We start from the raw sequence: 144,179 nt of genomic DNA on the forward strand, positions 1-144,179 counted from the left end.
TGGGGGCAAAACGCTACGACCTGAAATGGCCGTGGCGTTATCAAGGGAATGTGTATAGACGGTTTCCGTCTCTAAAGAGAGAGCCGACCCTACCCCAATAAGAGGCTAACGAACGAAAGAGACGGAAAATTCGGTCTAATTGTGCGTGTGTTATCGTGCGACTCAAAACAACTCGATGAATAATATCCACAAATGAGAAGTTAAAATATCGTGCGAGCATATTGCAAGGGATGACGTAGACTCCATTTTTCTCAGGTATGCGCAGTTTTCGAGCAGCAATGTGCTCAGTAATGTCTGAAATTGCTAAGAGATTAGTGAACTCTGCTAAATTCACAGGAAAGTCTCATGGTTACACTGGAAGTGGAAATTGGTACTCAAATTGGTACTTAGATAAACTGGCGCTGAATGGTCTATAACAAGTGCAAAATGGTCGCGCATAAAATGGTCCCCCGCATCGGTGATGTCGTATAATTTTGTTGCAAAAATTTGTATAGGTGGGCACATACTATTCTTCAACTGGTAATTCAAACGTATCGCTGTCCATGGTCAATCTAATCAATAAATGACTTTCTTGACTGTCTCTAATCCTAAAAAATTGTGAAATCTGTATCTGTTTTTTGTGTGTCAAGAAACTAATTTGTCTGTAATTTTTAAGTAAATAAAAGTTGCAGTCAAAACAAATTAATCATTGTTACCTGTGCTTTTTTTTCACCTTAAAAGGTAAAGCCCAGTATTGGAAACGCCCCAATTTCAAAAAATGAAATGGAAGCTCTTGTTACCAATCATGTGAAAGAGTACATGTATGTTTTGACTTGGACATGATGATACAAATTTTGCTGGGAAACCGCCTACTAATTGATATATTCGGTAAATTAGTTTATCTATTGATGTGTGAGGGATAAACGCACGTGTCATGCACATCTTTCTGTGTACAGTGCTTGTAACTTTACGAAGACTGGGCCAAATTTCTTATCATTTTGATGATTCCAGAACCTTGCAGTACACACCAATATAATGCTAGATGATCAACCTTTTCCGATCGATTCCACAACGTTTCTTTCACAATGCAATCGCATGACCATAACTGGTCTTTATCTTTAAAAACTCAGAACAGACTGCAAGAATGGCCTTCAACAAATTCATGCACCCTCGTAATCGCTACAAGGACAACAAACCAAACTTTGACGAGCTGGCCGAGAAGTACCCGGAGTTTGCCCGTCATGTGATCAGAAACCAGGCTGGCAAAGCGACCCTGGACTTCCATGACTCAGAGTCTCTGAGGTCCCTGACGTGCACGCTACTGAAGGAGGATTTTGGACTCGAGGTTGAGCTGCCGCTGGATCGTCTCATCCCCACCCTGTCACTAAGACTCAATTACATTCACTGGATAGAGGATCTCTTAGCATCAACGGGCCATGGCAAAGAGACAGTGTGGGGCATTGACACTGGTGAGAATCTCAATCAACTTTGTTCATTTTGTCGGTTAAAACCTGGTCCCCGTCTTACAAAGAGTTGCGATTGATCCAAATCAATCATAACTCTTTGTAAGACAGGTTCTGGACTCTACATTAACTTAACCTGGGGATGAAGATATAAATCCAAAAACAAGAGGGACTTGAAAAAAAAAATCTATGTATTGTTTTTCGTCTGAATTCAAGGAAGTAATTTGGCCTCAAACTCTTAAGGTGCTTTACCTTTTTAATCATATCCAAAGATAAAGCATGTATTCTGGACATACTGTGCCATGTTTCATAAAATTTTAGGACCCACAGTAAATGGCAACAATTTGAATAAATGTTACTGTTGTTCGATGGGAATTTATCCTCTTCACTCCAATTGTGTCATTCTATAAAATATATGAATGAGAAAGACGTGAAATTCGGTATGATTTCCTGGTTTTAAAACACTTTCATGCTCTTCATCATTTGATTGCCAATACTTCATTGAGTCCTTTCAGATTCTTGTTATAATGATCCAGTAATATCTATCTAACATGGCTATCCCTAGGTCTGCAACTTTCAGTCTTGTTTCTTTCCTGAGCACATCTATGTATATTTTTGCTCATCTACCTCTGAGTCCGGTTTCCATAATAACATTTGAGAGACAAGATCATCTATTGTCCAGCCATTTTCATTTTTTGTCTGTCTTAGGTTTTAAAAGATTTGTTGGTAGATGGCCATATAAATCTGCATTACTTGTATAGTAAAATTCATTTATTTTGTTTGTGAATGCGATTGATATTCATATATAATATTCTAATTTCTATGGTATTTCACAGGTTGTGGTGCATCTTGTATCTATCCATTGCTCGGGGCTCAGATGAATGGATGGAATTTCCTTGCATCTGAGGTAGATGCATTAGCCATTTACTACGCCAAGGAAAACATCACACGCAATGGACTTGATGACAAAATAACAGGTAATAAAGCACTGTTCAAGATTTCTATGTTATGCTGAGAATCAAAATTAACTAGTACACAAAAGCCACTAATTGGATTTATTATATGATACATGCTCTGACAGCAATTGTCTATCTGATTCTTGGTGAATTTTAAACTACAGCTCTTGATCCAATACTGAACATAATATCAAAGACTGTAACCCTAAACCCAAGGTAAATATGATCACAACAAACCTTTAAAGCCTCACTGCACTACTTATAGCTACTTGCGCCCTCTTTATATAACAAACAATGCCTAATCGATGACCGCTGGTCCCCCATGATCCCTTTTTCCTAATTTAATTGAGAGCTGATTTGATGAAATAACCACCTGGCAGTGACCACACTGGGTGGTCTAATTCCTCCTGGCCAAACTAGGAGAATAACCAAAATTGCCTTCCCTTGCCTCTACAGTCGTGGAGACCTTAGAAGACAGCATGTTCGAACAGGCATTGAACAGCGCCCCCTCTAGGCAGCCTCTCTACCACTTCACCATGTGCAACCCGCCCTTCTTCGGCAACTCTCTGGAGGCACAGGGGATCATGACGTCTCGCAGCATGAGCCGACCGGAGCCCAAGTCAGTCAGCACCGCTGCAGAGCTGGAGATGATCTCGGAGGGAGGCGAGGTGGAGTTTGTCCGCAGAATGATCGAAGAGAGTCTGCATCTCAAGAATCAAGTTGTGTAAGTCACCAATCAGTCTAAATGCATGTAGTATGGTCGACTTAGAGAAAATGGGCATTCCCTACATTTGCCTTTCCCTATTTGTAAGGAAATTGTAATGTGGAGGTGTAGTAGTATAATGGTTCACTTGACTCTTAATCCAAGGGTTTAGGGTTTGAATCACAGTCCAGCACTTATGTCATTTGGCAGGACATTTATCTGAATTTGCCACTCCCCACCCTGATGTGAATGGATACCCAATATGCTAGAGTGCTACATGTTTGGTCACTCGGCTATGACCAGGGTAATTAGGTTAGAGCAACAGGAATGTCACAACGTGACCGAAATGTGCAATATATAAGAAGCTACCATTATTGTTATCAAAATTTGAAAGATACAGTGGTCTATATAGATTTTGTTTAATACATTTTTGCTGCGGAATGGAGAAAAACATCAATCCTCCAGCACAAACAGGATCTTAGAAATTCCAGGATAACTAGTGACATGGGCAAAAAAATTGCCACTACAGTACTGATGATTAAAATGTTGATAATTTGTCAAAGACAGGCTAATTGACCATATTCCCTTGTATTCAAGCATTATACAAATTAATGGCTATCGAATCGAACCTTCCGCTATAGTCATATTTTTCCCATTAGAAATGTAGGCGTTGAGAACTTGTGTTTGTGTGTTGCTCTTTTATCACAGAATTGCCTTATATGATCAGAGTAGGAAAACACTATCTGGATATCTGATATAAGACCTGATTGTATTTTCCTCCAAACATATATAACTTTCTTTTCTTGTTTTCATTAGTTGGTACACCTCCATGCTTGGGAAGAAATCCAGTCTGGCCCTTGTGCGAGAGGAGCTCAGGAAACACAAGGTTAGTATTAAAGTTTTTTGCTCTTGGTGAAGTTCTTCTTAAAGTAATTGATTATCAACCCTGTTTCTGTTATCGGTAGCCTAGTTTCTATGACGCTTTTTTTTCTTTTAATGACTGTCTTCAATATGTGCCAGGTCTTAAATTAAAGGCCTTGGTTATGGTCATGAAGCACCCAGGCTTAGAATTTCTACTCTGCATTAATCAAATCAGTGTAGGCCTTGATCTCTGTTTATTGATAGAGTCCTTGGTCATGTAGTTCAATATTTTAGGTCATGGATGCCTTCAATAGGGATGAAAATGTAGGAAAAAAATAATTTGTAATACTTGCCCTTAATAAGCATCCAGATGTGATGAAATCACATATATTTATATTTTGTTTCCTTTTTTCCATTTTTTTTTTTTCATTACAGATCAGGAACGTGACACATACAGAGTTTTGCCAGGGTAGAACAATGCGCTGGGGTATTGCATGGACGTTCAAGGAAGATATGGAATCACCGGTAAGACATGTAAATTCTACAAAAATTGTATTTGGAAACCATGTGAATTCAATAAATTATTTATTTGGAAAGACAATTAAATTCATCATATATTTTATTAGGAAATGAAATATTGACAGTATACAGTACTTCTGATATCCTAAGTGTCTTCTCCTTATTGCATGATGTTGCCTGAGGAAGATAAACACCAAAAAGTGGTTAGGTATCTTCATGATGGATGAGAATTGAAAGAGGAAGTGATTACTTCAGGGAAGATTGATTCCTTTTTCTACATATACAGTAAAGGAAACTTTTATTTGTGGTGTTTCAACTGGTAGAGAATAAAAGGCATGACACCACTTGCCAACATTACAGTGAAAGAGAGAGTGAAATTTATTTCACTCATTCATTCATTTTGGTTTATTGAGAGGAAATTCCTTCCAAAAAAAATAGTCCAAAGATGGCTACAAACAAAGATTGCATAGTTGCATTGTTCAAGTTTAGTTATAAAAAAGAATTCAACTTCTGCACCAATATTGACAAGAAACAAAATTCAAATTAGAAAGGAAGAAAAATTGTTCAACATGTTGCAGTTCAAATTGATAACGCATAATAATAATAATAAAGAGATAGAGATATAGAAAATATACCTTACCAGTTTAAGTTTGTGGATATAGAAAAATAAAGTTTAAACTTTGAGCACTTATTTTATGAAACAACTCTTAGTATTCTCCAATTCCTCATTCCCTTCAGCTTCTAGCATGCCCGAAAAGAAAATTAGCTGAGAAGAATGTTCCTTTCACCGTCACAGTCCCAGATACTTACATCAAGCGAGTGTTGGAGCCTGGACTGAGTGGAGGGTTACAAAACAGGATCCAGTCTGTAGCTAAGGCTGTACATACCATGATGCAGGGGCTAGAGGTATGGTGTTGCCAATGAGCAAATTATTAATTTTTCTTTCATTTTGTTGTGTACACTTGCGATACTTCTAACAATAATAATAATAATGCTCAGCTTTTATATAGCGCAAATTACAATCAAGTCTCTAAGCACTTTTGTATTGGATGGCTGCCGTGACTTCAACCTTTTATTTTAGGTGGCACAATGTCTGTCTTCGATATAAACAAAGGAGCAAGGGCAGAGTAGGAAATCTCTCAAAAATGATAGATATACAGATAATAACATCATCTGTCATTTTGCTTTTTCAACATGAATTTGCCAAACCAAAAACAAGAGAACACAAAATCTGTTATACTAATTGATAATTGCTCTTCTGCAAACTTTACAATGCTTTTTTTTTCAATCACTTTCAAATAACTTAAAGTTTGATTCAATCAGTTGAAGGACTTCTAAAATTAAGAAAGAGTGTTTTATATGATGCTAATTAAACAATAAATGAAAGAATCGTTTGTTGTAGTTAAAATCATACCAATCTTTTTCAAAATCATGAATCTGCCCGGATTGTAGTGACACAAAAAGTGAACATATCTTTTTCTTCTTTTGAACAGATGTCTGTGAATAGGAAGCCATCATCAAAGTGGTGTCCCAAGTTTGTTCTTACTGCCTCAAGGAACACCTGGTCATATCAACGCAGGAAACGACGCAGAGAGAAACTCATCCAAAGGAAATCTTCAGTCTGCCCAAAGGCCACAGCACAAACTCCTTCACCAGGAGAGTCTTCATCATTGTCATCATCATCATTAGCAGCAGTCCCCTCATCTTCCAAGGTGGTGGCAGGGGAGGAGAGACTTGGTCAGGATGCACCAAGCCGCAAGGACACTTTCCCTTCATCGTCAGCATCATCATCATTTAAAGAGGATGAGCGTATCCAGAGAGCGACGTCTGGTCTTCTGGGTGTGGTCCCATCATCTTCTTCATCTCCGAGAGCAAGCACCACTGCCACTTCAGAGGATGGCAGGATATTGAAAAAGGCTAGGCTTGATACATCTTATCCCCCAGGAGATCCCAGCACATCGACAGCCACACGTTCTGAGAAGCTCCCAACTCCTGCACCCACCCTTAGCACCAACATCTCAAAGGCATCATGTAAGACAACCCTAGAGTCAACATGTTCATTGCATGAAAACACTTTTGCTACAGCAAGTCATGATAGTGCCGTTGGAAGGCTTGGAGATAAAATTGAAGTTCCTGCATCATCTCAAGGAAAGACAGACCTCGCAGACAACATTGTGTCAAGGCAACCTACTGAAGCAGGACAAACGATGACCGATGTCACCAGATACAAGGACCAATCATCATCATCATCAGATGAAGCTGATGATGGCTTCCCACTGGACATAAACCTTGATATTAAACTATGTGACAGAAGGACCATCGTATTCGTTGCAAGTGTAGCGGACTCCTCCAAAAAGAATCTCCTTTACCAGGTCGTCCAATACATCAAGAACCAAATGAAATAAAGCAACTCTTAGGCAAACTAAATTTGTCGAGGATTATATGTACATCATCTATTTTGTTCATCGACATATCTTTTGAAAGTGTTTTTTACAGAACAGCTTTTTTTCTTACTCCTTTTACATTTTTTTGTGGAGTTTTATCAGTCTATTTTTCATTGACCTTAAAGATAAAGATAAAGTTCTGGTGTGTACTGCAAGAGGAGGCGCGATAGCTCAGTTGGTAGAGCAGTGGTCTCGTCATCTGATGACCCGGGTTCAAAACCAAGGTGATGCGCCAGTGCCCTTTGGTAAGGCATTTACCCTCATTACCAGTCCCTCGGAGAGGACCTAAAGCCGTCGGCCGTCTGGTTGCTTACTTTCAAGCATTTATGCTTTCTTAGCAGTCGGGTCAAATCACCACCACTAAAAATAAATTTGGCCCATTCTTGGTAAAGTAACAAGCACTGTACACAGCACATGGGACTACACAAATGGTGCCGGGCCTACTTACCTTGATTTCCTTATCTTTCTATACTCATTACTCAGCCAGTATACATTTTCTACCAAAATTGCTTGGCAAATGACATTTATTTGTAATCTTGAACATTCAGTGTAAGTTTCGTTTGATTCTGTGAGAATTAATTTTCTTTTTTTACCAGAACTCAAGTTTATCTTTAAATTTTACTTCATCTGTTCAGAACCAGAAGGATGTTAACTCCAAAGCTTCTGGATCAAAACAGACAATTTTTTATACCACTTTTGACATTCCATGTTTACTTCCTGGCAGTCTAACTGCTATCAGAATGTTGAGACTACCAGACTATCAGACTTGCACTTTTTGGGGAAATAAGTTCAGCTACATGTATAGTCTAATTTGCAAAAGTAGCTATGTATCATGTATAGAAATAGAACCTATATATACCACAACTACTGCCATTTCCAGCACAGAGAAGAAAAAAAAACTGTGCTTGGGTACCAACTGACTTAAAAATGCTATCTGCCTAACTTAACTTGACCACTTGACCACTTGACTTTCCTTTAAAGCAGTCAGATCCAGCATGCAAAAAAAAAAAACTACTTTGTGATTATTACTACAGTTCCAAAAATTACAATGTTCCACAAAGTTCACCTATAGCTTTGAAATGGTGGAAAACAATGAACTGACATAAATGCATGCGATAAAGCTATAAAAGAAATAATAAAACATTTCTGTCATTCAATATAAAACATAAGTATGTTGGTAACGACGGATGGTGATGAGACTCTATTTCAAGCGAAAGTGTTTGAGACAAAATGTAAATGTTTATACTTCAGAAATATACATGTAGTATAGGAGTTGTTTGAAATAGAAAATGTAAATGAATTGATGAACAAGTATGGAAATGATTTCAGATTATGTTCAGATTAACTTTTTCATCATTTTCCGTACGTGAGACTACCTTTGTATAGAGAGAGATGAATAGGTAGACCCTTCTACAAAGACGCTGTTTTAAAGTTCCCTTTGATGGCCTTGGGCTACATGTGAGGCTTCCAGGTGCCTGAGACTGGACAGATTTATAGTTGAACCACTCAGATGTTGCTGAAAGAGTAAAACTTATATAAAGGCTGGTTCAGATTGGATTCTGCAAAACTGTGGCGTTTTTTTGTGTGTAATGATCATGCAAGATGTAATATGTTTTGCATTTCTGTATCTTATAAAACAAAGCTCAGTAAAAAAGCGCAATTCCTAGGATGCGCACAGTTGCCATTCATTTATGTGTGGGAAAAAAACGTGCCACCTCTTTTGCTGAGGTTGACCGCGCCATATCTTTTGTACATACACTACAGGATCAAACATGTGGTTTGTCTGCAGTAATCAAAATCAACTGTTATGAACATTTCATGAAAATCATGTTTTTTTACTAGGTGAATCCTGATATGTTGATATTAAAAGACATATTCCTATCTGTAATGGAGGCTAGAATGATGTGAATTATAAACATCTCTGTTTCTGATATGAGACTGTGCCTTACCTTTTATTTTATTTCGTCTATTAATCCATGCATCAATCCTCCTGCAAACTGCAATGCTTTGTACGAGCTTTTAATAAAAACATCAAGAATTAATACAGAGAAAAGAAGAGTGTAGGATTTTTTAGAGATGCCGATATATTTTGTCATTGTCTTCCGGTAGTCTAATAAAACATGAATATTTGTACTCCATAAAAACAATTTACTTTTTGTTAGCTGTTATTCATGTTGTATCAGTTGGTTTAAGGGTATATTACTGAGGGTACTAGCGATAAGGTGATCAGGGCCCATCTTATAAAAGAGTTGCAATCGATTACAAATGATTTGAAATTGATTTTAATCACATCTATCTCTTTAGTACAGAGTTGCCATTGATATCAATTGCAACTCTTTCATAAGACAGGGCCCCCTAAATGAGGTATTTTCTCATTTGTGAACTTAGAAGTTTAGACTTTACTACTCAAGAGATTATCCCACCCCCCCCCCCCCCCCCCACACACACACACACACCTACCAAACAAAAAGAAATCAGCCTTTGACACGCACAAAAAATTACCATCTTTCCAAATTTCAGGCCTTCACAATCAAAATTTATTGCAAACCTTTCAATAAACATCAAAATCATGGTTCTATACACATAAAACATCCATTCTGCTCCATAATATTTGACAAGCATAATTACTCTGGACTCCAAACTCACACAACAGGATTAGAAAAAAATGCAATTAATCGAAACACATGAAGCAAAGGCCTTATGTTATGTCTAATTGCATCCAATTACTTGGTTTAAATTATGGATGTTTTATACAAGACGTATCTTCATTGTTGATTCCTTAGTATTATGACCAGCGGATTGGGTTTGTGAAGTTTGGCTCCATTAAAGGTAATACAAAGTTTTGGTATGGGGTCATGAATTTGGTTCAAATGAACATATTGGAAGCATATGCGATCCTTCAATATTCAGTGATCGTTGTCGCAGTTGAAATCGAGTCTAAAGTTGTGAAATTTTAGATAATAAACTCTTTAGGTTGTATAGCTCCCTCTCAAGGCCAAGATATTTATTAAGCTATAAAACAATGTTTCTTGACTAAAATCGACCAATTAGCTATTCCCGTTTGGAAATTATTTATCACAGCTACATATTATGAGATTTTCATAGTCGCAACTACCATTGTACGGCCGTAGTCGCTATTCGAAATTTTATCAATATTTACCGGGAGCACCGGTAAATTTTTATATTCAATTTTTCACGAAAGCAGAAGTGTTTTAGGGGCTAAATTTTCTAGTGCTTCTAATACATCCACAGGGGCATCCAAATATATCAAAATTGTAAAGAATCACTATCCACCCATTTTTCAAAATTCCCAAAACTTTGTATTACCTTTAATCGAAGTGTAAAATCCTCCCTCGATAATTCCATGTTCGTAGTCCCACTACCTTGTATGTAATGTATGTAGAAGAGCTACGTTTAGGAGATCAGATCAAAATCGGATTACTCCCTAATTGGAGTGAGAAAATCATCACAAAATTAAAAAAATTATAGAAATTTGAAGAGTATTTAAAATTGAACAAAATATGTGACAAGAACAACAGTTTTAATGGATGAATGGAATTTTTTTTATTTCACCAGTTCCACAAATTTCTCTTAATATTCAAACTCATTACACAAGGTTATAGATTTGCACATTTTCTACAACTCCTTTCTACATCGTTGTGAAACACTGTCATAATGCAACAACATAATATCTTGAAGTTACATATATGATTAGCCAATTCAAAATCTCTATTTTGAAATACACATAAGGTGGATAATGGATTGAAATACATTTGATTATGTCAATAAATTTTGGATTTATTTAAAATTCAAATCACAATTAAATTGTCAATGGTCTTATATAAAGTACAGTCATCTACAAAGACTTAATTTGTAGACTTGATTTACATCCCTGAAATACTGAAATTGATGTACCTGTTGAAGTCCATATTACTCTGCAACAACATACTGTTTTCTCATGGAAAACCTGTAAATGCACAAATTCAATTTAGCATTACCAATTAGTAGGATACAACACCCAAATTTACATCTGTAATGCTATGAAATTGCATTTAACTCGGCATCTTAGTAATCGGCGCACATTTTCCCGAACCATCTAAACCTTATATTTACTGTAACCTACAAATTATCCACTCGAGTCGTTAACAGAACCCAATATACAAACTTTGGTAAGAATATCATTATTTGTGACATCACACTGGACACTTTATAAAATATGATTATCCTGTGTATTAGGGAAAGGGAAAGAAAGGAAGGTGCTGGAAACATCAAATAGATAAAAACGTGAAGGACAAGAGACACACAAGTCTTTATTGTTTCTCAGTCTCTTTTCAGGACTTCACAATCAACACTAAATAATACAAACGGTCCTTTCAAGGCCTACCCACATGGTTGTACCGCAAATCTACTCTCTAAGAGACACACAGGTAATAGAAAGAAGTGAAAAACATAAAAGAAATAAGACGATATTGAAGAGCTTAACAAAAAAGCAGACTCTAGGATATGTTTACCCAAACACGATCTTACCAGCACTTGTTCGATTGATTCTAAAAAAAGGTAATGTTGAATTCTCCAAAAATTAAGAGCGAGCAACATTTGGTCCCAATTTTCACAAAATGTACATCGTAATTCAACTAGCGTGATAGCATTTGTAAATAATGAGTGAGCCCAAAGTCTGCATTTCTTTGCACTTCTGTGCGTGATAAGAATTTATCCCCTGTAAGATTCCAATATAGTTTTCAACCAAAAAGTTTTTGTTACATTGAAATTCTTTCACTCGATGTTTGTCTTTGCTATCACAAGTATGAAGGAAATAATAAACTCTATGTCACCTTGAATATACAACCCAAAGAAATATAAAACCTGAATAATGATGACCATTTCAACCTTTCAATGATACCAATGCTATAACAAATAAAATATATGATAATGATGACAAATAAAGCTCCAAACAGACGTCAGAACAGATGTGCAGGACTAGATGTATTGTCACAAAGCAAAAATATTGGTTGATTTTGCACAAATCCAAGGTATTTTGGTCAGTTGGTGTCCCGTACAATACTAAGAATAATTGAAACCGAACATTACTGGACAATGAGATTGTAATTTTCCTTCATCTTTATTCTGATCCAAGCTCTAGTAGGGCTTATGACTGTGTAAAATATACAGACCTACTAGGATAACAGAAGTGATCGGTAATGTATGGGACATAATAATTTTGTACCTTTTTAAAAGTATGCTTGCTGTGATGTAACCTGCAACTCTAAATGATGGTGAGAAACATTGTTATATGAGGGGGGGAAAGGGAAAAGAAAATCCTCTGGGGAAAATGGGGCAATTGTAACCCACAAAAAGAAAATGGAACCTATTTTGTCTATCACAGTATCTATATATAAACAATTTTAATTTCAAGATAGATTTGGGCCAACAAAGAACAGATTAACGATTCCTATCAATGATATGAAAACACCGGTTACATCTTAGGATTCTAGTAATGTTGTCCATTTTCGGGGGAGGGGGAGGGGGGGAGGGGGGTTACAGCCCATGCAATATGGTGAAAAAATGTTAATAAACCGAGAATCAAATCCAACTACTTTCATGAATCTTTAATGTAGTGCCTCGACATCAAATAAACTTTCAAAATAAAAATTCAAATAAACATTGTAAGTAAAACCTTACTCATTTTAAACCTTACAAAAACATAAAAGAATACAAAACATTGAATTAAATGGCAAATACATCATTAACACATGTATAATCTAATCAGTATAATTCCCTACCATGTTGGTAAAACCCTTACACACATCACTCATCAAACGGTTACCGTCAAAACAAAGAACCAATCAAAGATACTCATTAATATAGATTTCACTAATCACTTTCAAGTTTCAATAATGCCATTATTACAAAATATACACTCTTACATACACACTCACATTCAAATGGCCATACCTGGTGTAAGACTAGAGTCTTACACTATACACATATAAATCTATATATGTATTTCATACACGCGACTATGGGGATTTGGTTAAATGCGGAAGACTTGGGTTTACTCACACAACATTATTGCTCTGGCAAAGACAAGTAGCACATTATATATTTCCCCTGTATCAATCAAGCTTATCGATTCCTCCAAATAAGAGGATAACAACGAGACAAATAACAAATTCAGTTTAATACCTATTACCTAACATTGACTTTGTTGAGGGCTCTGACTGGAGATTTACCAATGCTTATGGTAATGAAGCTACAGTGAAACCTGTCTATAAAGACCACACTAGGAGACAAGAAAAGTGGTCTTTACAGACAGGTCTTTATGTGCAGGATCCGTAAGTAAATGTTGACAGTGTGGTCAGACAGGTGGTCACTAAAGCAGGTTTGACTGTATTACATTTCAATCCTGACTGCACTTGAAATTCAGCGCGACTATCCACCACTTTCCATCCAAATTTAATGTGACACAAGCACTGACAATCCTACTTCACTCCTTCATCATCAACGGTTTAGAAAAGACTTGGGGTGGTGAATACTTGCCATGGTTTTTATAATCTATCATCAAAGACGGACGTGATTAATACTAGTGAGCGGGTATAAAGAACAAAAATGCACGACTGAGCTAAAGACTTCCAATCTGGCCATCCTGAATGACTTTTTCTTACAAAACAATTAACAAGGTTTATTAATTGATCAAACATTAAATGTAGAATCAATTTCAAAACATATCAGCACCATGATATATATTCATATACTGCCTTGATCAAAGCTGTATGTACTAAACCAATTATAACAAACTTAATTTCACTTTTTGAGTAAATGTTTTAACTGCTACAATAAAATCATTTAATATGCAACAGCTTTCAATACACTGTAATAAAAACAGAAACCAATAACAAAAAATATCTAAATAGATAAGAAATCGTTATCTAAATCGATGAAAAACAACACCCACTGATCAAAACTCAAACAGCTGATTACAAATAAAGAGTGAGCACTATGAGAATTCATCAAGAATTTCATCTATTTGTTCAAAAATCATATGGTCAATGATGAATTAAATCAGGTAAATACTAGGATTACACTCTGTTCAGAAAATAAACCCTGATCATGGATTCATTGCAAATTGACCAAAATATAGAGCAAAATATAGATGTATAAACTTACATCATCAAAAATAAGATCAATGCTTCCACGATAATTGTATCATGTTCCAAGTTTCGTGCATGCCTTTGAACCTAATGATTAATGATTAAGACCTATTACATGACATTAAAACTGATATTTTGTGGTGCATTCAGGGTTTTCAGGTGTCAAACAAAAATTTACAACGGTTTTCTCATTCATTAAGCAAAATGCTTGGGCGGCAGGCCTACTTAGGCACAAAATAAAATCTTACACGTGCATATATTTCTTATATCAAAACTCTACGAGGAATCTCAATGTCACAAAACTCATCATAAATGCAATGTCTCTGTAAAATCCAACTTCGGCTACCTGTATATTCCAATATAAACTATGACTATCTAGATATATCATAGGCTATGGGGTCCCTCGTATTGTTATCTTGCCACCTCAACCTCCTGTGGAGCAGTGGTTGCGTCCGCTGGCTGTGGTTCAGAGGGTGGGCTGGCGGGTTCTTCCACTTTCTCAGGGGGGTTGGTCTCAGTGGCCTCTTCTTCTTTACTCTCAGAGGGGTTGGTCTCTATGGCGGCCTCTTCTTTGTTCTCGGGCTGTACTTCAGTGATGTTCCCTTTTTGAATGCCTCTGATGCTGTGGAATTGAAGAAGGGGAGAAAAAAATAACAAAATCACAATCATTTCTATCAACTCACAAACTCTACTGCAAAGACCTCGATCTATGACAACTGAGGTCACAAATCTAATAATAATTATATTCTGGATCAATATAACATAATGGATCTATGATTTCTCTAAGTACTTTACAGGTAAATTAGATTATGTTACATATTATATAATTTTCTCTTGAAAATGATTTCTTATTGAAAGATGTACTAAAGGAACATGTACATAAAGAACACCTGCCTATAAAGACCACTTTTCTTGTCTCCCTTGGGTGGTCTTTGTAGACAGGTTTCACTTGTCCATCTCTCTCTCTCTCTCACACACACACTACTTTTGTTCTAGGTTTATATGTATGATCAAAGCTTCAGAAAACTACGCTTGGTTTCACGAAAGCTTCCAAGGTCACTGACATCCCATTGATACATCTATCTTAAAATCAACATGCATTTCAATAGGATGTCGGTGAACTTGAACTTGGGACGGTGTCATGAAACACTGCCCAGGTTCATTAGTTACCTGACTGGGATGAGGAATATTCCATTGATCATGTTGAGTGTTTCTAGCACGCTACTCATGGAGGGATGGCTGATTGGGATGGGACGTAACGCTGCTTTGGGACCTCCTCGCTTGATCTCATTCATCTGAAAGACGATGAGATAAACAAAAACATTTTAATCAACATTCTCAACCTCTTCTGATTCTGCTACGGTATACTGTAAAAGTAGAAATATACTTGGTACCTTAATTTTCACAGATTTTGCGCTAAGATCAGCAAGCCCAAATTTTAGAACTCGCGAAAATATAAGCACAATTTCTTATGCATGCACAGATAGTAATGAAAACAATGGAGTGAAGTGTGCAACACCAATTGAAGAACCCGCAAATATGTTTAGGAGTTGCTCAGCGTGAGAAACTAATCACAGGAAAATAACAGCGTTTACAGAACATTATTTTTGTAGCATTTGTCTCATAATACAGAAGTATGTTAAAAAATAATGGGGAAATGGTCTTATCATGAACTTGTCAGAAACGTAGAAACTCTTCAAGTTGGTTTAAATAGAACCTGAAATAATTTTTTAGAAAATTTCAAAAGATAAAAAGGGGAACTTGTACCTATCCATGACAAGACAAGCAAACTAATTCATGATCATTTTGATGAATGATGACATCCATATCCTGAGAATGACTTCTTAATATTTGAAAAAAACAACCCGAGTTCAATAGTAATTTGGTTCTTGTAAACCTCAGTAGAATATACTCACCGTCTTTTGAAGAGTGACAGCTTGCTGTGTGAGGTAACTCAGGCATTCTGAACTCTCCTTCGTCTTCTCATGGTTATCACCAAACTGAAACGTAGAAGAAAAAAAGAGAATTGTTTTACATGGATGAGCTCTCAAATCATCGGATAAATCACATTCCTGATCCATATTTGATTGCAATTAACTAGCTTTTATACCTGGATAACTATTACAGAAGACTTCTACACTTCTACACACATACCATCACTGTGAAAACAATAACATATACTTAGAACGCAACTATAATTACAACAATGACTACAATCATGACTAAGAATTTAACCATGACAATTACTTTGTTAGAGCTTCTGCTGCTTCTACAAAAAAATCAATTTACATAATATGATTGAAAAATAACTACAACTGGAAGATATAACTTACAAATTCAAGCATTTTGTCAACAATTTCAACACAAAAAGAGCCTCTTTTACTTCTACACCTGCTCATTCATCAACCAACATCAATGCTATTTTCAAGAACCAATGCTTCATACTATTTGTAAAATTGAGATGATTGACGAAATACTAACCTGTTCGCGATAGATAGTGTATGCATCCTTCTCATTACGTAATGCTGAACGGAAGTCACCACAGCAGGAGTGAGTTCTGGCGACAAGATGGTATCTGTAAGGGAGAAACAAAAAATAGGAATTTGAAGAAAATATCCAGAACATCTTAATACAATCAAGAAGGAAAGAGAAACGTGACAAACTTGCCCTCAACTGATGATGTCCCTAAATTGAAGAGGTAAAAGTCAATAATCAAGTTTTAAATATTCAAGGATGTCATGGAGAATAAATGTAAAAGCATTACAAAGGAATGGACTGAGAACAATAAAAGGCAAAAGGTGACAGAAGTAGAAGATGATTGCGGGAAAAAGGACTGAAACAAAGATGAAAGAGAAGGATGTTATCAAGGAAACAAAGATGATAGACAAGAACTTCAACAATACGTTTTAAGAATCAGCAAATTTGGGGAACACATCTACCTCTCTTTGATTATTCAAGGATTATTTCATCTATAAGTAGAATAATGATTTATTGGTTGGACCAGGGATTAGCAACTTGGAAATGAGGTCTACATCTATGCTTGCAATAACAGCATATTTGGTGACATTCACAAATAGAGTTCAATCTTGTAAAGGTGTTGTGGTCGAGTGGATACGTAACCGGACTGTGGGTCAGAAGTTCTGTGGCATGAGTCCCACAGCACTAATATCCTTTGGCAAGACATTAATCTACATTTGCCACACTCCACCCAGGTGATGTATATGGGGACCTTGCAGGAATTAATTTCTTGAAATGCTAGAGCGCCGTAATGGCAGCCATGCTAAAGCCAGGGTAATAATCAAGAGTGCCAGGAGTGTCAAGTCTGACAGATATAAGGGCTATACAAGAATCCAATATTATCATTATCTTACGTGTGTGCTGCCTTGAGACTCTTAACTCCAAAGTACTTGATGTTTACTTCCAAAGCCTTCTCCAGAAACTTGAGAGCCAGCTCAAACTGATTAACACCATGAAGCACCAGTCCAATATTACTCTGTAAGATGATAAAACATCAGAGAGAAATCATTGATACATTCATGGTTGGCTTGCAATTTACACATCATCAATTCAGTATAATACAGGATAAATTTCTCTCACAATCAATAATTTAAAACAATATGACTTCTTTTGTTCCCCTTTTTTAAATGATCATTTAGTTAAGATCAGTAACAAATTGTCACACGTATGCTTCCTTTACAGAAAAACTCACCACTTACATTGCAATATTGATATTCTTATTTTCAAAAATCTATTTAACAAGTCAAAAGTTTATCAAAATAACCCTCACTGTACAGAAGCTATCTGATTAGAGTTCTTAAAAGGAAAACAAACTAGATGGAACTTCGACTGCGCGCAGTCGAAAATGATGCCTCCGTCATAGAGCAATTTTAGAAACCAAAAAAGAAGAAATTTTTAAAATTCCAGTTCAATTGTAATCCATTAACAGGTTCTCAGAATATCGTGATTACAAGCAATTTCTCATATACATATACGACCCTTTGATCTTTGACCTCATGACCCTAAAATCTACTCAGTTCATTGGCTCTGCAAGATGTCCTGAGTTAAATAGTAATCCATCTGTCAGTTCTAATGAGAATGCTTTCACAAGCTATTTTTGCATACATAATGAGCCAATGACCTTTGACCTTATGAACCAAGAATCTACTCAGTTTATTGGCTCTGCAAGATACATAAATGAAGTTTGGCAGGAATCCATCAATCTGTTCTAATGATTGTACGATCACAAGCTATTTTTGGCATACATAATGTGCCCTGTGACCTTTGACCTGTGACCTCGTGACCCCAAAATCTAATCAGTTCATCGGCTCTGCAAGTAACATAAATGTACATGACCTAAGTTTGGCAGGAATCCATCAATCGGTTCTTGAGATAACGCGATCACGAGCTGTTTTTGCATACATAATGAGCCCTGTGACCTTTGGCCTTTGACCTCGTGACCCCAAAATCTAATCAGTTCATTGGCTCTGCAAGATACATACGTGACCAAAGTTTGGCAGGAATTCATCAATCGGTTCTTCAGATAACGCGATCACGAGCTGTTTTTGCATACATAATGAGCCCTGTGACCTTTGACCTTTGACCTTGTGACCCCAAAATCTAATCAGTTCATCGGCTCTGCAAGATACACACATGACCAAAGTTTGGCAGGAATCCATCAATCGGTTCTTCAGATAACGCGATCACGAGAACGGGACGTACGTACGTACAGACGTACGTACAGACGTACGTACGGACGGACGGACAACCCGAAAACATAATGCCTCCGGCTACTTCGTAACGGAGGCATAAAAATTATTAAACTACATTGCAAATAAATTTTGATCTATTCAAGTATGATGATTGATACAGATGATTCAAATGAAGCCTAAAGAAAATGGAGACTGGCATAATATCAGGGACCAGTTTCACAAAGCCTTTTTTCAATGACAAATGACTAAAAATCAGTGACAAATCTGTTGATAACCAATCAGAAGCAAGGATTTCAGTAGCTTATAACATAAACTGTCATTTGTCACGGATGACAAGTTTTGTGAAGCGCCCCCCTGGTATTTGGAGATAAAGCGAATCACGATCACACTCACATCAAAGAGCGCCATCTCTGGATGATCCTCTCCGTGGATGAGAAGTGTTAGATAACGAGCTCTGTACATGAGCTTGAGTGCGCTAACTGCCTGGCCTGCTGCAAACCTGTAAAGGGCCAGGTGCATCTGTATCAAAAGAAATTATGATTTTTGTTATTGTTGGTAATAGTTAATGGCATTCATTCAGTATGTTTAACATATACGCCATATCTTCAGTTTTATAAGAAAAATCAGTTATCTGTAATAAATGATGATTACTAGACTCATGAGTATTTATTCCCCCCAAAATGTCAAAATAACAAATAAATTGCCTGGTAACAACTTGATTTATTCTATCTTTAAAGATAGGAGAAAGAAAAAGAAGGTTCAGATGTGTGTCTTACAGGAAAATTGTTACTTCTCGATTAATAATTTCATATTTCAGGGTCAGTCCGACATTTAGAAGATTAGTTATCTCGAGTTCTTGAAAAGACTGAAGAAATTAGATTCTTGACCAAGACTCACATATTCTGTGACAGTGTTGGGATGGTCCAGACCATTGCACCTCTCACTCATCATGACAGCCTTGTGCTGCATCTCGATGGCCTCGCTCTGTTCACCCATCAAGTAGTGAAGCCTAGCCAGGGTGCGCATGCAGGCAGCGATCTCAGGGTGCATCGGGCCGTACACGTTGTTGAAGAGGTTCAGAGCTTCGCTGATAAGCTCAAAGCCTTCTCGGAAGCCACCTAGTGGACAAAAGAGAAAAAGACCAGTCATTATCATATATCCGTAATGATATTTCATGAAAATGTGTGGATCTCAATTTCATTCCATAACATTTTATTGCTAGAGGATGCCAAACTGATAAGCTCAAAGCCCTCCCGGAAGCAACCTAGTGGACCAAAGAGAAAAAGACCAGTCATCAAATATCTATAATGATATTTCTCCCAAAAACATGTGAATTTGTAATTCAATCTGTAACATTTTATTGCTAGAGGATGCCAAACTCAAGCTGTGCTTATGATGACCCCTTTTTTCTTTATATGGTTGTTTTATGTGACCATACATGTTAAGTACATATATGTGTGATGATGTATACGAACGATAAATGAGTAAATAAAATACAATTAATCACATCAGATAAATCATAAAATGTGTATTTAATCATGCCCAAAATAAATGAGTTTTTCACTTGGAAAACAACAATGAATACAGTAGTGCCCTTTATGATGTCTACAGCTCTGGTTCATTCACTTGACTTCCAATCAAGAATACTTGATTGTAGTACTAACAAGCAGCAATGCTACTTAAGCACCACTATAACCCGATGAACATGATACAGTCAAACCTGTCTATAGCGACCACCCAAGGGAAACACAAAAAGTGGTCTTTGTAGACAGGTTCCTAAAGTGCATGTTTCAAAGAGAAACCATTTCAAGGGAAACAAAAAATGTGGTCTTTGTTGACAGGTGGTCACTAAAGCAGGTTTGACTGTACATGGTTTACCCCAGTGTGTCACAAGAACCAATGTCATTAACCTAAACTATTTATCAATGAAAGTAAGCATAATGCCTGGAACCCACCTTGCTGTATCTTGGTCTGCCCGCTCTGAAAGAAGTGATAAGCATCCGATGCGGTGGGGTTGATGTGCTTGACCCGAGGGAACATGTTGAGGATGTCGTTCTCGTTGAAGGGTGGCTTGTTCTTGGAGTCCAGGTCGTAGTCTCTCAGGAGAAGCTGGACGCCGAGCTTGGAGCAGAACTCTCGGAGTAGCGTCATCTTCTGGAGGTTGTAACGCTCCAGGACGGAGTCTATGCTCTCACTGTACGTCAAACACAAGATCAAACTCATGAAAGTTTTTAAGTAGATTGATCATCTTCCAACACCAAAGGTGCACGTACACAAACAGCATGGTCACAGATTTATCTTTGAACTCCTGGGGGGCATTTCACAAAACTTGTCATCAGTGACAAATAACAGTTTTTGTTTTAGCTACTGAAATCCTTGCTTCTGATTGGTTATCAGCAGATTTGTCACTGATTTTTGTCATTTGTCATTAGGATTAGTGAAACGGGTCCCTGCTGTGACATAGATTCTTCTTTTTGCTTTTCTTTTTTTAGGGGGGGAAGAGGGGGTAAAATTAAACATCCTTTTATTTCAAGAAACTCTAAGATGATCTTGGATTCATGTTACTTTATGTACCTCTCACAGATGCATACAATAAAATATGAATTGCGTAGCCAGGACTAACATATAGAATACAATGAATTTAATACTTTGGGGCTCGAAGGCAAGTCTCAAAATCTATTTCTGATGGAATCAAATCTCATCTTAGCAATGTTTTCATTCAATTTTAAGAATTCAAATTGACTGTAGGATTGTAAAATACTAGGATGTGCTTACCATTTGACCTTGTAATGGAAGTATTCCTTGCATTCGACCTTGATACTGGTCCAGAGGTCAGAGGGAGTGAGACTGCTCCATGATGTATTCTCTAAACACACACACATGATCAGAAAAGGAAAATATTAAATCAATAAATATGTCTTTATGTAAGTGATTGCTTTAAAATGCAGAGAATAAACAATATCAATTCATTCAACATTAGGGGAACATTACTTTGATAGCAACTTATAACTATAATTCTGCAAATGTGAGAAAAAGAATATATTGTGAGTCTTTCAACAAAACCTGAGCACTATTCTTGCAGACCTGTACATGGCACTAAATTACTAGCCTGGTATAGGTTTTTTTCAGCTATGACAAATTTAGTTTGGTTGTAAATCAAGAGCATTTAGTAAGAAATTCCTCACTTGGAGCATCATACAACTTCTCATATTTCGAACCATTCTTTCATTTACTTAGCTGAGTGAAAATCTTAAAAACCCTAAAAAAAACAACATCTGAGTATCTGTATTGCTAGTCCTATCTACTTATCAGTATCATAATAATAATAATATGGATATTTATATAGCGCCGGTATCTGCCAAGCTCTGACGCTCATGGCGCTGTACATATATTGCCCTGGCTATAGCCGAGCTGCCAAAGTAAATAGCGCTAAAGCATATCAGGTACCCATTTACACCTGGGTGGAGAGTGGCAGATGTAGATTAACGTCTGTTTCTGTATTGCTAGTTCATGAATTGTACAAACCTTGTCCGAGAGAGAGAACGGTTCGTATCCTCTTCTTATTCTTCTTCTTCTTGTGATGACCATTACTCAACTACATTCAAAGAAAAGAAATAAACAAAACAAGTGATAAGATTTAAAAACACAAAAGAACAATTGTTAACCTTTCGAAATTGAATAATGCTGAATGGGTGATAATTGATGGGCTTTGGGGTACTTCTGGAATGAGTTGGTGCAGAATTTTCATAGCAGTCTATGTTATGGAACTTTGGGCTTCAGTTGTATCCAATTTTACCACATTTCTTCCAGTCATGAGACAGAAATTATATTACATACCCCCGTTGGTCTTCCTACACTCAAGAAATTGCTAGTAAGTTTCTTCCCTGTATATTGAAATGAGTGTTTTTTTAAAGTAAATATGCATGTTCAATATTAATGATAAAAATTGGGGAAAACTGATCTGATTGATTCCTTGCTTCTCCCAACTATATTATTCCAATTTAATTACATTTTAGGTGAATAGAAATCTCACAAAGCAATGAATTGGCCCTATATACCATTCCAAACATTTAAGTGTTGACAAGTTTTTTTAAAGCCTGTCGTATGTCTTATTTACATGGAAAAAGGGATGGGAAAACGGATGGGAAAATTCCAAAATGGTTGAGAGAATTTACTGTTATAGGGTGTCGCATAGTGATGCCTTCAAAGAAAACCACAAATATCTTTGTGGCTTGAGAATGTTTTCAGGATTTTTGCATGTTATAGGGTTATTACAGTAGAAGGAATATAATTAGGAACATTTCATACAAAAATTTAAAAAAATTTCATCAACCTTCAACAATGTTACAGAGTCACTTAAATAAAAAACTCAATTCCGTGATTTCTTACCTCATCATCTCCCTTCGGTGGTAGAGGGTTTGGTAAGGAGGAGAGGAAACAGTTGAGGAAATGACTGATGGCAGCAGATAGATTGGTCATAGGGATGCCTTGCATGTAAGCCTTGAAGACATGCTTCACCGACCGACATATCAACTCAGTGATCACAATACGCTGTAAAGTAATACAAATAATAATAATAATCATCCACCTTCAACACTTGTTTCTTTTTCTTTTAGATTCAGAGTATAATGATAGGCAATTTGTTACCGAAATTAGATTTACTGAATGATCAAAAATAAAGTTTTATATAATATTGAAGCAAATCCATTTCAAAGCAATATTCGTAAAGTTTGAATATTTTGTTCCTCTGCACATGGGAGCCTATAGAGCCAATACGGTCCAATGCAAATCAGAGAAGTGATTCCAAAGAATATTAGTAATGTTCCATAAGTGTGAGATAGGAAATGCTATTTGAAATAATTCACAATGAAAAAATCCAACTTAAAAACACACTATTGCGAACAAATTATTTGTCTCTCACACTTTTCAAACATTTTTTTGCATTCAAATTAATTTTTGTAATTCTGTTTTAAATTTTAAAGTATATTCTCGTACTGACCATAGACTATATGTCCACCCTCCCATTTCTCAAATTAATGTAAAAATGACACATAATTCATTAACAAATCAACTATTATCATAGATTTCATACTTACATAGAGGTAGGATAGATTTTCACAAGTGACTATCTTCTCAGCCAACACACCCATATAACGGATATTGATGCCTCTGCAAGTAGAATCACATGAGAGGTCATGGTTAAACATCATTTGTATACACTCCTTTGAGTTAACTAAACATAATATCAAACAGGAAATCTCCTCCAAATATATATTTTTTTAAATTCTAATTATACCAGGAAGAGTCGTAAGATCTGCATGATTATTAAACTTTCATCAATACAAAGTGTTAAACATTGTTGAACAGAAGTAACATGGAATCAGAGAAAAATAACAAATAACAAATAAATTGATGAGACAAGTGATAGCTGGCCAACTCCTTTGGATCCTTTATTTATTCATCTGTTACATCATCAATGACTGTAAAGATCACACCATGAAAAAATAAAATACCGTAAATCTCTGTGTATAAGATTGAAATTCGGGGGTGCGTCTTATACACAGGTCCATTAAAAGAAAAAAAAAATTATGCCCCTCTACCTGGCACTGTGCCTGGCAATGTCTCCCAACTTAGTCATACACGGTGTGTTGAATCGCCTATCGGAAACTAGAACAACACTACCTGTATGGCCGGATTTCTGCTTGGACAAGTTCACAAGCAAAAATCCACAAAGGTCCTTACCCCCGTGGGATTTTGAACACGGACCTGGCTTGCTGCCTTCCGGCCCCCAAAATAGGGTTGCGTCTTATACACGGAGATTTACGGTAGATCAAGCTCTTTTAATCATAGCTCTCTTCTGTTTTATCTACAAGTGGTACCCCAGCCAACACCTGTTCATGCTATTCAACATTAAGAAAAGCAATAACCCATCTACAACCGATCTTTTTTAAAGCCTGTCTGCAATAGTTTGGCCAGGAGGATTAGACCTCCCAGCGAGGTCAGTGGCAGGTGGTTATCTTATCAAATCAGTTCTCAATTAACATAAGAAAAGGGGGATCATGGGGGACCAACAGGCACCGATTAGGCATTGTTTGCTATATAGAGGGCGCAAGTAGCTATAAGTAGTGAAGTGTGGCTTTAAGAGTGAAATGGGCAAGGAGTTGTACCTTTGATGTAGCATCTCTACCAGTGTGTACCCATCAAGGGGTGCTATGCTGTGCTCTTTACACTCTTGGACCTGAGAGGGGGTAAACAAAAACAATTCATACGGTCAGTCTCATATGATCTCTGCAGCGGCAATCTAATCCATTCACATTATCTGTAGAGTGCACATCAAATCCTAAAGTCTGTTTAGAGGGGGTTTTTAAATTGGGTAAAAGTTCAAATTCATATATGGGTGTTCTACAAGGTATGTGTTTCTTCAGATATTTTTCCCGAGTGAAATTGAAAGAATAAGTTGCATCCACACTTATGCCTAGAGGTCTGAAGTCAACCTTGTTAAAAAATTGCATTAAATCAGCCTATGACTTTCAAACAAATATCATAACATCTTGTCTGTTCATAGTATAATTTAATTTAATTTCAATTCAATTAATTCAATTCAATTCATTTTATTTCCATTTCCCGTAAAAATACATTGAATAGTACATTATACATATAAGCAAATATATAAATAATACAAAGAGCATGGAGGAGTATAAAGACAGCATACCCTATGCAAGTGACCAAAATTCAGTTTAGAAATCAGAAGACATTTAAAATTACATCTTTACACATTTTGGCAGTACGTTGTATGGACGCTGCAAACCTCGTCAAGGTAGTGACTAAACACATCTTAAAAATTACTTACAAATGTTGGGATCTGGACAGCAACAATGAAGCGCGCTGCATCTTTGAGTAGCTTCTTCTGCTTCACTAATGTCTCCGCCTGTAAATGTAAAAATCATTCATCTTCATCGTATTCTAAAAATGCAAATAATTAAATGTAGGAACTATCACCTATAACAGGATAAGAAGAAGTACTATTTCTTTAAAGCGTATCTGCCATAGTTTACAGGAGGGGTAAGACTGCCCTGCAAGGTCACTGGACAGGTGGTTATCTCATCAACTCAGCTCTCAGTTAACATAAGAACAAGAGGATCATGGGGGACCAATGGTCACCGATTAGGCATGGTTTATTATATAGAGGGCGCAAGTAGCTACAAGTAGTGCAGTGGGCCTTTAAGAGAGTAGATTTGCGGTACAAACATGTGTATAGCCTTTAAAAGAATTGTTAGTATTCTATTGTGTCGATTGAGAAGTCCAAAAAGTATTATTTCTTAAAGACAAGAATTTATTTACACGGTAACCACAGAAGCCAATTCAGACATTAACGTAACTGAAACTCGGCCCCTAAAAAGTGGTGATTTAAATTTGTAAGTACTAATATCTAAGTTTCAAGAAAATTTGATAGAAAATGTGTAAGACAATCCTTCTTTGGGACTTAATTCCTGCCAAGACCTAGTGTCTTTGGATTTCACATGTCACTGTAATCATGAGATTTATGTGTAATTTGTGTCTTAAAATTGAATATTTGGGTTAACAATCCCAGTTAAAAATTCCTTCCTCATTCTTTTTAAAAAGCATGTGCTATAAAGTCAGCCATTTTGGAAACCGTTAATGCCGTACCTCTGATGGTGCATGGATGACACCTTCTGCGTAGACATCAGGGTTGAATCGTACATCAAACTCAGCACTGCTCAACGAACCAGCAGCCTGGGCAGCTAGAGCTATCACCTCCTTATGACTGGGATCAACTAGAAAGAAAACAAGATATGTATAATCATTACTGATTAGAATATGTTATGTTTGAATAAATAAGCTAATCAACTAGTGGGGTACAGGTTAACTTTCAAGCTTTGTAGATCCAATTTCAATCTTACTCATGTGTCTTGACATGGCTAAAATGTGCATTTTATTTTACAGAAACGAACAGGGTAAGGTCTAATGTATTTGATCATTGTGTACCATGCATTAGTAAATATGAGGGTATCAAGAACACATTTAACATTGAAATCTTTTCTTCTTTTTTCAAATAAATGGTCTGATCTCAGCTAAGGTAAGGGAATCACCAGGGCCCCATGACACAAAGGTTTGCGATCAATTGCAAATTTGAAATAACGATTCTGATTGGTTAATGGTCAGCCTTGTTAGCAATCCGTGCATGCAACAATGATCTTGTTTGGCCATTACCATTTTCCAATTGATTGGAAACCTTCGGGATAAAGGGCTCAGGTTATACTAAATTCTTTGATCAGTAATGGTCAGTTCTCTATGGGAAAACAACCTGGATCGTGCCCAATAACAACAGAAGTTACAAAGCTATTTGCAAAACTGATGTAAAATACTTTTCCTTTTCTTTTTTCAAACAATTAAGTCTAAATATCAACAAGGCATTTTCAGTAAGAATTCCAGGAGTGTAACCTTCTTCTGTATTCTTTCAATCACTGCCTTCATTTCTTTCCTTCAGGAATTCAATCACTCATTTGTCACTTGCTTATTGAATAACTCAATTTGTTTGTAATGTAAAAGATTTCAGGTTTTGATTCATTAACCACATGCCTTTTTGACACATTGTGATTCATCCCCTTTCAATTCAACCTTGACCCCAAACCAGCATTGAATGGGTCATCTTGTCAAATCTCTGTATGACCCTTTTTCACACTGTGCAGGTATTTGTGGACTCGCTCAACCATGGACATGGCTCGAGGCCGAAACAGGCCCCTCGATGACAGATAGGACTGTGTATCAGGGAGGCCTGACAAAACAACTTCATAACTGGTCAGCAGGTCAACAGAGTGACCAGAAAGATACAAGATATATGATGTTTGATGCTGCTTATAGGTATCGGCTTGCATAGTGAAAGGGCTACACACACACACACACACTTAAGAAAGAAAGATATATGATGTTTATTTGACGCTTGTTTTACCTAACTGCTTAAAGAAAGCATGTGAATGCTTGTAGGTAAGCAACCAGGAGGCCGATGGCTTTAATTAAGTCCTCTCCGAGGGACATGGTAATGAGGATTAATGCCTTAACAAAGTGCACCAGCACATATGACTTGGTTTCGAACCAGGGATCTCCTGGTTACGAGACCACTGCTCTACCACTGCGCCATCTCGCCTCCTCATATCAATAGATGATGAATACATCAGGGATTAGGGACTATAAAGGGAACTAAATAGATATTGCAGTGGACAACAACAAAAAGGTTGGCTGTGGTATTTTAGGGTATGATATTCATTCATCAAATCATTTTAATGAGAAATTAAATTCCTCATTCTCATGTGTACCAGTTCGTTTTCTCCCATAAACCCAACAAGGGTTCAAGATATATTATTCTATGCAAAAAAAAGGCCTGAAAAAAGCTGGAAAAAGCTGGAACGAATGAATTTTGATAGTTTTTATCTCAATTTTCTGCATTACTGAATATTTCTTGCCATCTCCCCTCATCTGTAATGATAAGGTACCCTTTGTCTGTCTCTTCAACTCTTCAACTCTCTCTCTCTTTCTCTCCCTCTCTATCTCTTTCCGTCTTTCTCTCCCGTCCCCCTTCTCTCTCTTTCTCTCCTTCTCACTCTTTGTCATCACTCCTACTCTCCCTCTCCTACACCTCTCCCTATCTCTTTTTTTTTTTTAACAAAAATTTGAATCTGATCAATGAATTTTTATGAAATGTCTATATGTTTGATTATTGATTTATGTCATATTTTGTGTTATTTCAATTTGAATTGCAATTGTATTGTATATAACCTTGTGAAATGGATCGCAATTCAGCCATTGGCTGCGATGATCTTTTTAATAAAAACCATTTCTTTCTTTCTATCTATCTATCTATCTATCTATCTATCTATCTAACAGAGAAGAAACAGAGCATGACATCAGACATAAGCCTGAAAACTGGCATCCACCCTCACTGCCTAGGAATACTCAGGGCTTGGATTGGCCTCTATATTAACGTCCAAACCTACAAACCTGACTGAACAAATGATGAAAATAGTTACCTTCTCTAGTGAAAAGGACACTGTATTTTCTGGAATTACTTTACAAAGGGAAGTAAACTTACATCCATCTTTCTTGGGCGACGTGGCTAGAGCCTTGGCCGCTTCCTCTGTGGCACTGTCCAGTTCCTTCGGCAGATCGGTGCCATCTGTGGAATCCAATCTCTTAAGCGCAGGGCACATATCAGCTCCTGCGATTCCTTTGGTCTTCATTTCATCCACTATTGCTTCCTTAATAGCTTTCTCCTTCTTTCCATCTTCCACCTTATTCTCCTCTTCATTCTTCTTGCTATCATGATCTCCGTTGACCACTTTGTCCTTTGATTCACCGTTCTCTTTGACCTCTGTATCTGTTTCCTTCTCTTCGATCGGTTTCACATTCTCTCCTTCTTGAGATTGTCCATTTTCAGTGACTTTGGCGCCCTCTGCCGGTTGCTGGTTGTGCATGAGCATGAGTGCTGCGTGTCTGATGAAAACCATGTATCTGTGACTGTCAAGAGAGGGAAGAAATGGACAAGTTTTAATTAAAACCTTAGGAAAGTTATTCACTTAAAGTATAAATTTTGTTGGTACTTTTATGTAAATCATTTACAATTCCACCATCATTACATATTTCATCCTCATAAGCTAACATAGACTGCAGGATCTCAACAACAGTATTGCCATAATCAGTACCACAGCAATCATCATCCTAACATTCACCAACATCATCAGTACAAGCACCATCAGCAAATGGAATGCTCTATGAAGTTCTACACTTGAGGCAATGATACTACAATTTCTAATGTATCATAAACAGTTACAGTATGACAGGTAATGACAAACTGCTACTACTACTTATATACTATATTCTTACTTTGTTGTACCAGACTACTTACTCTACAAATGCATCCACTACTTCTTGTCTGAGACAGGCCAGCTTGTGTCTGTGTTGCCTGGGAAAGCCTAGTTTCTTCATGTCTTCTGCAAATTCATCTTCCTCCACTGTTGAACAAAAGCAGAAATAGATCAAGAGTAAGTCATACGGAATAACATTGATACACTCTGTTATGTTGTAAACACAACGATCAAATGATGACGACGAGGGACAAGGGTTTACAAGATGGCTGCGTCTCGACTATCCAATTTCCATCCAGAGGAGCCCAGCCCTCTATTGACAGGCTAGTTGTTACAAACACAACACACTCCTTTTTAAATTATACACACTTATGAAGTCTTTGTGATTAAAATTGAGAACTTAACAAATATCTTTTCAGAAAAAGATGGGAAACTAAAACTGCCTAAACATTTCCCCTGCAACCGATGGAAGGAATATAATCAAAATCTATATGTGGGATAAGACACCTGATTATTCAATGTACTTCTCATTGAAAAAATTAATATGAGCTGATCTTAAATATCAATGGACTAAATAAACAGAGATAGCATTACATGATAAACTAAGACGTATGGCAGATCATTTTTTTTGTCTTCATATTTTGAAACTTGTAATGAACTGCGAGAGAGGTCAAAGGGCAAGTAAGCACTTACTCTGCAGGAAGTTGACATCAGGAGGGAAAGTTCTGAGAAGATCTAGGACGTAGTGACGACCATCGTTTCCCTTGATCCCCTACAAGAATAGGAAAGTGGATGCAGAAGCAGTAGGAGAATCAGTACAATTGTCTAACTGTTTAATCATGCTCTACGTTACCAACTGTAATGGATATAAAATTTGTTTATGGTATCTTGATAATATCATGATAGTCTCATTTATGTTCTTGAAAGGTCTCCTCATCCAGCTGTCACATTTCTTAAACAAAGGATAACCGATTTTAACATTTGTTACATCTTTCCAAGTAGACACATACACATTGATTTCATTAATCACACATAAAAACACAACTTAGGGCAATTCTGTGTGATTCGTTCCCTACGACACACAACATCTATCCATGATGTCATCCAAAAAGGAAAATCTCTTGTTGCGACCACTTCCCAATGGTTCTTTCTGGTATCACTAACATCATTAAATTGTCAAATTAAGCTATCTTACATTTTTCTATGAAATAAATGGGGAAGTGAGATATGCTGTACAAGGACATACTGCAAGGAATCGCCCATATAGCTTTCTGGTAATACTCAATTTCTTGCGGAATAATTAACAACAGGATCTAATTTCCCCGGTATATTTCCCATAGGAACTCACTGCTACCTTCATTAGCTGGGATATCAGAACAGAAGACAGAATAGAAATAGAATCTTTACAAATGAATACATTGAGTGATTATTACCTTGCATTCTATTGATGAGTAGATCTCAATCTCTTCGTCTTTATGGTTCATCACACTGTGAGGCAGGATCTTGAGGTGCTGGGATGTCTTAGTCAACTAAAACAAATAAAGATGAAAATTAAATCAATTGTCTTTATATCGACCCTCGTACAATCATCACAATGCAGGCATATGGATTAGGTGGTTAGAAATTGTCAACAATAATTCTTTTTTTGTGAGAAAAACCAAAATCAATCTAAAATATGTATGAGTATGAACTCATTAAAACTCCAAACTCTCAAACTACAGAGGGGAAAATCATCAACTGCAGCTATAGAATTCTCACTACATAGAGTACAGCACAGATTAAAAATAATGTGATCTGTAAAGGCTCTTTGAAGGAGGTGGGTTTTTATTTCCTTCACAAAGAAAGGATACTTGTTCAGCGTGGGAGTGCCATACATTATGTACAATACACAGACTGAAAAAGCTTGAAATTACAGTATAACATCATGCAAAAGCATAAGAACTAACTTCAAAGGAATACCCAAACACAAAAGTACAGTTGAACCAGCTTTAGCAACCATCTGTATAGAAAATCAACTGTCCGTAAAGACCAAACATTTCATCTTCCGTGAATAGCGAGTTACATTGCAACATTTACTAAAGTAACCTGTGCATAAAGACCACCATAAAGACTGCTTTTGTTGTATCCCCTGGGTGGTCTGTATAGAAAGGTTTAACTGTACATCTATAGAGACATCTACTGATTAGTGACATTGTTCCACTTACAAGCTCCTTGTATTTGTCGCTTGTGACCACGGTCTTTCCGAAGTCGATGGACCCGTAGATGACGGACTCCTCCTGCTCTCTCTCTAAGATACCAGGGATGATGGACTGAGCAGTGATGCGGTAACCACGGTAATCAACCACCACGGTGCCTAGTTCGTACAGACCATCCAGGTCAAATGTGTTGTAGGCCTTCACTCCTTTCAGATCATTGCCCTGAAATGAGGTCAAATGTCAAAGGTCGAGTTAGAAAACATCACTCATTCAAAATGCTTGCAAGAAAATTGGTGAAATTGTATATAGAAGTGACCACTGGCACAAGAGAAGTTCAGAAATATTAGTTCATGTTTCAAAAGATGATTTCTTTTAAAATTTGTATTCATCTCCCTGTGACAACGCACAGTTGCACCAACAAAATTGTGTTCATATGTTAATGGATATCTGTCACTTTTTACTTAACTCAACCTACACCCCCCCCCCCCCCCCCATTTTTTTTTTTAATCCAACAAATTACCGGTCAAGCCACAATAACAGAAATTCTAATTTTTCCTCTCAAACAATTCTTTAGTACAACCATACTTCAAAGTGGACGGAAGAAGCGGAGAAGATTATATTAATCTGATTGTAATAATGCCTTCAGAACTACATGAAAGGAAAGCTGCATGAAATTCTTTGTTGCAAAAATATTTCCATAATAGAGGTTAGTAGCTGTAGGTGACTTACAGGAGCTACATAGGCTGCATGGTCCCCTCCGAAATCTTTGTAATGATCTCTGACGTCAAAACCAAGACTGAAGAAGATATTGTTCCAGATGAACATCTGCATTCTGTAAAATAAGAGAAAGACAAACCAGAACATAAATAATGTCATACAAGACACAGGCGGGAGATCTTAATTAAAAGAAGATCTGTAATCAAATCTACTACCTAACAATCTTATTCTAATAACAAGACATTCATGACATAAAGGTTGAACAATTCAATCTTGCTAAAACATTTGATAACAATAACGTGTTGCACTTCAGGCACATAGTGCAATGCACTGTGGTCAGCTGTGCACTTGTAGGTGAAGGATCTCTTACTCGGACGATATCTAACCACGATTAATGGTCATAACGTTACGCTGATGACTGCAATAATCTCTTGTTGCAGCTGCCACAACATCAGCAAGAATCTTGAAGATCACCTTCTCTCTCTCTCTTTTTTAAGCATGCATTTACATTAACATCATTCATATAAATGTGATATTACAGGCCTGGTGACTGAAATGATATCTTGTTGCGGCTGTGACATCATCAGCACGAATCTTGAGGATCACCTTCTCTCTCTTTTTACCATGCATTTACATCGATATTATTCATATAAATGTGATATTACAGGCCTATATGCCCTAATTAGAATCTCACCGAGATTGATAGTGACTGAATTGCCAACAATGACTGCCAAGGTACTTCATTGAAGCTGATAATATCAGTATGAACCTTCAGGATTGCTGTTGTGTTTAACCATAGTTACACTAATATCAATAACACAAATGTGATACTACAGGGGAGTGTTTCACAAAGACTAAGATCGACTTAAAGTTGGACTTAACTATGGCAGGCGATTCTTGCCACTGGTTGCTCTCGCCATTGGTCTCTCAATTATGATCTTGAGATAATATTTTTATCCTCGATAATGAACTATTAAAATTGTAAATTCTGTAGATTTGTGACCATACGTCCCTTGAGAGACCAATGCCAGTAAAATGGTGAGAGCAAACAGTGGCATGAACGGCCTGCCATAGGCAAGTCCAACTCAAAGTTGATCTTAATCTTTCTGAAACACTCCCCAGGCCTATCAACACCCTACTCACTTTGAATCTTCACCAGGGTTGATGGCCATTACGTTGCCATCGACGACAGCCATGGCTCCTCTCGTTGCGGCCGCTACAAAGTCGCTATGCACCTTGAAGATCGCCCTCTCCCTCAGAAGCCTCTCTGGAAGGTTCTTACGGGCTAGTTCCCTGGTGGTCTGGATCTCCTCGTTCCAGTCCCTGGTCTGGCCTGGGATGTGTTCCTCATAGCCCAGTCTTGATGTGTAAGCTGTCGTGGAAACAAGAAGAACAGTTTAATGCCTATCAAGAAGAATGACAAAGCGATACAAGTTCCTCATAGTTTGAGCATGTCAGAACGGTACACCAGGGCCCTGTCTTACAAAGAGTTGCAAATGATCCAAATCAATCGCAAGTCCTCCAATCAATCGCAAGTTTGCAGTCTCCTATCTATAAATGTACATAGTTGCGATTGATATCAATCGCAAATAAGTTGCAATAAATATCACCTCTTTGTAAGACGGGGCCCAGAACTCAATTTTACACTGTTTCCACCATTTCTCCATCTGTTTAATAATGCAGTCATTTCTTTCAGGCCTAGATGGTGTGCTTCCTGTATTAGGAGGCTCATGAACTGCATTATCACAGACCTCCTCTTGAGTCTGAGATGGAGGGCTACAATTTGGTATGTCCTAAAAAAAAGAACCTTTCAGATATATACAGTAAGAAATGTTGATGTTACCCATCTATCAGAAAAATAATCTAAGTAGGTCGGTAAAAATTGCCATGCATGTAAAGTAATCTATTGTCTTTAAAATGCCCTCCCCTCTCCAACTTAGAAGATAACTCCCTTTTTTAAATGTCTGACCACTTTGCACAGTTTTTTAGTACAAGTCAAATCTGCTTTAGTGACCACCTGTCTACAAAGACCACATGTTTTGTTTCCCTTGGAAATGGTTTCTCATTCAAACATGTACAAAAGGAACCTGTCTACAAAGACCACTTTATGTGTTCCCCTTGGGCGGTCACTATAGACAGGTTTGACTGTATAATAGAATAATACTTCAAGAGTTCTTACCATCCTCTGCTCTTATGGAGTCGACTGTGTGTTCCATCTGAGGGGCTAACCAGGAGTAGACCTGGAACGGGGTGGGTACTCTCTCAAACGGGTGTCGTTGAGATCTTCATGTAAGAGGGGGGAAACAGATGGAGAAAATAACCAATGATCCTGGCAATGTTTCACAAGACAGTCCTAAGTACAAGTTCAACAACACCCCCATTGATCAGAATTTACACGCATGCCAATGGGATGTCGGCGAACTTGTACGTATGACAGTTTCGTGAAACAACGCCAATACTGCATCAATGATTTTTTTTTTTTCCAGTGATTAAATAATTTGGAGAGGAAGGATTAATCAAGTTGCAGTTTCAGCTATGCATCTTTCATGAAAAATGTCTAAGATGAGATATCACTGATCAACGCCATCTTCCAGTCATAAACTTGTAGTGGTATAATGAAACTCAATTGAATTTCTTTATGCATCACACCCCTTCGCTTTACACGATATTTCATTTGAAATTGTGACAATCTCGCGATAAATTTTCCCAATAATTGGCATAACCATTGACTGACATCATCCATTTCATTATTTCCATTATCAGTGTTATTTTTCACATTCAATTCAGCATCTAGTGAATCTATAGCATGGTACTGGATCATCATGTATTGTTCTAACCTTTTCTTGAGCAGCTGAGCAAAGTTTTTCTTGAAGCTTGGGCTGACTTTGTTGAGTATCTCGATGAGGGAGTGGGACAGGTGCTTCTGGTCGGCTGGTTTAGGGTTGAACACTTCCTGGGTCGATCTGGTACAATGAAGTAATGAAAGGTCATTGCAGTGTGAACACCGATGTACACAAAGAAGTGTTTTATTTGGTGTTTCATTAACATAAAAGTCTGTTCCAACGAGCTTGGGGTTGAAAACAGTGTGGTTGACACTTGTGATTCAACATACATGTAGGCCCCAGTTGTAACATTTTTTTTTTAAAGTGGAGCCTTACTTTCCGGAACCAATGCGAGTTTGATGCCCCACTAAATCTCAACACGTGGGACAACAGTGTAAATTTTGCACAGACTTGGTCACGGTTGGGTTCCAGTATATGAACCAAATATCTCTGGTCTTATCAAAGAGGTACAAGAGGGCATTGCTGATTCGCAAAGGGAAACAATGTCTTCTTTGGTGTTTCAGTAACATTTAAATACATGTATGATTATGTAGAACCGGTTCGGGTTGAAAACTTCCTGGATTGATCTGATGATTCAAAACTAAGACAGGAGATAATAAAAGGGCATTTGAAGAATTCATGTTGTTTCACACAGTGAAATGTGGGTAGTAAATATTATACGAGTGGAGAAACAAAATACCCCATTTGCTTCATTTCAAATACACCTTGATACACCTATGAACATATGGGAAACAATGCAACACAAATTTGCCTTGGAATGACAACTTTTTTGAGAAACCCCATGTTTAATGTTGATTTTGCTAGCAGTGATATTTATTAAACTATCAGAGACAATGACTTATGTCCTAATGGCTTATTTTGCTTGATAATTAGGAAAACCAGTAGGTATTCTGGGCCAATAATTCACAGATAATCCATTCACAATCAATATAAACCATTTTGGAACACTATATTTTAAAGTAATTTTTGTGCTCTTGCAGCTTTCAAGGTCATTGGAAGATGATAGACCTGATTTCATAGAAGTTACACTCAACTATCTAGCCATGAAAGACAAACTGGAGGATACATGTAAGTTCGGGGTTCGACATCAGAAACTAGATACCCTTAAACAAACCTAGTGCACGAGCCCCTAAGATCTTCTTTTGGCACTGGACGCGTAAAACGAGATGTTGATAACAGACATCTCAAATACACACATACAGGCATGGCCTCTTGGCAGGCCTGACTGACTCCTGGACCAGATGACCTTTTAAAAGCCCGCCCCCTCTCAAATTCTTCTTCTCTCTTTCTCTCTCTCTCTCTCTCTTTCTCTCATCCTTTCACTCTCGTCCAATGCCTTCACCATGCCTAACAGAACAGTGAGGAATGGGACCTAATTGGATCGACTAGAAGAGCCGGCCTCGGCTAATTCAATGGAATCTAGCGGTCATTATTGAGGTTTGTTATTGTCTGCATTGGGACGTTGGTTATGTGACGGTTACATGACAGATTATTTTATAATACACTGTTCTAATTGAATGATCGGCTGTTAATCAGACAGGCATTGATCTCACTCAGCACATTTGTAATTAAACAAACATTAACATGAATGTTTGACTTCTAAATATTATGCAACAAAACAGTTACAGTAAAAGCTATAATATTGCAAAACAAACATGAATATTCGGTGCGAATGTCAATTGGAAAAAACAATGCTTTGGGAAAATATTTTGAAATATTTAACAAAATTTATTTACATCAAAACTTCCTGTGAATAATTCCTTCTTAATTCTTATCTTATTCTAGTCTTAGAGCTAAAATAATCTATCAAACATCTATTACACCTTCACAAGTAAAATGAAAGTTGAAGCATCATGTGCTATATTTTATAAGGAAGAGATATCGAAGTTGTGCAGCACAGTAATATGATTTAACATTCCCTACCAACTCATGCATTTGTAATGTGGAAGCACTCACTCAATGAGAAATGCATTGGAAATCACTTCTATTTTCTATACCACATGTGCAATGATTGAGCGAGAGGTGTTTGCACAATATGTATGCAGATCAAATCAGTATTCCCTCTCTGGGGATTTGTATGGAGTCTTACAGTGAGAGTTTAAGGGTGCATGGCATTGGGGTATGTTCACATGACACTGGAGAGCTCGGAAAGTTTTTTTTTTATAGTGTTAAATGAATGGCCAGTAGGAATGAAGGCAAGTAGGAATGAACAAAGTGGCTGATTGCTAGGCAGGCCTAATGTGGCGCACTTTTTGTGTGTAATAAGATACAGAAATGTATCAGAAATATCTATCAGCTCTTAAACACCTCGGTTGCACTGACAAGACCAACACCAGACTAAAACTGGACCGAAATACCTGAAAATCGGTCAAATTGGTTTAGAGTTGGTTTAGAGTCGGTGTGGAGTCTGCGTGACTGTGACTGAGGTATATACTAGTGCTGTAGTCAAACGTTTAACCGTCCGGTATCCGACCGCCCATGGCGGATTCCGTTTTCAATTGGACGGTTTCGTTTTCCCGTTTTTTTTTTTTTTTTAATTTTTTTTTTTTAAATAAATCATTTAACCGAAAACCGTCCGGTTTTGACAGGCGGTTAAACGGAATTGGAGATATCCATGATGTTACAGCACTAGTATATACCTATAAACTTTTAAGGAATGAATTGTAAGGGATGACTGGATTACTTACTGGTTGATATAGAAGCCTCGTGTCGATGCTGTAAGATGGTAGGATGTTCCTTCAGAGCACACAACGTACAGGTACATCAGGTCACCTATAGAAAGGAAAAAGATACATAATCGTTATAAGTGTTACTCTCTTACGATTAAAGAAATTTTGTTTAACCTCTTTTTTGTAGCAGGCTACAAATCACCAAGATATACTACATGTTTTGACCTAAAAAAATAACCAGTTGTTTTTAAGAAGAAGACAAATTGTTTTAACTATCAAAATCACTACACAAAAATTAAACACTCTTTGATTTGCTTTGAATGCTGGTTTTATGGGGGGGGGGGGGGTTTACTCGATTTTGGTTCGTGTGTTGGTAATTCACAAGATTTTCCAAGTTTCTATTTTCTCAAACCTATTGGAATCATGTGATAAAGAAACTTCTTCTAACATGATATTTTAAGCTTTGTGTGCCAAACAACAAGGGAATTGCTTACAAAAAATATGAAAGTAGAGAAGGTAGAGTGTGCATGGATTTTCAGCACTTCCAAAATCTTAAACATTACTCTTCGTCAGTGTTTTCCTCAAATTTTAACTCATCAAATTTTCAAGTTCTCATATTGTTCAAATTGTACTGATATCATGGTGATGTTGCATTGGACTTGCCCTTTAATTCCTGCATATATGTGACAGTGTGCTTTACCCTGGGAAGAGGTAGTGTACCACTCACACACAAGCATTCCTAGCATCAAAACCAAATACACAAATATCCATCCCTTCTCTAGAAATTTCATTCATCGGATATTATACACCTGACAAAAACTCCTGAACCCTCTGCGCTTGAAGGTGCAAGCTCATCAATCTATTATTGGATCAACTTGACAGATAGGTGTGAAAATCCAATAAGCGTGTCGTAAATTTTACAGTTCACTAGATGGAGCGAATCATACCAGGTTTGAGAGTACTGTGTATACTTCTCTGCAAAACTGACCAATACTTCACAAAATTGTTCAGTATGCAGTTAGTAATGAACTCCAGAAACCAGATACTGATATTGTTTAGTAGTACAAATAAACGGACAAGATTCTCAAGTGAACGGAACATGTGTATTTCAGGTGGCCATAAATCTTAACCAGGAGAACAATTCTACCCATTACATTTCAGAACTTAACTAAAGACATACCTATTTTAGATTGCTTACAATTGGTCACTACTTTTTTGTCATTCCTAGTTAGAATCGTGAACATACATTTTTGGTAGTCTCATCAGCACCTTTGAATAGGCAACTAGATATTGGCGTTTTATAAATTTCTGGATTGGATTGGATTGGATACATTACATTAGTTACATTGTACACATGTGCTCATTCTGGTAATGTCATTTATCGGTACCCCCACTTCCCATTCCTACCCCATTCCCAACCCATATGCACATACGAGAGATTCAGGAGAGAGAGGGGGGGAGCAAGTCATACTCATAGACAGATACATTTAGACAGACAGAATGAAAATCTTAGAGTGGAAGAGATAACAACTGATAAGATCAAATAAAAATTGCACTTTGAGCTGTCTGTATAGTATTTGTTAACAGCAATGTTAAGAAATATTGAACATGACCTATCACATACATTCAATGATTATGACTTATTGCGGTGATTGCAGTCAATTCCATACGCAACAGACCACATAAGTTTCAGTTATGTTAAAACCGTAAACTTCTACGTGCAAGAAACGTTCTTAAGATTCATGGAGGTTTCATGCCTGCAAAACGAATCGAGCATACATGTCATAAAATAACATTTTGCATTTTACAAATGATTCTTGCTGTAAAAACGGTCCTCATTAACAAATCACAATGGTTTAATGTTATGAAGATTTCTGGTTTTTAAGTTGTGTTACATTTACATCCTGAAGACTTGATCAATTTGAAATGCCTCCCTGTAAACTCATTAACAATCATGAGATGCTTTGATTAAGTATTACAGATTATTAACTCTGCACATTTCTTGGTGTGATTTACTTTTCATTCACCTTGTGTTGCCTCTTTTTTCAATTACTTTCCATAAATATCTAATGATTTCTTTCTCAATGCTGAATGCTGGTTACCACTCTTCTATTGTCAAAAAAATAATATTACAACGTTTACTTTAGCAAAACCAGGACTGTTATCTAATGAACTACACACCCTCTGTCAAAAATGATTTTTCTTTTTTTTAGTTTATTCTCAAATCAGTTTCTTTTCATATTATTATCAGTATCAATTAGGCCTGAGTCATGTCGGGATTTTCATAAACCGGGTCCCGACGGCCTTGCACCGATCGGGACCCGGTGTCCCGAAATCAGCTCGCAGGATTTTGTCACTTGCCTCTATAAAAAGCGCATATCATCAGTATGTCCCTTAAAAGTGACCTTTTTTATCAGTCCAATAAATCAACACATGCATACCTCGGCACAGATCGGTATATTCTTCCATTTGACATTATTTTTATCCATGATTGGCGATGTTTAGTGCCGTTATCGTGCCTCTAAAAGTAAAAAAACTGGAGCAAAAATAGAAAGACAACGATAGAGCCGCCATTTTGATTCATGCAGGTTGAATAAATCGGGTCAAAAAAACCTTAAAGTTTGAATAATAAAACGGCTTTCTAAAAAGTACTCCTTTACAACATACCGATCGAATAATTTTTAAAAACAAAATAGATATTTTTTCTTTGATTTTGAACACCGCATGCTTCTTTTAAAAGCTGAAAATTACTTGGTAATCACAAGAAGTTTCGATACGGATAGCTGTTGCAAGGCAAGTTCGGGTCCCGGTGTGATCGACCGTACCGACTCAAGCCTAGTATCAATACTACTTCTACTTCTACTTCTACTGCATCTTTTGGGATTAGAAATTTACCTCTTTTCTTCACAGCATAAACTATTTCTCCTACAAGAATAAAATAAACTGTGGAACAAAAATGTTCAATAACAACAAAGAGTAAAAGACTTAGAGGAAGAAAAAAATGAAGGACATATCGAGGGTTCAGTGACACAAAGACGTAACTCCATTTTGGCCATTTTGAGAAAAGTGGTTTATGTGTCACTGAGCACTTGGGCCTTAAAAGTTAAGTCTATGTTTCACTAGCCATTGACTTCAATGAGGTGTTGGGTGGAGTTAAGTCTTTGTGTTTCCTGGAAAGCCCACATTTTCTGAACATTTTGATATCAAATACTCATTTTGGCAAAAAATGGAGTTATATCTTTGTGTCACTGAACCCTCGATATTACATCTTTAGTATTGCTCACCATGCATCCTTCTTGTGCCAGGGGGTGGGTTCCATCCTGACAGAGTCAGCACCTTCAGACAGCTCAACGATCGGTTGTTCTCCTTAAAGGCTGGCTGCATCGGCAACAGAGGGCGCTCTTTAGACGCTGGCATGATGAACTCCGGAGGTGTGCAGTCCACCACGTCCGATGCCGCTGAGGATTTGCTGCGCTTCCGGTCGACTGACGGAAGCAATGAAACATAGGATAAGGGTAATAATCAGGGCATATAATTAATTGAAGTATTTTGTTAAGCACTCTGAGTATCATGGTTGTATTGAGCTCATTTGGGAGTTCCACATGGCACTGTCTGCATAATGTTTGATAAAATACTGTAACAAAAAAAATCTATGAAAAGTATTTATATATACATTAACGTTTTTGAGGATCAAATCGCTAGGTGTATCTTTCCTAGGTTCCTAATGTCAATAATATTTTGATGCTAAACATATACATCAGATTTTGAATGTAAGTATTCAAAAGACAAAAAGTGAAAATCATTAAAGAATGCATTTAATACCACAGACACTGACACCTCATGTTATTGTAAAAGCTATATATTTTATTATTTTTTTTTTTTTTATAGATCTGCCCACAGCCCTGTAACTAACTTACAACCTTCATGTTCGGTTTCACTCCATAATATCCCAATGAATATTCAAAGCAAATAGATTACATGGAGGAGTAATGATGGCATTACAAAGGACAGTTCTTGGCTAAGTTCCAACAGGGATGGCATCATCACATCCCAACGTAACTTACATCACAACCTTCCATCCAACATACTAGCTCTAGGGTTATAATTGTTTCGCAACATTTGTAAACATTAGAATCCCGATCATTAATCTCTGTCCATGTTGAAGAACCATCCAGTCCAAAGAGATTTATCAACTTTGTGAAGCTACACAAAGTCTGGATAGGTTTGTGATAAATGAAATCAAAACAAGGATGCAGGATACAACACTAAAAGTAAAACATGAGTAATCCAAAAGATCCTGCAAGCGTATTCCGAGTGTTACACATGTATACTTTTTAATCTTTTTTAGATCAAGTGAATTTACAAAGACTTTTAAGCGTAACATAGCATTGTCAAAGAGATACATTTCAAAATATCTTCAACTTAAGAAAAGGCTTAATAGACCGGTTTGCTATCATATTCATATTTATGGATGTTTCTTTCATGGGTACCTAGTGACGAAGTACTCCATGAACCCGTTATAAAATGAATGAACTAAAATACTTTGAATCCAGTCTGCAGACATTACTTGGTGATATGTCGGGCAAGTCCCAGACAAGCTATTGGGGTCGTTAAGAACAACCCAGGTTCTTAAATATTATGCATAGAATTTGAATATGTTAGAAAACCGGTCTATGAATTAATGTGATTGCTGTGCAGTTTTTTACCTTTTGCATGGGCAGACTGCACCCACATAATCCAGATGAATATTCGATATTCATTTTCCCTCTTTAATAATCACATGACATAGAAACTTTCGCAGTAGTGCTATGTGCATACAGCGTCTTTTAGTTTGCATCTCAGCACTGGTGTTATTGTGTACTTCATCTGCAACAAGATGTATGTCGTGTTGATATTACGAGTAGGAGTTGGCACCGTTCTCCCTAACCTTTAGGATGCTACATGCCGCTATGCATACCAGTCTCTTTACATTCACATTGGGTCTCTCTCACTTAGACGTAGAGGGACTCAAGCGTCAACATTAAAGTCAGTGACATGTTATGATGGAGACTAGCTCAGGTTAAAGCATGAAGGCCTTTACACCTCAGTCACACTGCCAAACCAACTCCAAATCGATCCTAGACTAACTGATTCAGGACCATGCAGTGTAATGTAATTTTTCATTTGGTCTATGGTCAGTCTGATGTCAGCCATGGCAATGTGACTAGGGTAGGAGCCTTCTTGTTAGGTCAACAAAATATTAGGTTAACCGAGCTCTGTTGTCATTCTAATGTAACCTGTGTTTACAGCCAAAAGTTGATTTGACAATATATATCATGTCCCCACAAAAATTTATCTAATGGTCCTGCTATCACTGTAAAGCCCACTTCTGGTCCAGACTCAACCCACTTTGAACCCATTCTGACAACTTTCACATTTAACCCAAAGTGTGGGCTTAGTCCGGGCTCCCACAAATATTCAACCCACTTTTAACCCATTTTGGGCTGTGATATGAAACAGGGATGGATACCAGCTGCCTTTACTCAATTAGGCTACAAAAGTAGAAAGAGACCAGGAAATGTTGGAGCCCATACATTTCGTACACTATGAAGTCTGAGAAAGCCTGAAACAGAGAGGTGACAGGGCATGAATGCAGGCAAAAACCGGATATTGGCTACATACATAACAGATCCAAAGGAGCAAGCCTTTTACTGGCAAGTTGCCAATCATTTCATCAACCATTTTCAAGACCTTCTTGTACTAAACACGACCAATCTACACCAACGACCCCAAACTCCAATAATCAATCTTACCGCCTTCTGGCTGGGAGCTAGGGATGTAAATTCCAGAGGGAGCGCATCCATTCCGGAGAGATTTGCCCCCATCGAGGGAGACACAGTATGGACTGGGAGGCGATTAAACCAAGGATCTATCTTTGTGTGTCTCACAGCATGAACTGTGTCTAGATATCAAGACCAGACCAGACCAGCTCAACATTATTATGTACAGTGAAATGCTACAGACTGGCCCATCCATGTTACAACAAACAAACGAACCTGAACTTCATGTTGAATAGACAAAATAGAGGGTACAGAACAGGAGAAAGATGTAGGATCAATTATGACAAAATATAAGGAATCTCCATAATTTAGAGCTAACTTTGAGTTCAGGTAGTGATAAATGCTTGTAAAAGGAAACAGATTTCTGAATTGTCTATAAAAAACAACTGATCAGTAGTTTGATAACCACAATGAGTAGTTCATCATCTTTTTTTCTTTGCTCACTTCTATCTATGAATTATTCATTTTCAGTCAAACAAGAATTCATATTTACATCTAACCCACTCCATCCTTGCCAATGATTTAACAAAAGTGCTCAAGCATCACAGCTTTCTGAATTGAATCGTATTGCTCCTAGTTTTAAAGGACCAGACCAACAGTCCTGGGCCGCATTTCACAAAACTTGTCATCAATGACAATTGACAGTTTTTGTTATAAGCTACTGAAATCCTTGCTTCTGATTGGTTACCAGCAGTTTTGTCACTGAATTTTGTCATTTGTCATTGAAAAAAGGCTTTGTGAAGCGGGCCTCTGGATCTACTCTACTGGGGGTTACCAATTGATGATGAAGAACATACCTGATCCTCCTGGCACTGTCAATGACCCCAATCCCAAAACATACTGGTTCATCATTATCGTGATTACATACACTTCGCACCTTATTAACACAGGTATAGTATTGGTTGCAGATCATTAGTTGGGGCTAGACATGACTGTTTTGATAACGATCATGTCGAGGCTCATGAAGGCAAGTGGAGGGCCGATATAATACAGGAGATTAAAGCAAGATATGGATATAATACCTACCATTCTAAGATTACAAGCCATTAATATACAATTTCATCTCAGTTCACAACATCGACCTACATCTGCAACCTACATGTATATTTTTAAGTATAGAGAATAGCATTTGACCCCTAAAGGATTTTGAGGATTATATGGAAAATCGCCATGAAAGATCAAAATTTGATTGCAAAATAAAACCAATTTACTTGCAAGTGAATGGCTAGTTGGGTGGGGGGAAAAATAACTGTGCACAACAGTATACTAACCTAGATCTGTGTGCTTTTAGCTACAGAAATGCAAGGATCGTTGGACTTGTTTTACCACTTCATATGTGAATGAGGCTTCAGCTGATCTAGAATTGGAGAGGGGGAAGGAGGGGAGGGGAGGGGAGGGGGGGGGGGTCAAGGCTTTGAATTGTTCAATAATTTTATATTTCCATTAGCAGAGGAGTCAGTGCAATGAGTACACATCAATCAGCACCTATATCAAAACAGGCTCAAATCCTTTAAGTCGTCCCCCAGCTGTACAAAGCACCCCTCCACATTGCTGCCAGACCAACGAAAGACACAAAGCAGTCATCGCTGTGATGGTAAAATGCATGTCTTGCATAGGGAAGTAAAACCATACCCGTGGGGTGTTTCATAAAGCTGTGCGTAAAGTTACGCATGACTTTACGAATGACTTGAATATGAAGAGCTAAATGGGATTCTCAAATCCTTTTAATTGCATAAGCTAAAGTTGAAATATGCAGATGTAGAATAACCTAATCATTAATAAAAAAATATATTAATGCAAAGTGTATTTTTGGCTACAATTAATTGAGATTATGGGAAATACAGTCACACTTTGTTAAAATGTCACAAAAAACTTTGACCATCCGATTTGGCTCTTCATATTCAAATCATTTGTAAAGTCATTCGTAACTTTATGCATAGCTTTATGAAACACCCCCAGGGGTTGAGGCAAAGACTCATCATTCCATGAGACATGAGATTCAACAAAGCTTCTTTGTCTTGTTGGGTAAAATATACAAACAGAAAGTTGAGAACGTAAAAGTTGGTAGATGCCATTGGAGACCATAATGTTTCTAAGCCAAAGGGAAAAATGTGTGAAATATAAGAGAAATTTGCCGCCCTTTAAAAAACATTAAAAATTAATTCTTTGTTTCATGTAAGTACCAAGTTCCTGAATGAAGAAAAAAAAATCTCTACGATGTCATTTATTAGAAAAATAAGTCACTAATTAACTGTTTTATTGCTTATCATAATATCCTACAACTATAGATGGATATTTTGTCACCACGTAGGGGACATGCAAGTATCATAAAGTACACTTTACTGCAATAAAATGTACCGAAGAGTTATGATTATTATCAGATAGGAAGGACTGGGCCTTGTCTACTCATAGCTACTTGCACCCTCTATATAACAATGCATAATCGGTGATCATTGGTCCCCCATGATCCTCCTCTCTTTATGTAATTGAAAGCTGATTTGATCAGATAACCACCTGTCCTGTGGCCTTGCAGGGTGGTCTAATCCCGCCTGTACACTAGTACAGATGGGCTTTAAGCTGTGATTGTCCTTACCTTCACTGAGGACTGTGGATAGGAATGAGAGAGACTGGCAGTCCACTCCATTGTACGCATCCGATGGATCCAGAGATTTGAGCAGGTCTCGTACATGGCGAACGTGTATCCTGGCTTCACGTACTGTGTATGGCTCTGGAAATAGCAAAAAATAAATTAATAAAAGATGACATTTTAATGCATGTTGATGATTTCAATCACATAAATACAATTGCATTACATTTCATCCCACACCTACAGTTCAGCTGCAAACTCTGTGGATTTTTTTTTTTTTTTTAATAATTTATTTCCCTGCAAATTAATCTCCATAGACTAATGTATTGTGTAGTGCCATACATAGTCTGTGATCAGAGTGATTAGCACTGAAACAGGTGGAGAAGGCACTGCTTTATATACATGTACCTCTGTTTGTTACACAGCTTTCATCTTGTGCGGAACACAATCAAGGTATGTCTTTGAACAGAGTTAGCTCTGTGGATATTAAAGAAATAAAAATGATGGAAATTTGATGCATGTTAATGACTTAAACTGAATGAAGCGAAATTTATTTCAATCCATTCCATACATGTAAATCTATAGTTGAGTAGCATTTCAATTTAATCATGGTATGAGTTCATACATGTATATTACAATGTATATTACAATGTATATTATAGGCTTAAGTCCCCTCAGGAGCCGTCCTAAACTTAGTGTAAAATACTTTAATAGCCAAAAGCTTCAAATGAATACCAGAGTTGGCCAAGTATTTTATCGAAGCTAAAAGTTAGTAAAACACTCAAATATTTCTGACACAAGTATTGAATTGAATACCGGCCCAGACTATTGTTGGGCTATCCCTTTATTGTTAAGGTTATTGCTCCTTTGATGAACACTTCAAGTTCAGACATCGGGTAATTAATCAAACCCTCGAGGCACCGATGACCTTGGCCTAAAAACTTAACAAGGGCAAGTGAGGGCGCCGATGACTGGCAAAGGTTTTATCGTAAAGTTGTACCTAGATGAATTATTTGCTCTCAGGATGTTTGATCATGAATTCAATGCAGTTCATTCAAAGTAAATATGAACTGAAGTGGCATGTACTTGTAGACTGTTCTAAAATATACATGTATGCACCATATTAACGCATTATTTGCTCTCCGGATGTTTGAATGTGAATTGCATGTACTTTATTCAAGGTAAATATGAACTTTAGTGACATAAAAACTTGTTTGTGACTTCCTAGGCCAGAACTTTATACCTTCTTATCTGCCTCTTTGGCTATAATAGTCCCACTCCCTTTCTTCTGTGAGGTATCAATAACCATATCAACCGAATGTTTACCCAATGACTGTATCAAGATGATAGCCCTAATATAGGTTGAATCAGACAAAACATCAAACAAAATGATACTTTTATGTCAAGATAGGTTCACAATTTCATAATCAATAAATCAATAAAAACTTGGTATCATACCTTGAACTTGCTCTTAACTACACAGGTCATATTTCACAGCCTGCTCCACCCACCCCTCTGTATTTTCCTCTTCTTTTAATCTAAGTAAACACTTAACTGCATTGTAAGACATTAATAAATAATTATCACCCTGAATCAAATTCAATAACACAAAGTACATGTACATATCAGATCAAGTCCTTTCAAAGGAAGATTCCACTATATATAGGTGGACAAGACCCATCTACATGTATTGTTCAAACAAAAATGTAATCTGCATGTGTGTATTGTAGGTTAGGAGTCAACAGGCCTGACCTCATCAGCTCGAGTTTGCCAAATAACCTGCTGTTTTAACTATCCTGATCACAAATTAGCCAGTTAATTTGCGCCTTCATCGGCCTGCAGTTGCAATTAGCTGGATATTTGGTCAAGAAAATATCTGAGAAATTTTGGTCTCGTTTCCAAAATATCCCAATATTTGGGAAATAGCGGGCTAATTTGCGCCCGTCCGAGCTAGTTTTAGACAAGCATATCGGTCTGGTGAAGGCGCAATTTTGAGCTTTGGGATAATATCCCGAGTCTGAATATAGCGGGTTATTTGGCAAACTTGAGCTGATGAGGACAGGCCTATTGTGCCTGTTCCTAGGGCAAGTCTAAACTGCCTCAAGATCTAGCTATAAATATTGGTACAGAACTACTGAACTCAGCACTTTATCGATGCAGGCGAGATAAGAATATTTAAACAAACTTACAATAGGATGGCTCTGATAGACAAGTAGCCTTGTAACCTCAAATTAAACGCTCTAGATATAAGGGTATTTCAACAGCAATGCTAACAGAGACAGAGCCGTTAAATCATAAATCATTTATTGTATTAATTAAAGGTTAACCCGTAAAACCTGAATGTGAAGGTCCTGATAAGCCTCTGTAAATATTTAGACTGAGAGATAGCTCAGAATATAAAATTAAACACACCACTGAAGATGATGGCATCATCTTTAGCACCTTGCAAAACGTATTTATACTGCATAATTAGGAAGATGTTGCACGTACATGTAGGACTGGACTCAAAAAGATTAAAGCTGTCGATATTAGGGATTGATTCTCTGAACATTGGGGAATACCAAAATCAAATTTATGGGTTGAATACCTTTTCCCCTTCCCTCCCTCCTACCACTACCAATTTGATTACTACACCTGTACAGTGTATGTACAATTCAAAGAGCTTTAAAATAAATAAGGTTTAGAAACAGAGACACAGAGTGGGTAAATATATATTTTCTCAAATACATACACACCTCCCCACAACAATGGTTAATGATTCACATCCCGAACAAATCTCAAGGAAAAGATGTTTTTCTCTAGATGGTTTTCTCTAGATTAAAAAGATACATATTTGATAACTACACCTGTATGGACATTTCAAAGAGCTATATAAAAACAGTTTAGAAATACACAACTCCCCACGACAATAATCATTCACATCCCAAACAAATCTCAAGAATGGATGGCTTTCTCTAGAAAAATACATCACAATAAGCGAAACAAAATCATAATAATAATTTGTAATATTGTCCACTCGCACAGACACTCAAAGCACATTTCAGCACTGCTATTAATCTCATCACCAGACACATACGTAATGCCAGATCAATTAATACATTAGACAGGTTATCCTTCATGGGACAACAATAACTCTTCACGCCGGGTAGGTAGGTCATTGAATCTGGCATACCAATAACAAACGTTTCATAACAACTGATCTGGGGTTTTGTAACACCATAACAATCATTAAAGGGCCCTGTGAGGAGGAACAATGTTACATGATGTGCACATTAAAAATAACCTTCTCCAACTCCAGCAAAATTGTCTCATGGCAATAGATTTTTTGCAAAACTTTAACATTCTGTATTTCTCTCTAAAAATACACTTTTATTACCTTCATTTCATTCAAGATAATAGTTTAATCCCTTTTCCCTCTGTCTCGTGCGTTAATAAAAATGCTTTTACTATTGTGGAGACAGGGCCCCTTGGCTGAGCAGTTATTTTTAAGTGAAAGGTCACCCTTTCAAAATGAAAATAAAAATAAATAATGGCTTTAAAAGACCAATTAAAAGCAATTTACTAGTAATAAAGAAGTTGATCACTTATAAATAATAAGAATGTGGTCAACAAAAACAAATTGAAAGATTCAGCACACTTTCTTTGACATTACAAACATAAAGATACACGCAAGAGAATACAATTAAATGTCACGTCAAATGAAAGGTGAGCCAATCTAGAAGCAAACTGAAAGGTCAATTACCTTCAACGACTTTGATAACAGAGTTATCTTTGAGGCCCTCGATGTTCTTTAGTTCTGCAAAGTTGTCTAGGACGTTGCCATCGAGTTGAAGGGAGAAGCACGTCCGATGGCAGGTGTCCTCTCTGTCCATTAGGACCTGGTGGATCTCCTGCACCATCTCCTGAGGACTCACCTAGCAACGGAATCAGACATATTAAGAGATTAAGAATCAGATAGATATAGAGAGATTAAGAATCAGACAAGTAGAGAGATTAAGAATTAGACAGATATAGAGAGATTAAGAATCAGAAAGATAGAGAGATTACGAATCAGACAGATAGAGAGATTAAGATCAGACAGATAGAGAGATTAAGATCAGACAGATCCTGTATTCACTGAGATTTATTACCTATGTTGGCAAACTCCATTTGGGGGCCCTCATGTCGAACCCAACAAGCACGACCTATCATTCTATATTACTCAAGTTCAAGAGGTGATTGACCTGCTGAACTGGTATCTACACTTACACATACAAGTTGTTTGATAGAAGACAAAACTGTAAAAGCGCGTTCAGGCTTCACACATGTTTACTTATCGCTTTTCACCTTACTGGATTTTAAAGAGTCCCTGCTATTTGCCTTATCCGGCAACAAAAGGCTTGTATTGCTTTCAAGGTAAGGTGATTTCAGGCAAGGGTTTAATTCAATACACAACGTTTTATCATCCTACAACTGAATGATTCGTAGTAATAAGAGTGTTTCCTGCAGAAATTCCTGATCACATTATGTGTCACAAGTTTTAAAGATGAAGTTGAGTTCTGGTCATGCGATTGCATTGTGAAAGAAACGGTGTGGAATCGACCAGAAAAGGTTGATCATCTAGCATATAAGAATTTGTGTACTGCAAGGTTCTGGAATCATCAAAATGATAAGAAATTTGGCCAAGTTTTGGTAAAGTTACAAAAACTTGCACAGAAAAATGTATATGGGACTACACGAACACGTGGTGTAAAAAGCAAGCCCCCCGATTTTTACGATGTTACATGCATATTTAGAATATGAAGGCATTTGAAGAGCCATGCTTTTCAGGGAACATGTCTTAACTGATGTTCTTCCACACTTGCATAATAAGAATGAGTAATGCTCACAAATTATTTTTCACCTCTTCCCAGTACTCAACCTTCTCTTTAAAAGAAAAAATTAATATCATTTGGGACAATCTCTTAATTCTCAAGATCTTGAAGGACTTGTACTTCTTTGATTTTAAAACTACATCAACAGCTGTGAACAAAGGACAACCAGCAGGCTTTTTGGGGTGTGCTGGTGACAAAATGTGTCAAGTGTACTTAAGGCTACATGTACTTGTACGGAACAGCCAGTTGTATGTGCAGGAAGTCATAGAATTTTCACGTTGTTTCACATTGATTCAATTATCGAGTCTGTAGTTATCAGATTCAGACCATCTAGGGACCACGTCTACAGAAATTGGTTCACGATGAGACACTTGCTTTTAACCTACTTTACTACAACCTTGCACCACTAAAGAAACACAAACAGGAAATGGCGAATTGTTACTAGAATCACCTACTACTTTTCTGTATTGCCTGCCGACAAAAAGAGAAACCTAAAGCTATTACACACATTCCTAATTCGGCACGTGCCTCTCGAGATGGAACAAAATGCAAAGCTGCTTTGATTTGTTATCAGTAACGTCCCAGCTCTTATTTCTGAGACATTTTTTCTTTCTTTCGTTGCTTATTTGTCCGAGGAATTAATCTTACAGCTGTGAGGGTCATTGAGGGCAGCAGCAGGAGGCAGCGTATTACATCTCAATTAAGTGCTGCTCAGAAGGCCTGTCCTCATCAGCTCAAGATTGCCAAATAGCCAGCTATTACTGATTTGGGAAATAATCCTGAAGTTACAAATCAGCTCGAGACTTGACTTCGAAACTTCAACCTCAAGCAAGAGAAATCAGCTCGAGATATTTTGCTCAGCGTTCGCGCACAGTGCGAGTTTTCAGGCGGGTGAAGACGCACTGGACAAATAGCGGGATATTTTGCAAACTAGCCGAAGATATCTTGGGATGATTATCTCGACCAAATTTCCCGCTAATTGCAACTTCTGGCTGATGAAGACGCAAATTAACTGGATAATTTGCGATCAGGATAGTTCAAATAGCGAGATATTTGGCAATCTTGAGCTGATGAAGACAGGCCTAAAGACGGAGTCTACCACCACGTGCGAAGGACGTTCACTACACCGCATGGTGACGATGCCCGACAACAGGGGGTGTGAGTCAAGGCGATTGTAGCATACATACACATGGTTATTAAGCAATGAGGCAAACTCAAGAAGCCAGACCACGTGTATACATTGTAGACATACCTGATAGTATGTGCACTTACAAATATAAAATTATCTTGTGCTTTTGAGCTTGAATCTTAATGTAAATATGAGGGGTGATGTAATAGTTACAGGTATTTCTGTGGCGGCGGAGAGAAAGGGACAAACAGCTTGGGGGAGCAGGTGTTGCCATTTAAATTCATTGGCACTTTCATGAATATTCTGTTTTCAATTCTTCACAGATCTGTTAAATGTAGATTGGACTTGAAGTCATAATAATAATAACAATAATAATAATATTAATAATACCAATAAAAATAAAAACAGTAATAATAATAAGAAGAAGAACAAAATAAATAAATTAATTAATTAATACATAAATGTACAAATAAATTAATAAATTAATTCATAAATAAATACACAAAGACAGGTAAATAAGTTAATTTAATTAGGGGCTCCATGCACAAAGACCCTAATATTCCAATCTATAACTTCTGTTTCAAAAATAAAATAAGTGAAGTGTGAAGCTCTACATGTACAAATGTACATAGAGATACAATGTACATGTAGCTACACATGTCTCACATCGTCCTCTTCTGCCCTCATACCAAGCCCATAGATTTTAATCACGGATGTATAGTGTCCCTGTACTTTTAATTTCAAACTACATTTGTTGAAACTTGATAACAGGAAAGGTTTGAGTGAAGTTGAGACCAAAGTCGGCAAGCCAGGTAATTACCAATATCCTGTTCACGGCTCCTACAACCCTTCTTGACTGGTAACCTCTTCTGTTGGCAAACCACATGCAGTTCTAGCGACAGACCCACAGGATACTTTCTAGATTTCATTTCAGAAATAGATCGTTCATCTTTTCGGAAAATAACTTCTCAATAATAATGCTAATAATGGTGACTTCTTGAAAAGCGCACATGTCCTTCATGTTGTGACGCTCCTGGCGCTGCCCCGATTATTACCCCGGCTTTAGCAAGGCAGCGACTGCGGTGCTCTAGCATTTCAAGGAATTAATTCCTGCCAGGTACCCATTTACATCACCTGGGTTGAGTGTAGCAAATGTATCCACTCGACCACGACACCTCAATGGTCAATTTTTAACATGATTTAATTGATTTCCGAACTGCAGCCCCTGTCCTAAGGCCCCTAAATGCAACCCTAAAACTAAACTAAAACCAAACTGCAACCCAGGCCGTAACGCAACAGTCTTGAAGCAGTGAAGCCCTGAGCACATGTCTCAGGAGCAAATACAAATACCAGAGAGATTCAGATCAGTCAACTCACCTGTAGATCAAAGGCTTCACATGCCGGAGGTACAATCTTCACCATGAAAGCGGCATCCTGGATCACAATCACATCTTCCACATTAGCATCTTTCTTCTTCTCCTCCTCCCCTTCCACCGCCGATCCCTCCTCCTCCTCCTTCCCCTCCTCCTCTCCAGCATCCCTCCTGCCGTTGCCATTGGCAACTGCCTCCTTGAGTTCTAAGGCATCAACATGCATGCAGTCGACCCCGCTGTCCTCGCTGTTAGGGGTCACATCTCCGCTGCTACCTGCGCCATCCTCCGCGCCATTGATGGGTAGGGGATGGGGGTTGTCCACTCCGTTTACTAGAGGGGCAGGGTCTGCCATTATCCAGTCAACGGTTTCAATGCGTCAAATTAGTTGTCAAATCTGCAAATGCAAAGACAGAAGAAATATTATAAACACCGGTTATCTACATGTAATTACTCAATAAATTTTTATAGAGAATGAACATCTTGAATGTGGAGCATCCCCCATGAACCCCTGGAACATAATGTACAACACTGTTTGCAGAACTTGCCATAATAGGGACTTGTAGATTTGCACATCAACATAGTGGAATGCTACGTGTGACGTCCCTTTAAGGCACTAGCAGTCCCTTAAAAGGACGTCACAAGTAGCAGTCCACTATGTGGACGTGCAAATCTGAAAGTCCCTATTGTTCACTTACTGTGTATAGAATGTATGAAGTTCACTGTACAGGCATTAGTAGCAGTACGCAAGCTCTGCTCTTCTAATCTTTTTATTTTAAACTTTGAACCTTTTGTTAGTCTGCATCTACATTTGACCTCATAATTGAACACAAATATTCACTGAGCCACTGTCTACAGAATCTCTACACCACCATTGTTCCATTTGTTACCGACTTGATTGAATTAATTATTTTATCAGTTTGACATCCTCTGTCTAAAATTTTAAGGTCTAAAGACTTCTTCATTCTGTTCTTAGTGAGCACAATGCTCTGATCTATTTCAGTCAACAAGCTCAAACTATTCACACAGTCACCATGCTCTTTCCTCTAATACATTTAACTCAACACAGACCAAGTTCATGAACTGTACACACACGCGCACACACACTCCTGTATCACATTTCTTGTTCTGCTCTTGAGCGTTAAGCGTAATCACTCGTCAATATCTTGGCCGAATCCCAGGTATGCTGGGCTTCCGAACTCGAGTCGAGCGTTAATGGTTTGCCGGGTGGCGCTGGAGGAAGCATGCAAGCGATCGTCATCTTCTTCTGCAGCTCGTAAAAGTGGATTTCCTCCCCCCTCCTAAAATAGACCAGGGGGGTGTTTCACAAAGATTCTAAGTCGAACTTAACTCTAAGTTGGACTTAAATATTATGGGAAGCCAATAGCATCCTTGAAAATATTTTGTAAATTTCTTTGTAGAAGGCATAAAATGTTGCTTCAAATCATTCATATTTCCTATTATCATGGGAGATTTCATGTTCTTGGCGTGGAATTTATAAAAAAGTCTAAAACACTTGAATTTCTGCTTTTGGATATATTTCATTTTAAGGGTCCAATGGCTGTCCATAATTTTTAAGTCCAACTTAGTGTTAAGTTCTACTTAGGATCTTTGTGAAACACCCCCCAGGATCATTAGGTGATACAAGGACAATGTGAAAGACATGGGCAGCGATCTAGTTCATTCTGCATCCAGCTCCACTGACATTTAACTACACATACATGTATAGCAGTGGGCTACATGTACAAGGTACATAACATTGATGATGACTTTACCAGTCTACATAGCTCTTGGAGTGTTTTTTTTTATTTCTAACTTATTTTTTTCAATAAAAATTTCTACCTTCATTATTAATTTGAATTATTTTTACTTTTCTGTTTTTTTCAGGCAGCTAATACCTAGGGCCTACATTCTAAGGGAGTGCGATAGACTAGTTTACTAACATATCCAAATTATATGCATACTTTTAGAACAAAATTTGTTCTAGACGACTTGAAAGCTAGCCCAAGACTTGCATGGCAAAGCAACAAGTAATTTATGTAGACTGGATTCCAAGAATTATAGTTTATTCACTAATAATAGGTCATGGAATAAATCATCACTACACGTGTAGGTCCCTAGGAAAGGAACATCCATAAATTTGAATATGTTGGTAAACTGGTCATTGATTGTTACAATCTTACAGCGGTTAACTACACCGAAACAGTAGTTCCACTTGTCTTTCTGAGTGAAGGAAGTTTGCGACGACAACTCTCAGAGCCACAAAGACAGGTGAAGCGCAAAATGTAAGAGTACAAATCAATGACTAACACACCTTCAGTGCACGCTTGGAGCCCCTGAACTCATGGATTTACTACATTCATGCAGAATCTCCACATCAATCACTATACTAGATTTCTCACACAAGTACCTAGATGTACATGTAGACAAGAATGTAGAATGTGGGATAGAGAACACAAAATGGATTGAGAGAAACTGTTGCAGAATAGGCAAACACGATTCATACAAGCAGAAGATCCAATCAAATGATCTTCGATCTTGCTATGCAAATTTTCTCATGAACCATCCTCTTCCAAGGACACACTGGCACATGAATGTGAGCTACAGAATAGTTCCATGGATTTCACACCAGTGCAGTGTCCATCTTCTGCGAGTTTAAAGGTTTAAATCCTCTTATTCCTGAGGTCCCATCGAGAACCAGTGTTTCATCCAGATGCAGATACATGTACGTACATGTAGCATACAGTTGTTTATGCACATACCACAACACTCTGTACTGCTACATTGTACAAGACCGACGTGTCAGGTAGCCTTTTAACAACTTTTATAAGGGTTCCCGTTGATGGTCTCTTGGATCGTCAAATTACAAATTTCACATTACAATATCAAATTACTACAATAACCCCCTCTGTGCAATGTGTACAGTGTGCTAAAATCAACTTCTTGACCTACTGCCTCACATACAATGTACATGTAGCAACATTTTGATGCATCGCCCTCCCTCTCAGCTGCTCGAAGGGCTACGCCACCATGGAGCTGATAATTAAATTCCCAAGATGATAGGTATTGCATTGGAACGTGACCTCAACACTTCAGAGAGACCCAACTCACACTTAAGAAATGAAAGCATGATTGTGAATACATACATGTAGAGTCGCTCAAGGAAGATGTGCTCTGTACGCAGTTCAGCAAAACAATAGGCTTTGAATGGCAATATATTTGTTAAAAAGATCAAAATTATTAAATCAAAGGTATTTGCTAGAGAGCATTCTATTCGCCAAGCTATCACATGGCAGTTAAAGAGAAGGTTGAGTTCTGGAAAGAAATGAAAACTAATTTGTGAGCATTATCATGTTATTATGCAAGTGTAGAAGAACATGAGAAACAAAATGTTCCCTGAAAAGCATGGCTCTTCAAATGCCTTAATATGCTAATTATGGCATGTAACAGCATAAAACAGCATAAAAATCAGACAGATTTTTATGCCACATGTTTGTGTAGTCCCATATACATATTTCTGTGTACAGTGCTTGAAACTTTACCAAGACTGGGCCAAATTTCTCATCATTTTGATGATTCGAGAACCTTGCGGTACACACCAATACTTCTGTGCTAGATGATCAACTTTTCCTGAACGATTTAACAATGTTTCTTTCACAATGCAATCGCATGACTAGAACTCAACTTTATCTTTAAGAAATGAAAGCATGCTTGTGATTACATAGAGGCGTTCAAGGAGGATGCGCCCTGTAGGCAGTTCAACAGAACTGGCAATATTTTTTGTTAAAAAGAACAAAATTATTAAATCTAGGGTATTTGCTAGAGAGCATCCCATTCGCCAAGAGGCTATCACATGATACTTAACCCATCGCCTATGTGAACCACCATGGCTCCTGTATTAAGCCTATGGAAATGAAAGCATTCAGCAGTCGATGGATTAAGAACTTGTTACATACATGTATGCACAAGCATGCAAAATAGACATCCTTCGCTGTGCGTACCCATTGATTGCATTGTCTTAGCGTAAGCCCCACACATTTGAAGTGGAACTAACTGGAAGAGAAAAAGGCATGAGATAGCACATACCCTCAAATTTATGTAGCAAATATTGAACATACAGTGTACATTTATTTCCCTTGTGTGTAATTATATTCCAATCTCAGCCCGTGGCCTTGGTCAAATATCAGATCACGCTGGAAATATATGAATTTGTTGATTCATATATTTTGTTCTAATGAACTCCTGATCATTTCATGCGTGTACATATGTATTTAGCACATGTGCACAAAAGGTATGTACAGGTGTATATGAGCAGGATAATGGAGCGATCCACTGCAACATTCTTGTGGGATGCTCATTATTACAGCACTTCAAATGTGGATGAGAAAAGATATCGGGGGGGGGGGGGGTGGAACATTTCAAATTGATGATCAGAAGATAAGACAAGGACTTACACATGGATTAAATGTAGTGACCAATGGTGCTGTTTGACTGACCTTCGGAGGCCTGTTCAGATATGACACATGGTAAAACGCAACTGTGTTATATGAGGGAAAATGGAAAACGGAAGAATCTGAACAAGGCTTTAATGGATAAATAGGTTATGAATCTTAGAAGCGTCTTATGTCTTTAGGCATAGATAGACAGACAAGGTTAATTTGTCTGAAATTACATAATGACTTGTTGTTTTGAGTTTTCAATGGTTACGTAAATTATCTTTGCAGACCTTGGCTGAATTGCATAATGGTATGAGACTCTGCCACAGATTTCAGCGAAAATAGATTACTTGATTACACTAACAGCAAACTCTTGTATAATTAACTTAAAAGTAAAGTACCGTATACATGTAGGCATACATAAAGCAAGGACTGGATTTTAACACTAAGGTACATGTACATTAGCACTTACAAAATTAGTTTTTCAATAGAAAATCATTTCAGATCAAAATACAAGACTAACATTTTCCAAACTTCTTACACTCAATGCTTTGTTTCACTGAAGTCTTGTTTACTATCTAATTTCAAATTTTAATTCAATGAATAATTATAGTAGACTTGATTTCAATATCAGATTGAACTTAGTAAACAATCTTCATCCTATTGACTCTATTCTAATCTTCAGTAGATGTAGACAAACTTTCTGAAGTGTCAAAGGTCAATACACGAGACAAGGGTGAACTAAAGGTTGTTTGGGGTCATTTCGTCATTGATATTTTTTGTTCGCCATCCATACAATCTGCAACACATCTACACCAGGACAATGGTATAGAGTTCTGACAAAACAAAACATTCTTACAATTCATAATATAAAAATTTCTATGTCAGATAGAAAACTAGAAATGTAATTGCAACAGGGTTGAGCTCAATTAAATTCAACTATATTGAGATGTATTGTCTGTTGATAAGAAGAAACGCATGTGCAGTTGATGTGAATGTCTTTTACGCACATGCCTGCAATCCTGGATGTGTACGTGCATCAACTAAATGTCATCTCCCCAGCTAAAGGTGATTGATGGACCAGGAATAAGAGTAGTTGCATTACTCGATACTTGGCCATTCACCAATCTTTGATCAGACACTAAACTACTCACCTAGACATCACGAGTACAATTAAAAAATAAAAAATCCATTACACGCTCTCACTTCTACATGTACATGTACATGTATGTCTGTAGGTCAGATAGACACAAGCCGGGCAGGTCAAAAACTTTCCACTGTCATTAACCATATCTATTTTGTACTGGTAAAGTCTCCATTGCATAACATGAGAATTCCTACAGCCCGGACAGTGTCCTCGTACATGCACACACATGGATTCATGCATACTTACATGTACAGTGTATGTACAGATTTCAAGTTTAATGCAGTGGATTTAAACCACTGTATCACGGGAGCAGTGAATCTTAAATAATAAAATCAATTTGAGATGAAAGGGCAACTACTGCGGAAGAATATCTTAATATATTTGCTGAATAAGATTGAATTAGCAGATTACAACAGTGGATTAAACCCCTAAATTTAGGAGCAGTGAATCTGAAGATAATTAAATTAATGTGAGATGAAAGGGCAACTGAGGCAGGATATTTTAATACAATTGCTGGTGAAAATTGCCAGCATTTCTTCCTCCAATTTCTTAGAATTTGCTAGTACCCTCATACCTGCATACTTCTCAATACTCAATGCCAATGGTTTACAGGTACAATCACTTTAAGTGTTAAATAATCTTAAATTGAATCACCAATACCATGCAAAAGTCTGAAGAACCCTTACTAAAAACATAATGAAATAGTAAGTGAATATTTTGAAAATTTAACTTCCATTTATTCTGAACTTTTCACTCATGAAGTAGAGCGTACTATAGTACAGCGTTCTACTTCACAAATGTATGCAGGGCAAAAACATACTTCTTTTATTGTAGTGCGAAAGCAAAATTGTGTTATAGTTTCAAATTATGTTATTGAGACTGAAGATCTAGACGCCTATAAATCACTTAGAGAAGACTCCCCCCACCCTTCTAAATCATATTTGCAAGTCAGACAGCATATAAATAACATTTTACATATCGAAGAATAAAAAAGGCTTGATCAGCAAATATCCTATCTATTCAAATTGTACAGATCTCTGCTTTACTATGCAGAGTTTTTTTTCTTACAGCGAGCACACAATGGCTCCTAATTCAGCTGGACTTTGTGAATAATTGCTGGATTCTGCAGGTTTAGCAAATAAGTCAATAGCACGGAACGGAAAACCCAGTCTGATGACATGGCACATTCTATGTATTTTAGGTTAAGAGGCACGTACATGTACACACGTGGGTTATATTATAGTATTCTAGCCATTATCTTGTACTTCAGGCAATGGACTAGCTACAATAGTGTGCACAAAAATGGGGTTTTTTTCACATCAGAACTTAAAGGGAAAAAAGGGGGCAGGTTGCTTGTAAGCCCCATTTGCTTACTTGTTAGGGACAACCTATGGCAAGTGAATATCTAGATCATACTTGTCTGATCGGGTAGGCAGAGTAAATCTCACTGCTAATTATGCATTCATTGTTTACATATAGGATATAAGGTCGATAGGTTTAGGAAATCAGGGCAAAAAGGGGAGGGGCTTTGCTTCAAATGTACACGTATAGCCCTGAAATATTGCTTTTTAGTCATTAATAATTCTAGTTTTCAATTTCTTGTCATCAATTTCGTACATGGTAATAGAGAATGATTAAGCTCCAGAAAGCATAACAACTCTGGCCTGAAGAAGAAAAAAAAAAGTTAACATTTACAGGGCAAAAATAATATCTGATGCAATATCTAAACTTAAGAATAAGATGCGCTATGGAGCTGAACAAAGTACAGTAGTAATTCATGCTACCAAGTATCATCTCTCTATGAAGGACTTCTACATGAAGGTATGATCATGAAGACTACATTGTAGACACATGTAAGAATCCCTAGCTGGTCTGGATACCAGTGAGTGACGTCAGGGAGAGACTAAGCTCATTCAACTACGTCATCTACACACCTCTTACTACGTCAGTCACAATGTCACTTTCTCCAGTGATTAAATTACTACTACTACTACCAATTCCTATTTGGGGTTTAATTACAGTAGATGTATACTGCATTGAGCAATTGAATATATTTGTAACAAGATTGTACATGTACATTGTAATCATTACATTGTAATCAATGAAGTGCAGTTGGGAAATTCAGAATATTGCTCTTTTTTCATCAATCATAAATTCATAAGGTCACTTTCCCCTGCGATTATAATTACCACTACTACCGATTCCTATGTAGGGTTAAAATTAGATACTGCATTGAGCAATTGAATACACATGTTTGTAACAAGATGATACACTGTAATCATACTCAGGAAATTCAGAATATTTCTCTTTCTACATCAATCACAATGTCATTTTCCGATGTGATTACATTACTACTACTTTCAATTCCTATTTGGAGTTAAAATTGAATACTGCATTGAGCAATTGAATACCTATAACAAGATTGTACATGTACATTGTAATCATAATCAGACATTCAGAATATTAATCACAATGTCACTTTCTCTGGTGATTACATTTACACTACTACCTGTTCCAATTTAGGGTTAAAATTAGATAGTGCATTGAGTAATTGAATATTTGTAACAGGATGTACAAACCTGTACATTACATTGTAATCATAGTCAGGAAATTCAGCTGTACAGTATGTATCCAATGGTCCATGTAGAAAGGCATGCATTCACTTTTCATCTGCACGAGAATTCTTCTAATTTTCTATTTCATTGCAACATGCAGGCAAGCAATATATTAAATACCACAGAAGATGTATTTATTTTATTTTATTTTAAAACTTTTTTTCTTTTTCAACTTTTTGTATTTATTTGTTTTTTATTTTGCAATTTGATTGTTATTAGTTGTTTCCTTTTTTTAAATCATATTTTTAAATGTTAAAGACCTTTGGACATCAATTATGAATCCTTCAACACAAAATGTCAACTTTAATATGTAAATGTTAGTAAAAGGACAATTGGTTGAATAAAAATTCCAACTGTACAAATTTATGCAAGGCTGCAGGCAGCAAAAAAACATCCATATCCTAAGGAGACCATAACAATATGGCAAACCCGGACTTTAGTGCCCAGCTGAAAATCTCAGTTTATTATGGATTTAATATCAATAATATTAATTATGCTAATATATGCAAATATAAACATACCAAAACTTGATGATTTTTAATCATTTGACGTCATAAAAAGCAATTTTAAGCCAAAAATAGCAGCGAAGTAGGGGATCTCCTCTTTGCTTGATGCGAGATACTAGCGAACTGAAATAACCGAATAAAAACTATGGTGAACTAAAAAAAGAAAAGAAAAAATCAAACCACCTCTGAAATTACCTTTGAAATGTTTATTAATTTTTTCTTCCGATATGCGCACATGATAGGGGCAGGTTGGGATGGGATGGGGGGGGGTGCTCAATAGTCGCCAAATTTGGGGTAAAAGGGCAACTGGCCTTGGGGGGGGGCTAAATTTATTATTTACTTATTTAGAAAAATTAGAAAAATGATTACAAAGAAAAATAAGTAAATAATAAATTTAGCCCCCCCCCCAAGGCCAGTTGCCCTTTTACCCCAAATTTGGCGACTATTGAGCACCCCCCCCCCCATCCCATCCCAACCTGCCCCTATCATGTGCGCATATCGGAAGAAAAAATTAATAAACATTTCAAAGGTAATTTCAGAGGTGGTTTGATTTTTTCTTTTCTTTTTTTAGTTCACCATAGTTTTTATTCGGTTATTTCAGTTCGCTAGTATCTCGCATCAAGCAAAGAGGAGATCCCCTACTTCGCTGCTATTTTTGGCTTAAAATTGCTTTTTATGACGTCAAATGATTAAAAATCATCAAGTTTTGGTATGTTTATATTTGCATATATTAGCATAATTAATATTATTGATATTAAATCCATAATAAACTGAGATTTTCAGCTGGGCACTAAAGTCCGGGTTTGCCAACAATATTTCCGGCAAGAATAGGTAATATGATAGGCCTATGTGTACATCACCCCGTAACCTGTATGAAATAATAGCTCTTGATGAATAAAGTGCATACAAATCACTCAAACCATTCCTTTCCATTGATAAACAAAATGTTGGTTGGCCCACTACACCTCAAAGAAGAATGATTTACGGCTACCTCAAGTTCAGAGAGCATCACCATATAAGGATGGAATTGCACTTGAGAAAACTCCAGGATCCCGAGGCCCTAAATACTCCGGTATCCATGCCATTCACGAGAGGGACATGTGATCCATTGATAACAGATCCCCCCTTCAGCCTTTAGCCCCCATCGGACATCCCCTCCTGGTCCTAACCCTTTGTTCACTTTACCTTTCTGACCTCCCCTTCCTGACCCTTGCTGAGGGGTAATAAGAGCCGTTACGGCCTCACTCAATCACAACATTCTTTTTTAAATCTTGATACCAACCCTGCAGCTGTGTGCACTTGAATGCAACACATACTGAACTAGCCAGTATCAAAATAGCTTCTTACATAATCAGATCATGATTCCTACTGGCAGTTAGAGTTATATTGCATTTAATCAGATCATGATTTATACTGGCAGTACGAGATAAAGTGTATTGCATAATTATGCAAATGCAAATGAGATCAGGAGAACCAACTGATTTCAAGAGGCTGTTTCATTTATATTTCGTATAATGACTCAGAGACTACACATGTCCGTAGAGCATTAATGACCTTTGACCTATGCATACTGCATTCGTAGGTCACTATGTCTGCCCCTGAATTTAAACTACCAAATACCACGATGATCCGTATTCAATGGGTGTTTGCAGAGGAAATTAGATGTTATGGATTCTTAGAAGCTCAATACTTAAAAGCAAAAGTTACTATTTACGTAACTTCAGAATACGATTAAGCCTGCTTTTGTAAAACCAGATTACACAGTGCAACACAATGCATTCAGTTAGTCTAGTCTCTCATTCAGGTGGCCTTGTTATCCATTGATCCTAGTCCGAGAGAAAGGATTGTTTATTGATTTTAAGTTTTTAACGGACAGTGGTCAGGCCACCTGACCTTCTTCTCAAGGGCATGTATACAAGATATAGAACAAGGCAAAGTTTATAATTAGAGTACGGTTTCACGAGAGTGAGATCTACTCTATGCCTGCCCATACATGTAATTACAAGACTTAATACTTAAGGCATACATGAGTAGCAGTATTTCCATGTACATGTGTAAAAAGTATTTTTTGCTGATCAGACATTTGCTTGCATCTATTTCTTTGTTTTTTAATTAAAAATAAAAATAAACATAAAAAATGAAAATAAAAAATAAAAAAGATAATGGAGCAAAGTTTGACATGCAATTGGTATATTCTAGCATGAACCTAATACATGATTCTAGTCAGTTTAGAGTAACGGATATTGTTAGGTCTAAGATTGAAGTTATCGGTTTATTAACTGCAGAACAATAGACCAGTTCACGGTTAGCACATCACTGCAATGACCCCGAATATCCACAGATCTTCAAAACATGAAGACGTCTCACTTTGTACATTTTGAAATAATCACTCCTACAGCGATATATAGATAACCTTTGTTTCCCCTTTTCAAAGAATACTTCCACCTGTGTATCATGGTGTTCATTGAATGTGCATGAATGAATAATGATCACATAACTTTCATGAGCACGCATCCAGTATAACGTCTCAGTGTATTTCAAAATTTGTTCTGCAATGACCTTTATCTGCTCATGCTCAGACTGCAACCGTGAACTGGCTTATTGCCACTGCATGTACATGTATGTGTGAATTTACTAAAAATTCCTTCTACACAATGCTCAACGGAAATCCTTACCTAATACTTAGGTGACCAAATTCAGAAAGTGATAGAAATTTTGTTTAGTTTAGAATATAGTTCAGAATAATTGTTAAACTTTTGACTTCCTGAAAGTCATGATTCAAAGGTGAGCTTCGACGTGCACATGGGGGTGGGGGGGGGGGGTATACACATAATACGTCTGCATGTTGCTGTCGAAGAGCCACATGATAACCATTCACTTTTTAGATCCTTTTGAAAATCAGCCATATCCACCAAATAACACCATGGAATATCCAGGCATTGATAATGTATGCAGAAGAAAATTGATGCGGCTGTCACAGGTGTAGCCCTCTGTCCTGGCTACTACTTGTTATGTACATACCTGTACAATGTACGTACCTGTACAGTATAGCCACTGCAGTTGTTGGCCACATTCACTTAACAACATGTTCTAATTTTTCTACTCAATGCTGCAGTGAGCTACATATAATGTAGTATATACCAACAAGCCGGGATAGGCAAACTCAAGTCATTATTACAAAAATGAAAATGAAAAAAAGGAATTAATGGCCACTACACTACACAGTTGTTCATGGCCCTCACAGGCAGATTGCAAATTGGCTTTCACGATGATGTGGCCCCAAAGTTCATGCACATGGACATACAGGTCTGGTACGGCTCATGATGGTACCCTTCTATACTAGTACTTAGCCAGTACCAACAGCCAGGCCTTTGCTATTATACCCAGAAGTTGTGTCCGGACAGGTTGTGTATCCAGACAGTTGATTTAAACGGTAAAGAGTGAAGTTTGCACGCAATATTTCATAAATCTTCAAAGACTTATGTTACTCAATATCACAAAGGATAAATATTTATGATGGTTAGTGCTATTTGATGCATGCATAAATCCAAATAAAATAGTGGTGACTTTATTATGTTTGTCCGGACACACAACTCTCCATCAGGCCTTAAAAAAAAAAGATGTTGTATTGCCCTTTAGGTGCCAAAACATTGGTCAGTCGGTCAAAAATCTTTTTCTTTCTTTTTGTTAAACTCCCTCTTTGGGCTTATATTTTTCAGTTTTACTTTTTTTTTCTAAAAAAAAACGGTAAAAAAAAACTTTTTTAAAAAGCAGACTGTAGATTTCAAGATTTTTTAGGTCGATCGCAAAGGGCAATACAACATCTTTTTTTTTAGGCCTCATACAAGTACATGCACATGTACAATGTATGTACCAACCTGAAGGGATTGAGCTGATTAATACTGAGTATCAGTAATCCACCAACTGGCTAATTCTATCTTACCAAAGGGTAACCTAAAGATACAATGGATTGTGAGATACCAAAGGTCACAATACTCTTCCAATACACTGACACAGTTTATACAAGGTCAACAATGAGGGCCTCCTGTGTCTACACACAGGCAAAGGGCAATAGTAAACTTATCTCCCTGCAAAGTAAATGGAGCTTTTGAACTCGGATACAATGATCATCCAGATGAATTGCAGATCTCCTCTCCACATAGCTTTGGGTAGTAGTTGAAGGTGACTTCTACACAGGCCTACATCATACATGTACAATTTGTATGTGCTACATGTAGGTCCATGCTGCAATCAAGTAGAACCTATTGCTGCATTTAGTAGAGTTCTCCACTTCAATGCAAAAGGAACAACCTACTTCGAGGAGGTTGTTCTACCTTTCATTAGAATGATGCAAACTCCTGTAGGCTTCACCTACCATCCCAGTATAGCTTCCCGAGTGAGCTCCTAAAGGAATAACTCCATTAATTAACAATTATCAAGAGTAAAGATTAGATTATTCTACTCATTTTGAAGTGCCAGATAGGGTTCATTCTGTACCCTTTAATTACATACATGTACATGTACATGTGTACAGGCATTTCCTTAAACCTCAGCATTCATCTATAGTCTAGAAGGACTCTCGAAGTAATTCCTTCGATTTTAATTCTGTCTGCCATCATCTTGATCATATGGAATTTATTTCTTTGTTTTTGTTATCGATAATTAACTGGATCTGGTGAAATATAATAAATGTCGCGTTAGCAATGCGCCATTGGCACGCGTACGCAGCGGCACTTGGGTTTATTTTGTTTCTATTTTGTCCTCTCAGCGATACCAAGGCAGTCTCACCTCCTTGGCGATACCATTGCTTTTGGCTAACTTTACAAAAAAAATGGCCAGATCGCAATTTTACATCCATCTTACATTTTGGACCATATCAAAGATTTGAGTTTTCATCTTCATTTTTCAAGTCAGCAGGTAATAAAATAGACAACAAATAGAAAATCCGTAACATCTTTTTTAATGTTTCAACAAAATTTTGAAATACTTTTGACCTAAACTAAATATCATGAGTGCAATTAGACTAGATCTAGATCTAAACATGGAAGTTTTGTTCGGTTTATGCTTTTATGAACTCAGACTCAGACTCAAGCAGGCCTAAAGCAAACTGCGTACCAGCCTACCGGCCGCTATGCAGGTTGTAGGCGGGTAGATCTATCAAACTAATGTAACGCCTACATCATGATGCATCATCCATCTCTCCAACTGACAAAAGTCAATTAGTCTAGTCTAGAATAGATTCACATAGACTACAACCAACAGTCCAATTACATTTAATATTAATAAGCATGAACATCACGTCTCTTGGACATGTTGCACTGGTGGTGTGATGCACTGATGCCATGGTGTGATGCAGTGATTACAGAATACTGATGGCTCTGGTTCTCGACCTGGCTAAGCTAAGCAGATCTTTAACTTTAAGTTGTACTAGTTGTGCAGGTGAGTTATATTATTCGCAGTGCACATGACATGAGTTTGATCAAGAGTCGCACAGCACAGTCGTCTCATCTCACTCGCACAGAATCACTCTACATCACGATCATGTCATGCATGTTCACTCTCGTCGGTAACAAATATTATGTCACAAAATTACGAGGATGGTTTGTTATCAATCTATTCCACTTTTCTGACTCATAAGATTATCGGCACGCATAACATTTTTCTTACCACTTTTTCTGTTTGTGTATCCCTTTTTTCTCAGCTTTTCAATGATCACATAGCTAGAGCTCTCCAGAGTTTCTCATTGACATTGCATACACAAGTACATGTACGTGAATGCATAACACATGTAAGGTATATGGCGAGGCTCCGGTGCCGGTGTCACGTAATCATCGAATCTTCGTACCGTTCGTACATGTATTACAGCATGCATGCACGTGTGAAATACTACGCAATGAGAAAATGAAAAAAAAACTTTTATAACGCCCTCTCCCGTCCATCAGTCCATATTAAGAAAAGGACATACCAAATATAGAAGCAATGACGATGTTGGGGTTTCCTTTTATGGAATTTTAGTTTCCTTATATGGTCAAATCAGCTAGGTACACACCCCCTTAATCAAATACAACGTTGGCGCAGTGCGACATGTGCTCTGAAATACAATTTGTGAATTTCGTCATCGAAATCCTCAATCGAGGTACTTTTCCATTGACGGAGGAGCACGGGGGCCACGGCGGGTTTGCATCAGAGACAGACAGTACACATTTGCCAGTTTTTTTTTGCAGCGTGGCGTAGCCGGAACCCGGAGGTGGAGGGGACAAGGGGAAAGAGTATCCCCCACAATTGTCTTTGGTGGGTTTTTTTAGAAGGTTGCTATCTCCGGGCTATCTCGATCAAAAGTGCCCTTTTTCAAAATGTAAATGTCCATTATTTTTAATATTAGTGTCATTAATAATAATTGTCTCAATCTTTGGACATTTGTATATATGCCGTCAGTTTTTTAGCGGCCCTTTAGTTTTCTCATTATGCATCCTTTTAAATAAAATTAATTCTCATTCAAATAAATATGATTCATTTGGATCGAAACGACCATCTATACGTACGCCCCATTATTAGATAAGATGCACGCTGACGTCGTTCTCTTTGGTTGTACCAGGGAACTCCCCGATCTATTATTACTGAGCTCTATCAACACGCTCGCTTCATTAAATATGAATTACGCGAATCTACGCGACTTTACAAAAGTGATGTTTGGGTCATCAGCCCCACCCTTCCTGGTGAATTTATGCACACACCATAATGTATATTACAACCAAATATATGCCTATATTATTGTATGAAAACAAGATAAAATGATATGAAATAGACCCTGAAATATTCATTAAAATGTTCATTATCGTCATTGCAATCTATTGCACAGGCGCACATACCTTCAAAATTTGGAATTAATTTAAAATGTCCTTGCCCCCTTCGCTCGCTCGCTTGCTCGAAAATGGACCGAATATATACTCACGTCTGCAAAGAATACATAGGCAGCAATCTATAACCACACATGAGCCTAAAAACCAAAGCAATTATAAAAAATGATTTCTATATCATAAATCAATCAGGCGGTTCAACCTTTGCATAGTCTTTGTAAGTACCCTATTCTTTTAATACTGTATATAATATTAATAATAATAATAATATATTACATTTATATAGCGCTTAATACACAGTTTCTAAGCGCTTAACAAAAATAAAAATACAAAGTAACCCACAAATTACAACAATATAATACATGATACATAGTTACAATAACAATACTGTGAAAAACGCGAGATAATTATTTAAAGGGTTTTCTATGAGGTGGGTCGGTACTGAAACTCAATTTCCAATGATAATCCAATTAATTTACTATAATTAATATCCAATGAACTCGTACTATATAGAGTTCAGTGATAATATCTCACAAAAATCACGATTTCTGCAGCTAAGAAGAGGGCGCTCTTTTCCATGAGCGATATAGAGACGATGAGCACATTGTATCCTATACCAGAGCTTCTCAACCGTGCTTGCTTTATTATTTGATGATTAACTTACTCTGTTCACATTGATGTATATTTCATATGTATTGTAAGTTGTAGGTTTATTTGATATTGTTTTGTTTTAACATTGTATTTTGTTTGTTATAGCGCCTAGAGCCTTCAGTGGTAAGCGCTTTATAAGCATCGTTTTATTATTTATTATTATTATTATTACTATACTACTTACCCCCATTTTGCCAAGACATAAATCAATGCGAAAAAAATATGACATGTTACAGTATATAACTGAATTGTATCTGTGTCATGAGATATGAGACACGTTTTTTCATTAATCCATTTTAGAGAATAATACAATTTTAAGTATATTTCTATTTGTTTGATTGTTTTTATTTGGTATGGTTTTATTTGTACGACACTTTGTTCTGCGTTGGGCCGTCTGAGAATTGTTTCCTCCTCCACCTCCTCCTCCTCCTCCTCCTCCTCCTCCTCCTCCTCCTCCTCCTCCTCCTCCTCCTCCAGGCACCACCAACTCCACCTCCTCCTCCACCTCCTCCAGGCACCACCAACTCCACCTCCTCCTCCTCTTTCTCTTTCTTCTCCTCCTCCTCCTTCTTATCCTCTTCCTCCTGCTACTTCTCCTCCTCCTCCTCTTTCTCTTTCTTCTCCTCCTCCTCCTTTTCTTCCTCCTCCTACTTCTCCTCCTCCTCCTCTTTCTCCTCCTTCTCCTCCTCCTCTTCCTCCTGCTACTTCTCCTCCTCCTCCTTCTCCTCCTCCTCCTCCTCCTTCTCCTCCTCCTCCTCCTCTTCCTCCTGCTACTTCTCCTCCTCCTCCTTCTCCTCCTCCTCCTTCTCCTCCTCCTCCTTCTCATCCTCTTCCTCCTCCTCCTTCTCCTCCTCCTCCTTCTCCTCCTCCTCCTCCTTCTCCATCTCCTCCTCCTCCTCCTCCTCCACCATCTCCTCCTCCACCTCCTCCTCCTCCTCCTCCAGGCACCACCAACTCCACCTCCTCCTCCTCTTTCTCTTTCTTCTCCTCCTCCTCCTTCTTATCCTCTTCCTCCTGCTACTTCTCCTCCTCCTCCTCTTTCTCTTTCTTCTCCTCCTCCTCCTTTTCTTCCTCCTCCTACTTCTCCTCCTCCTCCTCTTTCTCCTCCTTCTCCTCCTCCTCTTCCTCCTGCTACTTCTCCTCCTCCTCCTTCTCCTCCTCCTCCTCCTCCTTCTCCTCCTCCTCCTCCTCTTCCTCCTGCTACTTCTCCTCCTCCTCCTTCTCCTCCTCCTCCTTCTCCTCCTCCTCCTTCTCATCCTCTTCCTCCTCTTCCTCCTCTTTCTCCCCCTCCTCCTCCTTCTCCTCCTCCTCCTCCTCCTTCTCCTCCTCCTCCTCCTTCTCCTCCTCCTTCTCCTCCTCTTTCTTCTCCTCCTTCTCCTCCTTTTCCTCCTCCTCCTCCTTCTCCTCCTCCTCCTACTTCTCCTTCTCCTCCTTCTCCTCCTTCTCCTCCTCCTTCTCCTCCTCCTCCTCCTTCTCCTCCTCCTCTTCCTCCACTTCCTCCCCTCCCCCACCTTCTTTTTCTTCTTGTTGTCTTTAGATTTACATCTGGGTGGATTATGGTGAATGTTGATTAAGTCTTGCCAAAGGACGTTAGTGTCGAGCTTGGATTCGAACACTCAACCCTTGGATTGAGAATGGAGTGAATCAACCACTACACCATAACACTCCCCTTCTCCTCCTCCTCCTCCACCTCCTTCTATTCCTCCTTCTCTCCTCCTCCACCTCCTCCTCCTCCACCTCCTCCTCCACCTCCTCCACCTCCTCCTCCTCCTCCTCCTCCACCTCCTCCTCCTCCTCCTCCTCTTTCTTCCCCTCCTCCTCCTCCTTCTCCTCCTCCTCCTCCTCCTTCTCCTCCTCCTCCTACTTCTCCTCCTCCTCCTCCTCCTCCTCCTCTTTCTCCTCCTCCTTCTCCTCCTCCTCCTCCTTCTCATCCTCCTCCTCCTACTTCTTCTCCTCCTCCTTCTCCTTCTCATCCTCTTCCTCCTGCTACTTCTCCTCCTCCTCTTTCTCCTTCTCATCCTCTTCCTCCTGCTACTTCTCCTCCTCCTCCTCCTTCTCCTCCTCCTCCTTCTCATCCTCCTCCCCCTCCTCCACTTTCTCCCCCTCCTCCTTCTCTTCCTCCTCCTCCTCCTTCTCCTTCTCCTCCTCCTCTTTCTCCCCCTCCTCCTTTTCCTCCTCCACCTTCTCCTCCTCCTCTTTCTCCCCCTCCTCCTTCTCTTCCTCCTCCTCCTCCTTCTCCTTCTCCTCCTCTTTCTCCCCCTCCTCCTTTTCCTCCTCCACCTTCTCCTCCTCCTCTTTCTCCCCCTCCTCCTTCTCTTCCTCCTCCTCCTCCTTCTCCTTCTCCTCCTCTTTCTCCCCCTCCTCCTTTTCCTCCTCCACCTTCTCCTCCTCCTACTACTTCTCCTCCTCCTCCTCCTCCTTCTCCTCCTCCTCTTCCTCCACTTTCTCCCCTCCCCCACCTTCTTTTTCTTCTTCTTGTCTTTAGATTTACATCTGGGTGGATTATGGTGAATGTTGATTAAGTCTTGCCAACGGACGTTAGTGTCGAGCTTGGATTCGAACACTCAACTCTTGGATTGAGAATGGAGTGAATCAACCACTATACCATAACACTCCCCTCCTCCCCCTCCTCCTCCTTCTATTCCTCCTTCTCTCCTTTGTCTTCTTCTTTTCTTCATTTCCCAGTACAGCTATTCTTTTTCTAGCTTCTCATGGTTGGAAAAGAGCACAAAACATGTAGGCTTATATTTTCAAAATACTAGTTCATTTCTTTTTAAGGTCAACAAATCTCTATTTTGTTCAACACTAAGTATTTCTAAAATGTAGGCCCCTTTGTCAGTTTTACAAGAGAAATTGTGCTAAACAACAACAAAAAACACAGACAGTTCCGATTATAATTGATTAACGATAGACATTACATTAATACGAAACACACAACTAATAATAACCTACAAGACATAGTCGAGATGTAATCTTAGAAACATGTTAGGCTGTGGTTTCTACTTAGAGACACCCCTATAAGATCATTAACATGATTAAAGAAGGCCTATATAGGCCTAAGCATTTAATTTTCAGCTTCTTCTTTTTCTGCCTGGTAGGGTATTTTAAACGAAAATATGAAATGGGCGTGTTATTTCTTGTATCATCCCAATAGTTTGAACAAATATGAGCTAATGAAAAAAAAAAGAGAAATGATACGAATATGGGCAAGAGAAGAAAAAAAAATTGCAAAATAACGATCCTCACTGGAACTTGTCTCGTATTAGTCATTGGGGGCGCTGCAACTATTCGCGTGATTCAGAGCCACTTATAATTATAAAAGAGTTTGACTACCTGGATTTCTATTGGACTCTACATGTAGTTGATTCTTTTTTTTTTTGTATTCGCCCAACATCTGAGATGCCTCTGCACCTCCATCAAATGACCTATACATCACATTTCACTTAATATTACTTAACATGATGTAGATCAAAATGCTTAAACTAATCGAATTCACTATTTAGACAACTATAACTATAATTGTCTGACCTTACGACCGAAATCTTGGCAAAATGAATTATGTTGATTGTTATTCCGACGTGAGATGCAGATTTGATTTGAAGGTTATATACTTCCTCGATTAAAGTGCATCTACTGCTGTTACTCTATGCCTCATGTATAGCATCTTAAAGCTGAAAAATATTCTGAGAAGGAGCTTATAGCGACTGAGAGGGATTCATTTTTTTTAATGATATTTGCATTTTAGAGCACTTTAGAGAATAATTGATTTGATTTGATTTGATTTGATTTTATTTTATTTACCAACAGCAATACATTCCATACATTTTATACAATAATTACATATACAGAAAGAGAAACTATTGGTTGGTAAAAGAGGCCAGATAATAGCACATGTGCTAGTCGAGCCTGACCCCTTAAACAGCTAAACAAAGTATTTTGTTACAAATAAGTTTAGAGAACTTATCAGTTTAATAAGTGCGTTGTAGCCTTTGCACACTATTTTGCTATGTATCTTTCCTGCATTTTCAGACTTTACAGTAGCGACGATCTCCCGATCGCTCCTGATAATTTCACTCTAAAAACTGAAATGTTAAATCACCATTATTTTAAAAGGGCCGAGGAGTGACCACTCTATCAAAATGGTATAGATTAACACTTTAAACATGCTGGATCCAACACTATAAAGGTTGAATCTAATCAATCTAGCAGGTTAAACGGCACAATCTGACATTTTGAAAGAGTGGTCACTCCTCGGCCCTTTTAAATTGACATTTAACATTTCAGTTTTTAGAGTGTTGCGGGGATGGGGGTCTCCCCCCCCCCCCCCCCTCCAGGACGCCGCTATTAATAACTAAGCATAGACGAGACCCATACACTAGTGATCAAGACAAGTGCGACGTCATCAAAAAAACTAACTTTTAGAGTTTCCAAATGTGAACTTTATGTCCGGAAGAGCATCAAAAATAATGTCAAAATGTTGAAAACCAATTGAATATTACGAACTAGAGCAAAATAACAGTGATTTCCCATTGAACTTTATTCGGATGGTCATAACTCAGCCAATATATAACATATTCAATTTGTTTTCGACAGTTGGACATTATTTTGGATGCTCTTTCGGAAAATGAAGTTCAAATTGAGAAATTCTAAAAATAGATTTTTATGATATTACAACTTCGGGACCATTGCTGACTAAATTATCCGCAGTCTTCGTATTGGCAGTGAGTACGCCAGTCAGGGGCTAAATTTCTATACTGGATAGACTATTACAAAATCACACGAGGAACTTAATTTCATTGTATTTATTTATTTATCCTTGCAGCCATTTATTTTAACACTCATTGGAGTCATACAAAACGATATGAAATGGTTGAGAATAAATGAACATAATTTGACAATCTAGATACATAAACATGAGAAAATCTAACACTCAAAATGATATGACACTCAAAACAAAGTAGTTTAATAAAGAAAGTAAGTCATACTCATTATTGACGATACAAAATCCATACATCTCATTGGAATACTGGGACCTGACTTAGGCTAAGTTTAGGGGAACCACATTTCAGCTTCATAATCTTAACGTTGCTTGAAACCAATGAGGAGGACAATAATCATCCATGCAGAAGATATGATATATCTCGACCTTTAAATCTACTTAAAGCATTTATGATATGGGCAATAATCTATTCTAGCAGTCCACCCACTCACCTCATGCCGACTTCGTCGTGGAAAGCGACGCCGCGTCCGACCTATCAACTGCTGTTCTAAGAATTTCAGGATAAATATAAAGTGAGGCGTAAGGGGTTTCATCTTTGTAAAAGTTCTGGTCAAGTACATTAAAGTACCCGGGATGATTCGATTTGTCAATGTTACCAACAATTACAAATCGGACATCTTTTTTTTTTTTGGATAACAAGGGCACCAAAGTAATGATAATAATAATATGATGTTCATGTATGCTACATCGTATTGTTCCCAAAATGTCTCTTTGCGTTTTCAATTGACTTTTGGATAATAAACACCGATTTCAGTCTTGGCAAGGGTAGCGCTCAGGGCATTCTGGGAATAAATCCTACAAGGTACTCACTTTCTTCACCTGGATGGAGTGTGGCAAATGTTATTTAATGCCTTGCCAAAGGACGTTATCGCTGCAGCAAAGATTCAAACCTCGTACCCCGTAGTTCACAGTCCGGTGACTCATCCACTAGACCACAGAGAGATACCAACAATGAAACTCGAGTTTTTTTGTGTAATTTTTGTAACGAATTGGTATTAATATTATGATATGTTATATAATAGTGGGACTGGTAGCACTGTGGTATATTGGTCAAGGCCATTGACTCTCATACGAGAGGTCTTGGGTTCGATCCTCGCTCGGTGCTTTTATCCTTTAATAAGCTGTATTATACCCAGGTGTAAATGGGTATGGTGGGGTTTTAATAATTGCAGAATCCGCATGAAGAAGTGTTTATACAGATGACCAACTATTAATTTGGTCTTATTATCATTATTATCATCGTTGTTGTTATTATCATTATCATTATTATAATCATTATCATTATTTTAATCATTATCATTATTATAATCGTTATTATTTCGCGAGTATAATAACTGCAAAAAATTATAATCTTTTCCTGGGATTTCTGTCTTTCAGGTTATACATAAACATCCGAAAACAATTCACCAAAGAAGAGCAAAAACATTTTATCGTGTTCAGAAATTCTGGTACAGGGAATTTTTCGTTAAATACATCAATCATGATTTTAAAGAACCTTTTTCTTCCTTTCCATATTCTATCGACCTGCCCCTAGATTATTTCAAAGTTCCACCCATTTTTTTCATTTAGATCGCACCTTTTTTTCTCGACGCAGTGAGGCGTGTTCTAGTGAAAAACACGAGCGTGCTTTTCAGAACCAGGGACCAGTTTCTCGAATCATTCACAAGTATTAAGTTCGTGGACATCCCATAGAAACACATATTACTTCTATAAAACACGTTTCAATGGGATGCCCAAGAAGTTAGACTTACGACGGTTTCGAGAAACTGTCCCCAGTTCGTCATTCTTCTTGTCAAGAGATAATTGATCTGTGCATGCTCACTAGCAGTTTAGGACTTGGTTCTTATTGCCCCCTGCAGCCATCAGCATTTCCCGATTGAGATGTTTTCAGCGTGGATCGTGTAATCACCTGGTCGGCTGATGAGCATAAAACTGCTCATCTGCAAAATTGGCACAGTCATTTTGATCATAATTATCTGTAATCTATTTGTGCGTTTGTGTTTGCAATATTGCATTGTATAACTGGCCGATTTTGCTTTTCATCGCTGCAGAATTAACAAGACTTTTGACCGGAGCGACATCCTTTCATGATAGAAATACACTTTTGATGTTCAGATAGCCAGAGTCTAAATTTAAAGAAACTCTTCAGTACTGTTTGGAAATCGGGCACGTTTGGAGTCACACTTTCCTGGTAACAATGAGGTATGTATAAAACCCACATCATTGGTATGGACTACTTCACAAATGTTTTCAAATGCTATGCATTCTTCTTTAAAACTAATGTTGCTCTTGACGACGTGAGAGGTTGCCTGACAAAGCAGCAACTTGTATGTGTATCAGGTGGATGCCATCCTCAATGACGCAAAAATATGCACACAGCAGGTGAATCACTATATGATATTTTGGGGGAAAACATCCATTCATTTTAGTACATTATTGAATTGCTTTAATATTACCTTCATAATAATTGAATCTCAATCAGTTATTCGTTCTTTATATTGAAAAAAAAGTATTAGCCAACCTTGGAATGAAATTAGAACTGTACTGCATTATATAAAATAGTATTCGTTTTTTAAACGGTGCATGTTGTGTTTACATTTCAGTGAATGTGTAAATTTGTTTTATTTATATTTGATATAGCTGTATCAGTACACGACATTGTTGACCTAGCATTTAAAAGCAAACTTATTATTATTTCAGATACCCAAGTACACCAATTGAGAGAGAGAGAGAGAGAGAGAGAGAGAGAGCAGGGAAATAGAATAGAACGATATAGATGTAGGGAGGGAGTAAGAAAGGGAGAATAAATAGAGCAAGGGATGGATAGAATGAAGGAATGAAAAGAAGGACGGGAGGAAGGAAGGACGAAAGATATAGAGAAAATGAGAGAGAAAGTGAGAATAAAAACAATGAATAAATGAATTACCGAATATATGACTGGAATTATAAAAGAAGATCACTGCGCGGCGCAGAGAACTACGTACTAAACAATTATCATGCTGATTAGTTCACTCTAAAAAAACTAAAAAGGTCAATCTCCATTTTGACAACTTTTCAAAATGTTTTGATTAACAAAACACTTTTAACATGCTAGATTACACTTTTATAGTGTTGGATTTAGCATGTTCATATAGTCTTAATCTGACATTTTGAAGAAAAGGAAAAAGTAGTAATTCATCGGCCCGTTTAAATGGTAATTAACAATTTTTATTTTCAGATTGTTCGAAATATGAAAGATGTTGAATTGAATATGAAGGAGAGAGACGTAAAAGGTGTAGAACAAGAAAGGTCTTGTAATGAGAATTAAATTGTAAATGACACTATTTCGTGTTAATGAATGGGTTTATCAGCCCCCAAAAGGGCAAGGGAAAGAATAATTACGAAATTCGAAAACATACAATTTGCTTACCATCTCGCAAAGAGTGTCGTCCATTATCCCTTTTCAAAATATATATATTTTCTTCTCAAATATGCCCTTGAGTAAGATTTCTTTACCATTCAATTTCTATTTTTGTCATTCCGATATACTTAGCCATCCTGTCCCCCATCATAAGTTTCATTCATTGCGATTGAATGGTAGAATTGGCGTAAAGAAATAAACCAATCCGTTATCAAAACACCCCGAGAGATAAGTCATCCATCATAATTATCCTTGTCTGGAGGCGTATGTAAATTGATCATTATGACAAGGGAAACAAAATGTAGCCTGTTTTCAGGCAAATTATAAAATTAGAACTTTTGACCACATAATATATAAGAACGGTAAAATAAGTGTTTTTACACAATTCGAATTGACATAATTTTAGAGAGTGAGTTCCTAAAAAAACAACTTGTTTTTACTGTGGATATTTTAGTTTTACCACAGATATAAGAACGGTAAAATAAGGTTTTTTTCACAATTCAGTTTCGAATTGACATCATGTCAAAGAGTGGGTTCCTAAAAAAACATGTTTTTGCTGTGGATAGTTTAGTTTTACCACAGATATAAGAAAGGTAAAATAAGTGTTATTTTTTCACAATTTAAATTTGAGTCATTTTAAAGAGTGAGTTCCTAAACGAACATGTAATTGCTGTGTATAGTATATTCGCAGATTTTCTTGTTTCGTCATCGTTTCCCTTGTCATTGTGATCAATTCGCATACGCCTGCAGATAAAGGTAATGACGATGCATGACTTAACAAACAAGAAAGATTTCTTGGAAGATTTATGGGAAGGAAAATTAGAAGGTACTAGACCAAGAGGACAAACAGAAAACTAACTGGGAGGGGAACATGGAATGACATTGCAAGAGTGTACGAAGATCATGGCAGAAAAAAGAGATATGTGGACAAAATGTTTTAATCTATATACCTCCTAGCCGGAAGAAGATACCTTGATAGATGGATATTTTTGTTAACAGTTTTTTCTTTTAGACTTTTTAATTATCATGATTAGGCTATATGAAATAGTACATTTATATCTATATCTAACCAACCTACCGTCCTATTCTTGTCTGTGGGAGCAGTGAATTTTGGAACCGAGAAAGTTATAAACCTGGTTAATATATATTTGAATGTTGGATATTACGATAATGTATGACACAATGACACATAAAAGTATGATTTACTAAGAATATGGGTTATACAAACTGGCTATTTGCAATGTTTTTGTTTACGCACCATACATTTTTAATTGAACCACCTTTTTCTTGATTAAATATATAATATATGCTGTCATGCTAAACACATAAAATAAATGATAAGATAATGTGATAGATTAATTAATCGTTTTATGTAAGTTCTCAAACCAATTGTTGTATTTTTTTACCGCATGCGCATTATAGCCCTATACAAGTCATGTACATCTACAGTGTACATGTACCGTATAATATGGCAATTTTAACAAGTATTAACAATATTAGTCCATGTTACAAAAACTAAAATGGCTCACACCCCCTTAGACACAATCTGAAATGAAGTTTTGCTGCTAGTTAGAACCCTTAGCTATCAGAATGTGTTTGTTTTCCCTAAAGTTAGTGACGGGTATGACCACTAGATGTATTACCATGGTAACGGATCAAGAACATAATAATTTTAGAAAATGTCATGTATTTGTAATTTAGGAAGGATATTTAACAGGTTTCTTACTTCAAACTATGATAAAATTTATATTTATTGAAAGGTCTTTATGAGATAAAAACATGTTTGGTCATAATTTGAAATCATGATTTTTGACATTCTTTCAACTTTTGAGCCCAAAATGACGTTTTCAGCTTTTAAAAATGTGAATGGCATCCACCCCTATCTGATTTCTAGTGATTTTTGCGAGCGTTTGAGCATGGATGCCATGCATTACCCCCCAAAATGCCGTCCAAAGTAAAACAACAAAAATCACGTCTTGGCTGATCCACTGAAAGCACACACCCACATTCACACGTAAACGGTACACATACAAGCACCCATGCGCACAAAATATCCACATGAACTCATTGCATCATACAAGTACTCATAAATGGCTATGCGCAGTGGCACTGGTAGCTGACACCTATCCTCTGAGCGAAAATTTAAATCTAAACCATTTACAAAAACAGAAACCATAAAAAGCAGCACTCCCTAACAAGTCTATCTTGTAATTGCCGTCTCCCTGACAGTATCCCATCTCTGTCAATATAATGCAGACAAATATAAGTAATACAATCATTACATTCTTGCGAACTTATATAAATTAATATTCTCTGTTATCCCTTATACATATCAATTATATCTAATTTGCTCCACTATCTATATGACATCATCTATTTCACCACAAGTCATCATGCATTCCATCTTGCTTTTAGTTTGGTATACTCTAAAGAATATCTACAATCCAGATATCCCAGATTACCTCCTAATATAGAATATGCTCCAAATCTACTCATTTCTATTATATACTACCACATTTAAATAAACGCATTTATACGATGGCTTAGAACTAACTTACAATAGATCAATATATAACCTTAAACTCTTAGGCCCGAATTCACAAAGGAGGTTTGTCGACAAACTTTGGTTTTCGTGCGTCATTATTTTTATGACGCGTTTCGACGCGTTTTTACAAACCAGGTTTGTAAAAAACGCGTAAAAACGCGTCATAATTATGACGTACGAAAACCAAGGTTTGTCGATAAAACCTCCTTTGTGAATTCGGGCCTTAAAGTCTAAACCTCAGAGGAAATAAACTTCATGAAATAACTAGACAGATCAAAATGTGGTTAAAGATGAAAAAGCTGATACCTGCTTACCTGTATACCGTCATTTGTAGAGGTGTTGTGGACGAGTGGATAAGTCGCCGGACTGTGGATCACAAGGTCCGTGGTTCAAGTCCCGCCGCAGCACTAATGTCCTTTGGCAAGACATTGATCTACATTTGCCACTCACCACCCAGGTGTTAAATGGGTACCCGGTAGGATGCGAAAGCTAATGTGGTTAGATTAGCAAGTGTGCGCATGTACAAATGACGCCTGGCTGGAATGCTCCCCAGGGAGTGGAGAATGTGCATACATTGTGTGCGGGTAAGCCTGAATCCAATGACCGGGGTAATAATATCTGTAAAGCGCTTTGTGAGGGCCTCCGGTCCTGAAACGCGCTATATAAGAACGAGCTATTATTATTATTATTATTTGTTCTTCTGCAAATTTCCCACCCATCTTTTGGGACCTATATAAGGAATTAAATTGTCTCCGACTTTTATTGTCTAAAAGATGAAACAACAACTATATATATTCAAGAAATAAGAACCCAATCAAAAATCTGCTAAGTAACATGTTCTAAGATGTATAAAGAAAAGGAAGCATATTTCCAGAATATTTGTCTTATATTATCAGCCTCGCATGCATACAACAAACAACTAGTATATGCCTATATTTGAAAGGTCATGGAAGATCCTTTTCTTCAGATTTTCATGTGTTCATACTTGAAGAATAAAACCAAATATGATCGGGTAGGATTTTGGTATCAGACATCTTTGCAATGAAAATACTTATTTGAATTTTTTTTTCTCAAATAGGGGAGAATGGTGAAGACATCAAACACTCTTCAATGGATATACAGTTAACAACTTAATTATTCATACCCTTACCAAATTTTGTAATTTTTAAACTATATTTTTGAAAGCATGATTTTCCTGATTTATGTTTTTTAATTATGTGACATATCAAAGCGTACATCTAAGAGTATTCAACAAAGGCCTTAATTCAACCGGTCCACCTCTGTTACGAAAAACACAGGGGTATGAATAATTTAGTTGTAAACTATATTAACATCGCAAGTATCATGAAGTCTTCAAAAAACCTATATACCTTCAATTACATTAAAGTCTCTAGGTTCGAAGAAACGTTTAGTTTCTTCTAATTTGTTTTGTTTTTCTTGCTTTGCTTCATATTAATTGAATAATATAATAATAGGATCTATATTCAATACCATGAAAATACTTTTGGAAGAACGAATCGAGACATTAAGCATAGGCTTGTGTTGGGTGTAAGCCTTTATAAAATCCAACCATTTGAAATATTTTGTTTATGTTTTACGCCGTTTGCAATTGATTAAGTTCATTCATTTTTTTATTAAAAAATCATTTGTATTTCAGCTCTCGAGCTGCGATGATGATTATTTAATAGATACTATTATTATTATTATTATTAGGCTATATATTACTATCATTATACAAACGGAACAGGGAAGGAAAGGGGAAAGGGAACTTAAAAGTAAAGAGGTTGGAAACGTGCTGCAACAACGTGATAGCGACTAAACTGTAGAAAAGTATATATAATACATATTTGTATGACAATATTTTAAGGAATTGAGAAAATGGTTCGGCTGGAACTAGGCTAGGCTCAAATGTGTGAAGCTGGAAGCCTTCCAAGTACTTGCTTGCTTAATTATCGCGTCCATTATTTCGTATTCATATGTCTCTTTTGAAATTGCAAGGTGCAAGGACCTGCTGGAACTCTTTGTAATTAGGGCTAGAATGATTAATGCGATATTTTTTTTTCACGTACCTTCCCCCTCAAATTAATTTATCATGATGTAGGCAGGGGTGAGATATTTCAATGCATTTTATTCAATCCCTTTTCACTCAAAATAAGGAGAAGAAAGGAGAAGGCGGATTACATATCCAAGTTTGATTGTATAATAGCCTCACCTGTCGTGATCTATAACAACACGGTCTTATAAATCACGTCTTCCATATTTTCCTTCTTTTATCCAAGTCGATGTTCAGGTCCGACACGCTATATATCAATATTTGTTTGCAATCAGCAACGTATTTCATTCATTGTTAATCATTGGATTGCTGCCAATGTGACATTTGGTAAAATGATAATACTTGAAATAATTGATCACTTTCAACGACGCATATCATTTTTTGGTGTAATGAGATATACAGTTCCAATTTGAATGCGATATGAGGCAAACGTTATTGAAAAAAAATATCTTTAAGTTTTCTTTTCTTTTGTCTTGGTAAAATAAATATTTAGGGGGTTTTCCCATTGAAATTTGCGCTGTGGAATACAAGAATCGGTGATCCAGGTTTTGAAGTACTTTTAAGAGTCATGACAGCAACGAGTAGCTTATTTTTAACACCACCCACCCCCCCCCCTTAAAAAAAAGAGTAGAATAAAGAGAAAAAGAAGAAATTAAATTAAATAAAAGTGATAAAAGATATGTTTTTAGTATTTAAAAAAATGAAGATTAAAAACTAATGAATAAATAAAATAAAATGAAAATAAATAAAATACTAATCCAGATGTAAACGTTAATAATACGTAAAAGAATATATTTCATATTTTGTTATCCATATTACTTTCAAACGCAGTCATTTCATTTTGCTGATTATTTCTCCCTTTACATATAGATAGCAAAATCACATTGCTATTTCCAAAGATCCGATCGTCTAAGCAAACAGACAAACATGTTGTCTATGTAATTATTTTCTTCCCATATCCCTAAGGCAGCTTGAGATCAAAGCCCGACCGACAAACGACAAGAACAAAATAACCACTTTGTTGCGACGTCTGTTTCTTAGTGTTTAAATCTATACCAATTTTCGAACAAAGGGGCAAAGGGTCTAGTAATTTAGCTTCTTGGAGTTGACACTGTACGCAGAAAGGTTATATGCCAACTGGTATAGAATAAATTCAGCTAAAATAAATCTGCATGTTTTTCAGTATATCATGCGTTTACGAAAGGCTGTGTCAACACCCCCCCCCCCGGGGGGGGGGGTACTCAGATTTGGTTTGGACGGGGGTGTGCGGCTGAAGCGTCTAAACCCATACCCAAATTAATACATTACACAAAGTTCTATTATTAGGTAACCATTGTCACGCATTTTACAGGTCAGTGTCCTGCATAGTAACTAAAATACAGGTCAGTGGTGTTCTCCCAAGTTTTACTACTCCGACATCACGAATTTAATACAAATGGCGACCCCAACAGGAGAATGGATAACAAGAAACTTTCAAACTTTGGATGGATTGTTTTCCTTGCTTAGTAATCAAATAGGAATGATTTCAAGATATTGTTTTAAAGACTATCAGCTAAAGTTTGTGGGGTTTAATTTTCCTTTTTTAACCTTCTGTAACGTAGCATGCACATATCAATCGTGGTGTGATTGTAGAGGATCCTGAAAACATGCACTTTTTAGAGACGTAACCCGCCCTACTTTTCAAAGTTTATTTTACTGACACGAATCTCTTTGTTTGCTCTAAGAAAGAGAAATCCCCAAGCTATGTTCTCTTTTAAAAGAAACGCAATTTATCACAAAACATCGTTATATTCCCCGCCACCTGCCACCACCATCTGAACGATGGACTCAAGTACTATTATAATAAACCCCTCAAAAAATGCTGAAAACTCTTTTGAAGTGTTATATCCTGATGATTAACGACTTTTGCAGAAATAAAATAACAATTACTGCCAAGTTTTGTTTTATAATGAGATGTTTCCAAACTAATAATGACGTATTTTTTTTGTCTGCATGCATTCTTTTCATTTTCTTCTTTCGATATCGTTGACCTGTTTTGCATTGTTCAGTTGTGCATTCTTACGTTGGTATCACCCTACACCACGGAGAGAGAGAAAGACAGAGAGAGAGAGAGAGAGAGAGAGAGAGAGAGAGAGAGAGAAAGAGAGGGCAGAGAGAAATATTTGTCAATAATAAATATAGATAATCATAATCTTTTCATTTCCGTGTTATGTTTGAATGTTGACAGGTTGAAAAGAATTACCGTTGTCCTCTTAGCAGTGGCGTCTGGCATCTTAACTAGTTGCTACGGTAACCATGAACATCACGGTAAGTAACGAGTGCACATAATAATTATTGTTATTTACATTATTATGCAAATTTTAAAATGGCACACGTCGATGGATTAGACTTTCAAAAATCAATTTACATAGCCTTTTTCATTACCAATTGAATTATGCAAACATTATCCAGCCTAGAAACACGACAGAATGATACAATCGTCCCACACATAGCCCCCCCACAAACACACAGCCCCCCCCACACACACACACACATACACACACATGAAGATGACAAGATTGTTTTGTTGTTCGTGTAACGCCACATGCCATTATATATGGCAATGATAATTTTATCTTGGATTGTTTTTGTTTTGACTGATTCTAGAACGAGATTCAGAATCGATGATTCATTGGTACGGTACGGACATCAGACACAGGGATGAGAGATCAGCAGAATCATCGTGAGTAATGATACCTTACTGTACAAGGCTTGTTCAAACATGACGCGGTAAACCGCATTATTAAAAAAAACACCGCGGTAAAAAAAACAAAAAAACTTGTATATGCATGAATGGCAACTGCTCACAGCAAAAGTTCTATTAACGCGCAATATATCTGTGACTTAAGATACAGAAATGCGTTATACTTACGTCAGCATCAACAAAAATGGCCGCGGTTTACCGCTTCATTGGTGAACGAGGCTTATATGAACTTGAGTGGAAATTCATTTCAGAGAGAGTCATTAGGGATCACTTCGTTTGCTTGAAAATACTGAATGAATCCACACTCAAAAGAGTAAGTAAAGCGAGTGGAAATTCCAGCTCAATGATATTAAAGGAACAGTAATATAGCGCATTACTGTAACTTTCAAAAAGGTCTGAACGCGCTAAGGAAAGGTAAGAAAAAAACAAAAACAATTATTAACTACTAAGTACGGTAACAATTAATTAGATAAATGTTTTCGGAGCAGTTTTGAATTATCGAAATGTAACAGTGTTAAAGCTCTTCTGTCTCTCAGCACACGATACCATTTACTGTAATAGGCATTTGTATAGCGCCGTCTATCTAGAAATTCTATTTCGAGGCGCACTTATTATTACCCTGGCTTTAGCCTAGCTGCCATTAGAGCGCTCCAGCATTTCAAGGAATTAATGGATCGAGTCTGGCAAATGAAGATTAATGCCTTGCCAAATTTATGTTTATAATGCATGTAGCAACAATGGGAAATGTATGTATTTTTATTATTGACAACAAAATTGAATATTCAATAAACAGAGGTGATCTGAGATCATTGTGTGAGGAGCTGGGTTACTTCATCAAGCCGGAGACTTGTATGGTATCTACCCGGATGCTCTACCATACAGCTGACGGGTCGTGTAACAATCTCTTACATCCATCGTTGGGCAAGGCAGGACTACCACACAAGAGATACCTTCCTGCAGAGTACGGAGATGGTAATGCCCCCTTCTCATTCATTGCCGAATTCGGGGCCGAACTTTTCCGAGGGCTCCCGAACCAGTAGTGTAAAGCCCCTTCTTTTGTTATTACCGAATTCGGGTGCCGACCTTTCCCGAGGGATCCCGAATCAGTATAACGTAATGCCCCTGGCCCTTCTCATTCATCGCCGAATGTGGGTGCCGGTCTTTGTCGAGGGCTCCCGAACCAGTAGCGTATATGCCCCTTCTCATTCATTGCCGAATATGAGTGCCGACCTTGCCGCGGGATCCCGAACCAGTATAGCGCAATGCCCCTGGCCCTTCTCATTCACCGCCGAATGTGGGTGCCGGTCTTTGTCGAGGGCTCCCGAACCAGTAGCGTATATGCCCCTTCTCATTCATTGCCGAATGTGGGTGCCGACCTTTGTCGAGGGCTCCCGAACCAGTAGCGTAACGCCCCTTCTTTTTCATTGCCAAATGTTGGAGCCGACCATTGCCGAGGGCTCGCAAACCAGGAGCGTAATGCCCCTTCTTGTTCATTGCCGAATGTGGGTATCGACCTTTACCGAGGGATCCCGAACCAGTAGCGTATTTCCCTGGCCCTTCTTATTCATTGCCGAATGTGGGTGCCGACCTTTCCCGAGAGCGCTCGAACTAGTAGCGTTAAGCCCCTTATTTTTAATTGCCGAATGTGGGTGCCGACCTTTTCCGAGGGCTCTCGAACCAGAATTGTAATGCCCTTTCAATTTCCGAGTCTGGGTTCCGAACCAGTAGAGTAATGCCCCTGGCCCTTCTCATTCATTGCCGAATGTGGGTGCCGACCTTTCCCGGGAGCTCTCAAACCAGTAGTGTAATGCCCCTTCAATTGCCGAATCTGGTTGCCGATCTTTGCCGTGGGCTCCCGAAGGCTGCCGAGCCAGTGGCATAGATAACAGGGAGCAGGGGAAATATGCCCCCAATCGAATAAAACATAAGAAAGAGACAACAAAATAAAAGACAGGGAGAGAGAGATATAAAAAAAAAAAAAAAAAAAAAAAAAAAAAAAAAAAAACTGTAAAGGAACGTGGAAAGAGATGAATATTATCACTTCCACGCCCTTCCCGAAATCGATAGCTTTTGAAATGTGCATTAATTTTCATCGAGTGAGGCCAATGACGGTATAATTATTAAGTAAAAACACCATTTCTACATTATTATTTCTGGATCAAACCCTCCGAAATGTTACTTGATTAGGTAATAACCATCATTATCACGTATAGGTGGAAAAGTTATTTTTTACTCTCTCCTCCCACGCATTTGTGTATTCATACCTGTCACTGTATTTGTTTCCTAGGCATTGGTTCCTTGCATCAAGCAGAAGGCGGCAGAACATTACCGAGTACAAGAGAAATCACCAACATCGTGGTCAGGAACGACTCTGTCCTCGTCCCACGACTGACCGCCATGACCATGCACTTTGGACAACTTCTTGACCATGACGTAGGCCACACACCCGTTCATCCAAGTAATTATTATTTTCTTATGTATTATATTGATGAAAACCAGCGTGGTGTTTAAATGTAAATAAACGTGACAATATTATGTAGGAATATTTACAAGAAAGATAATGATGATTATGAGGATGATTATGATGGTGGTGTTGTTGTTGTTGGTGGTGGCTTCTTGTAGATAACTACTTCATCCCCATTATGCTTGGGCGCTCATGGCGCTTGCACTACGGAAATTCAATGTTCTTAGTCAATGTGTCAAATTATTCTTTAGATAATGTCGTAGCTTTGCAAAGGGAAGTCTTGAGGGCCGACAAGAACGTTGACATAGACTCGGCGAGTGGTGCTGATGCAGATATGTACGGCACTTACTCCTGCGACAATAATTGCTCCTCGTATTCTCCTACACTAGCCGAATTCCTATCTTCAACCATAGATCAAACACTAAACCAAACCTAAAATACAATGATCGATATCCACAACCCTAGCCGTATAAAATAATATTTCCCATGTGGGTGGTAACATATTACTTGTAACAAATGATTAAAGATGTTTGTATATTAAAGGCCAAACCCAGATTATTGCCAATATTTTACTACAATACCTATCCATCTGTCAGAACAGTGTATAAGGGGCATGGCTTTGATTATGGTTAGGGTTAGGATTGGGGTTAGGGTTAGGGTTATGTAGATGGTTAGTGTCAGGGTTAGGCTCTACGGTCAAGATAAAGGTTACCTGTATGGTGTGGGTATCCTTCAATATTAGGTTGTTCCTTATTTTCATGACGCATTTACCGCTCTGTCCTTTAGACACGTGTGGTTGCGAGACGAAAGATAACTGCATCCCTATCGCGGTGCCATCCGATGATCCAGCCTTCCGGACCCGCTGTCTACCTCTCTCACGCTCAAAAACAGTTCCAGGACCCGGATGTGTGGACCAACCCAGGGAACAACTTAATCAGATCACAACTTTCATCGATGGTTCCATTCTATACGGATCGTCGGCCAGTGTACAGGCTAATCTGAGGGGTTCTGGAGGTACGTGGTAGTGGGAGCACTGTGATTTGTTGATGAAGGCTATTGAATCTTGCGCGAGATTCGAAGGCCTGGACCACACACAAAAAAAAAATGTAGGTGAGGGACGGGTCACACCTCCATCCCGTCACTACGTACGTCTCTTCTTTTTGATTAAAAATATCCTAAATGAATCTGTATATTAAGGTTCTTCTTGTAAAGATAGATCATGGAAGAAAATGTAGAATTTAAAATTTCTTCAGTGAAAGAGCCATTAATTTCTCCCGAATTTACCTCTCCAGAATTTACCTCTCCAAAAATACTTTTCCGTATCTCTTCACCCTTTATCGTTGGGCTTGTTAATTCAATCACGCTTTCTTTGTGGCGTGTGTCATTAAACGATAACCAATATTCATACCGGATCATCCGTGCGTTCTGAAAGAGCATTTACATTCAACAATACTTTTTGCACGGTTCAGTAAAAAAGAACGATATTGTTTTCTCCTCAGGTCTCTTAAGAGCTCGTAAGAACCCTTTCGACGCATCCCTCAAGACATTCTTGCCAGACGATGAAGAAAACGCCAAATGTGATAGCCGAGATTCCGAGTTTCCCTGCGGTAAGGCTGGAGACAAACGTGCCGCGGTTCAGGAAGGACTAACCACACTCCATACCATCTTCATGCGGTACCACAACGAAATCGCCAAGCAGCTCTCCGCAATGAATCCGCACTGGGGTAACGAACGCGTCTTCCTGGAAACACGAAAGATCGTCTCCTCAGTTTTGCAGCACATATCGTATAACGAATATCTACCGGTCACGCTTGGCAGTGACTTAATGAAGCGGTATCGGTTGAGTGTGGGTAGCGGTTATCCCTACCGCGGTTACCAGGCGAACCTCGACCCCACCATGCCGAACGTCTTCGCTCATGCAGCTTTCCGGATGGGTCACAGTCAGGTCTCTTCTAACCTCACTCGGGTAGATGTCCGCTACAGAGAGGTGTACGACCCTGTCGTACTGCGGTTAGCATTCTTCAATGGCAGCTCACTTCACGACGTTCTAAATGGCGGCATAGATAGCATAGTACGAGGAATGTTGGTCCAGCCGCTCGAGAAGATTGATCGGTTCTTTAGTGAGGACGTCACAAGGTTCTTATTTGCTGATCCACTTAACAGGTATCAACAGCAGTTTCATATATGATAACTTATATTCTTTTGCAGTTTTCGCAGTTTGGTATTAAGGTATACTTTGTGCCATCTGATTTTGGTCAAAAGATACTTTGGAAAGTCCTCATCGTTCTCATACCATAACATTATGGCCACGCCTTTATCAGTAATGCCCACATAGACAACACTTTTCAAAGCGCCGACAAAAAAATAATCACTCTTAAATCGTATATTCTTGTTGTTCCGTATATCCCTTAAAACAATTTAAGTCCGAAGATGCGTTTTAGTTTTTGGAGTTGCGTATTGTCGTATCCCCTTCCCTCTCCCACGAGAACTTTTTGTTCATCATTTCCGATGGTATATTACATACATTGAGAACAAAACGAAGTTGTACTTGTTTATTGTAATTTCAAGGTTTTCCTTCACAGAGTCACTACTAATCTTCAATATATTTATATAGCTTCGGACTAGATCTGGTAGCCATCAACACACAGCGTGGTCGAGACCATGGGCTCCCTGGTTACACAAAATGGCGTTCTTTCTGTGGTCTTCCGGATGTTTCCTCTTTCGACGAACTCGGTGACGTGATGTCACCGGAAACCATCGACGTCTTGAAGATAGCATACACGTGAGAACATGACTTGTAGTAAAGAATTTAAAAATTATATGGACTGTTCGGTTATGTATCTGGCAATTGTTGTCCGACCTTTTCCACAATTATGTCCGCCGAAAAATTAGTTTTCATCCACTGGATTTTAATTAACGTTGTATAATACTTTTAAGACACATAATTTAAATAAAGAAAAGGTAAAACAGGAAGACATCTTCTTCTAGTTATCGTTTGCAAATAATCTTTCGTCAGAGTGATGATTAAAGCAAACACCTTTTCCCAAGTTCTGTCATGAATGTTTGTATTCTCTGTCCCAAGCTATGAAATAACTTGTTTTGTTTTGTCTAACGATTGCAGGCATGTTGATGACATTGATGCATTTATTGGGATGGTCGTCGAAGAACCAATAAATGGCGCTCTCGTAGGTCAAACTGTGGGTTGTATCTTAGGAAAGCAATTCCACGACCTCAAGTTCGGCGATAGATTCTGGTACGAGAATCCCGCTGGTGTGCAGGCTCTTAAACCGAGTAAGTATTCTGAATTTCGTCAAGGGCTGGTCCAGGATTTTGTAAAATAGGGGACACTATATTCCTCAGAATTCGACACGTGAATATGATGACAAGAACACGGTTATGAGAATTTGGGGTGTCGTTTTACAACGAAAATTCTCAAAAAGAAATATTCATCAGATATTGAAATTACCTTAACTTGATTTAAAACAAAATATCTTTGAAACCATGTTTAATAACATAAATCATAACTGCATGGTCCTCGGTTGAATACAAAATTGTGTTTCATACTCACTGTTTATTTGTTCCGTGTATAGATCAGAGGAATTCTATTCGTCAGATGACGTTTGCCAGGGTGATTTGTGAGACCCTGGACACAATCGACACCATCCAACCGTTCGTCTTCCATAGCGCCGATAAACAACCAGGGTAAGAAAATCGATTGTTGTTATTATTACCTTCGTCATCATCATTCATTATTGATAACTTTTTGTATTTATATATACTGTTTTATTCTTATGTTAAAGATAATCTTTCCAATGTTTGTTTTCCAGGCAACGTGATGGAATATTAATGTTCTTTACTTTATACTTCCATGGTTATGGCAGAAGATAAACCAATAAATCTGTTTCTAGCATTCATAAGTAGAGCACCTTTTGTAACAAATATCCCTCTCCCAATATTTATTTCCTGTATAGGGGGATTGAGTCTTTCGCCGACTACAGCGCCACGCACGAGTATCCCGACAAAAAAGGCGCCTTTCCTGATTTCAGTAACGCACGTGTGAGCTGTAAGGACTTCAATGTTATCCCGCCCTTTGACTTACGCCCTTGGCTGGATAGAAGGGACACATATAAGTGCGGGACTACCACTAACAAAGAGAATAAACTGGGCGATGACTAGAATGTTTTGGGGATAAGGAACAGAACAAAATAGTCAGGTTTATATATGGATCAGCTAGTCCAAGCTATTTTCTCCCTTACGTTAGCGATCGCCACATCTAAGATTTGTATTTACTGTATCTAGCTGATAGCCCTACTGGAATTTGGAACATTTATCAAAATCTTTCAGCAAAATAATTAATGTTTATGTAATTTCGCGTTCACGATGCCATAATACATCATAGTATTCAGTAACTTATATGGGACATACATTGCACTTGCATACTAGAGGACATGGGAGGGGCGTGTCCTTCGCCGAGAACGGAAGAGAAGGAGTACAGAATAATGATGTGTAATCTTTTATGAATAAGTTCTCAAATTCTATTTTAAAAGCTTTTGCTGCAAGTATTCAGAACTCGACTAAAGACATATACCTATTTCGGATTGCTTACAATAATTAGTCTCTGCTTTTTTGTCTTTCCCAGTTAGAATCATAAACAGACTTTGTTGGTAGTTGTTCAGTCTCTTCAGCGCCTTTGATTAGGCAACTAGATATTGGCGCTTTATAAATACCTGGATTGGATTGGATTGGATTATTCAGCATTTTTCAACTAGCAGAAATAAGTCCCCCAAATAATCTTGTTAATTAGCCGATAAAAGAAAGAAGAAAAAAGTGTGTGTGCGTGTATGGGGTTGTGGGTGATCGTCTTCTTTAAAGATCATATCGCAGGATGGTCATGGAGCATTGACTATAGTTTATGTACATTCAATTTGTATGCGTATTATGCTGTTGATATCTGTTACGATGAAAGTGTAACAAAATGTGATGTCCAGAGGCTTTGCCGGAGGTTTGTCAGACATGTAACCAACTAATAATGCAAGTTATCCAAATCGCCAGGTAGGTCGTCTCATTTGGCTTTTGGATATGAAATTGATAAATAGGTAAACTGGTGTTTTGTAATAATACATGTTTCCTGAATATCATAGGCCTACTATGAAAATTTCAATTGAAATAAAATTGATTGTGAAGAAATTTTGTAAATAACGATTCTGAAGTTACTAATTCTCATTTATTTTAGATTACATTGCTATTGATAGGACAACGTTCGTTATTCATAGACGGGCCTATTTTTTTTGGTAATCTCAAAGGCAGGACTTAATATTATCATCTCATGATCATTACTTCATACTTAGAGTGATAATATTTCTTGAAACTACAATAAAAATGTATTGTGAACCTATATTGCACATTCAAGTTAAGGCACTTCAGTTTGGCACAAATTGATTATCATGTAATCGCATAACCTGTTTTATCTTACAAAAGGTGGGTTTTTTTAGGTGACTAGCTGGGTTTTAACTTTTAAACTTACATTTTTCACATAATATCATTAAATGTTATTAAATTGTTATGTGTAAAGATATTTTGGGGCTTATTTTCTCTTTTTTAGACCTCATATTTGCATGATTTATCGTGTTTTTCATTTATCTTTTTAATTGTATTGAAAGTTTTTATGACTTTGGTACATACTGAGATATATTATTATCACATATGAGTCGAGTAACACACTAACGGATAATCGCTTGCACTCCAAGACGCATGATATATGACGACAAAAAGTTAATAATATAAAATTATGAAAACGATCGAAGGAACACAAAGTTTTAATATCATTACGATGATAACAATATCTAAAATCGTAGGTATATTATATGTATTGTTCTTCGTCATTATATTTGCAAATAATCCAGTCTTCACTCTATACGATGTTATGTATATGGATGTTTAAGGTGATATAATACTATTTCCTATAAGTACTGTTCTAATATTTTTATTCATTCGGAATTTCGATTTGTGTTGTCTGTCAAAATACAGTCAAACCTGTGGTCTTTGTAAACCATTTTCAAGGGAAACAAAAAATGTCCTTGAAGACAGATGGTCTTTGTAGACAAGTGGTCACTAAAAGCAGGTATATAATCTTTGATATGAAACACCATTTTAGGTGAGGTTCTAAGCTTGCTCATCAACGAAGTCATTAATGGGCTGTGATCAAGATGGAAACAAGTTTTTTGAAGAAGAAAAATAAAACAGTATACACAGACAAATCATGAAATTATTGCAGTGTTTGCTGTTTTGATAATTATAATTTATGGGTTCAATCGTTGACTACATTTCAAGTTGAACTTATATTAGTATACAAAACATAATGGCCCGAATTCACAAAGGAGGTTTGTCGACAAACCTTGGTTTTCGTACGTCATATGACGCGTTTTACGCGTTTTTTTACAAACCTGGTTTGTAAAGAACAAAAGGAGGTTTGGCGAAACAAAAGGAGGTTTGAGCTTAAACCTTGGTCTGAGCTCAAACCTTGCTTTGTGAATTCGGGCCAATAAGATTTCATTTATTGAAATGTGAATGGATATCAATTCATAATGCACTGTCTTAATTGTTTCTTAAATGCTAAATGAAATCAATAAATTTGCAAGTAGCACAAATATTCCACGACTTTCTGATGTTGTACTTGTAATCATTCGATCTGGTCTTCATCGGTTGCTATAATTCGGGATACTAACTTAGCTGCAGAGGTTATTTGTACGCACAATTGCCGAATAAAACGGGCCGGATATTGGAAAACAATATTTCAAGTAAAAATGAAAAGCCCTTCAATAAATTGTGTTTGAATTACCTTATCTATCTATCTTAAACTGCTGCATGATGAAAAGAGGAACATTTTGAGAATGCGAGTTAAATGTTATTCTTTTAGGAAACAGATACTTCGTATTTTGTTTCAATGCAATACAATACTTGAGGGGGGTTAATGGGTCTTGCTTTCATTTTTGCATATGCCTCGCGATTTTTTCTTCTTTATCTCAAGAATCTTTACTGTTAGCAGACTGACACAAATTCAGTTGCAAAGAGATTGGACAAGATACTTGTAAAAGGTAGCAAAACGTATATTTCTCGGCTATCATATAAAAGAGATTTAAACGGTGAGACATATAAACAGAGGACAGAGGCAGGGAAAAGGAGGGAGATAGGAAGAGATGCCCCCCCCCCCCCCACTCCGGGAACGGAGGGATATCATGCGTGTTCCCAAAATCTCCGGCTCGTAACAAAAGAAAAAGGTCTCCCCGTATTGACTTTACACACCGGACTTTCGCTGAAAGGGGGGGGGGGTGCTGGGAACACGCATATGCGTACCCTAAATAACACCAAATGGGGGGGGGGGTGGGATTATAACAAGAGGGGATCTCGCGGATATATGCCCAGACGATTCAAGTGACATTCATATAGGCATATCTACCCCCCCCCCCCAATTAACAATTGTTACTCTCCTGCGTTTCAGTTGCTCATTGGCTCAAGCCCCTCAATAAACCGGTTTGTATTAACATATTAAAATGTCATGCATAATTGCTAAACAAAGGCTGTTCTTGACAACCTGAAAGCTTGCCCTAGGATTGCCCGACATAGTAACAAGTAACGTATGCAGACTGGATTCCAATTATTGTAGTTCATTCATTAATAACACGTACATAATGGAATAACACGTCACCAGCTCCCCAGAAAAGGAACATCTATAAATTTGAATATGTTAGATAACAGATTTATTCTTCCCGCCTATTGTACATTTCATTCTGTTAAATCTTTGGGAAAATACCTCAGTGTAACATTTAGGGGTTGCAGTGTGTCTTCCGAATGGGGGGGGGGGGGAGGGGGTGAGGGAGGGCACTTTTTGGAGGAAAGGGGGGGGGGCACCTACAAAGGGAAACTTCAACGCGAAAATATACCATTTTTAGACATTGGTATTATATCCCTACATTGTGATCACATTATCAAGAGTGATTGAAATGTTAAATTCTTTCTTAACATGGTCCAAAATACTGATTAAGCATCATAGTTTGCAGTTTGATGGGATTGTCTGAATATCTATTTGCGAGAGAGCGAAGTGAGCGAGCACAAAATTAAAGATTTGTAAGGTCGCAGTGCTAAAGATTACATCTCATAAAGAGGAAAAACAACTCTAATGGGGTTTTAAGCACAATTTGATCATGACAGACGGGAAAGATCTTTGTTAAGAAACATAGTTTTTTTTTTTAATTTTTAAATGCGAGCGAGCGTAATGAGCGAGCTTTTGTAATTAAGGAAAAAATGTCTTTTAGTCGTTTTAGATTAGGAGCACATTTTATGGTGAAAGGAAAAAGGGGCACACATTTAATGGGAAAAGGTCACTTATCAGAAAAGAAAAAGGGAACATGTAAAAGTAAAAAGGGGAGTTGTCAAAGGTGAAAATAGGGCACATTTTGCACCCGATAAGGGGCACTCACCTGAATGAAAATAAGGCACTTATGATAACGGAAAAGGGGCACTAAATAGAAAGGATAAGGGGCACTTGTCAAAATAAAAGGGGCACTTATTACAGATTTAAACAGGGCACATCTCAAATTTGAGTTAGTGTACTCATCGGAGCTAAAAAGGGGCACTTATAAGAATGAAAATAGGGCATACAAAGGGAAAGAGGCAATTGTCAAAATATAAGGGACACCTCTCGGTTTGAAAAGAGGCACTCCGATGAAAATGATGGAAAGGAGCACTTATTACAATTGAGGAAAATGGACACTTCCCGAAGGAAAAGAGGCACCTACGAGATTTTAATAGAGGCATCTATCAGAGGTGTCAGAGGGGTATTTAGGAAAAGGGGGAGTGGCTCTTATTAAAAAAGAAAAGGGGCATTTATCAAAAAATGGCACTTGTTATAAAGAAAAATAGCACATATCAGAGGTAAGAAGTAGCAATCAGATGAGAAGGGGCACTTGTCATAAAGGGAAGGGGCACTTATTTCAAAAGAAAAGTGCACTTGTTAAAATGTAAAATGTAAAATGGGCACCTCTCGGATTTGAATAGGTGTAATTGTCATAGGTGCAGGGGGCACTCACCTCGAGGAGGCGCAATAGCTCAGTCGGTAGAGCAGTGGTCTCATAATCCGGTGACCCGGGTTCGAAACCAAGGCGATGCGCTAATGCCCTTTGGTAAGGCATTAATTCTCATCACCAGGTCCCTCGGAGAGGACCTAAAGCCGTCGGCCGTCTGGTTGCTTACTTACAAGCATTAATGCTTTCTTAGCAGTCAGGTAAAATAACCACCACCATTCCATTCCACTTATCAGAGGGGGAAAGAGACACTTATATGAATGTGGAACGGGGCACCCATTATAAATAAAAAGGGGCACTTATCTAAAGTATAAAATGAAGGGGCATTTCAGGGGTACTCGAAAGCGTGGGGGCACTGTACACTGCCCACTGCCCCCCCCCCCGGCTCCGCCGCCTCTGGTAACATTCAATTAATAAGTAATTAGGAGATATAATTAGACACAATAACGGGGGGGGGGGGGAATTAGGGCAAGAAAAGTAAGGGGGAAAAAAAATCACTATTTCCTTCCACCTCCTCCTACGCATCATCAATGATCTCAGCATCACCATCATCATCAGTCTCATCATCCTCGTAGTCGTTATCATCTCCATCATCTTAATGATCGAGGAGTTATACTCTCTTGATCTTTGTACCTCCAGCTCCAGTTAGACACCCACTGATCTCTACGGAAAATTTTCCGTAGAGATCAGTGCAGACACCCCGTATATTTTCCTTCTAAATTTTGTCATCCAACATACCATATTCGTCATTTGAGTTCGAGAATGCCGACTTATTTCTGAAGGCAGTTTGTCAGCTATTTTACACCAAATCGTAATGGTAAATATCGTTATTGGTTCCATATATCTATGTTAGATAGATGCGTGTGTATTTTTTTCATAACATTTTCCACAATTTATGAAAGAGGTTTAGTTTTATGATAAAAGAAAAATAAACTCGAGACGATCGTGATGGTTACGGGATTTCAACGGACAGGCACGGACAAGCGTCGGGGACTCGGTGGGGTCATCTGGTCAGGAAGGCAGGATGGCAGGGTGTGGTGTGTGAATGTTAACTGCTAGCTGTTTTGACTTTTGTGATGTGGATTTTGTTTTTAGCTTTGTGTTGCAATTAAATTTTAATAATGTTCACCTAGACTAGTTCGCATCTAGCAAAACTGTTCTAACTTCTATACACAAGCAGGAACAGCTGGTCCGAGAATTAGGATCATCCGCATAAACGAGGACGTTTTATACTTTTATTTTCTTCGGCACTGCACTCTGCAGGTTTCAGGTTCTAGCTAAGCCTAAGGTTTCTCCTGACAACATGCTGTAAAAAAATATTTGTTTGTATTCTCATTTCACACATAGATCTATAATATAGAGTAAAGGAGCCGGTAATCGGCCAGCTCCAGTTTTCGGCCGATTGGTGTTGGATGCAAGGTAAAATCACTCTAAAATACATCGCATAATAGCATAACACATATCCCACTCATACCATACCATGCCAGTGTCACTGAAGAACCACATTTGCAATGAAAAATATATCCTAAAATATCACATTTTAGCGATGTAATCGGCGGTCCCGCTACCCGAATCTGAAAAATCGAGTATCTTACGCGTGTATGTAAGAAATATGGGTACCATAAAATCAGCTTTATTTCAAGTATTTTTCAGATTTAGAGCCCGATTTTGTGTTAGTCGCAAGCTCAAAAGTATCTCATCGCATGTATTAAATCAATGCAGCCGGACCCTGCCACGCACACACGATATGTCTGTCTAATTCAGATTCCAACTTCCGATCACCGCTGTGCCTGTCTTCGGCCAGGCGAGCACCAGGGAGCTCCGGCGTGGGATACCTGCTCCGCCCGCTTGTGCTGTACATCAGCGCGGAAACGCACGGCGCGCGCGAGCGCTTCCTATTGACTTTGTACATGCGGCCGTAAACTGAAACGCTCGGCCGATAACTGGCTCCAAAACAGTGAAAATTGAAATGAATATTGTCATGGCAATTCGTGATTTTTTTCTGGGATTCTTTTTTTGTTTAAATAATAATAATATTTGCTTCATGATTTGAACAAAAAATGATAATAAATAGGAAGTAAAGGGTCCTAAAAATAGGATTTTGTCTTAAGTGGCCGAAAACGGGCTCCTTTACTCTACATGTAGATCTACTGTTTGTGGCTGACTGAAGTCAAAACTTATCCAAGTCCACACAAACTACAGAAAATTGCCAAACTTACGTGTTACACTCGTACAATGGATCAACATAGACAATCTGACGATGGCAATTTCGGGACTGCTCATTGACATTGGTTGATATCATTTGCGGGTGGAAACACCAAAGGGAGATGCGAGCTGGTCTGGTGGTGTGTTCACTTGGTCAGCTCTCTGTCTTCGCCTACAAACTGGCTCATGCCTCTTGGATGGTGTCATTAATTATTAAAGGTACTAGGCCTAAGTCTATGTCCTATTTGCAAGCCCAAAAAATGAAAAGGTTAAATTCCAACGGCATTTGAAAGACAAACTAATTTAGAACTTCCCTCACAATGAAGGGGCTTGAAAGTGGCTTTTAGTGGGAAAATAACGACCATCAGTTGTCAAATCAACTGAAGTGATTGCAATCACCTAAGTAATAGTCTGGTTTTCATATCCTTTTACCGAATTGTCATACATTTTGTGCTGCACAAAGATTCAATCAGTTTGATTTTGGCCATTGCAAGAAGTGGGTTATTTATACAGACAAATGCTCATGTACATATGTTACAGCTCGGTTTATGTATGTTATTACTTATTACCAAAGAAAAAAAGGATGTCTGTCAGTCACTCAATAGTGTCTGACAGTGAAGTCTAGAAGATTTGAATACTAGGACACTGCTAATGTTTAAATTTCACAGATAGGACATACATGACATATATTCATAACTCTTGCAAAGTTCTAAAGAAATTGATGTTGGCTGCAAAAGGGACATACCGTAGTATCTTTAAAGGTCGGTCCCCAGATGTAAATAAATGATTGATACATGTCTGTAAAAACCTAATCATACACATACACATAATGTTTTCTCTTGAGAAATATATAAATCATATATGGTCTAAATTTGATACAAATCTATTTCTTCATCAACAACCAAGAGGTAAATGGAAATTACTCCAACCTCAAAAGGTACATCACAGGGTTGTTAGTTTGTGTTTGATTGTTTACACCTTCAAAAATTAATAACTTTGTTCTGTTTTATCTGATTTTGCTCAAACTTTTATCGATCTGTTTCTCACATTTTTTTCTTTTTCTTTTCCCTAAAACCAGCTAATTATCGAGGTGGATTTCCCCTTTAAATAGTGATCAAACCCATGCTGTACTACCAAGTAGATGTGTTATATGTCAAAATTATTATCAGCTTATTCTCAAAATTATTATCAGCTTATTTTCAAATTTGTAGTGAGCACATGCAAGTTATACACTACGAGTGCTGCATTTCACCACTTGAGATAACACCTTCAGTAGAAAATACATCAATAATTGTTTTGTCCATGCTTAAATTTTTATTTTAACAGTTGAATTCCATGAAACTTTGTAGTTTTGATGATTTTTAATCATACCTTTTCAATTAATTCTCTTTCCAGCTATGACAAACGGAACACCACATCATAAAAGCAAACAGCCATGACGCACCAGCGAGGCACTGCCGCTAGTTCCTTTGAAGTGGCTCCAACCAGTGATGTCAATTATTCAAGCAGAGATGACGGGACCAGCCGACATGGAGAAACCAAGTCCACATCCATGGTACCCGAAGCCAAGTCCTCAGTATCCTTCCTCTACAACAAGCATGTCCTACCAGCTGCCATACCTGGACTGCTCTTCATCTTCACGATGGCTGGTGAGCTTCTCCTGGCCATTCTGACCGTTGGAGCTCTGGTTATTTACTTCATGGTCAGCGGAGATTCTCAACAGAACGCTTTAGTATCCTACATCTGCACCTTTGTGGCAGCTCAGATGGCTGTCCTGTACTCCTGTCTTCCGCTCGTCTGGATCTCCTTGTTCAACGTTCCGCTGCTGATGCTCCTAAACATGTTCCTTGGTCTGACCGGCGCATGGGGACTTGTCCAGTTTCCTTTCTTCGTCAACAACCAACCCAAACTGGCACAGACCATAGAGATGGGACTCTTCTCTCTGTATCCTCTAGTGTCGGTAGGACTCGTGACCTGGCTGTTAGCTTACCTGACATCAGTAAAGGTTGCGCTGTACGTGGCAGTCATCTACGGCTTCCTTCTGCTACGGATCTTCTTCAAACCAGCAATATCGTCATTCTACAAACTGAACCCAGAGCAGACTAGCAGAAATCAGATCTTAGGAAATGCAGAAGCTGCGACGGTTCTTATCGTATACGTCGGGTTTCCCTTTCTCTTATTTCTAATTTCACACATAATGACATTACTGCATGGCAATATCCTTGCCTTTTTAGAATTGTTGCTCATAGCCTGTCTCCCTTGTTTTCTAACAACATTGGTACAGCTTCGTGGAATCTATGAACAATTCAACATCACTGTAACTCAGGTAATATATGCCAGAATAATACTTGGTTTTACGACTCTTATTTTGTCCTGTGGGATTATCCATCAATTAGGCCTATCATCTGTAACATCGTGGTTGTTCCCAGCTATTCTGTCCTACACATTGCTTGGTTTCTCATTGTCAAAGGGAAGACGGTTTTTAGTAGCATCTAGAATTCTGACTCTCTCAACTGTGCTTATCACATCCTACGCTGTCTATCAAGTTGTACCTTCATCTCTTGAAATACCATCTCTATCACCACATCTTCTTACCTTTCTTCTAATCCTCAACGCAGCAACGTCTGTAACATGTGTCTTGCTAGCTAGAACCAAGTATTCTGCTTATCTCTCACTCTGCATTCTAATGCAGACAGCATTACTTGTCCATTCAGAATGCTTCCTTCTGTCTCGAGGCCTCTATCTGCATTATCTTGCTGTACTAACCTTCTTGCTTCAGATGTACGTGCTTGCCAGGCTACATGCGAGCTCAAAGGTCACCCATCTTTGCCTTTGGTTGACTACCAGCATTCACTCAATGAAGCTTCCTTTTTTCTTACTTTACGTTTTAAGATTATCAGAAAGTGAGACCCATTTTGGAACTCTTGCCAGTTACAGTTGCGTTGCGTTGGTAGTAATCACCATGAGGATCCTTGTATATGAAGATCAAGAGGAACTTCCACCAAAGAAAATCATTGGATACCTATTCTTTACAGCTGTTAGTGTACCTACTTTTATCTTGAATGTGATGCTACCTGTGGTACTGCAATTTTCAGACCACTTAAACTTTGTGGCGGTCTTGCTCTTGGTTTTGATGGTGACTAGTCTTATTTCATGTAAGCTGACCAAGTGCAATATGAAGCAGAACCCCAATGGTTTTAGAGTGAGTGGATTGATGTTGTTTCTCAGTGGGTTTTCATTGCTAATGCAAGCGCCGGTCGTGAAGGAACACATGTCTTTGTGGTCAGTCATCATGATAGAGATGGCTGCTGTGCTTCTCTTGGCCAGTTCGTGTTCCTTGATCCTGCCTCCTCATCCTCGACTCTACGCCACAGTTGGAGGGCTGCTTCTTGGGATACCTGTAGGTGTGACTGCATGTGGGTTCGTAGAGCCTTTGGCTAGTCGTTTGTCAAGCGTTGCATATGCTGCGCTCTGTGTCGAGGTCCTCATCATGTTGTTACTGCTGTGGAGATACTCCATTGAATGGAAGGATAGGAATCTCACACATTTAGTCAAGGATTACTTCCTGCATGCGACCTTTGCTGCTTTCTTCATGACCTCGCTATCTATTTTCCTCGAAAACCTTCTCAATCTCACTGAACCATCATGGTGGGATGCTCTCTCAGAGGTTCCGTCAACATCCTTCTTGTGCGCTATCTATGGCATCCTTGCAATCACTCTCAGACTCTTCTGTCTCAAGTGGCAGCTTCAGAATCCTTTCACCTACAAACCAGGTCTGATCCCAACCTACGGCAACATCCTCACCATCGTAACCTACCTTTTGGCAGTCCTCAGCAACCCTATCCCATTTCCCGAGATATGGAATTCTGGAGCATCCATCATCCTCCTCTGCCTGCAGCAGGACCTCACAATGTTCCCCAACTTCCGGGCACCCATGCGAACCAGTACTATCTTTGCCGTTTGCATGAGCCAATTCTTGTTCTTCTCCTTCAAGTACTCCCTTCTGTGTACGGATTTGATTGGTGTCTTTGCCATCCTGGAGGTCCTAACCCTGCCTCTCAGTATTCCATCTCTCATCGTCATGACGATAGTCCTGTCACAGCCTCTCAAATTAATCATGCCAGAACAAACGGTCATACTGTGTACACCTCTCCCTGTCCTCGTATTTTCATTTGGTAACAGTTATGCGAGTTGGGTACTTTCTGGAACGAGCTTTGTCTGTGGTGTTTATCTTTTGCAAAAGACCTCTTTTGGCATGCAAGTTTGAAATAATTGTATGATATTTTCAAATACTTAATAATTATTTGGGAGCTGCAATAAGTCTTAAACTTTACCAATTTTAAGCCTTGAAATGTTCCTGTTTCATATGTTGTTTTATTGCATCTTCTGTGCACATACATTGTGTGTCCTTTGATTGTGTTTGTCTCATGCTACATGTAGATTGTTCTCGTTCTTTAATTTTCTATTTATTCACATGCTGATCTCAAACTGTGTTTTCAAATTAATTTGATGATTCGGAAGGGGAGTACTGGATAGCTAATTTTGGCTACATGTATATTGTATTGCTTTCTTTTTAAAATACCCATGATTATATCTTTACACATTATTGGTAGTTTTCTTTTAAGTGTTAGATTTATGAATGATAAGCAGTATTGACATTTGTATGAAGTTTTATGAAACAGTACTACATGTATTTTACACAATTTTGCTGAGAAGCTTCTTTTATCTTGTAGATTGAAAGTTCAGAATACAATGACATTATGAATATCCTATGTAACTTCTTTTTAAATAGAACCTTGAATTTGGAACTTTAATAAATTCTTAGACCAATATTCAATGAATCCTAGCCATTCACAGGCGTTAGATTTCAAGTTCACATGAGATGATGTATGAGTGATTTTTGCTTGCACTGTTTGGCTTTTTACAAAAGACCTCCTTTGGAATGGATGTGTGAAATGACTATATGAACACTTAAATCAAGCATTAAATTAAACAGTATAACAGGTTCAAAACTATTTGCCTGAATACTAAAACTGGCAAAAGGCTAGAAAAGTCAAGAATTGCATATCCCAGGCATTAGTTTTCAACTTCACATTAAGTAAGGTACCTGTTTGTGAGCAAAATGAAAGCAAAAACAATCAAAAAGAATACTGATTCTTGATTGTGGGATTTTGTGGCAGATGTAATGGAGGATGGTTTTATCATTGTGAATTGAATGCTGAAGTCAAAAAGTATGTCACAAGTTTCCAATTCAAACACTGTATTTTGAAAAATGGTACTTAAGTTGTTGAAATGTGTGTAACTTGTAAAGTACTTTTTTTATTGTGTGCTGAAACTAGATATTTATACCTTGTTCTCTTTTTCTATGTTGGTGCTGAATATAATTATTGATGTATTTGTATCAAGACCACTTTATGTATGATATAAGGATGTGGCATTACGGTACATGTATTTTCAAACTCAAATGTGTGAGTACAGTATGGCATGCTGAGGGTTTTATGTTTCTTCTTATGGAATTCATGTACATGTACTTGTATCAGAATTTAATAAAACATGTTTTTAACATAGGGAGTTATCATTAAATCAGTCATATAGATCCATGAAGTTCAAGTGATTAAGAGTTGTGAAAATATCTTGAGTTACATTCAATTGTTCAATGGGGTTCAGTGTATGTTTCATTGGGATTCAGTGTATGTTTCATTGGGATTCAGTGTATGTTTCAATGGGGTTCAGTGTATGTTTCAATGGGGTTCAGTGTATGTTTCATTGGGATTCAGTGTATATTTCAATGGTGTTCAGTGTATGTTTCATTGGGATTCAGTGTATGTTTCATTGGGATTCAGTGTATATTTCATTGGGATTCAGTGTATATTTCATTGGGATTCAGTGTATGTTTCATTGGGATTCAATGTACATTTCAATTGGATTCAGTGTATTTTTAATTTTTCAACAGTTACTGAATCTAAGAGTAGGGGCATCACTAGACCCTTTTTAAATGGGGGGGGGGGGGCAATGTCTGTACTTAATTGATTAATTGTAAGCTGACATTTTTCAAATAAGCAAAGAAAGGGGGGAAAAAAATATTTGTTAATGATTCTTGGCTTTGCTAACCATTTTTTCTTCTTCAATGGTTGTCACAAATTTAACCATCTCCTTAGGCTATGCCTGTGTTGAGAGAGGGAAACATGATTTTGTATTATAGTTTACACTAGCCAAATGCTCAGTCTCCTTTTATTGAAAACTACTTGTACAAATCAAATGCTATTTTATTGTTTTATCTACATGTATTATTGCTAGAAAGGACCTCATATCACTATAGAAATCATAGTGAGTCTACCTCCAGACACTTTGAAAGCAATGAAATGTGATAATTAACGAAATAATTCATTGGTGCAAAATAAGATTGAAACGACTGTGACTCTGCAATACCTTTTTGTAGGTAGTATTGTCATAATATCTGTGAATTTGTAAATATGTACATGTAATTTATGGTTATACATTTTAATACTGCCATTTTAATACACTATGTAAAGTAAATTACAAATTTAGTAATGTTAGCAAGGGAGTTAAATATGTGCCTACGAGGATGTGGGTGGAAGTAGCGATGAATAAAAACTTTTAAAAATAATATTACACTATTTATCTTTGAAGGGGGGAAAAGATAATGTTGTACAATGATCGGGGAAAACTAGACAATTTAAATGTCCAACAAGTGTGCAATTGTACAGAAACCTTTTACTAATACAAGAATTAGAAAGAGGTTACCAGTATTTAAGATTTTGATAATTATTGAATTTTCTATCTATCCCAAAGCATCGATTTTTTATGTGACTTTAAAGAAATGTGTAATGTATCATCAGTAATCACATATTGTTGGCCATGAGCAATGCAAGACCACCGATATATTTATATATCTTTTTAATTGTAAATACTCAATTTTTCAAGTGGATTTTCGCTGATTTGTTGGATGATAAAAGTGACAAAAGAGAACTAGATTGTGTGTGCTCTTCCAGTTCTTTCAGTATTGTCTTTAAAAGTGGGGCTGACGAGAAAAAAGCAAAAGAGAGGAAAGAGTGTGCATTGTTACAAGTGAGGTGTACTTGTAATTAATGGACCTTACCTAAACTTTTTCGGGAAAGAAAATTAATAATGTCTACTGAAAGAGAATCTGCTTCATGCAATGCAGGAATCGGATAAATTCTAAATAAGATTGGAAACAGTATGGGTTCAAAAGGACACAAAACGCTTTTAGACGAGTGGTTGAAAGTTGAAGACATTTCAAATACCTTTGCAAACAAGGATTTCTTGCATTGATGCTTGATTGCGATTAGTACAGTGCGATCGTTTGAAAAGTTTTTTTTGCCCATGGTATGATTGAGTGTGAATAGTAAAGTGCAGGTTCTTTGAATTGATAACTGCCCTTACGACAACCAATATGGTAAAAAATCGAGTGGGGGGGGGGGGGGGGGGGGGGGGGGTCATTCAGCCTGAAATATGATATTAAAATCGATGGTGCATTGTAGTCCAATGCCTGGACTGTTTCCATGTTGCCTGACCCCAATCTGCCCACATTGCTGTGCAGAGAGGGTCCTTTCATTCATACCAATGGATGTGAATCTTGGGGATCACGCAATCAGTGGAGACATCATACTCTGTGCAGGATGTGTGTGTAGGGAAGGGGATGAAGATGAAGTGAAGAAGAAAACAAATTCTAGAAGTTAATAATAAGGCCTCCTTCAGATATGATGTGGCAAAACCATGGCTTTTCTCATGATGATGTGAAGTATAATTCATATTCATATTCATATTCATATTTATTTCATTTCCAACAGAAAGGTAAACAAAGATATTACATTTGATTTCATACATAATTCATTTTTTCAAGAAACTATACAAATAAACTTTGCACATAATCAAATTATTACAAGAATTTCTTAATTTCTGAGGAAATGAGGGGGATCCACTAAAAAGCAGTGCTTGTAGGTTGTGGATCCCCCAGAAAAAAATAACAATATAAATGTTTCAAATTTTGCCTACGAAGACTTAGAAAACACAAGACAATATTTCAAAACAACATACAATTTACAAACACGAAACGAACAAGGAGAAGTAAAACAGATAAGAAGGAAAGGGGAAAAGGGGGAAGGAAGAAAAAGCAAGACAAATCATGACCGGAAAAAGTAAGTTATAATGTTAATTTTGGGAAGGTAAGATCATGAGACCAAATAAATATTAAATTAATCGAGCAGATGATGATAATGCATTTCACATTTCTGTATCTTGCAACACAGGGCCCCGGCCCCCCCACTCAGTGTTATTTAGGGTACGCATATGCGTGTTCCAACCGACCCCCCCTTTTCAGCAAAAGTCCGGTGTGTAAAGTGAATACGGCTCGACCTTTTTCTTTTGTATACGAGCCTTTTTCCGGACCCCCCCTTTTCAGCAAAAGTCCGGTGTGTAAAGTCAATACGGCTCGACCTTTTTCTTTTGTTACGAAAAGGACATTTTGGCAACACGCATGCGGTCATTTTGAAACCTGAGTGGGGGGGCCGGGCACAGGGCTCTGTGAACTGAATACGTGCAGGACCTTTGTTGCTCGCAGTGGCCATTCATTTACAAGGACAAAAGAGAATGCTGTGTTTCTAGGGGGGGGGGGGGGCACGGGGGGGGGGCACGGTGGGTTACCGCATCGTATCTGAACAAGCCTTAAAGGTAAAGACCAGTATTGGAAACGCCCCAATTTCAAAAAATGAAATGGAAGCTCTCATTACCAATCATGTGAAAGAATATGTTTTGACTAATACATGATGATAACAAATTTGCCGGGAAACCGCCTACTAATTCATATATTTGGTAAATTTGTTTCTCTCATGGTCTGTGAGAGATATAGGGTAGTCCCATATACATCTTTCTGTGTATAGTGCTTGTAACTTTACAAAGAATGGGCCAAATTTCTTATCATTTTGATGATTCCAGAACCTTGCAGATGCTAGATGCTAGATGATCAAGCTTTTCTGATTGATTCCACGTTTCTTTCACAATGCAATCGCATGACCATAACTGGTCTTTACCTTTAAAATGTAGCAACTACCAGTACAAGTACCTTACATGATAGCGACTACCAGTTCCTTACATGAACGCGTAATCTTGAAACAGTATTTGAACTTCATTATAAAAACTAAAATCATGTCCATTCACTCCATCACAACGAGTCGTACAAATCAAAAGACAGTTTCACACCACAAAATTTCATGTCTGAACATTTTTTTTCTCTTTAATTTTCTATAAATATATAATTTGTTGATCAATATACAGAATGAAGTAATAACAATGAATGAATGAAAGCCATACAATATGAAATAAAATGAATGTAAACATGAGAGAATACACATTGGCTAAGAATAGTACAGAATTTAACATTTTTTCTTCCTTTTTTTACAATTGTCATTATACAGTAGTTCAGGGTAAATTCAATAAGGCCTCACAAAGGCATACAATTATGTATATGCAGCAAAACATTCCTATTAACATGTTTATCTGTAATTACAATCTTCAAATCAATTCTTGCTTCATAGGGACAAATCTCAGTGATCAAGCTTTTTTGTATCATAATTTATTATAAAAGACAAGATACCTTTTTGCTTCATCACATCAAATCCCTGTCATAAATGCTCCACGTATAATAGAATCAATGAAAATGATTTCTGCTATTGTGTTTTCAGTTTGAATACAGTGTCGTCTGGCTTTGAAAGGGATAGGTAACTATACTGCTGAAGAATAGTTCATAGCCCGAGTCCACTGCAGGCAATTTGTTCATTTGGTAACTCTGGCATCATAGTAAAATATGCCACTCAATATTATCAATTTTATTTATCAACATTAGCATGTTTATATATCAATTTTATCATTTTTATTTATAAACTTTATACTATCATTAGTATCAATTAAATCAGGTACAAGTTTTCAAACGATAGGAAGCAGGGAATACAGGTTGCTACAACAAGGGGCAATGGAAAGTAATAAGAAATTATAAGCTTGTACAAAGTATGTGATCTTTGTATAAATAGACGACTTATAAAACAAGTTTTGTTTCGAGTTGTAGCACAGTAGAGAAAGATGAAACAACGTTTTTAGATACATAATAAAAAATCACTTTGCATTGCTAAGGTTACAATAGCTGTAGTTAACACAGGATAAACTCTGGTGACGTGATAAGAGAATTCTAGATCCTCTACTACACCAGTTTACTCACCCAAATTTTCAAAATATTTTGAAAGGCTTGCATTTTCTCAAAAGAACATTCTTGATTTGAATAGACACAATGCATATTAAAACATAAAATTGAAACATTATTCTCTAGTTGTTTGCCATCAAGCAAGTTCCATTATTTTGTTTCTTTTGTTATGCAGGCAACCAAAAAAATCATAGTCTCTTTCCCCCTTAAAATATAAAAATCACATTGAACTTTGAAGCGAACATACCGAAAAGAAAAGGAGCATGTAACCTCTAGAGTTCCATTAAAATCATTGCTCTCAAATCAATATGATAGCACCAATAACATTAAAACAATAAACAGAAACTAATTGTAATGCACAAGATGAGAATCTTCTCAGTGTAATTCAAATCAAACATAAATTTGATTACGATGTATGCCTTCATACAATTCACACACAACATGATAGCCCATCAGAAAAGATGTTTGCGATCTGTTCCTGGTTTCAACTTGTTTCCTTAAATTACCATTATTTTCGCAGTCAGGACTCGGGACAATATAAAAATAACTTCTTCTTTTACACTCCTCATTCTTTATACATTTCCATGTTCTTTCATCCACTCATTCTTGCTATTTTGGGGGGTTGCTTCTATTTAAATATCTGAATACAATAATGAATTTCAGTATTCTTAATTTAGTACATCAATCAAGTATGAATGATGTGAATATTCATAGAATATTCATAGAATATGCAGTTTACAGCTTCTGAATGTTAAGTTCTGTTCATAAAATTGTCATTCCTTACTTGAGCGTATACAGTACACGTATTTGAGAATTTTGATCAATTTAGAGCAATAGTCATTCTACATAAGATAGGACCATCAAGTGTTTTGAGTCTAAAATGAAACAATCACAATCATGATGTAAGCTAAAGCATTCCCCCTCAAATTTTGCTCATCACTGACTTTTTGAAGTCGATCAATAATCCATTAAAATAATTAAAAACAAACATTAATAAAGAATATATGATTATATCCATTTAAAAATATTACATCTGATAGTATTGTACATGTACATGAAGATGCCTGGGAACTAGCATCTTCACTCTTTAAAAAAAAAAGAGGATATTGGTATCAATTCATTTGCTTGCCTTCTTAAGAACATAAATTTAGATCTTTCTTTCTCTCGCTTTCTTTCTCTCTCTCTACACATTCTACAATCACATGATTTGCTTTCTCAAATTGATTAAATATTTTCCATCCATTTTACATGTCCTTTCAGATCATAAAAGCCTTTGATTTGAATTCTCCATCAGGGGAGTGTTTCACAAAGACTAAGATCGATTTTAAGTTGGACTTAACTATGGCAGGCCGTTCATGCCACTGTTTTCTCTCATCATTTACTGGCATTGGTTTCTCAAGGGACGTACCAATCGTGGTCACAAATCTACATAATGTACATTTTTTGATAGTTCATTATTGAAGGAAAAAATCATCATGGTGAGAGCAACCAGTGGCATGAACAGTGTTTTGAACGATGTGTAAAAACTTACCTGATAAATCTAATCATGATTTCAGAGCTTAACTGCAAACAGAGATTTTGAAACTATACAAAATTCTTCCAACCCATCCAGTATGGATGGCCTACGAGTGTGTGTCACTGAGTTTTTACTGACTTGTGAAAGGCAGATCCAATAATCCGCATTCGATGCTACCATCTCATCTCAAAGACAAGACTCAGTATAGACCCCTGGATCATTGTATAGGTAGATCGTAGAACCGATCAGTAGACCAACTCACACCTCTCATAATTCCAGGAGAACTACACATGTACACGTCATCATCGCACATGCATAACCAATGTCTCCAGCACCGTATATCTTTCCTGGGAAGCATCGAAGCACACATTTTGGATCTTCCAACCCTCAAGGATGAATGGCCAACGGGTGTGTGTAATGGGTTTCGATAGACTTGAGCGAAGCAGATCTGATCATAATGCACGTCCAACAACCAATCTCCAATGCCAATCTTCAAGCATTGAAGCACACATTTTGGATCTAAAGCTGTCCTCTGACTGTCCATCTCATCACAACTCCTCAAAGAATGCGACCCTTGCCCTAGTGGAACCCTGAGTGATCTTGTTCAGGGTGGTCTTCTTGTTCTCGCCCCTGCTGTTCACCTCATTATAAATCCGATCCAGCTGGGTCTGGTTCTCCTCCACCTTCAGGACTTCAATCTCTGACTTGAGTTCATTGAGCTGCATCTTGAGGTGTTTGGAGCGCTCCAGGTAGTCCACCCGGTTCTCCTCGATGTCCTTGTCGAGCTTCTCCACGTCCACATCCTCCATCATGTCCATTTCCCCGGAGCTGAGCTCGGGATCCATCTGGAGCGCCGCTAGTTCGTTGCTCAGGGAGCTCGGGCTCCGTTCTAAATGCTAGAGTAAACAGAGACACCATAAGTTTGAGTTGATTTTCATTTCAATGGGACATTTATCTTAAATTCTTCCAAGTCTTAATTTGATTTTCATCCTAAATTATCATTTTAATAGGACACTAATCATGAACTCTCCCTGATTATCTTAACTTTCCTGAATTTTTTGTTTCATTGATAGCATCTTACTCTCCTGCTCCCATCCTCTTTTATCTTATCCTCCCCACTATTCCATCATTATTTCTCTTTCTGTGTTATTCTAAATCTTCATTTCCTCCATCCACATAGCACTTTTCCTATCATCTTCTCTTCTCTCTCTCTTCTACCTTCTCTTCTACTCAATAACAAAGAGTGTCAGCCTTCTTCAAATACTTTAGACCCGTGTTATGATAAATACCTTGGTTTGAATGTTTTATAATATTCAAACTTTGTTACACAGGCTTCTATCTCTCTTCCCAATTATTCTCCAGCAACATCAATCATTACCAAATATCTCTCTCCTTCTAACATGTCTCGTTTTTCATTCCTCTCTTTTTCCCTGTTTCTTTCTTTCTCTCTGTCTCTCTCTTTTTCTTTTTCTATCTTTCTCTCTCTCTCTTTTTTTTCTTTCTTTCTATCTTCTCTCCCTCTCTTTCTCTTTTTGTCTTTCTTTCTTTCTTTCTTTTTCTTCTCTCTCTCTCTCTCTCTCTCCCTCTCTTTTTGTCTTTCTTTCTTTCTTTCTTTCTTTCTTTCTTTCTTTCTTTCTTTCTTTCTTTCTTTCTATTCTCTCTCTCTCTCTCTCTCTCTCTTTCTCTTTTTTTACTTTCTACACTTGTACTTACCGGTAAAAGAGATCTTGTGGAGACATGAATGAGCTTCTCCTTAGCCTCCTTCTCAGCCAGCCTTGCATTAAACAGCTGCTGCTTTAGATCTTCTGCTTCCATACTCCTGCAAAGGAAAACATTAAGATACAGTTCTCATTAATGGCGGCAAAAAGTATTACACCCGACTGTCACAATTACACACTCTGATCTCCCAAGTTTAAGGATCAATAACAGAATTCTATTGCTAATCAATTATACCCTAAATAATGCAACTAAGTATCATACACTATTAAAACAGCAAGTACCCTACTCCTCAAAAGGAGTGCATTTCACTAGTACTTTGTGAGCTGTAAATGAGAACTTGCCTTTGTACATCCAAGATCGGGGGGGGGGGGTGTGTTTCACAAAGACTAAGATCAACGTTAAGTTAGACCTAACTATGGCAGTCCATTCATGCCACTGGTTGCTCTCTCAATGACGATCTTTAGATATTTTTTCCTTCAATAATGAACTATCAAAAAATGTAAATTCTGTAGATTTGTGACCACGATTGGTACGTCCCTTGAGAAACCAATGCCAGTAAATGATGAGAGAAAATAGTGGCATAAACGGCCTGCCATATTCAAGTCCAACTTAAAGTCGATCTTAGTCTTCGTGAAACACTCCCCAGGTCAATTAACTCTTGTCACACAAGAATAGATGCACTAACAAGTTTTCTACATACAAAAAGTGATAGATGTCTACAAACAGTTTGCTCCTAACTTCATAATTGGCAAAACAATTACATTTGTTACACAAAATGTTGGAAGTCCAGTGGCTCAAAAGTCATTTAAATGAAAATCCAGAGTTGAATGAAATGATAGTGAAGGATATTGTGTCACCTTTGTTGCGACTCTTCTGCAAGCCGGAAAGCCATGAACTCGGCTTCATGAGCCTTCATCTCCATCAAGCGTTTCTCTTCTGCTGTCTGTAAACAAAACAAATAAACCATTCAACTTATTAGTTGCTAGATGCTGCTTGTAAGTATCGGCTTGCAAAGTGATGTAGATATACAGTAGGCTTGCGGGTGCACCATGTGAGAGAGATGGAGGATTGAGGGGTCCTGAAAAGGACTCTCGGTAATCTTTCACTCCTGACGACGGATAGTCAACCTGTTTGAAACGTCGAGCCACTCCCGCCACCCATCCTCTCCAAGTGCTATAGTTCTCCTTAGAACTATAAGCTAAGAAAGACAACAGTCTTTGTCAAGACTACACCAACAGTCCTTTTCAGGACTACACACTCTCAAGAAAGATTACCGAGAGTCCTTTTCAGGACTCCTCAATCCTCCCTCTCTCTCACATGGTGCACCCGCAAGCCTACTGTATAATTATTAGTTGCTGTTGCCAGAGTTCTTGCCAATAAAAAAAGCATGGGAATTAAAGAGAACAAAAACATAATAAGCACCAGGAATTTAACTCTTTATATGGCACATAAGTAATCTCCCTGTGCTACATTGTATTTATCATGGGATAGATATACCACAGGCTTCAAGATTAGTTAAATATTTCAAATTAGATTAATTAAGTCGTTGTGTTGAACAAAGCAATCCTTCTGTCAATTGGTGCCTATTGTCTTGTGCACACTTGCAAGTATCAGTATGGCAAACGAGGAAGAATGCAAAGAGGGTGAGAAAGTAATCAAAAATTTAAAAGCAAAAGTAAAAGTTACAAAGGATACAAGTTAAGCAAGTTAAATGTTAACAATAAACATTGTTAGAAGTATTGTTAACAATACTAAGATCTCTAGACAGTCATTGTAGTTTACCTTAATGGCTTCAACCCTTATAGCCTGGATCTCTCTCTCAGCCTGGTCAGCTTTCTGTGCTAATAACATGGCTTCTTCTTCTGCTACCTGGGCCTTCTCATTCAGAAGCTCAGCTGTCTCTTCAGACCTCACCTACAGGTAGAAGCAAAGTTTAAAGGAACATTTAAGCAAACACAAGCAATTCTAAAAATTGGAGTTTGATTGTAATCCATTAACAGGTTCTCTAATATTGTGATTACAAGCTATTTTTCATATACATGGCTCTGCAAGATAAATACATGTCCTGAGTTTGATAGTAATCGATCTGTCAGTTCTAATGATAATGTGTTCACAAGCTATTTATAGGCATAAATACTGAGCCCACATGACCTTTGACCTCAAGACCCACAAATCTAATCAGTTCATTGGCTCTGCAAGATACATACATGTCTTGAGTTTGATGGTAATCCCTCCATCGGTTCTTGAGATAACTTGATCGCAAACTGTTTTTGCATACATAATGAGCCCTATGACCTTTGACCTCAAGACCCCAAAATCTAATCAGTTCATTGGCTGAGCAAGATACATAAATTTGTTTGATCACGAGAACGGAACGTACATACGTAGGGATGGACAACCCCAAAATAACAACGCCACAGTCTAATGTGATGCTTAAAGAATGCAAGTAGGCAAGTACAAAACATTTCAAAACGAATAAGCCACCTACCAACGCGTCATGTGCCAGCTGGGACTCATCCTGGAAATGTCGGAGCTGCTTCTCTAATTCTTCCTTCTCCTGCTCAGCCTTCTGTCTAAGAAGTCTCTCTTGCATCAACTTCTCTCTCTCAATCTGATGAGGGGAGGATGAGAAGAGGATGACAAGAAGGAAGGATGAAAAGAAGGAAGGATAAAAGGAAGATGATAATAATAATAATAACAACATTTATAATGCGCACATATCCACCCCAAGAGATGATCAAGGCGCCTAACAAGGTAAGTACATTAAACTTAAGAGAACGAAAATAATTTAACATAATTAAATATAATTCAACAACGTTAATTACATCACATTGTGAAATACACTACGTCTTAACTAAGGAATTCAGACATTAGATAGGTTTTCAATTGATGTGGTGGAAAGTAGGCAGAAGGGACAGAGGAAATGGTGAAAAAGGTAAATAAAAATAATGAAAATGATAATATTTATAACATGCCCATAGCCATCTCCAAAGAGGCTCAAGGCACCTATAAAATAATTTCAATCCTAAAGATCTAAAATAAATCAATTGTAATATATGAAGTCAATGAACTAAAATTTGAACTGTAAGAAGGAAAACTTAATTGTAAGCAGCAAGCATAAGGTGGGTCTTAAGTATGGCTTTGAAAGTTTGAAGGGTTTCGGGAAAGGAAGGAAAAGGGAATTTAATTTGCAGGTAGAATTGGGAAGAGGGAGAATGTAGAAGGTATTGATGTCATAAGGTGAATTCTGGGAATGATTAATTCATACAAGAAATGAAAGGATCACTATTGGCATAAGAGTAGGGAAAAACCCATGTGCAGTGACCCACTTGCACACCAGTAATCGGTTATACCGGTAGGAGAGACCAGAGGGTTACAGTAAGTCAGTTCACTTTTCCACTCCCAAGCACAGGGGCACTCATGAATTCATAAGGTAAAGTGTCAGTTGGTCTGGAGGTAAAGTCTCTAATCTCATTTCAGATGGCATGTTATGTTTGGTCTGAATGACATATCTAGTCCCACTCCCACCCTTTGCAGACACATACACTCTCATAATACTCACATGTCTCTTGGCTTTCTCTTCCCTTGCCTGAGCTTTCATCTGCTGAACCTCCATCGAGTCTGCTCTTCTTCTCTGCATGAATAACTCATGGTTACCCACACACAGGTCAAGGATCTACATGATAAAGAAAAAAAAAGAGACTGTTTTTATTAACTCACAAGTCTAAAGTCTGAAACATTTATAATTGCTCTGTGGTTGATTTTCAACACTATCTGAGCTCTTTACTGCAACCCTGCACTTAAATCTATACTTAGCCCTTACCTGAAATATTTGACAAAGAAAGCCGAAAAACAGATGTGGCAAAAGTGAATGTCTAAACATCCGGGTCTACAAATGAAGGATCTAAAGCATATGCAAGGCAAATTTTGCAATTAATCCCTGAAGAAAATGTTCTGTAAAGGTAAACATTCTGCTATCCTACAATCAAATTATGACAAAGTACAGTAATGTGATTAAATTTTGATGAATACAATAATGCAGTTTAAATGATGTCCAAATGAGGGAGAAGAGAGAAAGAGAGAGAACGATGAGCGTATGAGAGAAAGAGGGAAAGAGAGAGAGAGAGATAAAGGAGAGAGAGAGAGATGGAGGAGTGAGAGAGAGAGGTAGTGCGATGAAAAAACGAGAGAGAGAGAAAGAAATAAAATTTTCAACAAGATCTACATTCAAAAGAAAGACGCTCTTGACAAACTTAATGTCGTCAGGTAAATATTTTATTTCTTTGAGAAAGCCTTACCAGTTTGTTCATTCGTAGCTTTGGTGAGATGAAGCAAAAGTTGGGTGCTTTCTTTGCAGTAGGCTTTATTGTGAACTGCAAGAAAGAAAATCAGGAAAACATATTACTTCACAGGAACAATTCAGCATGCTTCACCTTCATAAAACATAGTATTAGCTATTCATTATCATTACCATCATCATTGTCATCATCATTACTGCAACCCCAAACTACATTCAATAGAATGCCAAAGTGCTAACATCATATTCGTCATTCAGGTTAGTGGTTTTAAACAACAGACCCTGCGCATGAGGTTAATTGCAAATTCATTCAAGCAACGGGCTGGAGCAGGGCAAATTCAGTGTTTGGGGCTGGTGTGATCACTACACGCCACTGTTTAGCACAAAATTGTTGGAACCAGCAACCTTGACAACTGGGGCAGTATGACGACACACTCTCTATTACTCCGTCATATTATCTTGATTTTCATCACAAAGAGGTAAAACTGGCTGTTTATAAATTTTTGAAAGAAAATTTGACTTAGATACAAATATTTCTTAAATAAAACTCATTTTTACAAACATCCTTGTGTATAATTATATTCTAATGAAATTTACAAAACCGAATCATACATTCTCTTCTGCAGGCTCTTGCAGCAGTAATCTATTCAACTTAACATCTGTTTGCTTGATTCATCATTTTTTTTCTACACTTCAGGAAACAAAGAAAGTATATATTTGTTTTTATTTTTTTTATTTATTCATTTATCTATCTATTAAAACATTTATTTATTTTATTTTTTCTTGTGTTGGGTATGTCTGAATGAGAATCCTATCAGACACAACTACTGCACAACAGGCTTACCTTTTTGTCTCTAAATGATATGTCTCTTATTTCACTCCACGGGAAAGATATCTTTGGTACTAGTTTGTTGTCTAACTCGTAGATGTTGAGACCGGTAGCATCCACTCCCAGATTTAAGCTTGTTCCTTTCTCGTTCTGATCAGAAAGATATGATGAATCATACGAAACACATTTATGCTATATCATGTTTTTATCAAGACTTGGAAACCAGTGTAAGCTCTAAATGATACACGAAAATGTTATATTGATATTTTCCAATTTCCAATTTTTTTTTCATTCTTGCAATTCACTCTGATGAGTGAGGGTCAAATACTTTTGCTATTTGCCTCATGTGTCTCATTTTGTAATATTTTTTCGAATAAAAAGCATTTGAAAATGTTATTACATCCCAACTTTGTTCGACACATTAAAAAACAAAAACGTAATTTTGCCAACCATATTCATTCTTTTACATAAATTTTAAGGGTGTTTGAAACAGTCAATAATAATTCATACAATCCTAGGTCTAAATCAAGCCAAATATTTAAACGGGCAGATATTTAGAAAGAATGCCTAAAAGTCGCTAATGGCAGGACAGGTCTTGTCATACCTTCAACTTCACTTGGTAAGAATAAGAAATATTTATTATCTTAAATCCTCTCTGAAAAACTGCCAAGGAAATTAGGAATAATAATTTCTAAAAGTAAGTACACTGTATGTTAAAAAGAAACTATACGTGTCACATTTACAATTAGCTGCAATCACTAATCACATGTCATTATTTCCTTCTACAGATTGTAAATTTGACTTCATATAGCAATAATAACGATACCATACCATACCACACTAAAGTTTTACCTTGATTTCAAAGTAGCTGACACCGTACATTTCAAGATCTTGAGCTATTTTCAGGTATTCCATCTCAGCCTCATCTCTGTGTATAATAATAAATTAAAAAGAAAACATCTTCATTTTAGAGAACATCTTCATTTTACATAACATTCAGAACAAATTCATCTGGAAGAAGCAACAATTACACAAAAAAACTTGACTGGTCTACAATTGTGGGTTGGGGGAGACCTTTCACTCAGTGTTAATTTTTCTTTATCATAATGACATTACTTTGTGTTCATAGAAAGAAATGATCCAACACAGTCAAACCTGCTTTAGCAACCACCTGTACCAGTATTTAAAGATCATATCTTTAATTCACTCGAACAGTAGTTTTGATTAATACATCTCATTGAAACAAGTTTTGAAGGAACTTGCAAATAGAGACCACCAGTATAATAAATTATAAAGACCACCATCCTTATCTCCCTTAAGCAATCTTTACAGTAAAAGTAAATAAATACTGCTCAAGGAAGACAAAAAGGTGGTCTTCATAAATATACAGATGGTTGCTAAAGCAGGTTTGACTGTACATCTGAATAAATTGCAAAATGTAAATTACCATTGTAAACTTGTCTGAAAGTTAAGTAATGATATGTTGATAGGACCAACCCCAAGTAGAATTATATTATTTTCGTTAATTCATTTGGCAGCAATATATCTATTAATTTTAATTTTAATTAATTCTGATCTAGTCATTATTTCGTCTAATGTCATATTCTTCTTTGCCGTTTACTTGTAATTCAATATTTCTAACATGTTTCTTTGGTATCTCTCACTTTTCCTTCCTTTTCCTTTCTTCTTTTTCTTGCACTAAGAAACATTAGTATTAAGTGCTTTATAACTATATTGTGTATATTTAATTGTTATATCTATTTTCTAATCATTTATTACCCAAATCCATGTCACATAGATATCTATGTGACATGGATTTTGGTAATAAATGATTAGAAAATCTTTTTTCTTCTTCTTTCCAACGGGTATACCTGAGAAGTCCTTCATGCTCTGCATACCATGATGTAATTCTCTCCTCCCACTGGCCAGGTGACATGTCAAACTGACTGATAACCCTTCCAGGGAGCAGCTCCTCATTGGCAAGGAAACCATGCTGATGGACACGTGCTTCATAGTCACCATACTGTCAGGTCATAGAGAGAAAGAGAGAAAGGGAGAGGGAGATACGGGGAGAGGGAGATACGGGGAGAGGGGAAAGAGGGGGAGGGGGAGAAAGAAAGGGGAGAAAGAGAGGAGAGAAAGAGAGGAGAGAAAGAGAGGGGGAAAGAAGGAGAGGGCGAGGAGAGAGGATATACAAAGATGGAATAAAGAGAGAGGGGGAAGGGAGTAGGAGGAGATAAAAAGAGGGGGGAGAGAAAAGAGGGGGAGGGGAGAGAAAAGAGGGGGAGGGGAGAGAAAAGAGGGGGAGGGGGAGAGAAAAGAGGGAGAGATGGAAAGAAAGAGAGGGTGAGGAGAGAGAGGATATAAAAGGTGGAATAAAGAGAGGGGAGAAGGGAGAAGGAAGAAAGAGATAGAGAGGTAGGGAGATGGAGAGAGAGAGAGATCAAGAAAAAGTGAGGAAAGCAAAAAGATAGGGGAGGAGAGGGAGGGGAATGGATATAGATAGAGCACGAGAGATAAAGTAAATAGAAAAAAAAATATGTAGGGAGTATTAGAAAATGATGCATGGGATGAAACTTCCAAGAAATTTGTATACAATGAGCATTTTTCAACTTATATAGGAATGACATATATATGGTATTGTGAAATATTTGAAAAGACCACTTCCAAAACTTTTTAAACCATTCTTTCTTGGATGGTTTAGAGCATCAGCAAACCATATTTCACATCTCAAAATTCAGCCTGGATATTAAATATCATCATTCCAAACAAAACACTTTCAAATGAAATGTGTAATTATATATATTTGTAGATTTTGTAATGTCATGTTGCTCAAATTGATGACATCGCCATTGATTTCATACAGAGGAGATCAGGGGGGGGGGGGGGGGGAGTTTCACAAAACTTTTCATCATTTATAAATGACAGTTTTTGTAATAAGCTACTGAAATCCCTGTTTCTGATTGGTTATTAGCAGATTTGTTACTGATATTTGTCATTTGTAATTGAAGAAAGGCTTTAAAAAAATCATCACTCTGATCACATACCTTGGCTTGGACTGCATAGGAGGCTAATAGCACCGAGGCCTCTGGAGGGCAGTATACCTCTTCGTTGAGTATAAGCTGCTTGACTTGTAGGAAGAAGAGATGCTGGGTGATCTCCTGGATCAGCTCCTCAAAGACCTCCTCTGGATAAAACTTAGCCAAGAACAGGAAGGGAACTGGGTCCTCCTTGGGGATACTCTGTTCATGGACCTGAAACATTTAGACCACACAAGATCATTATCAGTATCAGTCTGCCACAAATAAGCACAATCCCAAAATCTTGATCTGGACCTTCATGTAGTTGGTAGATCTTAGCCAAGAACAGGAAGTAAACTGGGTGACTCTGGGTCCTTGTACTTTGTATAGGTATACTTTGTTCATGGACCTGAAACATTCAAACCACACAAGATCACTATCAAGATCCCCAAAAAGGCACTTAGACCAACATCTTGATCTGAACAACTGAACTGAGTTGGTAGAACTTTGCCAAGAACAGGAGGGGAACTGGGTCCTCCTTGGGGATACTCTGTTCATGGACCTGAAACATTTAGATCAAACAAGATCATTATCATGATCACAAAAAGGCACATACATGTACCAGTAGACCAAAACCTTGATCTGGACCTAGTTGGGTCTTTTTTCAATCTCAAGAGGGTTAGGATTAGGGCGAGGCCTGCAACTATTATCTACATGTACCTCATATAATGCCTGCACATCCTCAACTAAAATCCTAGGTACGGGCCAGAGTGATGGAGTATGGGCCGACAGGGTATTCTACAATTACACCATCTTTATGAGAGTCTTGATGAATTAACACCTTAACTTTAAGCCATTTTTTCCTGCTGGTGTGAATGAACTTTTTTCTAGCAAACTTTCTCTTTCCTATAGATGATTCTCACCTTCTTGTCCATCTTAAGCCACGCTACATAGTGTTTAGAATCCTCGTACTGCAGTCCAAAGTACCAGGTCTCTCTCAGTCCTATGGTCCGACAAACAAGGTCAAACAATTGACGTCCAGTAGTTTTAACCTGGAAAAAATTAAAGATAGCATTGCTAAGCATTTTTTGCCACAGGTACTATTTTACATATTTTGAGACTGTGATGAAAAGTTGAAAACATTAATAAAAGTGCTTGAATTGGCATTAACCCCCGGTCTAGTGGTTTTGATAAAACAGACAGAAAATATAGAGCCAGTACAAAAAAAGAGAAATTCAGCAGGGGTAATTTAGTTTCTAACCGATATATAACCTCCAACATGACAATTCAATAAGTTTCATACATATCTTGGATACTTTTGTTTTTTAACCATATCAATTTGTACTTAACATGTTACCTCTAAAACAGAGGGAAGTTAACATTTACATGTATTTCACTTGGTTCTTTCCGGTTAGTGCTGTGTCTAAGTAAAAGGTATCAGTAAATACTTCTTTTGCATTTGAATATTAATTTTGTAAATCCTTCTACAGTGTATATGTATTTACACGTCAGTGTCCATCATCTTAAAACACATCCCCAAAATGGTTTTCTCAATATTTTGCTTCAACAATCAAACAGACATTTATGAAACTTGTTAAATTTGTTCAAGAAAAGAGATGTAGTAAAAGTATTCAACATTACTGGAGCAGCAATAATATAAACCCCAAAGAAAGACCCAAGCAGATATGACGTTTAATGAAAAGAAATCCTTCTAGACATTGTTATGGTCATTTTATTATCAGAAACCTTGGCCTTGCATGTTTTATTTTTTAATTGTTTGATTCTATGCATTTACACATTTTTATGAAAGTGAGAAATAAACTAAATCTCATGTCACTGTCAACTAATAAAATGATCATCTAAAAGTAAAATTAACTCCCAATCCCAACATACTCAATTTCAACAATGTGAAACAAATACAGTACATGTGATGTAGATATCAAATGTAAAACAAAATTCTACACCAAAATTAGTGAGTCTATTTTGATTACAGTAGCTTATGATATTTTCCTTTCTGACTGAACAATTATGTCTACAACAAAGAAGTCCATTATAATATAACTGTAAGTTGTAACAAATAAATTATTGTAAGAATTCCAAGCATCACTGTCACTGTCAGGTTTTAAAACTGTGTCTCTTGAGACTCGAGTCTTGCTGTCAAGTGTCATCACAAACAAGGAAAATGGCTGATTGGGGAAAACACTCACATCAATACTGAATTCTAATTCTGCATCCATAGTCTGGACTCGAACTGTAAAAGTTTTTTGAGATCGCCGCATTAGCGACATGTTGAAATCCGGCCGATTGCAACACTCGTTCAAAGAAGCACTGCCGCAACCCTACAGCAGCAGACATGCACGTCTATCTTATCATGAGTCCATAGCATAGCCAGCTCCTTCCCCCGAGCACGCCCATCCAATCATCCGTAACTCCCGTTGTTGATAATAGATATGAATCATGCGACTGGTATTCCACGCACTCCCTCCCCGCTTGTACGGGCGCTCGCGAATGTGAAGCGAGCATCAATCGTGTCGGAGACACAATGAAAACATGATATTGTTCCGTTCACATCACAAGGTATCTCCAGAATATATCTTGAAATTAGTCCCGGTTGTTATATCGACGCGATCACCACGAAATTTGGGTTTAACTTTGTTTTGATTAGATGTAGCCAGCCACTTGCTCCCTCGCATTCTCAAACTTGTGTACACTAAAACTGCATTGCCAGACTGGTGTTAAATCATTGAAGCATAACGACATTCTTGCGGTCTTCTCACCATTTGAAAATCATGTTGAGGCACCAGTCTTTCGCGGTATGCCAGTACACTGGTATAGGGCCATACAGTACAACAGAGACGTAGTTACTTTGTTTTGTTTAGATTCATTTATTATGAGTCTCGAATTATCTCATGAGGGAGATGTGAAATGGTTTCGTGTTATATTTACTTGGTCAGCTCTCTGTCTTCGCCAACAAATTAGCCCTGGCGGACTCCCGTTCGAAACTAACACGTCTTTCGGATGGTGACGTTAAATATCGGTCCCAAGACGAACATAAAAGAGTAACAACTTTTTTTGGAATCATATTGTTACAAATAATTTTATTTCAATAGTCACAACCCCGGTCACAATGCGAATTGCATACATTAATAATTGTTGCTAGGTAGGACAAACATTATGGCTTGAACTACCAAACAACACGTAATGTACCGCAATTCAGTATTGAAATACAATTATTCGTAACAGGTGAATGGAATAAATTTAATTGCATTACGAAAATAGTATATTCAGTGGATTCTATAAGTTTATATGGATAAAAATAAAGCTGCATGTAGACAGAAGTATATTTACAAAAAAAATATGAGCCTAAGGAATCTGACTATTCGGTAAAGACTAACGTACAATTTAAATTTAAATAAATTATTTCATTAGAAAGCACCTGGGAGTATCCAATCATAAAGAAATAATTTCTAACCATTAAGGTTCATGGTCACAAAGTATGTATTTCGATCGGAGAGCGGCTTTTAAAGTGACACATTTTATAGAATTGTTTTCTCAAGGCTTTGTAATTACAGCAACAACATCAATAAAGCATTACTTAAAAAATGAAGGAACCACATAAAAATGTTAGTAGACCAACAAACCGTACTATATTATATTTGTAATTCCATTGACATTTTCTCGTGGCAATTTTTCTGGCATCCTTACGTAAGTTACTCTCTCTCTCTCTCTCTCTCTTCTTCTTCTTCTTCTTCTTCTTCTTCTTCTTCTTTTCTCTATCTTATTGGCTTCCCTTCTCTGTCGAGTCTCTCGCTCTCTCACTCACCGTCTCTCTCTCTCTCTATTCGCTCCTCTTTCTTTCTTTCTTCAATTTCCTTGTCTCTCCCCCCCCCCCCCCGCCCCCTCTCTCTCAAAATCCCCTCATACTCGCCCTAACCAGCAACCCAGTGCTAAATTACAAGAATACATAATATGAAGAAAAATTTACTTTCTTGTTTCATTCATGTTTTATTCATGGATTGTACTTTCGGAAACAACACTTTTTGTTCATTCCTCTTGTTTGCTCTCTGTGCATATCTATAGTTTATTCCAGCATTCCCCCCTTTTTTATTTACTTTTATTATTTTATTTTATTAACAAAACCTATACAATCATGTATTAGGTCCATAATTTTCAGGATGCTTTTCAATTTTAGTACTGGAACGGTTTGTTGGTTGACAATTCCTTTCAGGATGATAATGGTTCTTCGTTTTGGTTATTACTATCCTCATCATCCTTTATGACTTTCTTCTCCCCTCCACTTCCTCATTTTCTTCTTCCTCCTCCTCCTCCGTGTCTTCTTCCTCTTCCTTTTCTTTTTAAAATTTATTTTCCCTCTTCCGTTTTTTTATTCTTGTTTCTCTTCATTCCCTCCTTCTCGTCGTTCTCCTCGACCAATTCCTCCTCCAGTCTGCATGTCTTCATCTCCATATGGCTCCGTTTAGTCTCATTTCACAACTCCCCCTATCGTCAGAGCATGGTCAGATTCAGCAGCCTAACATGTTAGCCTATGGACGTTTTTTAAAAAATCGTTAAAAATTCATTTTTTGTTTAAACGAAAAGCACATCCACCCCGACGTACGTTATCACTAGCTCTTTCATTGGAGCCCTCATGTCTCATTGACTTTTGAAAGTTCACCCACCGTAATTTTTCAAAATAGGTTGCAAGCTCGTCATTGCCTATAATATGTGAAACAAGTCTAACTTTGGACTCAGTTTACCAAGCGATTTGAAGATTATAGGTCGAGCACACGAAACATAAAAAGCATGAATTATCATAGATCACTTCTGCCTATTTCGTTTTGTCCATCATTCATCCAACCCCCCCCCCCCCCACCGTAATTTTTCCATTTAGTAAAAGCAAACATTTTGCCGAGTTTAGCAAAAACATGAATATTCATGAACGGTCAGACAATACAGCCTTTTAGTACGTAACGTATAGTGAATGGGAATGTGCGATGATCCGTGTAGGAGGTAGAGGTCAGTGGTTTGTGCTGGCAATGTTCACGCGAGCGAAAATGAGACAATCGGAGCAATATGCTCCTCATCATACTATTCTCTCTCTCCGCCTCTCTCTCCGAGTCCTCTGTACTCTCCTCCTCTGTCTCACTCCCCCAGCGAGAAAGGTAACATTACTAGTAATAAGAAGTTCTAGATTTCAAGTATATTATAAACATACAAATGAGACTACTCTGAAATTATTGTAAGAAAAAAAATTAACAATAAATTTCATCGCATTACGCCTTTCCCTGCATATAAAGCGAAGGTTTAATATTATATGCACTGAAAGCTTACTAAGTGTAAGCAAAATTAAAAGTTTACCATTTACCATAAGAACCTTTTCAGCAACTCTTAAACCGACCAGGCCGTCTTCAATAGAGCATGAATCTGCAAAAGAAGAATTTAAATGAATGAAAATCAGTTTTTGGAATGTCTGGAAATGTCATATGTATTATATTTCATATGTTCTTATTTCTCTTTCCCTTTTTTCCCTCGAGTATCCCCTTCTCTCTCTCTCTCTCTCTCTCCCTCTCTCTCTCTCTCTCTCTCTCCCCTCTCTCTCTCTTTCTCTCTCTCTATCTCTCTCTCCCTCTCTCTCTTTTTCTTCCGTTTTTAATTCCTGTCTCTTTATTCTTTAACCCCTCTCCCGCGCTCTCTCTCTCTTTCTCTCTCTCCCTCTATCTCTCTCTCTATATATATGTCATTGTGTTAATTAAGGCAGAATAATTTACAAGTAAATATAAAAGAAAGATATGCCACTGTGTACTCTATATCACAATGTGATTAGAGTTAGCCTATGCATTAGGCATTATTCTTCCCTACCCTACCTGAACTACTGCAGGTTAATATTTTCGCCTTCTTCGCAGTATTGACTCGTGTCCTGGCGAAAAATGTACGACTGACAGACATTATCCGAGACATGATCGGTAGAAGAGGTAATTATTTTAGCACCCAAATAGGAAAACTTTATACAAACAAATGAGCTGCTTGCAGAGATTTTTGTTTGTTTGTAAACAAACGCCTTCATCCGCAAGTTTCCTATTGTTTTTTTCATCGATATGCTATTTTGCGCCTTGTACTGAAATACTGAGCCATGATTGCCTAAAAGTTGATGTGCACGTGTAAGATTCATATTGTTAGTTGTTACGTCATCAATTTTGCGCTGGTTGCGGACCCTATCTTAGTAAAAGTGGTGATTTATCGAAACCTTCTTGTGCGATTGATATCAATTAAACCTATTTACATAAAAGATAGGGGCTGCAAACTTGGGATTGATTCGGATCAATCGCTACTTTTTATAGGACGGATCAAACCGAAGCGCGTTTGCTATAGAGGCTTTCTGTGAAGATTTATTCAGCATCTCGCTGTTGAAGGTTGATGAAAAAAAATAATGTGTAACTTTTGTATGAAATATTACTGGCTTTTAAAAACCTTTTCAACACTTGAATGTTTGGAATCTGATATGGAGTCAATTCATTGCTAAGAGGACACATTTTTTTTTTTTTTTTTTGGTCTCGAAATTTGAAAATTTGACATTTTGGAGGGGTAAGGTCAGCTTTTTTAGGTCAACCATGGGAATATATATTATTTTTTTAATAAAAGAGAATTTTAGAGGGGGTTTACACACAAAAAAATACCAAAGGGGGGTTTAACCCCCCCCCCCCCCCCCCCCCTGTGTACGCGCCTGATCAACATACTTATACTCTATGTTTGCACATAACCATTTAGAAGGTTTTATAAGTTATAAAATATAATACATTAAAAAAAAACATTTTGACCACCTTGGCCGATCTGATAATTCGAGTACCCCTACACTGGCGGTAGAGGTCAGTGATGGCCACACTCTGTTGTACTGCGTGGCCATATACCAACTGCATTCAACGGGCCTTTCAGCTGTACGTTCGCGCCACTTGGCGGGAGAGATTCGAAGTTGAGGGAAAACACGGCGGCGCCGAAGTACAGTAACGTACACACTGTATACTATTCATGTTGCAACACGCACAATTCAAGTACATGTAGATTTAGACTGCTACAATCGAACTTTTCATTGGACGTACGTGTTGCCCGATTCTGAGCTGAGATTCTGGAAGTTGCTTGTGTCAAATAAAGAGCAATTTGTACTCTAACAATTAGTCAAAATGAATAATTTGCTTTCCAGAGGGGCCATTGCGGTAAGTCAGTCACTGCACTCAGTCAGTGAGAGTAGAATATTTTAACTTTTAATTTTATTACAGACTGATTACAGAAGTGAGTTACAATTTTGTGGAGACTCCAGAAAATGTGTGCGTGTGTGTGTGACTGTGTGTAGACCCTAATTGGGTTTTTACAGACTTGTATCAATCAGATATAAAAATTTACGCCTGGGGACTGACCTTTAATTAAGTAACATCAGTCACCATCCGAAAGACGTGACTCGGTTTCGAACTGCGTCCTCAGCTCAATCAGTTTGTAACTTCCATTTGTTAGTTGGATTACGGGCGCAAGCCATAATTAGATCTAGATCTACCTGCACCCGACTCTACTGCAGCACCGCAGTGTTGTCCCTAGATCTACATCTAGAGCTAGATCTATCTTTAGATATTGGACCAAAAATATTTCAGCTTTTTCCCCCCAAAATTAGGGTAGACTAGATCTAGATCTAGACCCCTACAGAAATTTGTTTGAACAACACACCATGTACCGTGTTTGGTCGGATCACCATGTCTTTTCTTTGTAATCTTGGTAAAAAGTTTAGTCTAGGTCTAGGCTAGGCCTAAATCCAATTTAATGCAGATTAAACATGGCAACTGTTTTGCTTGAACATCAATGGTGCAATTAAGTCTATTATTATAGCGCCTACATGTGGTTCTAGAGTTTTAGTTGATGGTTAAACTGACGACGATAAATCTAGTTGATGCCTCAAAAAAACAAATTAGTTGATGGAAGCTTTTTATTGATAGCTGTTCGTTTCATTCGGAAGTCATCATTGTACATTACAACTCCTCAAGTCATCAATTTCTTTCTTTCCAATGAGCGTTAACAGTATTCTAATCGTAATATGTGTAGATTTTTTCTACTATTTAACGGAATGCATGGAAGTTGCTACAGGATCACCACTTTGTATCTTGATGATATTTTTTCCCCTATTGCCATTTGCCAATGGTACTGTAACGTGCTTATTTAACCGAGGGAAATTACAGTTGGCCAAAATCAATCATCAAACATGCTGCATCAAAAACAATCTAAGCTCTCCAACAAAACTCAAGTAACTCAGGACAGTAGATAAAACAACCTCACACCAAGAAGGACAGAACAGAACTAACTTTAATATACAAAATTATAACATGTCTCTTAGTACAAATCAGGCATCATAACAAAATAAACCCATCAGGGGAAAGTCATGTGATAAGAGAAACCAATGAGGTGAACAGGTTAGATAGATTAAAGGTGAGAGGCAAAGAGGACAAATGAGAGAAGAGAAAGTGCATGTTGCTAGGGCAGGAAAAGGCAACCATGCATAGAGAATGAGAAGACAAAGGGAATGGGTTTGAAGGAGAGAGGAAAATAAGGTGTGGCAGTAGTGCAACTGAAAGATTGTGCTGTAAGAAGGTGAATGAGCTGGGAAAATAAATATGCAAATGAAGAATGCAAATATATAAATGAATATGTAATAATGGATAAGGAAGAGAGAAGAAATTTATTAACTGAAATATAAAGACAAAAATTCAAACTCTTACAGTACAATGCTTGATGCGTGAAACGCAATCAAATTACACGTCCGCCAAACTACGGCTGATAATCTCAAATTATTTGATAGCTATTTTATTTCATGTGATTGCTTTATATACAGTGTATATGATTATATGGTCAATCATTTCTTTCAAATTGATGACCTGTTTTTTTTAACTTTACTTGTGAAAAGTTATCATGAAATAAAGACACTTCATCTATTTAAAAGTATTCATAGACTTATACTGTTAAACCATAAGTGGTGATTAATCTTTCTTTACTTCTTTTATTTACTTCCAGGCCATTTTCCGAGGAGAAAATGTCAGTTGCCCTGTGTTACAGCTTTTGGTAAGTAAAAGTGAATACGTGGCATTGACCTAAGAATAAGATCAAGTTTGTGACATTGGAGATTGAGGAACCTGACTTAAAATGTAAATCGTATGAAAGCAGAACAAATTGGATAAACAGAATCGCAACAACTTTGAAACAAATTGAACCAGTAATAAGAAAGTTAAGAATGTTTGAATTATGATATCACTATAAAGTCTGAGAATCTCAAATTGGCAGTGGATTGTGACATAGTCGCGGATAACTGTCCAGTTTGAATCCTAATCCAAAAACTGAATACGCTTATAAGTTAGGAATAAAAAAGGAATAAGAAATAATATAACACGCCTGGTTGTAGAGTCGCTGCCCGGCAAGCAGTAGATGGCAGGTTCAAATCTTGCAGGTTCCAAGACTTTTTTTATTTACAAGATCGAGCATGTAATCTTTATTTACTGGGAGCAAGCTGAAACTTCTTAACAAATCAAATTACTCCCAAGAAACCTAACATCCATTCAACTTATGGTACAATCACCAAGTACTTTATACTGTAAAACCTGTCCATAGCGACCGCCCAAGGGAAACACAACAAGTTTTCTTTGTAGACAGGTTCCTTTAGTACATGTTTCGATGAGAAACCATTTTCAAAGGAAACAAAAAAATGTGACCTTTGTAGACAGTTGCCCTTATACAATGCTTCCTCTCTAGTGGAAGGGCTATAAATCGGATCAATCTTTTTCACCCCATCGTGCAGGCATGTAAGAAGATGAATGCTGCCGCCAGTGGCAAAGCTGTGGATCGTTACAGGCTTATGCTTTCAGATGGAGAACACACATGCACAGGTAAAGGTTCTTTATTAAAGGAACAGGGTAGCTCCCAGTATAGTCTCAAGTCAAGATGAACAATGGAAAAGGCTAGAGCTGAAACTGAATTTTGATTTCGATCCAAGCTTGTAAACTTGGTCGCATTGCTTCACATGGACGAAGACCAATGATGATTAAAGCATTGATGGGTTTTTATAGTAAAAGGTCACAATTGATGGCACCTTACAAGCCACTTTTTTTTTCTGTGTAAAGGGACACAAACTCGTTAATTATTTAACCGAAAGGATTATGCTAGCAGAATTACAAAAATACATAATATTTTATTGTACTTCATGTCGGGAACAGAAAGATGGGAAACAACTTTTTATATTACTTCTTGTTTTCCATAGCTATGTTGGCTACACAACTCAACGAGATGGTTTCCACCGGAGAGCTAGACGTCAAAGCCGCCATGAAACTCAAGAACTACTCTTGTAATCCCATAGCCAACGACAGGTATGTACAGAGAAGAGAGATGAAGACCCTAACCATAACTATATCTTTAATATAAAAAGAGTGCATATTCAGAAAGAGAGAGAGAGAAAGAGAGAGTTGTTGTTGCACATTAGAATTAAGTAGGGAATATAAAGATGATTTTCCTGTGCCAAATACAGGTAAAACTCCAATTTGGCTAATCTCCATTGCGCATGCTATTTATTTGTACATTCTAATTGCCTAGATTTAATTATGATTACTTATGAAATGCTTCTATTTCTCTTGATTTCAGGCGAGTTATTGTCGTTTTAGACCTGGATATTGTGAAGAAAGGAAGTGAGATTGGTGTGTCTATCGGTGACCCTACACCAATGAGAGCTCCGGGGCAGGGAGGAGCTGCACCAGGTTTGTGACAGATCTTTGCATACTTTATATTTTAAGATCAATGTTCTTACTCCTAATCTATTATTGTCTCATGCACTTGTCCTTTTCTTTTTGTTATTCATTGTTTGTCTATTTCTGACACTTCTGCTTACAGGGTTGTTCTCTCCCCTAATTTTATATATTTCCTCTTCATTGTTCCTCTAGTGATTTTACTTTTACTTTCAAGTCACAAGTACCCCTTAAATGAATATCAATGTTTGCATTTGCAAATTCAATTCTGTTGAAGTTTTATTGTTGAAGTTTGAAAAATATAATATGTTACAACTGTTTGAAAAGTAATATATTTTATATTTTAATTGTTGTTATATGGGCATCATAACTTTACTGGGTAGTGTTTTTATTTATTTGTTGTTTTTAAGATATAAGCTTTACGGTATGTGATTTATTATAAATAAATTCAGTTCCGTACTTCATTCTTTTACCAGTATATCATTTTTTTGTGTACAGAATATTTGTATTAACCTTCGTTATTGATAGCAATATAAGTATTCATTGTAATCTTCCATTTGTTTTTGATTGAGCAGCTCAGCAGCAGTCTAGACCAGATAGCACAGTGAGCCATGATCCACCTCAGACAGCCAGGCCCACCAGCTATGGTACAGGAGGTAGGTAGCCACTGCTATGTTGGGAATACCTTAGACATACAAATACACACTACAGGTCCACTTTGAGGAGAACTGAACATTTAATAGTTGGCGCATTACAAATACTCCATATTATTATTATTATTGTTATCCTTGACCAAATAATGGAAGGCAACAATTAGAGCCCTTTGAAGTGGATTTAAACTTGTGTGATTACCTTCTCAAGTATAACATTTTCTTGATAATCTCTTTTTTCTGTGCTATACTCCACTACGAGGTGGTTGCTAATTTTGAAGCAGTTGACCAATGTGATGTTACATTCATGTGTTAGTAAGGAACAGTGGTCTAGCCAGCTAGTTTGTCATTCACTATCTCTCAAGATCAGGATTTTTATTTCTGTATAGTATATAAGATGTTGCCCAACTTCACACAATTTTGAACATCTTAAGTAGTCAAAATCTCAAGCAGTCGAAGTCTCTTTTTTTAAAATTTAATACACCATAAAATAGATCCAGGCCCTTTTCTTGGTCCTATTTTGCTCCTTGATACCATGAATTGTTAACAAACAATAATATAACATTTTCTATCACTAATTGGAGCCAGGAAAAAGAAAAAAATTGATGCATGGAAAGAAACAAAAAAGATGAAAATATTCTTTTAAATCCTTAAATTGGCAACATGTTGACAGATTCAAAATAATTGTTTTTTTAATCTAAATTTGCCATTTTTTAACTTTTCAACAACATTCTCACCCATGTCTCTAATTTATTTTTTACTTGTTCTACCTTCCCAGCAGCCCCGGCTAGCGCAACGCCCAACAAACAAGGGACATTCTACGGTCAATCAAACTCGGCCATGGGGGGTAGTACCACGTCACCCAAGAAGGTCCAGCCCATCTCCAGTCTAACCCCCTACCAGAACAGGTAAGATCTTATTCAAGACCTGGTTTCACGAAACCATGATAAGTGTAAGTTCGTTGATATCCCATTTAAATGTGTGTTAACTTTTATATAGGTACAGTCAAACCTCCTTTAGCCGTCTGTACAGAAAGACCACCTGTCTACAAAGACCACATTTTTTGTTTCCATTAGAAAATGGTTTCTCGTTGAAACATGTACTAAAGGAACCTGTACATAAAGACCACTTTTTTTTACTCCCTTGGGTGGTCTTTATAGACAGGTTTCACTATATTTTTTAGATGCGATCAAACTTGTACTTGAGATGGTTGTGTGAAACAATGCTCATGCGTCAATCTTGGCCAAATATCTACTTTGGCACATATTGAAAGGAAGTCTGCCCGAGATAATAGTGGGTAAGCTCTTATTAATTTTTGAGATATATTTTCATTGTCCAAACACCATGATCAATGAGAATTGGTATTGACCATTTGATCAAAAATACTGAAGATCTTCTTTCTTCCTGTCTCCTTTTCTCTCTTTCTCTTTGTCTCTCTGTCTGTCTCACTCCCCCCGCCCCCCTCTCTCCCTCTCTTTCTATTTGTCTCTATGTGTGTGTGTCTCTCTCTGTCTGTCTCTCTCGGTCTCTCTCGGTGCCTCTCTCTCCCTCTTTCTCCTCTCTCTCTCTCTCTCTGTCTCTCTTTCTCTTTCTCTCTCTCCTCCACCCTCCCTCCCTTCCTTTCTGTTGCCTTCCAGATGGACCATAAAAGCTCGAGTGACCAACAAGACGGCCATCCGTACCTGGAGCAACGCCCGTGGTGAAGGCAAGCTCTTCTCCATGGATCTCCTAGATCAGTCCGGTGAAATCCGCTGCACGGCCTTCAAGGACATGGTGGATAAATACTATGAGATGATAGAGATTGGAAAGGTAAAGATGATGATGAAGATGATGGTGCTGATGATGATGGTGGTGATAATGACGGTAATGAAGATGATTATAGTGATGATGGTGGTGGTGGTGATGATGATGATAGTGATGATGGGGATTATAGGATGATAGTGATGATGGGGATGATGATGATGGTGGTGATGAAGATGTTGATGGCAATGGTGATGATGGTGGTAATGAAGATGATTATAGTGATGATGATGATGATGATGATGATGGTGGTGATGAAGATGATTATAGTGATGATGGGGATGATGATGATGATGGTGGTGATGAAGATGTTGATGGCAATGGTGATGATGGTGATAATGAAGATGATTATAGTGATGATGGGGATGATGATGATGGTGGTGATGAAGATGTTGATGGCAATGGTGAAGATGGTTGTAATGAAGATGATTATAGTGATGATGATGATGATGATGATGGTGGTGATGAAGATGTTGATGGCAATGGTGATGATGGTGGTAATGAAGATGATTATAGTGATGATGATGATGATGATGATGTGGTGATGAAGATGTTGATGGCAATGGTGAAGATGGTGGTAATGAAGATGATTATAGTGATGATGGTGATGGTGATGATGGTGGTGGTGATAATAGTGAGGATGGTGGTGATGATGATGATGATGATGATGATGATGATGATGATGATGATGATGATGATGATGATGATGATGATGATGATGATGAAGAAGATGTTGATGGTGATGATGATGATGATGATGATGAGGGTAATGGTGATGGTTATGATGTCTAACTGAATTAGAATATGCCTTTTCCAAGATACTGCTGATGATTTAATGCATCTGAAGTTTTTCATGCTCTTGGAGGCAGTCTTCTTGATATTGATTGTTTTTTTTTGTGTGTGTTTTATAATATTGATTGGTTTTCATGTTGTTCCCATATTCTTAAAGTTTGTTTACAACATAACATTCCTGTGATTGCTTCTCTACTTACACACCATTTATCTCGTAAAAAATTACATTTATGGATATCTCTCTAACTCTCTAACTATGTGTAACTTTCCTTACACCCATCCAGGTCTACTTTGTATCTCGAGGCACCCTGAAGCCCGCCAATCGTCAGTACACCTCCATCAACAATGACTATGAGCTCACCTTCAACAACGATACGATGGTAGAGCCCTGTGTGGAGGAAGACGTGTCCATTCCAGCCGTCCAGTTTGACTTCAAGAGCATCTCTCATCTTGAGGATACGCCGGAAGATTCCATGATAGGTAAGCTCATAGCTGGGGTCTTTTTCATAAAACTTGTTATCAATAACAAGTTAGAAGCTGCTGTTATAAGCTACTGAAATCCTTGCTTCTGATTGGCTATCAGCAGATTTGTCACTGATTTTTGTCATTTGTCATTTAAAAAAAGGCTTTGTGAAACGGTTCCCTGTTTCATAATACTTTTTATCAATAACAAGTTCCAAGCTACTGTTATAAGCTACTGAAATCATGGCAACTGATTGGCTGAGAGCAAATTCGTCATAGAAATTTAGCAGTTGTTATAGATAACAAGTTTTATGAAACGGGGGCCCCAGGTTGAGGATATGCCAGAGGATTCCATAGCTGGTTGAGAGTGGAAGTTTTTTCTCTGGTAGTTATTTTCCTGATAGGTCAGTCTGACATCTCATGGAGCTCCGATTAGTTCACTCCTATAGAGATTGTACATAGGAGGGAACTAATCAGGGCTCCTACAACCACACTTGTGTAGGCATGTATGTGCATGTCATAATTGTCTCACTCAACATGCCAAGTGTAGTAGAAAAAAACATCACAAGAAAACTTTTGAAATGTTAGGGAAATTCATGTTTTTTGTGTTGTCGTAGCTCAAGATTGAAAGCCGGATTGGTTGAATAAGGGTTTTTGTTGAATTCTGTTAGATGTAAGCTTCTCAAGAAACATAAAATTGGAACATACTTAAAAATTACAAATATTTGGTAAGGGTATGATTAATTGAGTTCATAACTGTAATTGTGAAACACCCCCCCGATCTCCTCTCTATTTCTGTTCAATGTTTGATGCTCAGATGTGATTGGAGTGTGCAAGAGTACGAGCGACCTGACTGCAGTGACCATCAAGTCGTCTAATCGAGAGGTCAACAAGAGGTCATTACAGCTGGTCGATGATTCTCAGAAGGAAGTTTCTCTGACCCTGTGGGGCAAGGAGGTAGGTCCTATCCCCCACCGGATACCTTACTTCAAAACCCACACGAATAGGAGTTTATGGGGACATGAAAATACCTCACTATTTAAAAAAAAAAAAATCAAATTTTAAGAGATAAAGCAAAGATGACAGTTGCTAGGAAGCGATTTGCAAAATGAACCCCTTGCATAAAATTCTGCCGAAGTCTGCCTATTGTGCACTTTATCTGTAATCATGGATAACAAGATTTTTTTCATTGGATTATTGTAATGGTACACATGAAACTTTGATAAATGTGAACTCTTTTGCAAAGATTTATAACATGAATTTGTGAAACTTGGAAAGTAGGGTGAGACCACTCATAGGCCTGTGTGTAAGACAAGAATTGTACTGCCATAATGCAGTAAAGTTTTTATCCTGACTCCTCCTATTTCAGGCTGAGGACTTTGATGGTTCAGGGAACCCCGTGATCGCTGTGAAGGGAGCTCGCCTGTCTGGTTTCGGAGGAAGATCTCTGTCGGTCCTGCAGAATAGTATTTTCCAGGTCAATCCTGACATCCCCAAAGCACATCATCTCAAAGGATGGTAGGATACCTATTCTGTTCTGTTTATTCTCTCTTTTTCTCTTCCTACCTCTCTCCCTCCCTCTTCCTCCCCCTCCCCCCCCCCCCCTCTCTCTCTCTCTCTCTCTCTCTCTTCCCCCTCGCTCTCTCTCTCCCTCTCTTTCTCTCTCTTTCTCTCTCTCTGTCTGTGTACAATTTGTTGTTGAGTCCTGATCAAGCAAACAAAATGTCTGACTCCCAAACTATATGAGATAATTTTGTCTTAAAATCTAAGCTTATCCTAGCATAAAAAATGCATGAAGATGGACATCTTACAATGAGAGAATTGTGGTTGATTTAGTTGCTTTAAAAGAATTTGACCAATGAAGTAAGGAGTTTTAGTGATGGTCTCTTTGAGACCTAGAACAGTTCTTCATCTGGTCATCACAGTACTCTTTTAACTAAAGGTTTCTAAATGGCCAAGTCCAAGGTATTTGCTTATTCCCAAAAGTAATGGAAAATGTACAAATTTGTACATTGGAATATAACATTTCTATACATTTGGTCTGATCCAAGATTCACATGACCTCAGTTTAACTAGCAGATTTTATGAATTCACTGATGTAGTTTGTAATAAATGGGACTAAATACATGCATGGCTGAAAGTATTTGAAATAGAAATAAATTTTTAGAGAATTTTAAATCTTGATACTGTACTTAATACTCTAATTCTGTTTGACCTCTTGACCCGTATGTAGGTTTGACAGCGAGGGTCACTCCCAGGATTCCCAGTCCATCTCTACTAGACAGGGATCAGGAGGCGGAGGAGGAGCTAACACAAACTGGATGACATTCCACGATGTACATGCACAGAACCTAGGCCAGGGTGAAAAGGTAAGACCAGGACCTAATGACATAGGTGTATGCTCTAGTCCAGTCCAAGAACAGATAAGTGTATAATATTACAATGGCCATGCTTATATCAAGACATGGAGGATCAAACAAAAACTGGATGACATTCCATGATGTACATGCACAGAACCTAGGCCAGGGTGAAAAGGTAAGAACAGGACCGAATGACATAGCAGACCTGCCAACCAGTACGATTTAGTCGTATTTAGTACGATTTTTAGAAGCAAATACGACAGTACGATTTTCCTAAATAAAATACGATTTTCAAAAAAAATGGTGGGTATTTTGTGTGTGTGTGTTAGCCATTTTCAATGGCAAAATGCCCATTCTGTCCTGTAAAGTATCCTACAAGCATCTCAAATTGGCAATTTGGGGATGTTCATCGGTTCATCGAACACAACAGTCATGACGAAATCATGCATATTCAACAAATGATCCATAAAAAAAATTGATCCGCGTAACAGTCCGTGTTTATTTTTAAGAATACAACTTCTGTCAGTAAAATACAACTTTTGGGATTAAAGAATACAGTTTTTGAACTCCAGAGGTTGGCAGGTCTGACATAGGTATACGCTTTAGTCCAGTCCAAGAACAGATAAGTGTACGATGTTACAATGGCCATGCTCCTATCAAGAGATTGAGGAGCTAACACAAACTGGATGACATTCCACGATGTACATGCACAGAACCTAGGCCAGGGTGAAAAGGTAAGAACAGGAACTAATGATAGGACCAGATGGTTTAATTCTTGATTCGGGACCTTAGTTCAGAGTGAGAAGGTAAGTCCTGGTCCTAATAGTATATGATCATGTGTGTACATTCTGATTCAGAACCTAGGCCAGTGTGAAAAGGTTAGACCTGGATCTAATGATATAGGTCCACATGGTAGACACTCTAGTCTAGTCCAAGGACGGATAAGTGTATAATACTACAATAGACCTGTTCATATCGTGAGGTGAAGGATTAAAAAAACAAATCTAGGCCAGGATGAAAAGGTAAGACCAGGACCTGGTGATACAAGACTGAGAGGTTTACATTTTAATCCAGTCCAAGTGCGTATGAAAGCAAAATTACTAATAGAACACACGTATACACACAAAAAAGTTCTAGTTGAGAGACATTTAAATGATGTATTTATTGATAATGGACAGACGTTCCATTTTCAGAAGAATTGTCCTTGTAAACTGATTTGGAAATGATACACACCAAGATTTAAGTAAATGAAATTCATTGTTAATACATAACACACTTGCATGTCATAGTCTCAATTTTCTTTGTCATTTCCATCTATTTCCACAGCCGGATTATTTCACAGTGAAGGGCACCATACTCTTTGTCAGGAAGGAGAACTGCATGTACATGGTAAGTCATATTACAAGTTAGCCTTACGGAATATGTAGACATCACAGATTGTGATAAGTTGTAACATTCAAATGTTTCAGTGGGAAAATAGGTTGTTCTGGAAATTTATCGAGAATTACATACTGTAAGCAGAAAATTGTCAGTTGAGTTAATAACATTCTATGAGTGGTTACCCAATGTGTAGGTGTAATGTGGCTTTTGATTAGGGTATAATACACCTGTGATCTGCGGGTAGTACACACCTTGCATCTTTGATTTGAAAAGATGCAAGGTGTGAATTTCTCTCAATATTTAAGAACTTGTGTTTAAGAACAATTGACATTTGCTTGATTCATTGTTAGTTTGATCAACTTACATAGAATAACATAATATCTGTAACATATTTTCTAAATTTTCAGAATTCCTCCAAACTGATAGGGTATTATGTAAATGAAGACTTACCGAAAAAATTCAGTGTGAGAACTCTCATCAAGAATGCATTAGCAATACTTTCTTTTGCTAATCAAGTCTAGTCGTCGTTGTTTGAGTAATCATTACTGTCTGTTTGTATTAACGTAGGCCTGTCCGTCAGCTGAGTGTAACAAGAAAGTTTCAGAGAATGGAGATGGGTCGTACAGATGTGAGAAGTGTTCCAAAGACTATGAAAACTTCAAGTATAGACTCCTGCTTTCTGTAAGTACATTAGATATCATGTCCTATTATGTCACCCTGATTTCTGAAAATTTAGTATCAATGATTTGCATGTGTAGATGGAAGTCGCTCCTAAAATATGCTGATTCTAAACATGATCCTTGTTTAAATGATGTGAAATAGATTAATTGAATTATATTGTGCCTTTAATGTTTCATTGAACAGGCTGAAGTTCTTCAGTCAAAATTGTATATTACATTTTAATGTTTGGTAAGCCCCCAAAGTATGTTCATCAGCTTTCTTCTGTTCTAGTGAATATTTTACAAGATCTTCAAAATTTAAAAGTGCTATCCTTTCAAATTTAGCTTTTCTTTTCCATTGTTAAGTAGTTTCCTTCATTTCTGTCTAAATACAATTTCTAGTTTCTATATCAGAGATATTAACATTAACATAGCCGCATTTCTATTTGGAAAGTACCTGAATAAGTATTGAAAAGAAATCAAGATGACACATTCAATACAGAAACAATACACAGTGCCCTTTTGATTGATAGTTTCAATTATGTCATATTTACCGCAGGGGTAGCAATGATGGTAACTCACCCTGCATTTAACGGAACTATATTGAAAATATGGGAATTATCTTAATATTTCATTTGATTCATATCATTGATACCACATATGGCCTCGTGGAAGACTGCCACTTACATGTATGGTGAAAATTTGCTAACCTAGATAAATGTCAGAAATGAATAAATAGATAAAATGGAGTACACAATTATTTTCTTTCTTTGCTTTAGTTTATATGTATCATAACTTTTGATTGGTTGATTTCTTGTACAGGCCAATGTTGCTGACTCCACAGACAACCAATGGGCGACCTGCTTTCAGGAGACAGCAGAACAGCTACTTTTAAAATCAGCACAGGAACTGGGTAGTCTCAAAGATCAGGTGAGAAACAAGGGGTTTGTAGGAACTGAGAAATGCAGCTCTAGGATACAGGTGATGTTAAAGTGTACCGATCACCAGGATAGATCGGTTAAAGCCCCACTGCACTACTTATAGCTACTTGCGTCCTCTATATATCAAACAATGCCTAATCGGTGTCTGTTGGTCCCCCGTGATCCCCTTTTACTTATGTTTATTGAGAGCTGATTTGATGAGATAACCACCTGCCAGTGACCTTGCAGGGATGTCTAACCCCCTGGCCTAACTAGTGCAGATGGGCTTTAACAGAAAAGCGACTTGTAGTAGACTACTCGACAGACATATATGCACTTGCATGAGCCCGAACAGAACCAAATATCTGCTTTTGAGATTACAGATTTCCTTTTGAAGGTAATAAAATATCAGAGGTAAATAGCAAAGGCGAGACCTCCAAAAGAAAGAAAAAAAGGAAACATAGGAACAGAAAAAAGAGAAAGCTTCAGATAGTGGGAAGGCGGTAAATATTCTCTGTGGTGGTTATTGCTTCAAAACTGTTGATGTGATGTATCTCAAGAATCGCTGTTCATGATTCACTTAGTGATGATGAACTTATCATTAACTGATCAACAGGAATAAAGCAACTCCACAGTTATTTGAATTATGATACTTGTAATTGTCTCATAATATTACAAATAAAGTACAAAACATATCACCATTGTGTGAAATCAAATTTCTTCAGGTAATCAGAGATATCCCTGAAGAAAATTACAATTTTGTCCAAGTTGTATTGAAAATCATAAAAATTCTGCTTGTAGAAGACCTACCGGTACTTAAAATCGTGAGAAACTGGGTTTAAACAGACACGAGAAGCTTATAATCTTTAAAAAGTTGTACTCTTTATGTTGGAGCAAGGTTATCAAGGTTAATCCGATGGCTTAGAAGGATGTACAATATATCAACAATGTTTTGTTTGTATTAGAATGGTGCAATCATCACACCCATGTCCTTATAATGATTATTGTCAGATCACCATAACTGTGTTTTTACAATGACTATTGTCAGACCTCTATTCATCTTTGCATAGGAGCAATGGATTAGGAACCTGAGTATCAATAATCAGTGGTCTATAGTACATGCTGTAACAAAAGATATCCAATTAATCCCTTCTATCAATCTTGCTTAATAATCCTTAATTGAAAAGAAGTGTTGGACGTGGTAGGATCTAGCACATGCTATTTGATGTTTATGCTACCGAACATTACAGGCTCCTGTGACATCAGCGCTGCATCAATTTCCTATGCTATCCAAAATATCACTGGAGCATTTCCCCAGATAATGATATATTCTTCAGGGAGGCTTGTGTCATTTATTTGTTGTTAGAAATTAGAAAATCATAATTTTTAAGCCTTTTTAGAGGAAACCTAAATATACATTTTTTACATTTAATGCTATGTTATAGTTTTTAAGCACATCAGCTAGGATCCCTTGCAGCATAGTAGAATTAATATACACAGTGTCTGTGCTTTATTAATGTATATATATTATTAGTATCATTATTTTTACATTAATGACATGTCTTTTTATCTCTTGTGATGTTTATTTTGCAGGGTGAGGCGACAGAAAAGGAATTTAATCAGGTCTTCCAAGATGCTTGCTTCATTGATTACATGTTCAGGATGAGGATCAAGATGGAAACTTATAATGTAAGAAAAATAATCTACCGTCATGTCAAATTTTGTTGTTAAAGCCCCTCTAAATTGTTGGGAGCCCCAAAAATTTGATGGCCAAATTTCACTTAACTTGTATCATAATGTGAAAGAGGATGTCATTAAGGACACATTTCTGCAAGGATCTTCAAAACAGGTGTGTTTGAAGTCGAATATTGATGAAAAATACAAAATTTAGGTTTTCTGCATACAACAGAAAACCCAAATTATGTACTGGTATTCTTTTATCACATTTTTGAGGCGTAATCTTTGCAGAAGTGTGTCTTAAATGACATCCTCTTTCACATCTTTATACAATTTTTAGGAAAGTTTGCCATGAAATATTGGAGACTTCTTACAATTTAGAGGGGCTTTAATGTTGTGATTTATTTGGATATTTTAATAATATAGAATATATGCATGTGAAGTAGCTTGTCATATATCCCCACACCCATTTTTTATTACAAGAAAATGTTACCATTGATATTAGGAAAAGAAATGAATCTGCATTTTGTTGCTATGTGGGAAATTTTATTCTTATATCAAACTCAAAGGGATCAGATTGCGTCATATTCAGATTCTTAATTTAGTTGTACTCCTTGGGCATTTTAAGGATGATTAGAAAACAGAAAAACCTACAAATGAGATAGATTACTTCCAAAATGTTTCAGTATGCAGTTGACATGCACATTTATCAGTAAGATGGGGTATCAACATGATGAAAGTCTAGATGTTTGTGGTCAGTCTATTGTGCCATAATTTATGAATTGAACAACTTGAATATGTACACCGTCTCTGGTATTACACTGGAACCTGTGTATAAAGACCACTCCAGGGAGAACTGAACAGAAAAGTTATTGGTATAGACGGGTGGTGTTTATGCACAGGTTCCTGTGATACAAGTTCAAATTCCACAGAAATAATTACAGTGAAACCTGTATATAAAGACCGCTCAGCTCAATGGAGACAAGAAAAGTAGTCTTTTTAGACAGATGGTAACAATTATAATAATAATAATAATAATACTAATAACGTTTTATTTACCCAGGGTAGCCACTTCAGTTATGAAACTGCTCTTCCAGCAGGCCTGCATAACATAATATGTACAGGTTCCTTTGTACAGGTTTTAATGAAAAAACATTTTCTTTGGAAACGAAAAATGTGGTCTTTCTATACAGGTGGTCACACAGCAGGTTTGACTGTATATGGTCTTTATAGACAGGTGGTCTTTCTATACAGTTCTCGTTATTAACACATTTCACTTTATTTCACTGTGTTTATAGGAGGAAGCCCGTCTGAAGTGCACCTGCGTCAGCGCTCAACCCATCAACGTGCGAGACTACACCAACAAACTGATCAAGGATATCAGACTTATGGCCTCTGCTTAGCGGACCAACAGAGGGCGCCCTAGTATTCCACCAACCACTACAGTATAGATATCATGCCGGTGTAGAGATATGTCCATAATATAAATTACTGGAAGAAAACCATCTACATTTTAAAACCCCAAAATCTTCTTGACTTCGTTGAAAACTAACCAATTACCTTGTCAGCATTCTTTTACTTTTTGATGTCCTTGTAATGTTGTGTATCAAATGTTTGTTGCCAGATCTTTCTTATTCGACAGTTTTCTGATTTGAACGTTTTCTGAATTGAAATGATTAGAACAATGATCAAAGCAATAAAAGGTCTAATAAAAGGATGTATTTATTTGGAGCACTACATTTACTGGCGTAACATTCAGAATCTCATTGTAAAAGGAA

General features: G+C 37.5%; 6 protein-coding genes across 8 annotated transcripts; 4 read left to right on the plus strand and 2 right to left on the minus strand.

Moving 5' to 3' along the window:
• The first annotated feature begins 1,074 nt into the window (after positions 1–1,074).
• Positions 1,075–6,972, plus strand: LOC115918828 (RNA N6-adenosine-methyltransferase mettl16-like). Its single transcript, XM_030992007.1, has 7 exons — positions 1,075–1,448; positions 2,279–2,419; positions 2,855–3,122; positions 3,918–3,987; positions 4,398–4,487; positions 5,220–5,387; positions 5,975–6,972. The coding sequence occupies exons 1-7, from the start codon at positions 1,124–1,126 to the stop codon at positions 6,884–6,886; spliced, it is 1,974 nt and encodes a 657-aa protein (XP_030847867.1). The 5' UTR covers positions 1,075–1,123; the 3' UTR covers positions 6,887–6,972.
• A 5,480-nt stretch (positions 6,973–12,452) lies between these two features.
• On the minus strand, positions 12,453–68,410 carry LOC592927 (clustered mitochondria protein homolog). The gene is made up of 30 exons (XM_030992008.1): positions 68,216–68,410; positions 53,852–54,241; positions 50,235–50,406; positions 46,499–46,633; positions 41,371–41,571; positions 38,105–38,189; positions 35,412–35,537; positions 34,754–34,857; positions 33,718–33,946; positions 32,587–32,689; positions 31,867–32,079; positions 31,096–31,191; positions 30,356–30,434; positions 29,704–29,809; positions 28,891–29,315; positions 26,451–26,578; positions 25,633–25,710; positions 24,950–25,020; positions 23,879–23,951; positions 23,172–23,333; positions 22,308–22,377; positions 21,558–21,648; positions 20,738–20,976; positions 19,680–19,900; positions 19,176–19,301; positions 17,445–17,566; positions 16,555–16,648; positions 15,990–16,073; positions 15,244–15,368; positions 12,453–14,695 (listed from the first exon to the last, which is right to left on the minus strand). Exons 2-30 carry the CDS (start codon positions 54,197–54,199, stop codon positions 14,485–14,487), a joined length of 4,317 nt encoding a protein of 1,438 aa, XP_030847868.1. The 5' UTR covers positions 54,200–54,241; positions 68,216–68,410; the 3' UTR covers positions 12,453–14,484.
• Positions 68,411–76,623: 8,213 nt separating this feature from the next.
• Positions 76,624–92,911, plus strand: LOC579920 (lactoperoxidase). Its single transcript, XM_780011.5, has 11 exons — positions 76,624–77,038; positions 85,062–85,141; positions 85,481–85,556; positions 86,371–86,549; positions 87,865–88,035; positions 88,828–89,055; positions 89,541–90,204; positions 90,656–90,823; positions 91,163–91,332; positions 91,632–91,743; positions 92,013–92,911. The coding sequence occupies exons 1-11, from the start codon at positions 77,034–77,036 to the stop codon at positions 92,215–92,217; spliced, it is 2,058 nt and encodes a 685-aa protein (XP_785104.4). The 5' UTR covers positions 76,624–77,033; the 3' UTR covers positions 92,218–92,911.
• A 4,946-nt stretch (positions 92,912–97,857) lies between these two features.
• LOC115918063 lies at positions 97,858–104,001 on the plus strand. The gene is made up of 2 exons (XM_030992009.1): positions 97,858–97,938; positions 100,722–104,001. The coding sequence occupies exon 2, from the start codon at positions 100,762–100,764 to the stop codon at positions 103,591–103,593; it is 2,832 nt and encodes a 943-aa protein (XP_030847869.1). The 5' UTR covers positions 97,858–97,938; positions 100,722–100,761; the 3' UTR covers positions 103,594–104,001.
• A 7,246-nt stretch (positions 104,002–111,247) lies between these two features.
• On the minus strand, positions 111,248–123,695 carry LOC575663 (merlin). The gene is made up of 13 exons (XM_030992010.1): positions 123,149–123,695; positions 121,865–121,993; positions 120,969–121,175; positions 119,793–119,944; positions 118,774–118,849; positions 117,937–118,071; positions 117,094–117,168; positions 116,358–116,471; positions 115,284–115,406; positions 114,578–114,709; positions 113,653–113,738; positions 112,790–112,895; positions 111,248–111,972 (listed from the first exon to the last, which is right to left on the minus strand). Exons 1-13 carry the CDS (start codon positions 123,227–123,229, stop codon positions 111,625–111,627), a joined length of 1,764 nt encoding a protein of 587 aa, XP_030847870.1. The 5' UTR covers positions 123,230–123,695; the 3' UTR covers positions 111,248–111,624.
• Positions 123,696–127,828: 4,133 nt separating this feature from the next.
• Positions 127,829–143,812, plus strand: LOC580037 (replication protein A 70 kDa DNA-binding subunit). 3 transcript variants are annotated; one of them, XM_030992011.1, is made up of 18 exons: positions 127,829–128,149; positions 129,987–130,034; positions 130,765–130,852; positions 131,224–131,329; positions 131,601–131,713; positions 132,277–132,357; positions 133,130–133,259; positions 133,989–134,160; positions 135,228–135,423; positions 136,223–136,362; positions 136,775–136,923; positions 137,639–137,709; positions 138,435–138,499; positions 139,092–139,154; positions 139,713–139,826; positions 140,627–140,734; positions 142,318–142,413; positions 143,700–143,812. In XM_030992011.1, the coding sequence occupies exons 1-18, from the start codon at positions 128,117–128,119 to the stop codon at positions 143,802–143,804; spliced, it is 1,878 nt and encodes a 625-aa protein (XP_030847871.1). In that variant the 5' UTR covers positions 127,829–128,116; the 3' UTR covers positions 143,805–143,812. The 3 variants fall into 3 exon arrangements, with proteins under 3 accessions (XP_030847871.1, XP_030847872.1, XP_030847873.1); XM_030992013.1 differs by having other exon boundaries at positions 127,830–128,149; positions 133,133–133,259; XM_030992012.1 differs by lacking the exon at positions 138,435–138,499 and having other exon boundaries at positions 137,639–137,774.
• The last annotated feature ends 367 nt before the right edge of the window (positions 143,813–144,179 follow it).

This window comes from Strongylocentrotus purpuratus, unplaced genomic scaffold (assembly GCF_000002235.5).
Source record: "Strongylocentrotus purpuratus isolate Spur 01 unplaced genomic scaffold, Spur_5.0 spur5_scaffold_2, whole genome shotgun sequence".
Lineage (NCBI taxonomy): Eukaryota > Metazoa > Echinodermata > Echinoidea > Camarodonta > Strongylocentrotidae > Strongylocentrotus > Strongylocentrotus purpuratus.

What these genes read in the sequence shown, in the direction of transcription:
- LOC115918063 (XM_030992009.1), top strand. Translation starts at nt 100,762, where the DNA reads ATGACGCACCAGCGAGGCACTGCCGCTAGTTCCTTTGAAGTGGCTCCA.
- LOC579920 (XM_780011.5), top strand. An exon ending in CGGTAACCATGAACATCACG is followed by an intron (nt 85,142 to 85,480) that starts GTAAGTAACGAG and finishes GACTGATTCTAG; the next exon opens with AACGAGATTCAGAATCGATG. An exon ending in TGTGCAGGCTCTTAAACCGA is followed by an intron (nt 91,333 to 91,631) that starts GTAAGTATTCTG and finishes TTCCGTGTATAG; the next exon opens with ATCAGAGGAATTCTATTCGT.
- LOC580037 (XM_030992012.1), top strand. Translation starts at nt 128,117, where the DNA reads ATGAATAATTTGCTTTCCAGAGGGGCCATTGCG. An exon ending in AATCCCATAGCCAACGACAG is followed by an intron (nt 131,330 to 131,600) that starts GTATGTACAGAG and finishes TCTTGATTTCAG; the next exon opens with GCGAGTTATTGTCGTTTTAG. An exon ending in CTAACCCCCTACCAGAACAG is followed by an intron (nt 133,260 to 133,988) that starts GTAAGATCTTAT and finishes GTTGCCTTCCAG; the next exon opens with ATGGACCATAAAAGCTCGAG.
- LOC115918828 (XM_030992007.1), top strand. Translation starts at nt 1,124, where the DNA reads ATGGCCTTCAACAAATTCATGCACCCTCGTAATCGCTACAAGGACAAC. An exon ending in CATCTCAAGAATCAAGTTGT is followed by an intron (nt 3,123 to 3,917) that starts GTAAGTCACCAA and finishes TGTTTTCATTAG; the next exon opens with TTGGTACACCTCCATGCTTG. An exon ending in AGGAAGATATGGAATCACCG is followed by an intron (nt 4,488 to 5,219) that starts GTAAGACATGTA and finishes CATTCCCTTCAG; the next exon opens with CTTCTAGCATGCCCGAAAAG.
- LOC592927 (XM_030992008.1), bottom strand. Translation starts at nt 54,199, where the DNA reads ATGGCAGACCCTGCCCCTCTAGTAAACGGAGTGGACAACCCCCATCCC. An exon ending in AAAATCTATCCTACCTCTAT is followed by an intron (nt 23,334 to 23,878) that starts GTAAGTATGAAA and finishes ATTACTTTACAG; the next exon opens with CGTATTGTGATCACTGAGTT. An exon ending in AGTCTCAAGGCAGCACACAC is followed by an intron (nt 16,649 to 17,444) that starts GTAAGATAATGA and finishes TCTCCCTTACAG; the next exon opens with ATACCATCTTGTCGCCAGAA.
- LOC575663 (XM_030992010.1), bottom strand. Translation starts at nt 123,229, where the DNA reads ATGTCGCTAATGCGGCGATCTCAAAAAACTTTTACAGTTCGAGTCCAG. An exon ending in TCAGCTACTTTGAAATCAAG is followed by an intron (nt 118,072 to 118,773) that starts GTAAAACTTTAG and finishes CTTTCTGATCAG; the next exon opens with AACGAGAAAGGAACAAGCTT. An exon ending in AGCTGGCACATGACGCGTTG is followed by an intron (nt 114,710 to 115,283) that starts GTAGGTGGCTTA and finishes TTCTACCTGTAG; the next exon opens with GTGAGGTCTGAAGAGACAGC.